The sequence below is a fragment of the Toxorhynchites rutilus genome, chromosome 2, assembly GCF_029784135.1.
Source record: "Toxorhynchites rutilus septentrionalis strain SRP chromosome 2, ASM2978413v1, whole genome shotgun sequence".
Classification (NCBI taxonomy): Eukaryota; Metazoa; Arthropoda; class Insecta; order Diptera; family Culicidae; genus Toxorhynchites; species Toxorhynchites rutilus.
In genome coordinates this window covers 235,328,296-235,441,946 of record NC_073745.1, presented here as the reverse complement: position 1 = coordinate 235,441,946, position 113,651 = coordinate 235,328,296, and the positions used below count along the sequence as shown (strand labels likewise).

The 113,651-nt window shown below is 37.7% G+C and overlaps 1 protein-coding gene across 6 annotated transcripts; it reads right to left on the bottom strand.

The window, feature by feature from the left end:
* Positions 1 to 9,695: 9,695 nt before the first annotated feature.
* Positions 9,696 to 108,060, bottom strand: LOC129771687 (PAN2-PAN3 deadenylation complex subunit PAN3). 6 transcript variants are annotated; one of them, XM_055775602.1, is made up of 17 exons: positions 107,905 to 108,060; positions 93,811 to 94,653; positions 39,737 to 39,813; positions 39,474 to 39,566; positions 39,073 to 39,412; positions 38,860 to 38,960; positions 23,468 to 23,606; positions 23,254 to 23,400; positions 23,050 to 23,193; positions 22,859 to 22,975; positions 17,325 to 17,448; positions 17,141 to 17,263; positions 16,951 to 17,080; positions 16,752 to 16,888; positions 16,493 to 16,684; positions 10,822 to 10,984; positions 9,696 to 10,736 (listed from the first exon to the last, which is right to left on the bottom strand). In XM_055775602.1, exons 3-17 carry the CDS (start codon positions 39,800 to 39,802, stop codon positions 10,626 to 10,628), a joined length of 2,127 nt encoding a protein of 708 aa, XP_055631577.1. In that variant the 5' UTR covers positions 39,803 to 39,813; positions 93,811 to 94,653; positions 107,905 to 108,060; the 3' UTR covers positions 9,696 to 10,625. The 6 variants fall into 6 exon arrangements, with proteins under 6 accessions (XP_055631577.1, XP_055631579.1, XP_055631578.1 ...); XM_055775604.1 differs by having other exon boundaries at positions 93,811 to 94,594; positions 107,905 to 107,922; XM_055775603.1 differs by lacking the exon at positions 107,905 to 108,060 and adding an exon at positions 106,760 to 106,777.
* Positions 108,061 to 113,651: the final 5,591 nt, after the last annotated feature.

Genomic DNA, 113,651 nt, shown 5'->3' with positions numbered 1-113,651 from the left:
TAAAATAGCCTTTTTTTCGGGAATAACAGTCTGCTGAAGTCGGCTAGATTTAAAATTAGAAATCTCTCAAAAAATGAAGTCACAGTGAAAACGGAAAATGTTATTCCAACCAATCTCAAACCAAATTGTTCATGTGTTTACTTTTTTTGTGCTTTCGTTTTGTTTGTTTTTTTTTTATTACAAATATATCGCTCTTCTATTCGCTCACATTCTCTGCTTTAGTTTGTTTTAGTTCCTCTGTTTTAAATATTATTTGTCACGGTAAAAAAGTCTTTCGCCATTTCTTAATGTTCACACTCTCATTTTGCACTCGCATATCTCTCTCTCTCTTTCTTGCTTGCTGCTTCAGGAAGAATATGATTTCTTTTATTTGTAGCATTATCGCGCTATTAACGTCGCTAAACACACGTGCCGTCTTCTCTTGCATTTGTAAAGAATGGTTATTTCAAAGTACTTCCCTGTGTTATCAGTTTTAGCTTTACATATTCTATGGGATCGTCTGACTGACCGACAACAATTTTTTTGAAACTGGTTTGCACAAATGGTCGTCATCCGTCCCGATGTGCTCCGCAACTTTTAATCTTCCTCAAGCTTCCACCTTTTTCTCGTGTAGACACTTAAATTCGCTATCGCTCCATTTTACTGCGAATGAGGGTTTTTTGAGAAAAAAAATATATAACCGTTTGAATTTCACTTGCTTTGTACACACACCGTAACTACGACTGTTAAAAGACTTCTGGTAGATTTGCATGGTTCTGATTTTTAAAACAAACGAATCACTAATGACTGATGGGTCCTGCTTTAGTACAGATTGTTTTGTGGCCGGAAATTTGATTCTTGTTTTGGTTTTTTTAACTCTATCTGTCTGTTCTTCGTGTTGTTCAAGGGAAGAGCTTCTAGTTATACCCGATCGAAAAACGATCATAGATTATGTGTGTTATATTTTCTTGATTCCCCATAACGAGAAAACGCTAATATCGGTACTACGCCTAAATGAGCTCGAGGTAAGTCAACAACTTCTGCCGTAATTTTATCATTAAAGTTTTCCATTCCACGCTCAGCGAACAGGAGGACAGTTCCGTTACCGACAAATAATCTTACATTCTAGGAGAAAAAAAACCTCTATCGATAATAATAGTAATAATAATGTTTTCAGGAAATAAAGACGCAAAAAACCGACTATAAAAATAAATGTATAGCAGTAAAAATAACATCACAAACAATTTCTGTTTTATTACATAGCGAAACAATAGTATCTGCCTTAATCGATATTCTTCATATCTAGCGTATCTCCTCGTACATTCGTTTTCGTTTTCTTTTTGTTTAATCATCCACATTTGTCCAGGGGATCATGTGGAGATTGGGTGAATATCCAATTATCCCGAACGAGCGCTTTTCGCCAACGAAACATTGTGTGGTTCATCTCTACCAAGAGGCCACCAAATCAGCAGCGAAGCAACGATTTGGACCAGTTTTCGACCGATCGAGTGTTATTTTCAACGTTATTAAAGATCAACTCACGAATGTATTTATATTCTCGTGCTCATAATTAAAACGTCAAGGTTATGTTTCAAAATGAAACATCTGAGGCAAAAAACATAGTCAGTGACAAAAGTTAGTAACTGCTTTACAAACAAAGCAGGAATAATGTTGAATTGGGGGTTATTACCCTAATCCAGTGGCGTAGCGTGACCGGTGACAACCGGAGCGGTCATCTTAGGTGTCACCACTCCAATCAAACCTTGTTATCAAGACTTTGTTCCGTTTTTTAATGATGAATCAAATTCATCGAACCCAGAAATTAGTTTATTTCTCAATAACTAGAAATCAAAAAATCTTCACGCGTCTTTACTCAACAGCGACAAATTTTCTGATCATAAAATCAATATCAAAAGATATAAGTACTTTCACTTTCAATTGAGTACAAAGTCAATTACCACGTTGAGCCCCGTGTTGATCCCTGAGTTTTCCGTTGACTGAAGATAATTTTTAATCAATTCAAACTTCAAACAGCCTTTTTCAGGAAATGTCATAAAAATGCAAACTTCAGCTTAGTAGTATCAATCACCATGCCATATTATTTATTTCACATCCAACTTATGCATGGGAAGCATCGCGAAAATAAACCACCCGTTATTTAGTTAGTATTTCTGTGTTTTAATTTCCCATAGTGTTTCATTTCTCCAGTGCCAGATGTATCCAAACGGTCTTTCTCAAGACCAAAGCACCAGATTTATCCAATTCCTATCGAGGTCACCTTCAACCGAAGGATCTGACATTCCTATCAATGGTCAGAGCCACCAATGGTTTGCAAATAGTTCTGCGCAAGATCTACTTCGAGTAGTAAATCACATCTTGAGTACAGATAATCACAAACAGAAATGTTGAAATGTCGAATCACAATCTGCTAATACAAGGAACTCATGGTTATTTCTGCACTCGGGCACTCAGTTTATTATTCAAGCTTTTGTTAGGATCTCACGAAACTTCAATGGATTTGATCAAAGTTCGCATAAATCTCCATCGAGTTGGCGACAACCTTTTTGTCATCACACCTATGTGGCTCAGAAGCATCCCATTGATGAGTTGAAATTGCGAAAAACGAGTAAACAGTTACAAAAATGTCGCATACTGTAGATTTTCCACAGAAGAATGCTATTCAGGAATTCAAAGTTCAAAGAGTGGTTTATAAACCCGATGGATACGACTTTTTATTTTACTTTCTCAACAAGACGTGAACTGCTTTATTCGATTCAGATATGCTTGGAGCATTGTCGAAAAATTGTGAAAGACACTTCATTAAATCTCAACCGTTACTCTCCAATCGATGAAGGATAACTACTCAAATCAGCTGCCTGTTCCCATCCAAAACGAAAAAATAACTCAAGACAGATGCTTTTGGAACTTGGAACTTTTTTCGCATGATGAATTTTTGGACGTTCCGCTTAACTTCCTCAAATACATTTGTCCATTGGTTCCGAAAATTTTCTACCATTTCAACTCTTACAACTCAGTTCTTTCAAGAACTAAAATCAAAAATATTTTTCAAACAATCACAGTCCTACGTCAAACTTCTATTCGTGCCCTTAGCCACAGACCCTTCTACTTTTTTGTTACTGAATAATAAAATCATGGGTGTCACCCTTCTTGGGGTGACACCGGGGCTGACCGACGCCCCTCGCCCCCGTACGCTACAACACTGCTTTGGTCGGTTTACTTTCATAAAAGTTGTTCTGTGATGAACAAATATTTCATTTAGAGGAAGACAAGAAAGTGATTTGCGGAGGCGAAATTTGTAGTTGAAGAATCGAGAAGAGCAGAAGAAGTTGCGAATATTGAATTGCAATGGTTCCATGATAAGCACTGTGATAAGAGCTCACGTTGACAGCATTGACGATTCGTCTTTCAATTTATTAGGCGAAAACAATAAAGCCTTTTTTCATGTGGAATGAATGAATTTTCAATGTGGAAATTATGAATGAAAATTATTTTTTATGTATCAAAAAATATCGGAAATATCGGAAATGTATAGACAATTCAAATTTTCACAATTTTTGGACTGACTTCGTTCCTTCTAATCTGCTAGAGACCTTCGGGTTTGGGACCCAAATTATGGTCCCGAACTTGAAAGACTCCACCAGACGTCGACACTGTACATCTGTCACCGCGGATAGCGACGCCGATCGGTAGATACGACTGGCATGATGGGGAACGCGATGACTGCGAATAACTATCACTACATGATCTAGTAGATAGAGTTTGGTGAAGGGAGGCGATCTGGCGTAGTGGTAACATCCATGCCTCTCACGCTAAAGGTCACGAGTTCAATTCTCACTCCCGACATTCTTCCAAAAATGGAAGTAAAAAGTGACGAACCAGCCAAATGAGTTGAAAATCACTATAATACAGATAAAAAAAAAAGAGTTTGGTGAAGTATAGACGGGAACGGATCGACTTGTTCACGATTCCGAGAAAAAAGAAGCGTCAACGGACCGTGATCATGTGGAAATAGAAGGGCTGTCTCGTGCCAAGGATACGCGAAAGGTTAACCAAGCCCGCGTAGGCTATGGCTGCAAGTCATCATATGCAGAGATGTGGAGGGGAGTCCAGTCACGAATGAAAGCAATGTTGTTGACAGATGGAAGCAAGTAGAAGGGGTAATGAAACTGACCTATGTGCATCAACAGCAGGAGATCAGATACTAGTCCCCAACTTTCATCAGACCCAGCGAGGGATTGCGCAGAAGAACAACAAAGCACTATACTTTGTTATTTCCGAAGCCTGGGAAAAGTAAATCAATCGAAAAAGATAAAGGGAGTCATCTGTTCTATCTACAAGAATGGGAACAAGCTGGAATGCTACAAATAATGTGGGATTCCCAAATCCCATTGCGACGTTTATCATCGTTAACTTGGAGGTTTGTGGGCCAGACGACGAGATTCACGAGAGCCCATGCTATCACGGATAAAATATTTCTAATCCGACTGATTATAACATGCAGCTTTGCGACGGTGGAGGGAACCCACACCTATCTAGGAGTGGAAGCTATAAAAATCAGACTACTGACTATTGCATCAACAAAATAGAGGACGGCTAGAGGCTCCAAGGAGAACAACATTAGTCTTCCACCGATCATCACTAGAGAGCCAATGAGTCCTCTGGTTCCATAGCAAAATACATAACCTGCTATCCACGTCACTCCGGTCATGAATTAGACTTAGACACTCTCATTCAGGAACTAATGTTGGCACTTTCCTAGCTTCCTAGATCCCCTCATCAAAGCCATTGCTGCCAGCAGTCGTGCGGACCTGTGTTTGCGTCAGTAGAATGGGTAATACCGGTATGTACGCTTGTCAGTCTCAAGAAACCTCAATTCACCTTACCAGAGCATTTTCAAGCATTTTCCTGCCAGCGATCAACGATTGTTGGATTCCGAAACTATGTGTAAGATTGAAAGAGTGGCCTGCCGCACTCTAATTACAGGTAAGTATTCGTTCGTTACGAACATTTATCTTCCTGAAGAATCCCTCGTTCCTAGATTTACAATATCTCCGCAATCAATTACATCGTCCTATGAGATATGCATGTTGGGTGCTCTATCATGAGGCTGCATAGCAAAGAGTAGAATAGACCGATGAAACCAACATCACAATCTGCTACCAAAAGGTATGAGAGCTGCGTACACAACTGGATAACTTCACGCTGCGGTGAACGACTTTTTGTTCGACATATTAATACTCTCAGAAACATGACTAAACGATATTATCGACTCCCGAATGGTAGATACACCGATTACCGTTGCGGTCGTAATCCGCAAGCTAGACACAAGAAGCATTCCGGTTGTTATACAAAACTTTCTCTCATCGACACCAATGGAAGTGATCGAGCTTACCATTCAGCAGGCTTGGATCACTCCTAGATATGTCCAAATATTTGGAGTAACAATTTGGTCTTACGTCGCTTTTTAGCATGTGTTGAAGAGGTTTCAAAGGCCTTGACGATGGAGATTGGTCAGGCATATTAGGGGACTTCTATCTACCGGAATTGAAATGGAATCGTCTGGATCAACTGTACTGCTCTGTTGTCATTGCCAATTCAACATTATCTTGCTCGTGCACTACCTTTCTGGACCAACATCTGGAATGCCATTAGGAAACAGGCAGGCAATACTAATTCGATTTAGGAAAGGCTTGCGAACCACTTAGTGATGCAGACCATTCCCATCTTTCTATCATTATCTAGCATTCACGATAGCATGGATACTACAAAGGCTGATAACGAATGAGACCTAACGGCCTTTGATTTAAAAAAAAACAACTACAGGCTTTGGAGCCAGTGGTTAGTGGTGTTGAAATTGATAGCGTGAACGAGACCGCATACTGTGTTCAACGATCGTGTGATCGTGTGTGTGATTGTGTGTGATCGTGTGCTGGCCGACTCGTGAACTTCGAATTTGTAGAGCGAAATGGAATTCCGCTTGTTGCACATACCGCACCAATCGATCGTCGTTAAACAAGAATCTCTATAAATGTCATAGGAGTTGGTACAAAAAAAATCCCCTTGCTAGCTGAATTTTTCGAGTCAGTAGGATCATCGAATACCGAGCAGTGCGATGCACCAAAAACTCTGAGCTATATAGCGTCAGTGTTATCGATACTAACATCTTCAACACATATGCAAAAACCTTGACTGAAGCGCTGTCTAAACTGGTAATCTCGTACCAAACTGGGCACAATGGAGTTCCTACTTGGGTTCTGAAGAAATGCTTTGCAAGCTTAATGGTTCCTCTGCTCCACATTTACAACTTATATTGTCACATGTCTCTTCCATGTTCGATGGAAAGCACAATTTACTCCTTCCTTATTTGTATTAAAAAGGCTTTGAACTTTGCAATTTATTCCCCTCTAAAAGCATCATTCATGTTTCTTGTGCATACAAAGGAGACCAATAACAATATCGAGAACTACCGAGAGATTACATCCTTTTAGGCATGCTCGGAGTTGCTAGAAACTATCATTCTCTATATATTTGTGTTCTCACGTGAAACGCTACATAAGTGATCAGTAAAACAAATGTTTGTTTGAGAGAGACCGCCGCTTCCGACAACGGGTCTGCAACCGACTTAGATCGCGTCATCTTGAGGGAGTCACCTCGATTTCAACAACTGCATATTTTATCCGAATTATTTTATTTGAGCTCGATGTTTATTTACTTCACGTTTACTGGCGAACTTTGAATATGAACGTGAACAAAAACATTCTATTCACCACGATTTTTTGAGTTGTTTGTTCGCAATGTAGTTCACCGTGAAATGATCGTACTTTTCCACCACTTGTTCAAGTTCACGTTCACGGATTTATAATAAGAATTACGCTCTTTCTGTTTGGCATTTAGACTCATGATGGCTATTCGCATCAGAGTATTTCTAGTCTACTTGTGACATTAAGCTTTCTTTTTCTGAGCGATTGTTTCTGTTGCTCTTATTTCTCTCCCGATTTTATCCGAAAATTCATTCGATCATTCGACCGAAAATTCATTTGATCAGATAATCATATGAGAACTGATTTCGAATCAACTACTTCCAACATTTTAGCATGTCAAAAGTGTATTGTATTGAACAATGCAGTAGTGAATGGTTTGTTAGAAATGCCCTCAACCATACACGGTAATTCATACATTTCAACAAGACGATCGTATCAAGATGATCTTGAACACTTTTTTCTCAAAATCTAAAAAATGTCACATGGTCCGATTTGACTGAACAGCGACTATTTGTAGCATGGATGAGCAATTATGGAAGGTAATTTATTTGTAATTTTCATGTTATCCTGAATATCCTTATATTCTTATCCAATTGACTGAAATTTATACACCGCGAAGAACGCAACCTGATGGCTACATATGACTACATCACCCAACCCGCACGCAACACTACACAGAGCAAACGCAGCCAGTTATGTATTAAGCGATCACTACTATTAATGCGCTGCCTTGCGTAAAAATGGTATGTGAAGTTCAAAGGTTTCTGCTGAACGAATCCGATGGAAACAATAGAAAACACACAAATCATTGTTGATTGAACAGGTGACTCACATGGTCACGCGTCACCTCTGTTCTTGAGAAGCAAGAGATGCATCCGAACTCGATTCTTCCTTGATGCCAAAGTTCTTGTATATAATTAGTGGTGAGTTGAAGAACTCGAACACTCTTCCGGAAAATACAGCGAAAGGTTCAGCTGCTTCTGCTTTTGAGCTGAAATGAGATGTTTCGAATTTAATGTTAAATGGAATGCGAACAGGGGATCTTTTCGTTTTTCAGATAGCTTTTTGCTTTTCACTGGGTTGAACAAAATAAAATTCTACTAATCGGTTGGAATCGGTAGGGTGGACCAGCCGTTAACAAATTTGCAAGGCAATAAAACTATGCACTAGATGAAAAGGCTCCAATTTTCTAAGAAATATGTCCACAGAGAATCCGTCTTTCAAAACATGATCTCATGGTTTGACGAAAACCAATAAAAGCTCTAAGAATCGGAAAACGGCGCAAGACTTGACATACATACAAAGACCTTTGTAAGTTGGAGGTGACTCTATTATGGTGTGAAAGCGTTTTGCTATTAGTAGAATAGAAAATCTAGCTATGATCAAATATATTTTGACTGACACAAGCGCCAGTACAAGAGCACCTATCTAACAAACGCCTGTGAAATAGAGAAAACCCAGAACTGGATCTCGATTTGATCGACGGGGTTTTTACTGAAAGGAGCAATTGAACAAATTGATTGTAAGAGAACTGTACAAAGCCCCCCAACAACCGCCCAAGAAACAATGGAACTCCGGAACAGGACAATTGTCAGTTTAAATTGAGAGGATTGATAGGTCTGTTAAATATTCTCAAACTGTTCCTAAGAGCAGAAAAAAAAAACAAATGAGATTCCAGATCCGAAAAAAAATAATTCGAGCTATTCGGATCACAAGCGGATCGCTAGCGGAAAGAGAAATAGAAAGTTGATCAACCTGAAGTAGGCTACCTTTTCATTCTAGATAGAAAGTTGAAGCCATCTGCACAAAAACTGAATCTTGAGCGAGTAGTTTGTTTTCCAACAGAATAAAGACCAAAGTGACAAAAGGTCTAGAATGGCCACGCAAAATGAGAGTTCAAAGTGAGAATATTTAGGTCACTTTAATAATAATTATTTAAATAATTAGCAATACGCTGGCATTTCTTGGCGGACTCGAAGCCACGGAAGACCAGTCTTCGGAATTGAACGCAGTTCTGATGTGCAACACTTTTTTTGCACCCAGTTGAACTCTCTCTCCATGCGCACACCTGCGTCCGGACGAATCAACGCACACCGAAACAAAGTTCAAATGTTCTGTTGTCAACACGGTTCGCTTTTGAGTTCGAACATCCTCACTGCACCGTATCCATACACCGGCTTATATTCCCAATTTTGAACCGAGCTCGAATCTAGTCTTTCTGCGTTGCTTTCTCTGTTGATGCGGATTGTATGAGGGTGCGCTGTTGCTTAGCTTAGAACAAGCGAAGACAAAACGGGCGCTAGAATTTTATGTGTGTGAGGGGGAATTTAGTATGTGAATTCTGCACCGTGCTGATTTTGGGCTCACTTGTTTTGAGTTCGGTACGCTTCGTGCCAAGAATGAAGTTTGTTTTCAGCGCACGCTGATGAAAATTGAATTCGAGCGCAACACAGCGTAGGTTTTCTGAAGACTGCGGAAGACACATCGGTGCATATCGAGACGTGGAAGCTATGGAATATTAATTGTAGAAAACAGCTTGGCTTTCAGAATTCTGATGAATTCAATAGAAGTTACTCATTTTTTACTATAAACTCAAATGGAATGAAATTAATTGGTTTAAAATGGTGTCAAGAAGTTTTGTCAAGTTTTCCAACAATTTGATGTACCTCACAGTTAGTCAGAAGGACGCAAAAGAAGGTACAGCAGATCCTCGATTATTTGCGGTGAGATTTATCCGCGAAAGCGAGTTTTATAGCAATTACATGGGCCTTTTGTCACCGACTATAAATTGATAGAACAAGAACCTTCATTTAAAAACGAGGTCTGTTCTGTTTAGCAACTGTCCCCTTATCAAAATTGGAAATTCTACACTTTCCCATAAAAAACGATCGAAAAAAACCTTTGCAGAATCAGTCATGTTTCAAATCTAGTTGATTTTGTTCTTTGAATAGAATGGATTTGAAGCCAATTTGTATTTTCAGTTTTAACTCACTTTGAACTTAACATTAGTATTCTATGTGGTTATTCTGTGCTATGTTAGAAAGGATTCAGACTAAACCAGTAACGGTGTTTTACGGTTTTCCGATCAATTTTCCTCCGCCTATTGTTGTGTTCTTGTTCTCTCACCTAATTGTTTGAATTATTTTTAAGTTATCTTCGCCAAAGTCGATCTGAACACGCTGGATGCATCAGATCAATTTCCTGACCAACCGCGCTGCCAAAAAATGCTTTTTTTTGGTTGTGGGCTTCATTTTACTTCTTACGTTTGAACTCGATTCGCTCTCGATATCCTTGGACCATTTCATCAATTTTGCTGTAGATGAGCGCTTTTTCTCTCTTTGTGTTGATCCTTGTTGTTTCATATAGTTCTGTTTTGTGTAAATATTAATCTTCCGCAAACTCATCTCTCTCTTTCGCTCTGACCAACGCCATCTACTTCGTTGCGTTTTCACATCTTCTTCTCCATAGGTGTTTAAGTATAAAAATAAGATCAAATAAGATCACGAACCTGTCTCTAGGGAACTGCATTCTTTCACTCTCTCTCTCCACTTTCAGTTTGCTGTATAGGTTACTAGTTGTATCAGTGAATGGATGTTTAATCCCATGCTTCACCCCTCTAACTCATGATACCGTCCATTATCTGTATTAGTTGTGAAACTTTCATCCCTTACCGATACTGCTGCCACTGCTTGAATAAAATTTATGCGTTTTGAGCCTCAATTCACTTCTACTGTGTTTCAACCAACCAGCCAACCTCATTGGCGTTGAGTTCTGCGTTTCAAAATGTAGTCTCTTTTTACCCACTACTAGTCTACACTAAAGCTACTGTTACTCTATTCTCTATTCTTGCTGTTGTGTCTACTATTACACCGTGGCCGCTGCAACTAGTTCGGAAAATGCTTGCTCTAAACAGTGCTTCAGTTCAGCATAGGTTACTACTAATACTGATTGTTCGTCACGTGACATTAGTTGGATCTGTGGAGGTATAGAAACAAAAAGAAGACATTTTATTCGTTAGAAACGCTGTCGTGAATGGTTTGCCTAAGCGAACCATCGGTACCTTCTCCATGGTGCCCGCGTCCAGTTTGTTGAGACACTGTACGATATGTGACTGATTCAGCCAGGGACGGCCATCCTCCGTAACGGTGTGGAAGAGGTAGTCGCGAAACAGCTTCAACATATAGCGGTCCCCCGTTTCCGACCACGTGACGTCGAGGTTGAGTCTGCGAATACAAATTTTAGTTTTCAGTAGACTGACCAAATAGTTCAGGAATGAAAACGGGACACGTATGCGTAATTTTATTAAGTGATTATTCAATCGACAATAAAACTAATAAATCAACAAACATTCTTAGATGATGCTTTATTCTCAACAGCGAAAGAATGTTTTGCGACGGAGGTTATGCTTTTTGGAAATTTGGTCGTAAAATTTTTCACATTTCAGATGAAAGTTATGTTTGGCCTTTATAAATAGCGTTTATAGTTTAAGCATTGAGCCGCGGCAATATTGTGCCCAAATATTGATCATTGACAGAAATTCTTCCAACAGATGCGGTACTACCAGAAAAACACAAAACATAAATATTAACCTTTATGAATTCTTTACACTCTGGAAATTTTATATATACCAAAATATATTAAATTCACCTCATCTATTTCACCCAAATCAACTAGTTTTGATGTAGGATTATTTTTTTCCAGAAACGGTACCAAATCAGAAAACATGTAATGTTGTTATCAAATAGTTAACAACACCGGCAAATTTCGTCCCACCCAAAATTTATTTTTCGTCACCACATCCACGTTTTCTTACTAAGCGCACGTTCACGGGTCCAATCGCAGATCTGTTCATTGATTGATCTTCTAATCTACCCTTTAAAATTATTTTTTACTATACAATTTCGGTATTTCTACTAAAACTCGACATTATAATATCAAATTATTTTCAGACACAATTCTGGTGCAAGATTTTTCATGTACTTGCAAATAACATGTTCCTCCATTACACATGGAATAAATGTTTGATACAGAAAATATGATAGAATAAGGACAGCCCTAAATCGGATAATTTTCCTTTCTCGAGTTTTACTCTTATCAACACATTCGGCGAGCCATTTTTATTTATATATAGACAGAAGACGATATGGGAGTGCGTTTTCCACATTGAAATCCATTTCCACTTTCGAACGAAGATCAATTTCGTTAGCGCAAACATCAAATGGACTAACAACGCTTGTCAATATGTAATTGTAGAACACATGAGAATTGAATTTTTCGAATTTTCCCATTTTCCTTCAGAGTTTTCCGAAGATTTTCAAATGTCATGTTTGGTTGAAATATGTGCATTATTGTTATGGGACCCCCTCTCTTTTCCAGAGGAGGAAGCGGTGTCATGCCATCATAGAAACATTTCTTGTACCCAAAAACCCTCACATCTCAAATTTGGCTCCATTTGTTTGATTAGTTCTCGAGTTATGCAGAAGTTTGTGTTTCATTTGTATGGCAACCCCCATACCCTTAGAGAGGGGTTAGGTGTGTCGAACCACCATAGAAACGTTTCGTGTCCCCTAAAACCTCCACATGACAAATATGGCTCAATTTGCTTGATTACTTCTTGAGTTATGCAGAAATTTGTGTTTCATTTGTATGGGAGCTCCCCTCTAGAGAGGGGGAGAAGTGTCGAACTACCATGGAAACGTTTATCAATCCCTTAAACCTTCATATGCTAAACTTGGTTTCATTTACTTGATTAATTCTCAAGTTATGCAGAAATTTGTATTCCATTTCTATGGCAGCCCCCCCTATAGAAAGGTCGAAGGAGTGTTGAACCACCTTAGAAATGTTTCTTGCCCCCTAAAACCTCCACATGCCAAATTTGGTTCCGTTTGCTTGATTAGTTCTTGAATTATGCAAAAATGTATGCTTATTTGTATGGCAGCCCCTCCCCTTAGAAAGGGGGGTGGAGTGTCAAACCACCATAGAAACATTTCTTGCACCCTAAGACCTCAATATGCCTAATATGGTTTAATTCTCGAGTAATGCAGAAATTTGTGTTCATTTGTATGCGCAAATCGCTCGCTAGAAATGTAAATGCAGCGACCTTTTGTATGGACACTGTGGTGACAGGAGATATTAACCCTGTCCATTCATAACTTATTGGGTATAAATAAGCCAATTGAGTCTCGGTTCAAAACCTGTATACCGTAACCTTTGGAGAGTGTAAATATAGTACACTGAGTCCCCCTGAATGGGCAGACACCCAATACAGAAAGTTTTGTTTGTTTAAACCTCCCTCAGGTGGAAGCGATCATCATCATTATTTATGAAAACCCGTGTAATTGCGGGATTGTCTGAAGTATTTCTGCACAAAACTTGGCATGATCACGTTCATTTTATTCTTGAGTTCATATAATTTTGTAGGGATGGAACTCAAAGCGTAGCAACAACATATTTTCGCACAGACTGTCTCAATGACTCGCAATCACTGATTGATTTCATAAAAGGGTGGTATGCCAAAGCCCTAATTTTCATCCGATCAAACTATTAAAGTGATTCAAAAAGGAATCTCACGACGGCATGGCACCGGTATTTCTACCCCAGCTCTAGCCGAAGTGATAAAGAAGCGAATTGAATGAAATTATTTAGTAGTCCTGCGTCATCAACGCGTTCTTTTTTATATACAACCCTCAATATTTATGAGGAACACATTGCACCTCACTAGTCAAAAATACTTCTTGGCTTTGATGTCGAGGAATTAAATAAAAAAAATTAATAAAACCATCCAAATTAACAGCAACTTCAATGAAAACAACATCATTTTCAACAGAGCGAATGAATGTTTGAATGGTCATGATCTATTCTCTGGTGAGAATCAAATTAAGGCATGATTTTCCAAATGAATCGTAGTACAACAGGGCATAATTAACAATATTTTTTCTCTTCATACTCACAATACGGTACAATCCAAAATGGTAAAAACGTTTGGTCAGCCTTATTTTCAGGTTATGCGCTCCGCTTGCGCAACCGTTATGGAATCTGCTGATGCCAATGTTGCACAGACCCACTATTATCAACCATTCTCAAAGGCACCATGGGTTGTTTTCTTTCGGCCCAAGGTAGAATCGTTAAGAACTCTTGACATTTCGAGAGATTTTCTGCGATTCTCTGTGTATTTTCTGAGTATTCGGATGCCTCGATACGTAAAGTGATACCGGACAAACTACGTGTAGAAGCACCAACTTTTGATGTGGCATACAAGATTTTTGACCATGAGATCTTTAATATAGAGTATAACATTTACATCCCTTCTCGGGATAGGAGATAGAAGACGTAGTCTCCGACGCGAGTCTGAGTTCGTTGGTTCTGTTCTCCCGAACTATGTGAAAGTAGAAAGTGTTTTTTCCGGTTCGCTTGTTTGTACTGCGGGTTAACAATTGCACCAATTGTAAAATACTGGGGTATTTGTCCAGAAATTGTGGCAACAAATGACGTTGTGGTAAATCTGATGAAAAACACAGTAAGGATTCTTGCACACAGTAGAAAAATATGGTGGAGACCCTCTACTGGAGTACCCATAGTTCAAATGAAGCGTTCTATCATAGGTCGCTCCAGGCGGATTTATGCTGAGATGCTGAAGCGGCATCAGCCGCTTATGATGAAAACCAATTTTCGGTTTTTGGCAATCAAGAATCGGACTCTGATTCTGATGGGGGTCGCATTACGGCTGCGTCATAATGTTCGATAGTGGATGAATCATCAAAAAAAACTCTTTTCACCAAAGATGCACCGTAAGAAAGCTAAAATGACCCTCAGAAGATTGTAATAAGATAATAGTAAAAACAACGAATCTGAAGGCTCCTTTTCAGCCAGGTCCTGGTTGCAGTAAGGATTTCAGCCATTACTGAGAGGAGAGAGAAATAGAAACGCTGCTCCTCGATTTTATCGTAGAAATTTAGCGTCTAATCGAGGATTGATAGCTTTTATGGACATTGTGAACTATATATTAAACACGTTCAATATTCAAGACTTATCTTAAGCAATTGTCTTTTTCATGGCCCCACCATGAAGAAGATATGATCACTGAGCTACCGTGAAATTACCGTAGTCTAGTGCCTAAACTAGACTCGTTTATATTTTTACTTCAAAATTTTGACTGTGACTTTCTTCCGACACAGAACTCAACTTGAACGATTTTAGCATTGTTCGTCTGGATAGAAATGTTTCTTATGGAGTACTTTTAGGGCTCAACAAGTGCTACTCTTTCTATAAATTTCCTCTCCCAGCTCTTTCAGACGTCGAAATTTTCGCTTGTCAAATAACTGCAAATAAAAAACTTTGCACAGCTTCAGTAAACGTTCGTCTAAATACCTCAGCCGTGGTCAACTTGGGAATCTACTCTCGATTCTTTCATCCCCAGTTCTAATCCTTGGTGACTTAAATTCCCACTGTACTGGGTGGGGCGATCTTTATGATGACGCTCGGGCGACTATTTTTTACGATTTATTTGGCGATTTCAACTAGACTATCTTGAACACGACACGAATGGCAAAACCTCCGGCTCGAGAAAGTCGACTCAACCTATCTTTGTGCACAAGATCGCTATAATTATTTTGTTTGTGGAAGATCATCAATGATCCTCATGGTAGTGATCACTTACCAATCAATATCTCAATAAAGTGCGATTCGTAATCCACTGAACCATGTTGAGTTCCATTTGACCTAACATGGAACATCGACTGGCAACAATATGCAACGACGGTATAAATGCGTTGAATCAATAGAAATACTTCCACCGTTGGAAGAATATCGATGCTGCGTCGATTTGATGTATAAAAGTTCACTGGAAGCATAAGAAGGAAAAGTTCCAAGTGCTCCGTTTAAAATAAAAGCAGCCACTCCTGCACAAAATTGTACTTGTATAAATTTGATGCTATCAAAGACATCCACACATCCATATCCCCACCCAACATCCACGCACTTCGAGATATATTCAAAGCTTCAAATACAGCTAAAACAATTGGTCAAGGCAAAAAAAACGCCGTTACTGGCGCAATTTTATTAAGGGTCTTTCAAAAAAAAAAACAATAAGCACCTACCAACGAGAGTGAAGATTACTCGAACCGATGGATATTCGATTTCGGAAAAAAGGTCTGTCCGGGTTCAATTCCAGTCCAACATATTCTTCGAGAAACGTTTCCGAGCGGTTGACCTCTGAACAGACCATTCACGATGTTGGAATTTTCTATGGTTCTTCTTCCATCGAACAACTCTTCACCCGGAAAGTGATATGATATAAATCGTTCTTCTGAAAAATCTTCCCGACATCGCAAAAAGCCGCTAGTCTAGAGTTATTCAATTCCCTACTAGAAGACATCATTGTTTCGCTTGAAAGGAGATAGGTAGAAGTGATAGCAAAAAAAATGGTCATTGACCTTCAAGAGCCATGGGAACAGGTTTGTTTCAAAATGCATTTGGAATATTCACATTACGAATTTGGGGGCAGAAATGCCCATAGAGAGTCAACTTTCTCTGCTCGATATGCGGCTCTTTCTGCTTTCTCTCAATTGCTAAAAGTGCCTTTCTAAAATTGGAACGAATTCAATATCATATCTGCGTATAGCTCTCGGATGTGTACACTCAACGCATAACATGAGTCTCGAAGTTCTGGCAAGAGTAATACCTATACAGAACCGATACCATAAACGAAATATTAATAACATTTTCAGACTCACTCTGGTCTTTCGTTGACGGTGCCGAGTTTGACAAGCTGCCGGTAGAGACGGCCATTCTCCATCTCCTTCGCCAGCTCGTCCTCCTGAATATCACATTGGGCTTGTAATGCATCGAGTTGTACATAGAAGCGAGCGCCAATCATTGGCATTATTTCTGTCACTGTGCGCCGACTGTTTGGACTGAGCAAATACCTAGAAAGAATCGCAAACGAATGAAGTTGTTAAACCTCAACACAGAGCTGTCACGAGCATATCTTACATAACAACATTCCTCAAATCCACCGAATAGTTACGTGATACGAGTTCAATACTGTTTTGCAGCTGATCCCGGTGTACAGATTGTAGATTTCGGCAGGCAAGTGCTAGTATCAGTTTTCCTAGAGCCGTTAGATCGTCCTGAAAAAGCCGATTCGTTTCTGTAATATAATTCACGTCGGTAGATACTGATGGACACAAACCTGTTGATGGTGAGTGACGACCGACATTGAATTGGACTGATTGGGATCGAACGTGGCAATGTCGGATATAGCCATAAAACTGAACCGTAAACGCTTGCCGGTGACGATGATTTTGGTTGGATCCAGAGTTCTAAAAAGTGATTGTTAAAAACGTGTTTGTTTTGTCGGGATGCGCTTCCAGATAACATACCGACATGCTAAACTAGCCAGATGCATTGCCCGCAATCCACCCGTTAGCTGGATAATAATCGACCAGATTTCGCTCTCCGGCAGCAGTGTTCCGGTGGCCGATCGATGCAGAGAACTTTTGTGACTGGCGAGTCAAATCATTTATTGAAAGTATGTCGGAAAAGATGGAAAGCCATTAATTATACCTGAAAGGTCGAGCTTCGCCCGAGAATGGGTCAGAATAGCCGTTGGTTGTTTCGGAGCTAGGTGTGAAGTATTTCGAGAGTAACGTCTGGGATCCGGGGTGATAATCGTACACTATCACCAGGGCTGCGAATGAAAGTAAGAAGTGGGGGGTTTAACCGGATCCGATTATCCATGATTTTATTTAGGAACTAGCTGATCCGGCAACCTTCGTCCCGCCCAAAATTTATTTTTCAAATCCACGTTTTCTCACTAAGCGCACGTTCATGGGTCCAATTGTAGAACTGTTCATTGATTGATCTTCTAATCTACTCTTTAAAATTATTTGACTATAAAATTTCAGTACTTCTACCAAAACACGACAGTATAATATCAGATTATTTTCAGACACAATTCTCGTGCAAGATTTTTCATCCATTTGACAATAACATGTTTCTCCGTTACATGGAATAAATGTTTGATACAGAAATATGATGGAATGAGACAGTCCTGAATCGGAAAATTCCTTTTTCGTGTTTTGCTCTTATCAACACATTCGTGGATCCATTTTTATTTATATAGATAGAACACGATATAGGAGTGCGTTTTATCACATTAAAATCCATTTCCACTTTCGAACGAAGATCAATTTCGTTACCGCAAACATCAAATGGACTAACAACGCTTGTCAATGTGTAATTGTAGAACCCATGCGAATTGAATTTTTCGAATTTTTCCATTTTCCTTCAGAGTTTTCCGAAAATTTTCAATTGTCATGTTTGGTTGGAACATGTTTAATTGAAATACAGGTCGGACCCGATTATATACAGACTCGATTATATGTGATTCGATTATATACAACAGTGTTTGGATTTCGATCAAAATCGAATGATACACAATGTGTCATGCAAGTAAACTCTCACGAACATATAACCAAATATGAGAGGATCATTCAGATACTTGTATGAATGTCAGTAATCACTTGTGTAACATTTAGTGATTAAACTAAGAGAGGAACGAAGACTGTTGATTGCATATCCGATCTGTATCAAACATCGCATACCATTTTCGAAGATTGCATACAAGTTTGAACCGCATATAGTGCGATTCACATACAACATACACGTCACGTTCACGTCCCGTCACGTCACGATACGTCAATGATTCTACCATGCAATTCTCATGAAAACATTCACATACACCAGCAACGTAACGACCCGTCAGCATACGTTCAACGAAAACGACCGGCAGGGTTTGTAGAAAAGAATAATTGACGGAGACGGACGGCTCGTTTGGTTTTTGTCTGGGCTTTGTGTCTCGGCTTTTGTTTTGATTTGGTTGTACAGTAATTTACATCTACATCGACATTAAGCTAATTGAACAGATCTGTGATGCAACACGTTTAATTAGACATTTTTACCTCTAGTTGGACATTTTTGTAAACATTGAGTTCGGGGCCCAAATTATGGCCCCACATTGAAAGTCGCCAGCAGTCGCAAATGTCCAATTACTGGTCAAAACCGACTTCAATGCGACACTGAATGGTGCCTCAGCATATCGCTTTATAAGTAACTCACTGTACTTTTTATGCCAACATAACTCTTAGCTCCAAATTTCGGAGTGAAAATCATTCGCGACTAGTTGAAAGAATTATTCTATTTATTATTATTGTTGCATAAGGGTCGGACTACGGGGTTTAAGCATTTAAATAATTAAATTCAATGATTCTTATTGAATTTTTCTAAATTTAGAACTGATTCTAGGCATGCTGATTTGAAAGAGGGCATTGCAATTTCAAATTGTTGTAGGTGGCGACACCATGAATAAAATTAAAGAAATCATTCGTTTGGCATTTGACGTGACGGTGCGGGTGGAAGCATTGACTGCATGTGTGAATTGGTGGAGACGTTGACGGAACGTAGATGTTCTTCTCCGTAACGTGCTATGTGAATCGCACATATATCGTCCCATTTTACTATAGCGAAACCCACTGCACAGAAAAGTGCAAAGCAAAAAATGATACAAGAAAAATTACGTCATCATTCAGTCACCATTTGCGGAGAGCAGCGAATGGGAAAAGAGATAAAACGCGAGAGTTTTTGCTTCTCACTGGAGCGGTGTTGCTAGTAAAACTATGCGGTCTATATGAATATACATATTTCAAAGGATAGCGGCGTTAAAAATGGAAAATATAATCTGACTACCCTCCCTTAGCCTCTATCGAGCTAAATAATAATATAGTTTGCACTCTCTGAGACTTAAAAATCAGGATCTGCTACATTAGCTGAATATGAATCTTTCGCTTTGCGTGGTCCGTACGATCCTGCTGTTTCATGATGCATGGAGAGGTCGATATGCATATGTTAGAGGCAAAGAAGAAAATAAGCTTTCTGACCAAAAGCGTATATGATAGCTTTGCTTGCATGCTGGTGTGCAATAAAGTGCGAGCCGATGCAGAGTTGTCTCGTTCTCTTTTGTGTCGTGATTTACAACACATAACAACAAAAGAATACCGCTGGGGGAAATGTTTCCTGAAAGATCATGTTTGAACGAACGAAAGCGATTTTTTCAATGAGTGGATCATTTGGCAAACACTGATATACAATTTTGGACTCGATTATATAGTTTGGAAAAACATATATTTTTTAAATTTCAAATATGGCTTATTTCAAGAAGAAATGTAACCTTTAACCGTTAAGGCGAAGTTCAAGTGGCTATTACATGTACAGTGGGGTAAAAATCGTAATTGTTGAACATTTTGCTTGAATTTTCACCAGGAATTGTTTATATCGATATTGCAGCCAAATTAAGAAAGATAGAAGTTGGACGTCAAAGAACAAATTGTAGAGCGGTTAAAGACCTTCAATTTAATTAATAGAAACAATCTAGTTTAATATAAGTTTTTAGGATAAAATTAATAATAACACATTAAAAATTATTAACTTTTCCAAAATGTTATTGAAATCCACTAATTTAGTTGTTCCACTACTATGTCCTGTACTAAATTTTCTCATCTTTCAAATGAAAGCATCAGAATCGTCTTCCGTAGCGTATTTTTAATGTAGAGTCAGGTTGAGGCAACAGAGTCCGAAACAAAAAAAAAAAAGTTATATATCTCTGTCATTATTGAAATTCGAACATATGCGTAGAAGGATTTTTTTCACCAAATACGATCGACTATAACTTCCTGAGATAATCTGGATAAATTTATTTTTTTCATGTGAGAAAGTTGTCTTCTGACTTTAAGGGGATGTATCAATAATCAAATTCCTCTTTTATTTTCAAAAAACAAAAAATACATGCAAAAAAAAACAAATAAAAAACATTTTTTTTGACTCGATTATATACAGGATTCGATTATATACAGTGAAGAGAAATCAAAAACTGTATACAATCGATTCTGCGCTGTATGTATTTTTATGGGACCCCCTCTCCTTTCTAGAGGAGGAAGGGGTATCATACCATCATACAAACATTTCTCGTACCCAAAAACCCTCACATCTTAAATTTGGCTCCATTTGCTTGATTAGTTCTCGAGTTATGCGGAAATTTGGGTTTCATTTCTATGACGCACCCGCTCCTCAAAGAGAGGGAAGGAGTGTCTATTCACCATAGAAACGTTTCGTGTCCCCTAAAACCTTTCCATGCCAAATTTGGTTTCATTTGCTTGATTATTTTTCGAATTATGCAGAAATTAGTGTTTCATTTGTATGGTAGCCTTCCCTTAGAGAGGGCGAGGAGTGTCTAACCACCATAGAAACATTTATTGCACCCTAAAACCTCCATATGACTAATTTGGTTTCATTTGCTTGTCTAATTTTCGAGTAATGCAGAAACTTGTGTTTCATTTGTGTGGCAGCCCCCTCCTTAGAGAGGGGGGTGGAATGTCTAACCACCATAGAATCATTATTGCACCCTAAAACCTTCACATGCCAAATTTCATTTCATTTGCTTGATTAATTCTCGAGTAATGCAGAAATTTGTTTTTCATTTGTATGGCAGTGCTGTTAGTCCATTTGCGAAATTGATCTTTGTTCGAAACTGGAATGTGATAAAACGCACTCCTATATCTTCTTCTATCTATACCAAAAAAAAGGGCCGCCGTGTGTGTTGATAAGAGCAGAACTCGAGGAAGGAAGGAGAGTCTATTCACCATAGAAACGTTTCGTGCCCCCTAAAATCTTCACATGCCAAATTTGGTTTCATTTGCTTGATTCATTCTCGAGTAATGCAGAAATTTGCGTTTCTTTTGTATGGCAGCCCCCCCTTAGAGAGGGGAGTGAAGTGTCTTACCACCATAGAATCATTTATTCCACCCTAAAACCTCCCGATGTCTAATTTGGTTGCATTTGCTTGATTAATTCTCGAGTAATGTAGAAATTTGTGTTTTATTTGTATGGCAGCCCCCTCTTAGAGAGAGGGAGGAGTGTCTAACCACCATAAAAACATTTATTGCACCCTAAAACCTCCACATACCCAATCTGGTTTCATTTGCTTGATTAATTCTCGAGTCATGCAGAAATTTGTGTTTCATTTGTATGACAGCCTACCCTTAGAGAGGGGAGTGGAATGTCTTACCACCATAGAATCATTTATTCCACCCTAAAACCTCCATATGCCTAATTTGGTTTCATTTGCTTGATAATTTCTCGAGTAATTTGTGAAGAAATGAAAAAAATTGTGTTTCATTTGTATGGCAGCTCCCCCTTAGAGAGGGGGTAGGGGTCTTAAACTATGATAAGAACCTTCCCCGATCCCAAAAACCCCTGCATACCAATTTTCATGTCGATCGGTTCATTAGTTTCCGAGTCCATAAGAATCAGACAGACAGACAGACAGAAATAATTTTTCCCATATATATGGATAGATAGATAAATAGATGAGCGTCTATACATAGCAAAGTTCACTGGCTGGTCAGGATTGAAGGAGTGTGAATATAGCTCACGATTGCTCAATCATCACTAATTATCGGAAAACACTAGCCTCCCGTTTGAACAAACTTTTCTCTGAATGTCTTTTTTGTGCCCGTATTGTAATGCAGGTTTTATGGAAAGAGAAAATTGTCATTAGGTTTTTTTTTTTGTGAAACGCCTTTTGGTTCCCCATATCTCTTAGTAGTTCCACGCTTGGAAAAACCTATGACAGGGACAGTTGACAATATCAAAAACGCAATAGGGCTCTCCAAAAAATTGTAGAAAAGAATGAGCTGGGACCTTTACATCTCAGTTGAAGTGAGGAATCAACGCAAGGGGAATTCAATGTGTTGTGATCTAATAATTGTTCTTATCGTTCCATTGGGATACTTTGGACAAACTTTGTTTGTACCAATAGACAAGGACTAAGAAATCTGACATTATTCATGAAAAAAACCATTTTGTCATTGCATTCCAACTTGGATAATTTTCTGCAACGCTTCTCATAATACGGAACATAACATACTTACCCAATAACTACAAATTTGGGAAAGGAACAATGTTTAAGACTATATAATTTGAACAAAACAAAAGAAGACATCCCAGACCATCAAATGAACGCTGTTACTTTGCGTACTACTTACAATTATCACCGAACTGTTTCGTGGTAAATACTTCTCGAAGTTGTACTATGTTTGTGTGCTGCAGCTTCTTCCACATGTCGACAACTTGCATGCATTTGGTCGACTGGATACGGAAACCTGAAACATTTGCCAAGCACATATTTTGAGCTAAACGCGCAACGAATTCTGGGTTTTTATTTTCGGGGCTTTACCATGAAGGCGTCTAAGGCAGTATTTCACGCCAGTTAGATTGTGTGTTGCTCTGTAGGTGGACGACGGTAGTGGTAGCTTGGGATGGGCAGGCAAAGACTCTAACAGACATAACGAATGGTATTTCTCCACATCTAGAGGTAAATCTGTTGATTGGAAATGATAAATTAGAAACGCATCAAGCCGGAAGATTACTAATACCCTACCTTGACACTCGGTTTCGATACTATTGATTATTTCGTTCCTAGTTAAAATTTCATTTCTCAGTTCGTCCTGCAGGAAATATGTCATCGATAGTTGTGTCTTCGGCTGCATGTTGACAACGTGCGACGCAGGTCCCGGGTAAACGTGTCCTGTTGGTTGAGCGAACAGTGGAGTTGGGAAAGGGGTGAAACTATCGAGAAATGTGATAACACTCACCTGGATGCGAATAACTTATATTAATTTGTGAACTTGTCACATGGACAAATGAGTTATCAGTCGAGTTAACTGTACTATTCGGTGTTAATTGATGGTTTGCTGCGGTCGGATAGAAGTATGTCGTGCCACCGACATTTTCCTGTTGGAGAAAGAGTAATGTGGATAGTGTATTGATTCGCATGACACGTGTTTAAAAGTTCAATGTACCATTTTATGCTGGACTATTAAGAGCCGTATCTGATAGGTTGATTTAAAGTAATTAGATGAAATTAGTAATAAAAATTACTCAATTTCAACCAAAAACAGCATCGCATTGCTAAGAAGAAGAAGAACTTTGTCCGCGACGGCCCATATTTGCTTCTGATGGTCATAACTGAAGAGTTCCTCTTGTAACGTTAGTACCATTCAAGAGACCTTTGCAAAACGTAGCTAAGCATCGTGTATCATCATAACCGAGCGGGAAAAATAGTATGTAATGAATGCAATGAAAAGTGCTTTTGATGCGACAAACCATCAGTTGTTGTTCTGCCGATATGCCCTTAAATCTTTTGCCTCGTAATGCACGTTCAAACATGCGTGCTCAGTGCAGTGTTTGCACTGCTTGTGTAAGAAATACAAATGTGAAGGGGTTTTTTATGCAATTTAACACATTGCGACCCGCTCAAGATATTTCTCGTGTTTCGCGTTCCGTCTGTTACGGATGGGTCACGAAATAACCTGTGTTTTCTACATTTGAAGGTTAAATCCTTGGTTTTCCAAGAATCTAACAAGGCCTACCGATGGCTCGCATTCGTCTCATCCATATCGAAGGAAACGATCTCATTCGTGGAATCCAAACAAATGAGTCGTTCAAGTTTGCCCCAAAACGTGCGGTCCTTAATGGTTAACATAAATTGCGCCGGAGATGTAATTTGCGATTTTTATAAAATCTCATCCCAACCAGCGAATTTGAGAATAAGATCTATCTTTCTAATAAAAAATTGCCTTTCGAAAAGCTACGAAAAAGTTTATTCCGATGTTCTTATTCAAAACAAAAGGCGTATAAATTTATTATAATACGACTACTAAAACAGCATAATTTCAACATTTCCTAAAGCGAAGAATTGCAAGCAGAATGACTCAAGATTCTCTGTTTGTGTTTGTTATTTCTACTTTTACCAGGTCATCAATGTTATAGAGTGATACAAATTCCATAGAAAAGCGTGTAATAGGGTGCTCATAAAAAATTATGACATCCAACATTTTCACTGTCTGTCCGTTTTATCCACCGTTCACCTACATTTGTTCGAAGCGATATAAAATGCCGAGTTTCTCGTTTTCATGTAGGAATATTTATGATTGACTCTGGCGTAAGTAGACTGGTGCTTTGTATGTAGCAGTACCGTTTTGACTCAAAACCTGAACACTTTATTTTTGCCTCAAATTCCGGACACTTCATTTGAAACACTAAATGTACTGAACATCAATGTTAAAATTTGATTTTTTTGAAAAACGAAAAAGAACCGAAAATCGAGGTTTTCAAAGAAAAGTTTGATGCTAAATGTCTTAAAATTGTGTTAATCAGCGAGATTTACAGTTACCTCCAAAAAAATGTTTTTTGGCACTTGGTCGTTTTTCTGCCTGAAAAATTGATTTTGACGTAGGACTACGTCTTTCATTTCTATACCGGGGTGTAAAATCAAAGTTTCGAAACCGAAAGCGTTACGCCGGAGACCGAGATTTTGAGCGTTAATAGCTCCTAAACAACTGAACGAAATGGTATGATAAACACTTCATTCTAAAGATAAAATGTATACGCGTTTTATGCTTGTTACTTTTTGGTCCAAAAACTTGTTTCAATAGCCTTAAAATTGTTCTCAAAACAGGCTATTGAAATCACCAATCGGTATATAAGCGAGCGCCGCTCGGAAATCCACCCAGTTCTAATTAAACACCGATTGGAGCATGTTGTGGTGAAGCTCTTCGTGTTTATCATGAAAGCGCGGATGAACGGTGTCACCAAGAGCCTGTTTGTGCACCTTAGGCCAGAAGGGAATCCATCAGGAGGAGAGTGATGCCACAAACGATTCCCCGGGAAGGCATCGCTACACACACACATACACGCGCGGAGTTCTTTCCGTTTGGATGCCATTCAGCATCGAGAAAGTTCCGGAAAGATCTAATCATTTCTGGAATATAATCTGCCAGTTCCTCTGGGAATTTAAAAATACATTCATGTGAAAGAGTTTATTTTAATGTTTTTTAACCATATAACACAGCGACCAAATACATTTGATTTTGTAATTTTTCAACCAAGTGTAATTAGCAGGAAAGCTTCTGAAGATTATTCTTCCCCATCAGTAGGATATTTCCGTATCCAATATTGTATGAGCACGCAATCGATTACTACTCAGTCGCCGAAAGTTTCGAGCTCAGAGAGTTCATTCCCCTCTAGTTTGCCTTCCAAATTGCCATCGTAAACCACACCTTCTCTCGATTCAATCACACACAAAACATACTTAAACGATATTCTGGTGGTGAGACGCATTCATTTTTCGTGAGGACATCGACAAGACAACATCGTTGCCTAACGTGCTGGACGAGGTGGACGGCGAAGGATCGACACATACACGCGCGGAATTCTTTCCGTTTGGGTGCCATTCAGCATCGAGAATGTTCCGGAAAGATCTAATCATTACTGGAAAATAATCTGCCAGTTCCTCTGGGAATTTATAAATACATTCATGTGAAAGAGTTTATTTCAATGTTTTCTATCCATGTAACACTGTGACCAAATATTTTTCAATCAAGTGCTATTAACTGGTGGTTATCGAGTTAGTATTAACTACTGGTGGGCTTCTAGTATCGAGGAAAATGTGGAAATATCTAATCGTTGCTGGAAAATAATCTGCCAGTTCCCCTTGGAATTGAAAATTACATTCAAGCGAAAGAGTTTATTTTAATGTTTTCTATCCATAAACTATCCATATAATACCTTTGGTTTTGTGATTTTTCAATCAAGTGCAGTTAGCAGGAAAGCTTTTGAAGACTATTGTTCAGAACAAGGTTTTTCGTATCCTATATTGGATGCATAAAACCTTGTGCCTCCAACGTAACGCTCTCGTTTTCGAAGTCCCCCAAATATGCATTCATTCATTCATTCAGAATGGATTTAGATTCAACTTCAAACAAATGATCTCTAAATCAACGATAGTCCTACGTCACACTTGCGGTTATACCATAGATATAACCCACTTCCTGTTTTTGGACAATTTTTTTTTTGAGATAACTGTAAATCTCAACGTGTCATGCAATTTTAAGACATCTGGCATTATTTTTTTTATATCCGCTTTCGGGCGATTTTTCGGTTTTCAAAAAAAAACAAATTTAACCCTTTCATTACGGCAGTGTGCTCCGCCGAAGTGCTACGCCTGTACGAAGCACTGCGTCGAAAAGTATCCACATCGCGCTGGTGTGATCGGAGAGCAGTGAATTTCATGTCGTCTAAAGACGACGCTCGTACACACAGGACGTCGCGCGGATGTCGTCTATAGACGACGCTTGTAACGAAAGGGTAAACGTTTGTGACACCAGTAAATGAGGTCCGAATGAGGTAATATTTTGCATAGGGTATAATATCGTGCAAATCAACATTTCGTAGCAAGTTCCGAATGAAAAATCGAAATAACTATTTTTATTGACACACAAAACCATACTTTTCGTTTGGTACTCCGAAAAAAAAACAAAGTCTCAGAATGCCGATTTTTGACGAAAAAAAATTTAGAGATGACATTAGATCTCGACGTTACATGCGATTTCAAGACATTTGACATCAAAAAAATTTTTCGTAAACCTCGATTTTCAAAAAACTCAAACTTTGACCGCTTTGCGCCACTCTCCCATAAGTCTGATTGAGCTGAAATTCGGCACAGGGTGTTTTTTCGATGTGGTAAACATTTTGTATAGAGTAACTTTTAGAAATTTTAGGGTCGATTTTTTGCCATACATTCATTGGCTCCCTAATGACCAGGCTCTTGATATTTCAAATCGTTGAAGTGTATATAGCCTGAGTTGGTGAGCAAGACTAGCAAGACCATTAAATCCACAGACCAAAACTTGAAAACTGGTAATGTGTGCAAGAATAGGAGCATTCTCAGCACCACTCAATGGAGCAACATTTTCTTTGAATGTCCTGATTCTTTAGCAAAAAAAAAATTCCTCCCTCGAGGATTTCATACTTGGAATCATGGTGATATCATGGGGATCAATTGGTATAATGAACTCGTTTTTAAGTTACTTTTTGGAGATCTACAGAGAAAACTGATTCATTGATCGTCACAGTTGCTCGATGTTTCTCCCCGAATTCGCTTGTGAGATACGGCTCCAGTTCAAACATATTTCGCATAAAGACTTCGCAGCAAACTCCTATTCTTGCTCAATATGGTTTGATTAGTAAGAGTGAAGCATAGCGTACATCCCGAGTACATCGTCGTTTGACAAGACTACGCTCATTGGTTTGTAAAATGTAAAATGTTTGTAAATGTTCCATTTCCATTTCCGACAATCTCCAAAATCAAGAATTGATTTGATTTCTACTGTCACGTGTATATGCATTTTTCCAAAATAGGTTTCCGATATGGAGCAATTCCAAATGAAATCGACAAATGACAAAACATGAGTATTTTTGATTCGAATGAAAGTTTGTATTCCGTTTGGGTTGAAGGAAATATGAGTTTTCCACAGCAATTGGGATTTTTTTGACTCAAGCGTAACTTTTGAAAAGGGCGTATCGGTTTTAGTAGGAGAAATCTTTGATAATTTATATCTCAAAAACTATGAGTCGTACCGAAATAGTTTTTTTTATTTTTTATTTCTGTATTATAGTGAACACATTTGGCTGGTTCGTCACTTTTACCTTCCATCTCGGAAGAATGTCGGGAGTGAGAATTGAACTCGTGACCTTTAGCGTGAGAGGTATGGATGTTACCGCTACGCCAGATCGCCTCCACATACCGAAATAGTGTCTTAGAAAGAGTTATAGAGTATTAATGTCTAAACATGAAAAAAATGTACACTGAGAAAAAAGATTAGTACTCGTTTTTTATTTACAAAAAAAACTTTAATTTGCAATATCCAAAATACATTTTGTTTATTTTCTCATATAAAATAGAAGTCATCTAGAAAATTTAAAAAATGAGTCCAAGATGGTAAAACTATTTTTGACGAACTTTGTGGAACATCGATTTTTTTTATGTATTTTCGAAACTTCGAATTTTTGTATGTTAACAATCATGTTTAGCCACAAATTATGATTCCTGATGTGATTTAAAACAAAAAAACTCATTATAAATCTCCTTCTAAATGCAGCCATTCTCGAGATATTTTGAAACATTCTAATTGATTGTCTTTTTTATAGTAGATATTCCCTTTTATTCCCAACATATTGGTCGTGTTATACCGTCATGTTCATGAAATTTTATGAATTTGCTTATAATTTCCAACAACTTTTCCAAATACATCATTGTAAAAATATATGTTTAGGAGTTACGTTGAAAATCATTTGAACACATGTGGGTTAATATAAAACGTAGCGGTATTAAAAAATGTTTTTTTTTATCTTAACACAAACTTTTAACATGTTATACATGTTGCGTCAACAGAACACAACATTTATAAAAGGAAACAATATAATTCTCTACAATTTGGTCAAATAATTCCTATATTTATCGGAGTTTAAGAGATACTAAAATAATACTAGAATTTTTAGCATTTATTTTTATCAACTAACAATTGTGTTGTATATAATTTAATTTTTTCATTATTTTCTTATATTTCTATACACATTATGATAACTTGCTGCATTGTCGTTAGAGTACAACTTTGCTGCTACTTCATTCTCGTATACAGGTACAAAAGAATGATACTTTTGGGTACCTGGAATTTGTTTGGTGTTATCATACATGCTACTCAACTCTTCCACACCCTGATCATATTCTTCTTGTGACATATATGAAAATGACAATTTTGTAAGATAGTCTTCTTTTCGCTTGCTAGTCCAGTAAAATAACGTTTTAGCACTCGTAATCGGATGTTCTTGCCATCCGTTTTAATGTGCCACCCATTGCATCACAAGGTCCTTTACGTGTGATGATGCAAAAAAATGCCATTCAGCGTCAATGTCGTATTTCGATTTAAACTGACATAAACTCGCAAAAATTTTCCTATTTTTATACTGGGATGCAGCACCATCCGACATGAATTTTATTATTTTTACCTGCATTTGTTGTTTAAAAAATGTTACCAATTTAGAAATAAATACTTGCACAGCTATTGTGTCATGACTTAAAACTTCAGATATAACTACAAAGCATAAATTTGCCAGAGAACCTTGTTCATCTCTATAATAAACAACGAATGGATGGAATGTTGCTTGATCATTGTTCCAGTGATGATTTTGAACTTCATCTGAACACACACACAGCACAAGTGAATAATTTTCGGAAAAATCGCAAATCACAACAACCTCATTTTCTTGCAAATTAGCTTTTATATTGATAAGAAATGTGGACTGTTGTATTTTAATGTAATCATGAGTAAGTAATTTTTCTATTTTTTCGCAAAAATACGATACAAATTCTTCCACCGGTTTTACAAGAGTTTCTATGTCGCATCGATCAGTAAAAATCCATTGTGCATAAGTGATTTCAATTAAATTGCGTTCCTGAAGCTCATCTAGAAACCAGTTTCCAAACTCGTCCATTGTTGGGAATTTTTTACATTCACGAAGGTAACAGTATTTTGATCTATTTGATATGTTACATAGTATTTTTTCCATATATTCTTTGCATTCAATGTTAAAGGAATATTTTTTGAGACTATGAAGCATAAGATTTACATTTTCATGGAATGTACAAACACAAACGTTATGATTTCCTGAACTACTCAGCAATTTGCAATGCTTCGGACGCATTAATGCAAAAGAGCTAAATCCAATTTTGCAATTTGGATTAAGTTCCTTAAATCTGTTGGAAGTTTCCCCTAATGATGTTATTAATAACCTTTTTTGGATGTGTTGACGCTTCCCATCTTTGGCTACAGAAACATAGCCTTTTTCCCAGGTAATGATCGACTGATATCGTCGTCATTATAAAATTCCGAAACATGATTTTTAACATCTTCACTTAAACTTGGTTCATATTTGCTATGTGGTGTCGACAATACACCTTTTTCATTTGCCAGTTTTTTGGCTTGAATTGCCATATATTTATTCTAACTTTTTCTGATTTTGTTGTCTCTGTGTGGTCAAAGAGCTGATTGATAATCTCATCAAACTCTTTTGCCTTTTGTTTAAAGTTCGACTCTTCGTCTTCTTCATGTGAAAAGGAAAATAGATTTCTTTTAATACCTTTAGAAATTTCTTTGAATTTTTCTTCGGGGAAACTAGCCTGTCCATTTTTTTTGGTGATTATTGGTGAAACGTTAATACCGGCGATTCCCTTGTTGAATAGCTCGATGTTGTACGCTCGGGAATACTCTGGTATATTGCTGTTTTAGGAATCTTGCGAAGATGCTAAAACGACTGAAACTATTGATGGACTTCTTCTAAAGTATTTCCTACTGCTGTACTGATCTGCTCCTCAGTATTACACTGCTTTGGTTTGGAAGAGTATACAGATAAACGGCTTGATCCGCAATTTTTTAAAGATGTATCTAAAAGGATATTGCATCCCATTGACTTAAGTTTCTCAATCATTGACACGGTTAAGAAACGTTTTTCAGATGAACATTTCTTACCGTTTCTCGGAAACGGTCTACAACACGAAAAAAAAAATTTGTAGTCCATTGTGGTATACTGTTATTCACTCTATAAGGAAGATTGTTCGACTGATGAACGATGTTTGAATATGAGTAACTTTATATACATTATAGAGGTACCTTAAAGGTATCTGACTTTATATACCTGTACATATTATATACCTGTACCATTTTTTAAATTTTCTACATGAGTTCTATTATATATGGAAAAATTTTAAAAAAATATGTATTTTGGATTTTGCACATTAAAGTTTTTCTTTGTAAATAAAAAAAAGAGTACTAATTTTTTTTCTCAGTGTATATTTTTGTTTAGACATCAATACGCTATAACTCTTTCTAAGACTCTGTTTCGGTACGACTCATAGTTTTTTAGATATAAATTATCAATGATTTCTCCTACTAAAACCGATACGCCCTTTCCAAAAGTTACGCTTGAGTCAAAAAATTCCCAATTGCTGTGGAAAACTCATATTTCCTTCAACCCAAACGGAATACAAACTTTCATTCGAATCAAAAATACATGTTTTTAAAATCTGCATTTTTTGGACGATTTCATTTGGAATTGCACTATGATTTTTATTTTTTTTCTCGGAGCTTGATTTTCATCAACATTACCTTTACTCGCACCTCTACTGCCGCTGGTAGTTCCGCGTTGTCTTCAATCGTGGTCGGCAAATTGGATTCATTCCCACCTTCTGAGTGGGAATTTACATAGAATAGCAAAACAAACCGGGAAACCTCTTCCACACATTTCATTTGTTTTGTTTTTTCTTTCAAACTTTTTTTTGCAACAACCACTGAAACTATCGACAGAGACATCGGAAACGTTGACGCCGTTTTGACTCCTATTCTGAACAGATTCCGAACACTTCATTTTAAAACCTAAATTTACTGAACATCAATGTTGTTTTGATTCCTAGAAAATGTTGTTATATGGAAGGGTATGCCCTAAATAATATCGAGGTTTTCATTATACAATTATTTATAACATTGATAACATTGGTTTTCGAAAATTTGATGCCAAATGTCTTAAAATTGCATGAAACGTCGAGATCTAGTGTCATTTCGAAAAAAAAATTTTTTTTCAAAAATCGGTATTGTGGGACTTAGTTTTTTTTCGGAGTACCAAACAAAAAGTATGGTTTTGGGCAGGGCTCGAAATCTTCGACGGTGAAAAATGAAGACCGACTCTACTCCCAGTAGCTCCGCTTCGACTAGAGCTGCTTCGGCAGTCACCGCCAACAAAAAAATGACTTGACCAGAAAATGATATGACTAGCGTTGACTAGCGTGGATGACTGGTGAACTAGTCCAGTCAGTGGTTATTTTAACTGACTCGACTAATGAATACAAATCTGCCTCTTCATTTAACTGACTTCAATCCACATTTCCATTTCCCCCTGACACTAATTTTGTACCCCCGTATGCAATCTTATTGTACGTCCATATAAAGAGGAACGAAAACTTGACTCCTGATGCAAAAAAGTAGTTACCCCCATCAATGGACGGTTTGTTTTCTACCCATCGTGAACTAAAACCAACTAACTTAGACATTTATCAAGTATGCTATAAAGGTCCTCGCGTTAGTATTAGTTAGTATTAGGCGTGCAAAATAGCTCACACACAGCACGCTATTTTATACGTGTGAGTAATTTTCGTGTACGATACAAAAACATCTAGCTCACCTGTAGCGTTTGTCAAACCACGGTGAACTCAAACATCGATGCATGCATAAAGATACATGGGAAAGAGAGAGGAACGAATTCGTTTTGGGGGAAGTCACTTCAAAATGCAATGAGGACAATTTGACTGGGAAGAATGAAATGATATAGTCGAGTCGGTAGAGGGAGATAGCGACTAAACGCCCGACTGACTGTTCAGTCGTTTTGGCGGAGAAACTGGGTGAAGAAGCCAAAGGCCATTACTAACTGGCTACGGATATAGTCAGTCGGTTAGTCAGCTGACTATCCTCAGTTGACTATGACTATGCCGTGCCCTGGTTTTGGGTGCCAACAAAAATATTTATCTCGATTTTTCATTCGGAACGCGCAAAGAAAGCGAGTAAAAGTACCCACACCTTGCATGTGTCAGCTATGATGGTTTCCCTAACATTAATGCCAGCGAATAAAAGAGATCACAGCCTGCATGTATTTGCGATGACGGTTTCTCCAGGTGCCTTGATTTGCGTCCGTGTTCGGGAACACATTCTGATCACCACAATCATCATCAATTAGCTAGATTGTTATGATTTCAACAGCCTGTTTTCAAAGCAATTTTTGAACCATTGAATCGATTTTTTGGAACAATAAGCGACAATCATATAACTCTTTGACATACCTTTCGAATGAAGGGATTGTTATACCACCCTTTCAGCCAGTAAAGAGGTATTAACGTTCAAAACCTTGCACTTCAGTGTCACTCTCTCGTTTTCGAACATTGAACTTACACCCCGGTACAGAAATGAAAGACGTAGTCCTCAGTCAAAAAACCGCAAGGTTGACGTGGGACTACCTTAGCTTAGCAATCATTCGTTTGTATTGATTAAATTTTTGATTGAATGAAACAGTTTCCAAATTCAATTGAATTCAATATAATTGCTTTGTGTACTCAAGATTGTATAATGCCTTGTAAGGTCAATTCATGCATTATGATAGTTTGTGTTCTTCGTTACTAGTAAATTTAATGACAGACCTTTCACGTTTGGTATGATGCCAAGGACAAAATATATGTACTGAAGAGTTATCAAACGATTATTTTATTTTACATTTCTTTCTAAATTTTACAGTGTACATATTTCTCGAACCGCGAATTTGCTAGAAACTGGAAAGTTCACTCGCTTCTAGTGTCTGCTCGATTTTCCCAGGTTCCTAAGTTTAGAAGATCGTGTTAAGACAGACATATTCCAGTCTGCACAAAGGCAAGCGAGGACAAAAGTACTCGCTGTTTTTTGTTTCTGTGATTTATTTGCAGAGCCGATTTCCCCAGAAACAGTTTTGGTTTTGAAGTCTGTGTTAGGAAAACACATTTCAATCGGAACAAAAATACCCCCGAGTTGTATGAATTCGCAATGCAGATTTCCCCACGCATGGATTTGAAGTCTGTGTTAAAGAAACACATTTCAATCGGAACAGAAATACCCCCGACTTACATGTATCTGCAAAGCCAATTTCTCAGTGCTTGGATTTTGAATGAACTGAATATGAGCCTATGCCCTTCATTCGTTTTCTCATTCATGTACGTTGCTCCCTTTGAACCATTCAATACTACGGTGCCAGGCGAATTGCCTTGATTCACTGCCATCGACATCGGTGAACCATCAACATTCGAAGCTTGAATTTTAAAAGAGGAGCTCGAGCATTCTAAGCTCATTCTTTCTTCTATTCGCTATGATACATACTTGTGGACGTCATCCACTCACAGCTGTAAACTAAATACAGGCGCTTGTGCTCTCTTAGCGGGCTGTGGCCGAGCCTTGGCTGCACATATGGTGCACGGGAGGAGAATTGGATTGAAGCATTTTTCTAGTTTCGCATTTATTTTATTCACAGCAAACTACTAGGCTTAAACGTGAAGTTTATTAAACTTTTAATGTCATAACGTTTTATTTGAACGTTACGTATCTTTCAGGTAATAATATGAAACTTGAACTATTATGGTAGTTCAAATATTCTATTTATAACAAGTTAATCTACCTAACAATTTTTTAGGCTCGAATTATCTCCACCAAAATAGGTTTTTCAGAAAATCATCATAATTTTTGAACTTCAATAGTAGGGCTATGTTGTTTCATTTAGGAATGTAACACGGATTACATTTTCCTTTTCAACTGCAAACCGGAAACTGGCGCTTTTTATAAAGTAAAAAACTTTAGTACGCGAAGATAAGCGCTTTGGTGTTGCATGTATTGACATAAACTTATATACAGTATCAGAACAAAGCCATTCCTTATACTTCTATTAGGCATGGTAGAGTTTGATGAAAGGCACAACTTGACAAACCTGACCCAAAAAAGTTATTCGATATACAATTTTGGACTCGAAACTGTATACAGTTTGAAAGAGAAATATTTTTTTTATATTTCGAATATGACTTATTTCGAAAAAAAAAGTTACCTTTTAACGTTAAGGTGAAATATAAGTGCCTATTATAAGTACAGTGGGGTGAAAATCGTGACTTTTGAAGATTTAGTTGAATTTTTACCAGGAATTTTTATATTGCAGCAAAATTAAGAAAGACAGAAGTTGGGTGTCGAAGAACAAATTGTAGAGAACTAGAGAACTTTAATCCAATCGATAGAAACAATAATGTTTAATATGAATTTCTGGGATAAAACTAATAATGACATATTGAAAATTACCAACTTTCAAGTTTTTCACTTCCAAAATGTTATTTAAATACACTAATTTAGATGTTCCAGTACATTATTCTTTAGCGTACTTTTTAATGTAGATCCAGTTAGAGGCATCAGAGTCTGAAGCAACAAAAAGTTCAAATTTCAAAATTCAAACATATGCGTAGAAGGATTTTTCTCATCAAATATGATCGTCTATCTTTTTTTTTTATCCCATTTATTTATTTAAGGCTCATTAGCATTTTAGCTGTAACAGAGCCGAATTTTAATCGTGTACATGTCACATGGTTATCATATCTATAATTAGCACATTACACAGTTGCCGTTCGCCAGTATTCCTTCTATACCATTACATATGGTACATTCACACAGTAGCCGATTAGGCGTAAGAGTATTCTTTCTGTTCTTCCATTATCCAGTTGGATCACCGGACAGCGGAGACAGTTGATTGATCATTGTTGAGTTATTTATAGAACAGCAGCCCGATGTCATCGTCTATCATCTCCTGAGAGATTCTGAATAAATTTATTTTTTTCGTATGAGAAAGGTGTGACTTTATGGAAATGAAACGAAAAAAAACGAAAATATATGCATAAAAAACGAATAAAACAATGTTTTTGACTCGATAAAAAACAGAATTCGATTATATACAGTTCAAAGTTCGTAAAAAGTTCGTAATGTATATTAGCAAATTTCGAAACTGTAAGAAAGTATGAAACGCTGTTGAAAACTATAGAGAAACTGCTATACGCGATGTCCAGAACAACAACTTCATACTGCTTCGCATAGTAGTTTCAAAGCAATTGATTGTTATTTCAAGCAATAATTCCAAGAGTACAAATCTAAACATTTAACTTTTAAACGATTTGTTAATAAAACTTGTCATTATCGATGCGCGTTTTTATTAAAAACATAATCGAAGTTACAGAAAGACATAGACAAGTTTGTTAGAAAATACATTATATCGTTCCTATTACACGATATTGCAATAGATTCGATTTCAGAAAGTTTTGAGGTAAGTTTACTGCTTGCTTTATTCACGTGAATACATTCCTCGTACAGCGAAATACAGCAAATATGTACAGTGTTGTCTACCGTAAATTTCTTGGTGGAAGGAGTAATATTACATATCAATCCAGTATATGAGTACAAATTCTTCAGCACATATGGATGGACACAATCGTTCTCACTTTTATTTCTCGTGTGGTATCTTCAGCGCGAACAGCAGTTGCTCGGTACGTTAGTGTGAGAGCTTTAGAGCAACTGAACTGTTTTACGGTTCGTTCATTCAAATTTGAATGAATGGTGAAAGCACTGCAATTTCCCCAAGCTCCATGGATTTGAAGTCTGTGTTAGGAAAACACCATTCAATCGGAACAAAAATGCCACCGACTTACATGTATTTGCAATGCCAATTTCCCCAAGCTCCATGGATTTGAAGTTTGTGTTAGGGAAACATATTTCAATTGGAACAAAAATACCCCCGAGTTGAATGAATTCGCAATGCAGATTTCCCCACGCATGGATTTGAAATCTGTGTTAGAGAAACACATTTCAATCGGAACAGAAATACCCCCGACTTACATGTATCTGCAAAGCCAATTTCCCCAAGCTCCATGGATTTGAAGTCTGTGTTAGGGAAACACATTTCAATCGGAACAGAAATACCCCCGAATTACATGTATCTGCAAAGCCAATTTCCCCAAGCTCCATGTATTAGAAGCCTGTGTTAGGGAAACACATTTCAGTCGAAACAAAAATAGCCCCGACTTGCATGAATTTGAAATGCCGATTTCCTCCAGGCACCTTGGTTTAGAAATCTCTGTTAGGAAACACATTTCGGTGGGAACAAAAGCTCCCTCTACTTTCATGTGTTTGCAATGCCGATTTCTTCATCGCTGTTTTGAAGTCTGTGTTAGGGAACATTTTTCGGTGAGAACAAAAGTCCCCCTACTTTCATGTATTTACAATGCCGATTTCCCCAAGGCTGCTTGGTTTTGATGGCTGTGTTAGGGAAACCGTAAATCGGGCCAATCAAAACTAGGCAGTAAGGGCGTTTAGATAACGCCTAATATTTTACAGTTATTCAATTGTTTATCTAATGAAAAATAACATTTTATTAGTTGCGATAGATGCGTAGAAATATTCCCTCTCAATTGATGCAAACATCTTTCCGATCTAGTAAGAAACGTTCGAGTTATAAGCATTCGAAACCTTTCATTTTTTCCTGCATATTCTGTGTTTAGGTTTTCATTTTACCCTCCATATATTCCGGTTAGACGTAGTCCCACGTCAAAATGGTTTTGAGAAAATAAGTTCGCTTTTACGTTTGTACGTGTATGATTTTGAATTGTTGTATAGAGTATGTTTGCAATGAATAAAAAGTTATAAACAATTTGTTAATTTTGGAGTGTATGGTCGAATGATTTATGCTCCATCGCCCGGCACGGAGAATGGGGCACGAATTTTAGATTAACACGTAGGAAGCGAATATAATTTTGACTGAGTTTCCGTACGAGAGAAGTCAGTTACCAGGAATATTAAACATTTTGTCAAAAATGAATCATTTTTTTGTCACCTGAACGATTCAATGCAACTTGATAAATCAGTCGCCAAGGAACGTAATACATTTTCCTTTTAGTGAAATTTAGTTGTTTTCTTTTTTCCTCGCTAACTCCGTATTAAGTCGCATTCAATTCATTTTCCAAAGGTGATTGCGCTTAGGTGACCTTACTGGGTGATGCATTTTAGAGATACTTTTTCTAGTGGAAATTCAATATCATATATTACTTGCTCAACATCACATAACAAAAAAAACTTTATCAAATTATTCGGCTGAGTACAATTATTGGTGTCCTACTCAGCAACAACAGAGTAACAAATACAAGTGAGAGAAATCAGTTTATCTTTACAACCAGAATGATTCGGTGAACAATCCATTTCACCAATAAATTTGCCACTTGGATCATGTGACATCACACCTCTAGTCTGTTTCCTTTAATACTACGTATAATCTAAGGTCTACATGGATAAGTCGACTAAGTTTGAGGAATTCGAAACTTCCTCTCAACGTAATATTACTTGTGTCATTTTATTTAGAACTTAGACAAACTTGAATGGTGAATAATGCTCACGTCCTATTTACCAATCTAAAGCACAAGTCATAAGCAGATAAATATTTCAACACATAATGGTACAATGCCGATTAGTTGAAAGGATTCTCTGGAAATAAAATATTAGCACAATACCTGATGAATGTTGGTGGCGATTGGCGGTGGTGATGGTTGTGGCGTAATCCGAGGAGATGTGTTGGTGCTCTGTGGTGATTCGTTTCGGAGTAAACTTCGACCTGCAGAAAGGAAGAAAAGATAGAATTGAATATCATTCAAGATGGTGACATAAAACACCAAAAGAGTGTAATCTATATAATTTCATATCCCGACATTTAATCGCGAACTCACCCTTGATAGGTGTCACAGCGTAGGTCGAACTGTTACTTAGTGAGCTGCCGAGGATGCTGCTCCCATAGCTGCTGGCCTGCGACTTATTCCCGGAGCTACCTCCGCCTCCTCCCCCGCCGGTAGGAATTATCGTCGTCGCCACCGATGAAAGCTGTGCGGGTTGAGACTGTCCGACGGGTCCGGTGCCGTTCCCCGTGACGACCACCGTCGTACCATTGCTGGACACTCCACTTCCGTTAGTGCCGTTCGTTCCGACTATCGCGTAGGAGGAGTAAAAGTTTGGCGATGACGATGTGTTCAGGCGATTGATTGGAATGAATTCTGGCGACTGCGGGGTCACCTGGAAGCGCACGAAATTTTAATTACTAAACCATGACACGAATATGATGCTGTGTATGAACCTGTGTTTTCTTAAGTGTTATCGGAGAGTCTAAATTTAGCTTGCTGAGGCCCGCAGACAACCCATACGTTGGAGTGGAAACGTTTTGACGACTCTAGAGAGGGAGAAGTCGGAATAAGTGTCTATTAGTGGTTGAAAATGTACAGATTTATTCGAATGCTAACCTAGTGTAATTAGTTTCGTAAATAGAACATTCAGAGGTTTTAAGGATTGTGAAAACTAGAGAAAAATTAAGGGCGGAGAAAGGGTCTTACTCAGACTCACCATATATGTTGCCAGCTTACTTTCCGACGGTACTCCATTTGGCGGAGAGAAAAATATTGGATCCATAGCCCAGGGGCCTGAAAATAGAGCGAATGAAAACGTCTGTATTATTTCACATACTAACAGTGGGTTATATTTTATCTATGGACGCCGGCAATCAAATGCCACTCAAATGCCACTGTTTTCAACCCCAGAGAGGATAAGTTTGAAGCATGAACATCACAGGACACTCTTTGAAAAATTGATTTTACTCAAGATTGTGTGGTTAGCCCGAGGGCGGAATGAAACGAGGCGAGCTTTTCACCCACGCGAAAACACAACCGGCAATGGTTTAGTCGCGTTTTCCTCTACACGCATCAAACTCCCAAGTCGGCATATTCCGCTGGAAGATTTACAACAGTTTTACTGATGAATCGTCAACTTATAAGAATACTTTTCGGCATAGAAATAGCATGTACGGAAAAGCAGTTTAATCATAATCTATAACAATTTTGTAACTTTTTCAGCCAAGGAAATCGACCTACGGAAGCGATTTGAGTTAATTGGAATACTTATCTCCTATCTTTTCTATCCAACAAGCTTGTCTAAACTGTTCTTCAATAATGGGAAACCATTGATACTACGCAAGGTTCATAGTCTCCCATAAGCGGAAAGCGGTTTAGTGGGTTTTCCCCGACTCGAACCAGCATAACGGTTTGAACAAATATAATAGGTTTTCCATTAATTTATAATTAATTTCATCCGATTTTAGATGAGAATCTTTTTTTGTACCTTTTATCAGTGTTTTTTTTGTTACGTGTCATACAGACTACCTCAAAAAGACATCTTCAAATTAGTAAACAATTTTAATCATCGACACGCATTTCAAACACTCATAATTTTTGACGGCGGACTACGTCTAACCGGAGTATATGGGGGGTAAAATGAAAACCTAAACACATAACATGCAGGAAAAAATGAAAGATTCCGAATGCTCATAGCTCGTACATTTCTTACTGGATCGGAAAGATGTTTGCATCAATTGATAGGAAATATTTCTACGCATCTACCGCAGTTCATAAAATGTTATTTTCATTAGTTAAAAAATTGAATAACTGTGAAATGTTAAGCGTTATCTAAACGCCCCAACTGCCTCGTTTTGATTGGCCCGATTTAAGGTTTCCCCAACAAAGCCATCTTCATCAAACAGCCTTGGGGAAATCGGCATTGCAAATACGTGAAAGTATGGACGAATTTCATGCCAACTCGTCTTAGGAATTGACAGCACCATCTCAGATAGTAGTGAAACGTTGTGGGTGTAAAGACATGGGTCATTTAAGCAACTTTGAATACTTGAAATATTCGAAAAAAAATTAGACTATTTTTTGAAAAAAGTCAAAAAAATGTTCTTAATTTTTTACAAAATTTTATAACTTAAAAACTATGATACCTACACAATTCTTGTCAAAGGATGAAATATAGGAAATTGTTCAAACTTTCACAAAAAAAAATTCCAAGAAAATTATTTTTTCTCAAAAACGTTTTTTTTAATTTCCCATATATATATATATATATATATATATATATATATATATATATATATATATATATATATAGAATTTACATACAAAAATGTTACGAGCAAAATATAATTTTTTTTCAGGAGTCTTCATGTAAAAATGACTTATATTCCAAAAACTATAAAAGATAGAAAGCTGATGTCATTGACAAAAGTTCATATTTTACTAATATCTGAACATTTGTCGAATACACTATATATCTATATCTTGACTTTACATAAAATTAGGATTAGTTGTATTTTTTTCAAAAAAAAAACATGAAAAAGTTGTTGTTAGAAAAACTTTTTCCCTGTAAAAGTGCCCATCTTCCGATGTGTGGACGACTTGTTGGAAATTGTAAGAGCTACTTATATATATATATTTTTTTTTGGGAATTTGAAAAAAATACGTTTTTGAGAAAAATAAATTTTAATTTTTAAAAAAACTTTTTTTTCAACGAAACTTTTTTCCGAAAATTGTTTGGTATTTCTGTGAAAATTTAAACAATTTCCTACATTTCATCCTTTGACAAGAATTTTGTAGGTATCATAGTTTTTAAGTTATGATTTTTTGTAAAAAAAACTGAGAAAAAAAAATTGTCTTTTTCCAAAAAGTAGTCTAATTCTTTCTCGAATATTTCAAGTATGCAAAGTTGCTTAAATGACCCATGTCTTTACACCCACAACCTTTCACTGCTATCTGAGATGGTGCTGCCAACAGCCGGTCGAGTTGGAATGAAATTCGTCTATGGGGACTTTTGTTCTCACCGAAATGTGTTTCCCTAACACAGACTTCTAACCCACGGAGCGTGGGGAAATTGGCACTGCAAATTCATGCGAGTCGGGGGCATTTTTGTTCTGATTGAAATGTGTTTCCTAACACAGACTCCAAATCCATGGACCGTGGGGAAATTGGCATTGCTAATTCAAATCATTCAGTTATTTTTGTTCCGACTGAAATGTGTTTCCAACACAGACTTCAAAACCAAGGGGAATTGGGGAATCGGTTTTGCAAATAAATGCAAAATGATACTTTTGTACTCGCCTGCCTTTGTGCAGACTAAAATATATATCCTTAACACGGTCTTCTAAACTTAGGAACCTGGGAAAAAGTTTAAAGCCTCTATAGTATAAAAAGTAGAAATTGAAGTTGTTGATTCATGCAAGCCGGGGGTACTTCTGCACCCGCATATTTTTTTCGCACTCCGAAAAGTGTTTTCCTTACACGAATTACAAAAGTGGGTACGAACACAACACTCTGGCTCGGTTATTCAAGATTGCATGAAGGATATGCCTCCATATCTTCTGCTCACTGAATTTCTACGCATACCATTTGATGATTAGGCAAAATGTTGATAACCATTTGCTGCGGTTACGCCTATTGATTAAACAATATGCGTTCGACGTACATGTCAAAATCGAAACTGAGTGCCTGAAGTTCATCAAATCAAGCCAATTCGCGGTTCGAGAAATACGTACACTTGAGGGATGCAAACTTCAGAGTAAAATGTAAAATAAAATAATCGTGTGATAATTCTTCCGTTCACATATTTTGTCCTAGGCATCATACCAAACGTAAAAGGACTGTCATTAAATTTACTTGTAACGAAGAACATAATTTATCACAATGCATGAATTGACCTGACATGGCATTTATTCAATCTTTATCCACAAAGCAAATACATTGAATTCAATTGAATTCGGAAATTGTTTCATTCAATCAAAAATTTAGTCAATATAAACAAATGATTGCTAAGCTAAGGTAGTGCCACGTCAACCTTGCGGTTATATCATAGAAATAACTCACCCATTTTTTTCCATTGTTTATTATTTTGGTACCTCATTGACCATCTTTGTGTTGTTACAGAATAGCTACGTCCACGCAACAATCATCAGCGATGGAGATCGATCCACGGTCGAAATAAGATCGATTCATCCATACAACTGCTCTGCTCTGCAAGACACATCGGGCTGCTGTTCTATAAATAACTCAACAATGATCAATCAACTGTCTCCGCTGTCCGGTGGTCCAACTGGATAATGGAAGAACAGAAAGAATACTCTTACGCCTAAATGGCTACTGTGTGAATGTACCATGTGTAATGGTATAGAAGGAATACTGGCGAATGGCAACTGTGTAATGTGCTAAATATAGATATGATAACTATGTGACATGTACACGATTAAAATTCGGCTCTGTTACAGCTAGATTGCTAATGAGCCCTAAATCAATAAATGGGATAAAAAAAAATTATTTTGGTATGAAGATTTCAAATAATCTCTTTACTCATATTCCAGTTCTTGTTCTTTTTCGTCTCTTCGTGTACAGTCTTATTTGCATGATTTACGATACTTTAATCAATCTATTTGAAATTTTCCACTGTTCTCATTTTCACTCATACTGTTTATTAGTGACAAATGCTATAGACTTTCACCAATCATCAATCATTGATGATCTGAAGTTCCACAGAGTTATCGACTATGTCTCTGTTTTTTTAAATTATTAACTATTGTTTCAACTACAGATGTTATAAATTTCTTCGAACAATGCAAATAAATTGTTATAATTGGATTAAAGCACTGGGTTGGATTATTTTTTCTCAAAGTTTTGTCACTTTTTTTTTGATTGAGCAGTGGTCTTAATATTTTGTCTGATACTGTAATTGAGACAGACTTTAAAAAATGTGGACAGTCGTTCAAACTACTGATTTGTCGAAGACATCAGGTGCGCGTAAAATTACATCCGATGTTTACCGTGAGCGAAATTTCTGTTTTATTTATTATTTTCAACATATGACAGCTTCATGCATAACAGGGTGTCTTAAATAGTTTTATATGTTCTAATAATAGGATAATCAAGAAGTATCAATTGGTTTTTAGTTAAATTGTCGAAATTTGAGTACCGGTTGAGTTTACCACCCCTGTTCATTTGAACCGCGTTTCCTCTACGTTTCATTTGTGACATTTTACTAGTTGATTTTTTTTATTAATTCGTTTATATTATAGGATCGGTTACATAGATTTACAGTAGCCAACAATTTTTTGCCATTTAGTTACAAATATTTTTACTAACTAATTATTATTTATATACAGCCGTTCCATACCAAACCGATATATCTCGTGTAATTTGAAATACGGGACATGAGGTTTGATTTAATTATTTAAACAGAAACTGGTTAGCAGCGTCGGTCAAAAATATTATTTTCATATAAAACATCTGATGGATTTTCTTCAGACGTATATTAAAATTATGAAAAAAACTACATAAAATGTTTGAATTACAAATACCAGCTCTAGAATGTTTGAAAAACTTAACAGTTATTATTTTAAACTCAAAATATTGGGAAGGAATGTTAGTATGACATTCGCCGCCCGAAGGCCAGAACGGTCGTCTCTATAGCGTGGTTCCCTAGCGATCTTCAAAGAAGGGATAGTTGTTAGTGGATGGGATGTGATGGCGTATTTTGATTGCGAACTTTTCAATTTCTACAAATTTGAATACCCGACATGGGCAACCCAGTCAATACTTGAGCCCACAGTTAAAAATGAATTATTCCATTCCATTAATGTGAGTGTGCTCTTCGTTTTGTTTAAATTAGTAGGCGTCATCATCGCCGTCAATTTTTCACGCACACGCACGAAACCAAAAAGTGCATCTTTTAGTATCATGGGCAGGTATTTTCATTAGAACGAAATGATATATTCACTCATTCTCACACTGCTGGTTCTCTTCCCCTAATAACCCCTACCTACCTATACCTACAAACACGTCATCGCTTACACCTCTGCAACAATTTCTTCTCAAAAAACGTGGAAAAATACTAAATCTTGCTACATTGATGATCTCTTTTTTATATAGCATCTAGATTTCCATTTCTCATGATCGCCTATTTTCCTATTCACACAGAATGCAATCGAAAATCATCACGCATCGATGGCACGTAATTTTACGAGCGATAGATCGACAGATGATTATATCCGAAGGCATGAAAAATCTGTTGCACACACAAAAAACTACTTTTTCGCAAATTATTCATTATTATACAAAATTAGGCCCAAATAATGATGCGGAACGGAAATATATTTTTTAAAGCTGCCCAAAACTATCAAAACTATGCGCGGAGCGACGGAAAACACGTCTGCACTAGTTGGACACCCAATTCAGACTCGCGACTTACTTCCCAATGATTTGAAAGCAATAACCAATCACAATATTTTCAAAAGTGAGCTGAAACATCATATAATCCGCATGAATGTGCGAACCAATTGGAATTTTCATGATTTTGATTTTTTTTATTGTCAACTTTATAGATCTTTCGGTTCCTTATATTTATTCTTTTTTTCTGTATTCTTATATTGCAAATCAATATAAAATATTTTCCGAAGCCATAAATGTTATCACTGTTTTTATTTTATTTTATTTTCATTTTGGTTTCCCATCTTGAGCGAATCCCTTCAAAGGAACTAATTTCTACTGGAATTTTACTCCGTTTAGTAGTTATTAGTTTACCCTCCGCGATTCTTCATTAGTTCGCTTTTTTTTAAATTTGGGTTAGTGTCAACTACAAGAGAGCTCACATGAGCCTTTTGGTGTGGGGGTCAAAAAACTTAGTATTATAATTTTATCAATCAACTAACTGACCCGGCAAACTTCGTCCCGCCCAAAATATATTTTGACAAATAAAATAAATTTTAATTAATTTATTTTTTTATTCAAATGGTCGATGTTAAGTCAGACCGGACCATGTGACATTTTTATGATTTCGAGAAAAACGACCCTGAAAATTGGTGCGGCAGGGGCTTTCATTGAACGTTCGAAAAATTTTCGATAAGTTATTCCTGCTGTAAGCACGATTTTCCAAATCTGATAAATGTGGAATGTAGCTTACAAAAATTTTAATTAATTTATTTTTTTATTCAAATGGTCGATGTTAAGTCAGACCGGACCATGTGACATTTTTATGATTTCGAGAAAAACGAGCCTGAAAATTGGTGCGGCAAGGGCTTTCATTGAACGTTCGAAAAATTTTCGATAAGTTATTCCTGCTGTAAGCACGATTTTCCAAATCTGATAAATGTGGAATGTAGCTTACAAAATGTTTAACCTAATGCAATCAATAACTCGAAACTTTTAATTTTGCGACTTGGTTCCATCTGACTTAACACCGATCAAATGAAATAAAAACAAAAAGATAAAATGCATTTTGAATGATAAATCATGTTACATATTCAACAAATTTGGAACCGATCTGATTGAATTTGTATGAATTTGTATTAGAATAATTGATTCCTTATACGGCTTTTCGCATTGCGGTCAAATTCCGTGGAACGTATCTAGGCCGAAAAGCGAGGTATGGGTGTATATATATTCCTTGAGCAGAAACCATTGCACTATGGTCCAGGAGGTACATTTAAGTGGAAATTAGCATCTAGAGCTCGACAGTGATTCTCTAGACAAAAACTGTCTTCGACAAAGTTGTTACATATAATAGAGCGCTCATTTTTATGTTATCAAAAATAGGGTGACCAAAATTTTCGATGAAATGAAAAATCCAACTTTCTTATCTTTATAGATAGAGGTAAACATAGTTCGACAATATTGTAGCCCTGGTTATTTTAGGTAACTTTGTGGAACAATATTTCTTTCTATCTCTTCAAATAACCGATATAGCGCTTTTTTTTCAAGGTTGAGTTAGGGTTACCATGAAAAAAAAGGTTTTTTTGCTCTAACTTTTATATTTAAAATTCTACATCAAAACTGTCTTTGAATGATCTTTAGAGCTTTCCAATCCACGCATAACTTGTATGTATCTTAAATCTACTCAAAGTTATTGATGTTTTTTCCCCGAAAACACGACCTTTTCATTTGCTTGTCGTTCTTTTTGGGGCAAACATAATAAAAAATTATTGATAGCATTTTAAAGAGCACATTTGATTCTACATAAGGTGTAACTTCCAAAAGAGTGTTATTTTTTGTATTTGAGTAAATTAAATTTAAAAATTGCAACTTGTTCATTTATATGCAAAAACTCATAATTTCAAATTTAATTTACTCAAATACAAAAAATAACACTCTTTTGGAAGTTACACCTTATGTAGAATCAAATGTGCTCTTTAAAATGCTATCAATAATTTTTTATTATGTTTGCCCCAAAAAGAACGACAAGCAAATGAAAAGGTCGTGTTTTCGGGGAAAAAACATCAATAACTTTGAGTAGCATTAAGATACATACAAGTTATGCACCGTAAAATGCGTGGATTGGAAAGCTCTAAAGATCATTCAAAGACAGTTTTGATGTAGAATTTTACATATAAAAGTTAGAGCAAAAAAACCTTTTTTTTCATGGTAACCCTAACTCAACCTAGAGAAAAAGCGTTATATCGGTTATTTGAAGAGATAGAAAGAAATATTGTTCCACAAAGTTACTTAAAATAACCAGAGCTACAATATTGTCGAACTATGTTTACCTCTATCTATAAAGATAAGAAAGTTAGATTTTTTATTTCATCGTAAATTTTGGTCACCCTATTTTCGATAACATAAAAATGAGCGCTCTATTATATGTAACAACTTTGTCGAAGACAGTTTTTGTCTAGAGAATCACTGTCGAGCTCTAGATGCTAATTTCCACTTAAATGCACCTCCTGGACCATAGTGCATTGGTATTGAAAATAGTATTTTACTTGCTCCAGTAACACCGACTAAGTGTATCCTATGGAGTATATTTCCTACAAACACAATTCCCAAATTCCCGAGATATTTATGAGATGCCGTAGAGTTCTCTACATCTCTCTTTAGTAAATACCGTTCTAATATTCGTTCCCTTTTCCTAGCAGTGTCTAGCAAGGACGTGACCAGGACAATTATTAACTGTTGGAGGGAGTTGGATCTAAGAGATATTCATCAGTAACGGATGGAGGCGTGCTTTTTACTTCGAAGCAAATTGTGTTCCGAAGAATTTTATGAACGCGAAGTACATGGTTAATAATACTCTCAATTAATACCTTCTCAGCTCTCTTGTTGACTTAGTTTTAAAAAATTCAATGATAGAGGGATGATAAAGGTATTCCCAGTGAGGTCCAAATTCACGATTATCAATTGAAACTGGCGAGACAACATCAATTAACATAGAGTATTCGACGTTTCTACCCTATGTGTTGCTTAAGAAAAAGATAACTGTTATAGTTTTTTGTAGAATGCGCCAACAGCCCTGTACCTGGCTGTCTGTTTCGCGGACAGAGGGTAGGCTTACGCGATTTATTACATATGTCATATATGTCATATACGCTATTCATGTATTTGCAATGTTCTTCTTCTTCTTTTCCTTTGTTCACGGAGACTTTAAATCATTCGATTCATTCGTCTCCGATGTTCTTTTTTTTCCCTATTTTTTATTATTCCTAGTGTGAAATTTCCTATATTTTCTTGAAAAGTTTTGTTTCTTTCAAAAATTCAATTAAATTATTCTCCTGAGTTTCATCATTACTTAATACGTCCCTTAAGTTCTGTCCAATATTATTTCTAATTCTAGCATCCTTTATATGTTGGCAATCCAGCAGAAGATGACTTACAGAAATGGGGGCCTCATTGCAAGAGCATGAAGGTTTTTCTTTTCTACGAAAAAGTGAAAAAGATATGAATGAGTGAAATTGGTATGACCGATTCGAAGACGAGTGAGATGCCGTATTTCCTTACTGTTATTTCTGTCATGCCAAGGAAGAGTGGTATTTTTTTTTTTTTTGAAGAAAAGTTGTTCTACTGTTTCTCCGGGCAATCAAAACGAAAAACGGCTAATTTGTTGGCGGCAGTATTTTCGGGAATAACGGTATGACCGGGAACCCAACAGAAGGTAAGATTTTTATAAGAAGCAGCTTCTTCTATTTCCGTGTTCCATGGGTAAAGGTTTTTACTTCTGAAGAACATTGAGACAGCTAGCGTAATCAGAAAATATAACAATAGAAAAAACAGGCCTTCACTTTTGGTTGGAGATCTACTGCACGAACCTCTTCTAGTAAATCAAGGTTGACGTTCGGTGTTTTTACATTCCAATTCTTCTCCATGACCGTCGAATGTACACATATATCGGGAAGAACTTGATTCGTATGTTCTTTGAATCGGTCCTTTGCCCAAGATATTATTGGGATATCGTGGTCGTGGTCTGGAATTGAAGGTAACGGATAGCACTTTTGGTTACAATCTTCGTAACAAGACGATCAAATGGTAATTGTCCACTCTCTGTCATAACAGCGAGGATAGGATTTGTAGCAAAGGCACCGATGGCTATCTTTGTTGCCTTCTAATACAACGGCTCAATCGTTTTTAGCGGTTTTCACCACCTCGACTGAAGATGCTTACTGCATAGAGGATTATTGGTATTAACCGAGCATTCACTATCCGTAATAGAAATGTCTTATGTCCGGAAGCTAGGTTTCCAGAAATTGTCTTTAATAGAATCAATCTACTGCGGGCATCTTTTTTGACCGCCTGAGTATGTGGTATAAAACTCAGTTTCTTGTCAAAAGCTACTCCAAGTTTGACCGAGGGGATTTGTGTTTCGAAAATTGTTGGGTTAGTAATTTTGAAATGTGCTTTGGGATTACATATGAGAGGCTCAACATTAAAGGGGAGTCAATGACATCATGGATTTGTTTCCGTCGACTCTCTCTTTTGGTCATAACTTAGCTGCAAACACATTCCCAGCTGTATTTGACAATGTAGAAGATAGGTCAGAACCTCATCTATTGGATTTTATAGCAAACTCAAATTGGAACGTTTTTGCAGTTGAGTTATTACCTAAAGAAAAAGTTGATGAGGAGAAATCGATCAAGTCATTCACACCCCTTTCCTTCTGAACCGTTCAATTGATGTCCAAATCCCACTGAATTATAATATGAATCATGTGCTGTTTATTACCCATAGTACTCAGGAATTTGTAAGGATTTGGGTAGCTACCAAGAATTGTTTGAGACGTTATCTCTGGAACTGGATTTGACCCGAAAAAAATCGGCCATCTTTGTCCTATTATCCGACAGTATCTCGATCAGGATTAAAACACCGGCATGCTGATAGGTACATTCCGTGAAGCTTAGTTTACCTTCGGCATTAATAAGCTCTGGCAGATGAATGTTTCTAGACAAGATCTGCCTTCGCTAAGGAATCTCAAAGCTCTGCCAACGGAAAAAAAAACAAAACACTAAGCACGATGCCATTGAATGCAGGTGTGTCTTCACATCATTCAGATGTACGCAACATTAGATCACGCCAAACAGTGAGTTTTGTGGTTGTAATTGGTTCTCATTCTCTTTGCTTTCGCAATAAATCGCATAAATCGAGTTGTTTTGATCCAGTGGAAAACTGGTTGAAGAATGTGTTGTACCCGATTTTGAAACGCCAAAATCGATACTCATTTCCGAGTTGGATATTTTATGTTCTACTATTCTAAGCATTGTTGGAACTAGTTTCAACCACACCGCTTCCCTATACCTTTGGCACCTCGATTCATGTTGTTCACTCCAATTTCATTGAGAACCGGTTTCTAAAGTGGTCCTATCTTCCTTTAACAGATGTCTTTCGCCGTTCGCAACAACAACAGGTGATGATAAATCTTGTTTATTCAACTATCGGAAGAGTGGATAACGAAAAAGCCACTAGCGGCCTTATATTTACTTGTCATGCCACGAATGGGTTCTCCCTCTCGCTCCTTCTCTCTCAATCGTTCTATGTTGTAACCAATTGTCAGAAGTCTTTTGTTTTGCCCTATTCATCCTCGAGTCAGTTTTGGAAAGCGAAAATAAAGCAAGACAGTACGCTAAGGTTCACAACATTCACCACCCAAAAACGAAATACGAAGAAAAAATAAACAAACACACAAAAAACCGAGGATTATCTCAAGGTTAAATATATTGTTATACTGAATAGCTTTGTCATGGCCTCTTCCGTCCACCCCGATTTTGCTATTAGAATGCCTAAAACTAACGACAAAGACGGAAGGACACAGAAAGAAACCCCGAGCTGTTGTCATCGCAGGGAAAGCAGCTCAAATGTACAAGAACGCGAAACGAAACGACGTGAGGAGGGTGGGTGGCGAAATGGTGAGCGGATTATTTACACACAATTTCCATAACAGCGATGATTTCTTACAAAATTCAATGTGAACTATGGGTCTAGGAGTGGAATAACGGTAGCTGATGATGATGATGACATGGTAATGATGGTATCTGTCCGGTCTGTAAGCTCGTCGTTCAAATTACCGCAATAGACCATCATTTAACCTACTTTGGCATTGGCCTTGAATGTTTTTTTTTCTCGTTCAGACATCCATTTACATTTTGCAATATATCGAGAATTGGTTTTAACCGTCCGACTGCAAGGTGAGCTGTAATCGACATCGATGATTGTCTCGTCATCCGATCCTCCGCTTTCGTTATACCGTTGCTTCCATTGTTCCGAGTGAGCTGTGTCCATGTGGTGGAGGAATAATTTTGAGCCGGAATAAAAAAGAGCATCCCGAGCGCTATTTTTACTACCAAAGCATGAATTATTCATCGGAACACCAGTTGGAGATATTCTTATTAATTTTTTTTGACACTTTTTGGAAAAAAAAATCCGTTAGAAAATAACACGAGATAGAACTGGGGAAAAAATAACCAGCCAAACGAGTATTGAACAGTATCTGTGATGCGAAAAGATTGATATATTATCACACAATATTTCATTATGACATCAATCGATAAACAGTTACCTCGTTTATGGTAGAGACCAGAGAGGCCAACCTTCCTGATTTTTCAGGATTTCCCAGACTTTTTGGTATGTTCCCTGACATCCTGACAACGTTAAATTTTGCCTGATTTTTCTGAAATGCTCCTGATTTTTCCTGATTTTTGTATATCTTAAGACGCGTCTACATTACGCCAATCGGCCTTGGCCGCCCGGTAAAGCCGACTAAATGTGGACGTACCGCCCGGGCTTGTCGACGTGCCGAAAACCGACTCGAATCAAACCGAACCCAACCCGAAACAAGTGGGTCCGGATCGAAGAAAGTCGAACCAAAACAAAACGAAGTAAATTAGCGTTGACGACATTGTGCTTCGTGTGTTCGTGACGGCTTCGTGCATCCGATGGGGCTTCGGCTTCGTGCATCTGATGGGACGTCCACATTACATAACGAACCGAATGTGCCACCTAGTACAGGCCGATCGGCATCATTCGGTATTATGTGGACGCGCCTTTAGTTTATCAGAACAAAAATTATCCGTTAAAAATATACTGTGATCACTATCAAAATATTCCTGGTTGAAAGTGAGAACTGTCATAATAGTTCTCTGGTCCGCACATGTATAATGCTTACATTAAATTAAAATACCTAATACCAAGCTGTACCTAACATGATCGTTTCTAATGGTCATTAAATATCGACTGAATAAGCTTTTTCCAAATAAGGGATTTAGTGAAAATTTCGAATTATTTTCACTACGCACACATGTTTCGAGGTATTTCAAAACAGTGCTAGATAATTTCATGAGACCAGAATATCTGAAGAATTTAAGAAATGATAACGAAGTTAAAGGAGCAACTGTATGATGTGTATGAACAAGCAGCCGCAATATCATTGATGGAGAAATACGTTTGAGACTGTAATATTACTCAAGAGAAACGTTTTGAATTCAAAGTCTAAGATTTTATATAATTTTTGCACGTCAGATTCAAAGCAGATAGAACTTTAATGGTGAAACTATAATAAACATAACTATTATCAAATCAAATTAGATCAACATTTTTAAAAAAATTATAATTCATCCACTATTGATAGGCTTTCCTCATTTGGTAATTGAGAATTCATTCCAAAGTATTCAAAGAAATTCTGCTGTAGGTTCGTGGGAAAAAATAAAAACCATAAAAAACCATGCAATATTCTCTCATTGGCAAAAACTTTAACTCTATGACCAGCATAGAAAAACGAGATACGAGAAAACACACATGTTTTGGGAGGATAGAATTTCAGAGCTGCGTTGAAGATAACGAAAGATTGTAGAATAAACTAATTAGAATGTAGATATTAGGCTGTCAAAAAAGTCCTGCGTGTTTTTTTTAAATTTTCATTTGTTCATAAAATTAGTTACAATCATCTGTTTTAAGTCAAATATGCGCCGTTTTGTTCGATGACTTGTTCCCAACGAGATGCCAACTTCATAATACCCCTGTTATAGAAGCTCGCTTCCTTATTGGCAAAAAACTCGGATACCCAATTTTCACAGGCCTCTTTTGTGGCTAACTTCTGACTACCTAGCTCGTTCGCCATGGACAAAAACAGGTGGTAGTCACTTGGTGCAAGGTCCGGACTATACAACGGATGCAAAAGAACCTCCCATCCGAGCTCCCGGAGCTTCTGGCGCGTCACCAAAGAAATGTGTGTGTTCTGGCGTTGTCCTGATGGAAGACAATGCGGCCTCTGTTTATCAAAGATGGCCTTTTCTTCATGAGTGCTACCTTCAAGCGGTCCAGTTGTTGGCAGTACAGGTCCGAATTGAGCGTTTGGCCATAGGGAAGCAGCTCATAATAGATTATTCCTTGACAATCCCACCAAACACACAGCAGAACCTTCCTGGCCGTTAATGAGGGCTTGGCCACCGTCTGAGCCGCTTCAGCGGGCTTCGACCACGACCGTTTGCGCTTCACGTTATCGTAAGTGACCCACTTTTCATCGCCAGTCACCATCCGCTTCAGAAACGGGTCGATTTTGTTGCGATTCAGCAGCGATTCACATGCGTCGATACGGTCAAAGATACGGTGTTTTTTTGCGCCAACGTGTGTGGCACCCATACATCGAGCTTCTTTGTGAATCCAAGCTTCTTCAAATGGTTAATAACGGTTTGATGACTTATCCCCAGCTCTTGGCCGATGCTACGGCTGCTACTATGCCGGCCTTTCTCGGCTAATTCAGCGATTTTGTCGCAATTTTCGACGACAGGCCTTCCGGAGCGTGCCGCATCTTCGACGACCTCCACACCAGAACGAAAACGTTGAAAACATCGTTGTGCGGTGGAAATGGAAACTGTAACGGGTCCATAAACTGCACAAATTTTATTGGCAGCTTGAGATGCGTTTTTGCCTTTGTCATAGTAGTACTGTAAAATAGGTCGGATTTTCTCTTTATTTTGCTCCATATTTGCGACACTATAACTCACGAACGACTTAACCAAACAAAACACTGTCAAGGACTATATTATAGCGCGCAAAAATACCTTTCCAACAAGCTATAGTATGACTCGATACAATGAATACAACTAGAACTACGCGCTTACAACGACACCTCGCGGAAATACCGCAGGACTTTTTTGGCAGCCTAATATAAATAAAATTGGATCGCCAAATATGTTGGTGAGCGCAAAACTCGAGGAAGGAATCGTCCGATTTGAGTCGTCTTTATTTCGTTGTATCCGTCTCTGACCGTAGATTAATGTTATGCAGGGAAAAATCGGAAAAATTTCGGAAAACTTTGAAGGAAAGTCGGGAAATTGATTTCCCATATGTTCTATAATTACATCATGATAAGTGTTGTTAGTCCATTCGATGTGTGCGCTATCGAAATTGATCTTTGTTCGAAACTGGAAATGGATTTCCAGATGGAATAACGCACTTCTATATAATCTATCAAATAAAATTACCAAATGTGTTGGTAAACGCAAAACCCGAGGAAGGAATCGTACGATTCGAGCCGTCTTTATTTTGTTGTATTCGTCTATGTCCATAGATCAATGTTACGGAGATAAAATGAGAAAATTTCCGGAAAACTTTGAAGAATTCTGAAGTAATATCCTATAATCGTAGAAGACGTTGCCGTATTATTATCCAACTGAAACTCGCGTTCACGGAATTGATTTTCGTGTTGCGATGGTGTAGAGCGTAAATGGAGATAGATTCTAAGGTGGATTAACGTACTTTGAAAATAAAAAAAATGTGGATGAAAATTTATTCCGTATCGAATATGTTTTCCATTTAATGAAGATTTTTATTTTTTTGCAAATAATTAAATAATCTTGAACGAGAACTGTGTCTGATAATAATTTTATATCATAATGAAGAACGTAGTTAGCACAGGTCGGACTCGATTATCCGGAGTATTGATTTTTTTTTCACTCCGGATAATCGAGTCAAAAAAATTTTTTTCTTTATTTGTTTTTTTTGCATGTATTTTTCGTTTTTTGAAAATAAAAGAGGAATTTGATTTTTGATTCATCCCCTTAAAGTAAAGTAAAGTGAAAGATGAGAAAATTTAGTACAGGATATAGTAATGGAACAACTAAATTAGTGAATTTTAATAACATTTTGGAAGTGAAACACTTAAAAGTTAATAATTTTTAATGTGTTATTATTAATTTTATCCTAAAAATTTATATTAAACTAGATTGTTTCTATCAATTAAAATGAAGTTCTTTAACCGCTTTATGATTTGTTCTTTGACGCACAACTTCTATTTTTCTTAATTTGGCTGCAATATCGATATAAACAATTCCTGGTGAAAATTTAAGTAAAATTTCAAAAATCACGATTTTTACCCCACTGTACAAGTGATAGCCACTTAAACTTCACCTTAACGTTGAAATGTTACATTTTTTCATGAATTAAGCCATACTTGAAATAAAAAAAAATTCCAAACTGAATATAATCGAATCCAAAATTGTACAGGGTGCGGCAGCATAACTTCCTTTTTTCAAAACTCAATAAAAACTATTGTATGCATCGGAAAATATTTATTTATTTTTTATAATGTAGATACATGTCTAAAGTTTTTATTTACATTGTTTTGAAGATCAAATCTGTGAGGTGACGTCCACTATTCTCCATACATTGCGTAAACCGATTTCTGGCGTTTGTCATGACTCTTGTTAGCATAACAGGTGTTATGTTGGCAATTTCTTCTTGGATGTTGGTCTTCAAATCTTTTAGGGTTCTTGGATGGTTAACATAAACACGGGATTTCAAAAAACCCCATAGAAAAAAATCACAAGGGGGTAGATCGGGAGAGCTTGCCGACCATTCCAAATCGCCTCTAATTGAGATAAGGCGCTCTGGAAAGTGTTCCCTCAAAACGACGCTCTTGAAGTGTGCGCTGTTGCACCGTCTTGTTGGAACCAAGTGTCCCCCAAATCCAAATTTTCTAGCCGTGGGAAAAAAATTGTAGCATGTTTACATACCGGTACCAATTCACTGTCACTGTAACCTAATTTTCCTCAAAAAACCAGGGACCAATAATTCCAGCTGAGGAAATTGCACACCACACTGTGACTTTGGGTGAATGCAAAGGCTTTTGATGCAATTCTCGAGGGTTAGTGTCAGCCCAGTAGCGCATGTTTTGTTTGTAACCGACCCACACAAATGAAAATGGGCTTCATCACTAAAAAAACAATAGCACCCTCGGGAACGACATCAAGAAGAAGCTCACACGCATTCATCTGAGAATTGAAGTCACGTTCTGAAAGTTCCTGCACTATCGCCATCTTATAGGGATGAAGATCATCACGAAGAATTCTTCTCACAGAACAATCGGACAGTCCAAGGGCAGATGCGTGTTTGCGCGTAGAACACCGTGGCGATCGCAACATTGACGCTCTCACTGCTTCAATGTTCTCAGGTGATCTAACGGGCAGAGGGACTCCAGTTCTTCCTTTTGTCGCACTTGCAGTTTGTCTGAATGTAGTGACCCATGTAACAATTGATTTGCGGTCTGGGACGGGATCCAACGGGGCCAAATTAAAGCGATTCCGAAATGCACGCTGTGTTGCAATAACCGAACATCCGCTTAAAAAGTAAACCTCAACGGCAATGGCACGCTCCTCACTATTCCAACGCATGATGGCGACTGAACCGTGTCGGGACAAAACTTTACAGTATCCCCTCTTGAACGAGACCACTAGCGCTCCGCTATGACATCAACTAACTGAGTGGCGCGCATTTTAAAAAAGGAAGTTATGCTGCCGCACCCTGTATATAATCGAATCATATATAATCAAGTCTGTATATAATCTGTACTGTATTAGTCAAAGCATATTTGTATTTGTATTAGTCAAAGCATTTCATTTGATACCAATATTGAGGGGATTACAAAAAATACATCGACCATTTTGTGGCGTTGACCTTTTCGAATTTATGTTGTTCATAGTGTAGTGTATTCTCCAAATCAAGTCATTCAGCCAGTATACGCAGTTTTATAATGACAGTAGAATGAAATGTATGTTTCAAATTTCAGATCAATCATTCAACAGACCGGGGTCAATTTTCTATTAATGTGGGACAACCCAACAAACATTCTAACGTACCTAGAAACAGGTCAAGCTGAATGAAACCATTCAAAAAATAATTAGTTGTTTGGGGACTGCGGCCATCTTGAAATTGGACTTTTCATTATCTGCTATGTTCTACTAGACGAGAACTATCTTTTGATACATTTGTGGGCATTTTTCATAAATAACTGTGTTCTACTAGTCAAGCCTTTTCATTTGATACCCATATTGATGGGGTTCTGAGGAAATAGGTAATCCGCCATTTTGTAGTGGCCGCCATCTTAGATTTGCATTTTTCGTAAATAACTGCATTCTACTAATCAAGCCCTTCCATTTGATACTCATATTGATGGAGTAGTGAAAAAAAATATATATAGGGCGCCATCTTGCGGTGGCGGCCATTTTGGATTTGCATTTTTCATAAATAACTGTGTTCTACTAGTCAAGCACTTTCATTTGATACCCATATTGATGGAGCTCTGAGAAAATATGCAATCCCCTATTTTGTAGTGGCCGCCATCTTGGATTTGCATTTTTCATAAATAACTGTGTTCTACCAGTCAAGCCCTTTCGTTTGATATCCATATTGATGGGGTTCTGAAAAAATATGTAATCCGCCATTTTGTAGTGGCCGCCATCTTGGATTTGTATTTTTCATAAATAACTGCATTCTACTAATCAAGCCCTTTCTTTTGATACTCATATTAATGGAATTCTGAGAAAATATGCAATCCCCCATTTTGTAGTGGCCGTCATCTTGGATTTTCATTTTTCATAAATAACTGTGTTCTACTAGTCAAGCCGTTTCGTTTGATATCCATATTGATGAGGTTCTGAGAAAATATGTAATCCGCCGTTTTGTAGTGGCCGCGATCTTGGATTAGCATTTTTCATAAATAACTGCATTCTACTATTCAAGCCCTTTCTTTTGATACCCATATTAGCTATTCAATATAGCATTATTATAGAAATTATTCAAAATTTCCGAAAATCAAAAATAAAATACTCTGGATAATCGAGTCTAAAATTCCGATAATAGAATCCCGGATAATCGAGTCTCCGGATAATCGAGGCCGACCTATATTAAAAATGTTTAGAAAGGGAAAATTGTAAAGCTGCTTAGTATAAAAAAGTGAATGTTCGAATGTATTTTTATCAAAAATCGATTTTAGGCGGGACGAAGTTCACCGGGTCAACTAGTGTTGAAGTCTGCCTATAAAATGATGCATGGTTTTCCGAAAAATCGGCACTATCTTTTCGGACAACCCAAGATGAGCTATACTGATTTCTTCCTGATTTTTTATTTTCATTTTATCTGATTTTCGAAAATTATAGTTGGCAACCCTGGTTCTCGCTGTAAGTGTATTTGACAGAATAATTTTTGGCGTAGGACTACGTTTTTCATTGCTAAACTGGGGTATAAGTTCAAAGTTTCAAACAAGATTTTGAGCGTTAATACCTCCTGACCAACTGAACGAAATGGTATGATAGTTACATCACTCGAAAGATGAAATGTCTACGCGTTATCTATTTGGTTGATCGATGAATTTGTTTCTTTCGCCCGCTCGGATATCCACTCAGTTATAATTGTATACCGGTTGGAGCATGTTATCGCTGCTGCAAGACTGATGTGGCGAAGCCAACTTCGTTCATCAAGAAAGCGCTGATGAATGGTGTCACCAGCACCAAGGAAGAGTACTGGTGCGTCATGTTCGTAAAAGCGTTTACCGCTACCTCCCCGCTGCTACCAGAAAGGAGAAAAACAACAACCGCTGCGTCAAAAAATAAAACTCAAACTTGGTGCTGTGAAAAAGAGGACCAGCGGTTGCCTGAAAGTAAAAATCAACCACATTCTCGGAAATCGCTGCACAGAAGCCGCGACTGCGAAAAAAGCTAAACATCATCACGCACAACACAAGAGATTTTGTTTCGTTTCCAACAAATCGCAGCAAATAACAAATCACCACCGGTGAACGAAATGATAGAGGCCGCAATCAAAGCGACGAACCTACAAGGTTGGTGTGGTGAAGCTAGTTTTGTTCATCGAGTCGGTTTGTGCAAACGAAGGGCTCTGGTCTGTGTTCGATCAAGCCGGTGATGAAGGCGACCAGCAAGAAGGAAGCTGCTGCTACTACCGGTGCGGCTGCACGAAAGCAAAAGTCAACTAAATTCTCGGAAATCGCTGCACAGAAGCCGAAAACGTCGGAACCAAAAAAAATCAGCAGCAACTACATACATACGAAGAAAGCTAAACATCATCACGAGAGATTTTATTTTGTTTTCAGCAAATCAAATATCAACTAGTTCTTCTCAGAACTGGAAATTCCTTTGAAGTGAAACAGTTCATCAAATACTGTGATCAAATATATTCTTTATGTATTTTCTTTAATCAAATGCGATCAACGTAAAAACGTCTCTCGGAAACTTATTAGAGGTACAAAGTGAATCTTTTGAAAGACAATTGACTCGCGGGTGTTTTAAGGAAGGGCAGAGCGAGCGGAAAATTTATGTAAACTGATTGTAAGCGACAGATATTTTGTCTATTGGAAACGGTATACCAATTACATCACACCCAAAGGTGGGAAAGTTCGAGAGTTAGTGACAAGCAATGTATCATGTATAGGGTAAAGATGAGAGAGCGGAGAATAAATTTTGCACCAGTTTCCGTTTTTTTGTTGAATATTTTGCCTTCACTACATACACGTTGATCGTAGACGATATGCACAAAGTTCAATAGTTTGCTTCATTGAGGATTGATTCAGATGAAACTTCAAACAAATGATCACTAAACCAACGATAGTCCTACGCCAATCTTGCGGTTATACTACAGATATAACCCACATACTGTTTTTTCTTCATAAATATCTTATCCCGTTAAAAGTGAAAACTTTGAACACCAACATCAATGAATCCCGTGATAAATTCGGCCTTATTCTGCGTGGCGTGTGAGGTGAGATGACAATTGTCACTTATGTCACGCGATTCCACCAGGCGTATGCCGTGAGAAATCTCACTTGAATGAACTCTCACTTTATTCCCGCTCTCAAATATACGTGACGATTGTCACATGAACTGGGATTTCTAGGTGACAATCGTCGACATGTCTTGAGGTGTCGACAGTGCATGAAAACAAATGAAAAAAGGAAGAGGAATAATAAGTGTTTTTTTGGGTCGTATAGAATCGATAGTAATGGTATTATATGTATCAATTTATCTTCAATTTTCACAGTACGAAAGACAAATTGCAAGTAGTTTGTTTTTTTTGTGAAAGCGGTAGTGAGTCTGTTATTCCTCAATTGGACGAATAAGCACACCGAAATTATTTTCATTTCATGAAATCTAGTTATTTTCTCTAAAATATATCTATCATATGGGTCTTGTGTTTCATCTATCTATCCGCGAGTCATCGTCACCGAACTGCATATCCATTTCAGAAGCCGTGGTATATGCCCGAGCCGGAGCCAGAGCAACAATTTAACACTGAGAGTGCAGAGAGCAGCAGCAACTACGACCAAAACAAACAAAAATGCTAAACTTTACAGGATGCAATCAACTGTTTCACCAAATCTAGATCAAATACCTGAAAATTCGGCAGAATGTACACTAACAACAGGCCAGGTTAAATCAGATCTATAGATACGGTACTGACTGCAGCAAAACAAATATCTGACCTCTCTGAGCGAAACAAATAAAATTCTGGGATGCCAGATGTTTTTTCTCAAATATATGCGATAAAAATCTGAAATATTTGTAAATATGTGCTAATGTCTGACATACTGACCAGCTTCGTTTATCATATGGAATCAATAATGTTTTGTCACTATTTTAAATAGCCTGCAGCAGGAATAAAAGGTTGTGATAAAAGTTAAATGTCTGCAAATTCGTGAACACATGTGCGAATGTGGCATCTCTGATCAGATTTGGCAACCAGCAGAATGAACGCCTTGTCACTTGCTGTTCATCCTCTCACATACATCAAATGAACCTCTCACGGCATCCGAAACGACTGTAGGAATAGAGTGAGGAGAGTTGCGTGATGGTGATGTGACAATTGTCATCTCACCTCACACGCCGCGTAGAATCAGGCCGATTGTCCGAATGGTTGATGTCGATAACAATTGGTTATTTCTTCACACATTAAATAATGCCCCCTTTTAAGAATAAAAAAATAACGCTTGAATTTAATAATGTCAGAGCAATGATATTATTATCGTTTCAATATTCGCGCTGTTGATGCTTTAAACATTTTTCTGGCATTTTCTGCCATGATACCGAGAAAAGGGATAAAGCTTACCAAAACAAATACGAATACAACAGGCAAGGGTAAGAAGAAAAATACCTTGACTGCTAGAGCTTGTGTATGGCAGGGAGTGAAATAAATGAACTTGTCAGCGGCGTGTTTGGAGCAGGGTTCTCTCAGGTGACTGCCATCCGTAGTGGGTGGGTGGTGCTTGCTTTGTTTTGTTGACTCAATCTAAATAAGTTCTACAGAGAAACGGAAACAGGAGTAAAATCCAAACAAACAAACAACCGCCAGCAGCCGGAGTGAAACAGGCCAAGCACAAGTTCACACATGAAATGTGAGAAACAAAAAGATAAATGGGAATGTGTAAGGCGAACGGTGCGCGCTATAAACCCAAAGACAAGATTGTCACATTAAGAAACAATAATGATTGCCTCAGCGGTACGACGGCTGCATGTTTGTGTGTTTTCTACTGAGGTTCCATAGCATGTCATAATAGAAAAAAAGGTGATCCGGTTGTTCTTCGTCCCACCTGTTTGGCGTTAGTCGGCAAATGTAACCCATTTTCTGCGCGAACACAGTCAGCAACCTGATTTGGGGTTCGCTTGGCGCTGCTTTTGTTTGAGCACCGATGTCTTTTCCAAGGATTTCTGCATAAAATGTTGGATACAGCGCTTCAGTGAATGGCGTGATTATTTCCTAACCGGTGGAAATTTTTTTTATTTCACTAAAAGCTAGGAATCTATTTAGGAACCACCCTCAACCTTCAAATGCACCTTGTTGCCATTTGAGAACAAATACTTTGACCAGCAAAAAATAGATATATAGTCAACAGTAAAAAAAAGTATACGTCGAAGAGTCTGTTTTCGCGTCAATTCGAAAAATGCATATTGAGTACTTTTCTATGAAGATGCAAAAAGTGTAGCGACATATGAAAAATCACACATTTAAGAGTGAAATAATTGTTTGTTAATGATTGATAAAAGAAAATTATTAATTGTGAATTTTGATAAATCCGCAAGTATGCTAATCTAGAATACACCTCTATTGATGACGAAACAGATACAATTACACATGAAATCAGATGATATGATGAAGATATGATTCAATGGATTCCTCGTTAGAATGTATAGAATCTGAATCATAAACTGGTGAATATATTTTTTTTCTGCAGTGCATTCTGCATTGTTTTGCATTTAAGTATAATGGCGGTGATGAACGAGATGGGAAAGCCTATAAGAGTGATATCAAATGATTCCGAATCGACCAAAACTGATCGCAGTTTCTTGCTAAGTTGAATGTATTGATGCCTTCTTATGTTATCACTAATTCCGATTACATATTACATGTTGATCGTCATCCGCGACTTGATCACCTACCATGCAACTTGTTTCATCTATTGAAGGTCTTCGGTAAAGTTCAATGTTCTCCGTTCAGTATAAACGTTTGCACCGACACAATATACAATTGATTCCTCACCAGGCAATTCACGTTTTTGCCAGATTTTGCATAGACTGCCATTAACTAATTTCGACAGAACATCTCTCAAAGTTCTATCTTCTCGAAGCTGACACCGTGGTTTGTTTGGGAGGAATAGTGTAGCGACCATTTGACCAGCTGACATACACTGCGGCTTCAACTCCGATTGTGTATTTGATCCACATCAAACCTACATCCAGAATTCTAATAAAATAAACACAAGATTATAGTAACCACTTCAAATTCGATTACGCCTTAAAACAGAAAACAACAACAATGTGTGCATGAGATCGAGAAACTCGCAAACACTCTCAACCAGACGCTATAAATACCGGTGCGGTGCATCGTTTCGTCTATCATTCACTTCTGAATTCAACTTGAGTACAAAATCGCATCGCGGTGTTTGACATGACTCCCATTCACAACACATTATTCACCCACGGTAGCAATTTGGCTCACAACTTTCCCCTGCTGTATGTGGTATCAGTCTAACTTAGTCGGTTTGCCAGTAGAGTAGGGTATTTAGAAGAAAGCACCAATGATTCTGATGGTTACCTATGCGAGACGATTCTAAGCAGATAACAGCAAACACATTATTGGTTGAGATGTTTTGTGTAGATAATTTTATTTGATGATTCTGAAGTATAACATCAACACATCAACACTGCCTAATTTTTTGTAAGGCCGTGGGAAGGAATCGACTTAAACTTCAGTGAAACACGATCCTTACATGAGAAAGGGAGCATATTTACCATTGATGAAAAATAAACTTTTGAATTAGTTGAAAAAATTGGTGGAAATATACATGTAAGTTCACTTTTAGATAAATAAAACGAATATAGCAATTGAAAAAAGTCTTTGGTTTAGTAAAATGTTAAGACAATATTTCTAGTGCCGCAATTTTTCAATATGAAGATGTGTTTTTGAAGAAACAAACACACCAGCTCATATCGATACGCAGCTACAATGATTGTCTGTGGGTCCCTGAAAAAATCACATACAAAACCCTTCTAGAAGAAAAGAAAACCTCTCTCTCCCCATCTTCCCTTTTCTCCCTCTCTTCATCTCTCTCTTTCTCTTTTTCTCTCTCTATTTTTCTTTTTCTCTGTCTCTGTTTCTCTTTTTCTCTCTCTATTTTTCTTTTTCTCTCTCTCTCTTTCCCTTTTTCTCTCTCTCTCCCTTTCATTCTCTCTCCTTTTCTCTCTCTCCCTTTCTCTCTCTCTCTCCCTTTCTCTCTCTCTCTCTCTCGCTCTTTCTCGCTCTCTCTCTCTCTTTGCTCTCTCCTTTTCTCTCTCTCCCTTTCTCTCTCTCTCTCCCTTTCTCTCTCTCTCTCTCTCGCTCTTTCTCGCTCTCTCTCTCTCTTTGCTCTCTCTCTCTCTCTTTGCTCTCTCTCTCTCTCTCTCTCTCTCTCTCTCTCTTTGCTCTCTCTCTCTCTTTGCTCTCTCTCTCTCTCTCTTTGCTCTCTCTCTCTCTCTCTCTCTTTGCTCTCTCTCTCTCATACTGTTTCTTCGTTGGTTTTGTTAGTTGTCTCCATTTTGGTTGGGTCCCAACTCCAGGCCGCTATCTCCGCTCGTTGTACATAGTCAAATAATAAGCGGGGATTAGAACTATTTAATAAGTTTTATTTTAACCATTTTATTAACAGTTGCTGTTTAACTTGAACTTCACGAACATACTGACTGTACTCATCATACTCGACTCAACTTTTTACTGCCTCCCGCTTCTAAGTCGAAGTATCTCTATATATAATAGTTTTTGTTTATAGTTCCTTAAGAATGCATTGGAAGAAACCAAGTCATAGAGAAATTGCCAATCAATCGAATGCAGTGTTCGATGGGATTGGGGTCGAGAATAAAAATGCTTACTGCGCTCGTAAGCGCGTATATCGGTTTCATGGGAAACCTCATCGCGTATTTCAACGGAATAGAATTAGGTCTTGTTTTGATTTTAGTTTATTGCTTCTAGCTGCGCACGACATGATGTAAGAATGCATTCATATCGTTAGCGCGCGTTGCTAGTTTTTATGGCTGAGTGTGGGGGAAAGGCAATTAACGAAATTATGCAGTTGCGCTTGGAGAATGTTTCATGGGAATCGTAAATCGAAGTATATGCGCATGAGTCATTAAGAAACATTATGAAACTGCTTATGAGGATGGGTTTTGGAGATGGATTTAAAATGGTTCATGGAATGATATATGGAATATGAAATATGAAATATGGGATTTAATATGAGATTTGGAAATGGGGTTTGGAAATCATACTACAATAGTCGCCTTTTTGTGATCCCATGGTTATCTTTGCAAGCAGTGAGGCCATGCAGGGGTTGACACGGTCCTTCATGGGGACCGTGTTCAGAGCCGGATCAGCGCAAGTCAGGAATGTGACATCTGATGCCTAGTACCTAGTGCCTGAGCCTAGACGAGCATCGAACGTACCCGAAGACTAGCCAAGTTGTTACCGGGACGGGGGCAACCGCACTATTACCCCACCCGCCGTTTCGAGAAGGTGTCACCCTTCCTTACTCAGGGATGAGAATAGCACGACTGTCACTGTCGACTGTCGCATGTTGTCCATTTTCATGTCATATCCGTTTCCATGTCATACCAGTGTGTCGTAATCAGGATCTTACTGGCGTCGATCCTGATGTGCTCGGCACTCCTCTCGCTGCTCCTGTACACGGTATTTCCCCCGTGCATTCTCCATAGGCTTTACCGCGCCCTTACTCGCGTTGTCACCCGATTAGTCGCCTTCTACGACAGGGACGGGGACCTCGACCCGAAGTGCTATTCTAGGCCGGCAGCTCCACGGTCTCTCTCTCTTTACTCTCTCTCTCTCTCTCTCTCTCTCTCTCTCTCTCTCTCTTTGCTCTCTCTCTCTCTCTCTTTGCTCTCTCTCTCTCTCTCTCTTTGCTCTCTCTCTCTCTCTCTTTGCTCTCTCTCTCTCTTTGCTCTCTCTCTCTCTCTCTCTCTCTCTCTCTCTCTTTGCTCTCTCTCTCTCTCTCTTTGCTCTCTCTCTCTCTTTGCTCTCTCTCTCTCTCTCTCTTTGCTCTCTCTCTCTCTCTTTGCTCTCTCTCTCTCTTTGCTCTCTCTCTCTCTTTGCTCTCTCTCTCTCTTTGCTCTCTCTCTCTCTCTCTTTGCTCTCTCTCTCTCTTGCTCTCTCTCTCTCTCTCTCTCTCTCTCTTTGCTCTCTCTCTCTCTCTCTCTCTCTCTCTCTCTCTCTTGCTCTCTCTCTCTTTCTCTCTTGCTCTCTCTCTCTCTCTTTGCTCTCTCTCTCTCTCTCTCTTGCTCTCTCTCTCTCTCTCTTGCTCTCTCTCTCTTTGCTCTCTCTCTCTCTCTCTTTGCTCTCTCTCTCTCTACTCTCTCTCTCTCTCTACTCTCTCTCTCTCTCTCTTTGCTCTCTCTCTCTCTCTACTCTCTCTCTCTCTCTTTGCTCTCTCTCTCTACTCTCTCTCTCTCTCTACTCTCTCTCTCTCTCTTTGCTCTCTCTCTCTACTCTCTCTCTCTCTCTACTCTCCTCTCTCTCTCTACTCTCTCTCTCTCTACTCTCTCTCTCTCTCTCTCTCTCTTTGCTCTCTCTCTCTCTGCTCTCTCTCTCTTGCTCTCTCTCTTCTTTCTTCTCTTTGCTCTCTCTCTCTACTCTCTCTCTCTCTTTCTCTCTACTCTCTCTCTCTCTCTACTCTCTCTCTTTGCTCTCTACTCTCTCTCTTTGCTCTCTCTTTCTTTGCTCTCTCTTTGCTCTCTCTCTCTTTGTTCTCTCTCTCTACTCTCTCTCTCTCTTTCTCTCTGTTCTCTCTCTCTCTCTCTCTTTCTCTCTGTTCTTTCTCTCTCTCTTTCTCTCTTTATTTCTATTTTATCTCTCTATTTCTCTTTTCTCTATTTCTCTTTTCTCTCTCTTTCTCTCTACTCTCTCTCTCTCTTTTTGCTCTCTCTTTCTACTCTCTCTCTCTCTCTCTCTTTCTCTCTATTCTCTCTCTCTCTTTCTCTCTCTATTTCTATTTTATCTCTCTATTTCTCTTTTCTCTCTCTTTCTCTCTCTATTTCTTTTCTCTCTCGCTCTCTCTCTCTCTCTCGCTCTCTCTCTCTCTCGCTCTCTCTCTCTCTCTCGCTCTCTCTCTCTCTCGCTCTCTCTCTCTCTCGCTCTCTCTCTCTCTCTCGCTCTCTCTCTCTCGCTCTCTCTCTCTCTCTTTTCTCTCTCTCTCTCTTTATCTGTCTTTCTCTCTTTTCTATCTCTTTTCTCTCTCTCTCTTTATCTGTCTTTCTCTCTTTTCTATCTCTTTTCTCTCTCTCTCTCTTTATCTGTCTTTCTCTCTTTTCTATCTCTTTTCTCTCTCTCTCTTTATCTGTCTTTCTCTCTTTTCTATCTCTTTTCTCTCTCTCTCTTTATCTGTCTTTCTCTCTTTTCTATCTCTTTTCTCTCTCTCTCTTTATCTGTCTTTCTCTCTTTTCTATCTCTTTTCTCTCTCTCTCTTTATCTGTCTTTCTCTCTTTTCTATCTCTTTTCTCTCTCTCTCTTTATCTGTCTTTCTCTCTTTTCTATCTCTTTCTTTCTCTCTTTTCTCTCTCTATTTCTCTCTTCTCTCTCTTTCTTTCTTTCTTTTTTCTCTCTCTCTTTCTTTCTTTTTTCTCTCTTCCTCTCTCTTTCCTCTTGCTCTCTTTCTACCTCGTTCATTTCTCTTTCTCTTCCTCTCTTTTTCTCTCTCTCTCTTTTCACTCTTTCTTCTCTTTTTTCTTTCTTTCTCTTCCTCTCTCTTTTCTCGCTCTCTTCCTCCTTCTTTTCACTCTTTCTTTTTCTCTCGACCTGAAGAGACAACTGAATAAAATAGATTAACGGTTATATTTTGTGCTCATCGCGGATCTTTTATTCGACTTGTATTCAATACACGGCGACGAAATTATTCTCTAAATTACTGAATTGAAAATGCTTGTGAGATGGGAGGAACAGAGTGGAAAAGGAACAGAGAGAAATTTATAAATGATTTACTAAATTCAACGCATTAAGATAGGATATACATCATTTTAAAGCTTCAACTTGCGAGTTTTGGATTTTACATGCGATTTTGCATTTTTTATGCGTCACAAAGTTACAGTAGTTCAAAAATCACTTTAAAATGTCAACTTCGCACTCTGTTTCTCTAACTTCTTTATATCGAGTGTATAACTTACAAAATAATAACTAGACTTTTCATATTCTTTCATTCGCTTAGTAAGCGATCGATCGTGAGTTCAAAACTCAGAGCCCTTATGACCCATTTTTGTGTTTTTACAGGATAACTACGTCCGCGCAACAATGATCAGCGATGGAGATCGATCCACGGTCGAATGAAGATCGATTCATTCATATAACTGCTCTGCTCTGCAAGGAACATCGGAATGCTGTTCTAATAATAACACAACAATGATCATATCAATTGTCTCCGCTATCCGGCTGTCTAACTGAACAATCGAAGAACAGAAGGAATACTCTTACGCCGAAAAATGGCAACTGTGTAATGTGTTATTTATGATATGATATGATAAACATGTGACCTGTACAAGATTCAAATTCGGCTCTGTTACAGCTAAAATGCTAATGAGCCTAAATAAATAAACAAGTGGGATAAAAAAAAATATCCATACATCGGAAGATGGGCTCTTCTACAGAAAAACGGTTTTTCTAACATGCTGTAGTTTCGTGCAAAATCAACACATAAAGATGAAATGTATATCATTAGAAAGCTTTCAAGTATTAGAATATTTTATGTATAATATGTTTATCTTGGGTAATTAGATGTAGTGGATAACAATAACGGGAAGAAATAAAAAAAATGATTACTTTCTGTTTTTTCAAAAATATTGGGGACTAACTTTTTTTTTCTAACCTACTCAATAGCAAATCCAATTAACCTTATAAACCAGCTTTCATTTTGTTCCAAGAGTGCTCCTGTAGGACGTAAAAATATATTTCAGTATGAATGAAAAATTACCCCTTCGTCGTTGATGCTGAATAATACAATGAACAATGATCGCATCAAAAACCGAAAGGTAGTTTTAAAAACTCCAATAAATTATGTTATGTTTAATTTGCTGCTTTGACAGAAAAAATAATTTTTTGCATCGATTTTACATTCAATTAGCACTCTATTCTTCTATTTTTTTTTGTCGAGTGTATATGGTATTTTTGCATGGAGATTTCTGAATGACATTTTCTTGACATGTTTCCGAACGTTACGAGTAAACATTAGTAATACTTTTTCAAAGAAAAATGAAAAAAAGTTGTTGCTTGAAAAACTTTTTTGCTGTAGAAGTACCCTTCTTCCGATGTATAAATGACTTGTTAGTGGTTATGTGAACTATTCGTATAATTTTTTTCGAAAAATTTGTTAAATATTTTCCAAAGAAAACATGAACAAATTACTACATTTTACTACTATGACCAACATTTTTTGAGCTTTTGATGGGCGATGAAACGTATGTTAGAATTTGGACAAATCCCGAGTCAAAAATATTACTTTATTAAAAGTTTCTCTGGTATGTTCGAATTTGTTTTCGCAGATAAATTCGCTCGTTGATGATATGGCAAAACATCTGTAGATGTGGAAATAAAACAAACGTTTTCATCACTGGAGCAACTACAGGGTGGGCCATTTAAAGTGGAAGGATTTGTTTTTGCAATAGCATAGTGAAGAAGTGGAATTTTAAATTTTTTTTTTGAAATTCATTTATTTTGGTCCAAGGAGATTTGTTCTAACTACTTTTTGATTATGATATCTCGTAAATGACCGCCTCTGGCCTTGACCGCAAAATATGCCCTTTTTTCGGCATTTTCCATCACTTTGCCCAATGTTTCGGCCGATATGGCAGCAATTTCTTGTCGGATATAGCCTTTCAGCGCAGCCAGGGTCCTTGGTTTGCCAGTGTATACCTTGGATTTTAAATATCCCCATAAAAAAAAGTCAGGAGGCGTCAAATCAGGTGATCTCGGTGGCCAGTCATAATCGCCGTTTTTCGATATTAATCTTCCGGGGAACATTTCGCGCAATAATTTGGTCGTGGCAGCCTCTGTATGGCATGTAGCGCCGTCCTGTTGGAACCAATAATTGTCCAATTCATTTTCACGAACAAATGGCAATAAAAAATCGGTTATCATTGTCCGATAACGCTCCCCATTCACGGTTACTGTTGCTCCATTTTCGTTTCCAAAGAAGTACGGGCCGATGACTTTATCGGCATAAATGCCACACCACACAGTAACTTTTTGGTCGTAAAAAGGTTGCGTTTCGATGAATTGAGGGTTTTCAGTAGCATAAAACCGACAATTTTGTTTATTCACTCCTCCATTCAAGTTGAAATGCGCCTCATCAGACATTATGATTTTTTGCCAAAAGCCACGTTCATTTTTGGCCATTTCGATGGTCCATTTCGCAAAATCAAGTCGACGTGGTAAGTCAGATGGGTTAAGTTGTTGAGCCATTTGAATTTTATACGGAAACATTTTCAACTCAACACGAATTATGCGTCGGAGAGTGGTTCGAGCGATGCCTAACTCTTGCGAACGATGGCGACCTGATGTCGATGGAGTCTCTGCAACACTGGCTCGAACGGCATCAATATTCTCGTCGAAACGTCTTGGTTGTTGTCTGGACAGATGACTGGCATTACCAACACTACCAGACGATATAAATTTGGCATATAATCGACGTATAGTGTTGTCTCCAGGCGATGGTTTTACTTTATTTTTATTTTTCCACGCACGTTTAGTTAACACAATTGAGAAGTTATTTTGAATGTACAGCTGAACAATTTCAGCGCGTTGTTTAGGTGTGTATTGTTCCATGGTTAAAATTGTACTGAAATGACGCTTCCAACGCGGTATGACATTTGTTAATCTGACATCTCTGTCAAAAGTTATGGGGTTGCCAGATGCTTCCACTTTAAATGGCCCACCCTGTATGAGCAGACATTTTTATAAGGAGAAGATTTTCAAGAAGTGAGAGATTTTTTCAATAAAAATGTATGAAAAAATTATCGAAGGGCAATTGGAGTCTTGTTTTTTGCCGTATTGAAAATTTCCTCCACAAAAATCATCGAAATTGGATTTAACATTTGATGTTTTTTTTTGTAAATGTAGTTTCATGAAATAAGAAAGAAAATCTTACCAAACTGGAATAAATTCATCCTATAAATCCTTATCTATGCCGATTCCGCTAACTGATCCGTCAACTAATCCGTCACGGAAGCGTACAAATTCTCATGTATATCACATTATATACACATTCCATATGAGGTTTCTTTAGACAGCAATCGTTGTAAATTAAAACTTCACCGCAAGCTGCTTGCGATTTATTATCGTGTCGGTACATTCAGATGATTCATTTCTTGTGTATACCTTGTCCTGGATTCATGATCTATGGGATTGAGCACGTGCACTTCAGCACCCACCGTAATCCGATAATACACATTACATTCTTGAACCAGGAAACCAACCAGAGTGCAGGAACTGTCTCAAAGGTATTTTTGCTCATTAATTCTAACGCCGAACAATACGGTTGAGAACACCTCATTGGAACTCATTGGCGTTATTTGAACACATGAAAAATGGCAACTTTCAGGTGAATGATGATCAAAGTGCATGAAGCTCAAAAACATGGTTTGTTCCTTGCCTCTCTCCATTGGGTATATTCGACGGAATATTAAGCACTGTAAACTTGCGCTGAATTATAAATGACAGCAACAGCAACAGTGGCAGGGCGAATAAAATAAAGACAGTTATAATCGTCACCCATAAAGAGGAGAATGTGTTCGGGAAGAACACAAAAAAAAATAACAATCGTGCAAACGAAAAGTACGCCTCGCGAGTTGTTGGTGTTGTTGAAATAAGAGTGAATATTATTCATATCGCCTCTTTTTCTCTCATTCCGTTTTCGGTCCATTTTCGCTTCACCTAACCTGTAATTTCACTGCGGTAGAACAAACGATTCCCCGGTGGCAGGGGGGCGGTGGCGGTGGTGCAAGTGCGAGCAACAATACAGCTGATGTATGTACAATAACTGTAAACTGTTTACAACCGATGGATGGGATGGATGCTCAGCTGTGCGCTCCCAAATCCAAGCCGAAACAACCATGTGCGTAATAGCGTTTTTGCTTCGTTAGCAAATATTTTCAACCTGCCGCGAAATGGTTCTTCGAAGGGGTTCTGTGAAGACAAGCCGCATCACAGTTCGAAATAAGAATTGCGCATTTACAGTCGAGTGTGAGATGACCATACCATAATAATCGTTACTATATTCTACATCTACATATTCTACAAAGCTCGAACTGCCCAGTAACGATCGAGCGTGAAATGCTTGTTCCAGAAATCAATGAAATATTTCACAATTTAGGGGATAGGTTAAACTCCAATGAAACGTAGCAATACATACCTTTCCGCTTTGTAGAGGTTCAATATTTCTTAAATCAATGCACAACGGGATGACGATCCCTTATTGATCTTTGGTTTTGAAGTACTCAGGGCGTCGTAAAATTTTAGAGAGTTTTTTGATAAAAACTTAAACGATTTCCTACATTTTATTCTCTAAACAAAATTTTGTAGGCCTTGTTTTCAACTTCAACTTCGAGAAAACTACCTCAAGAACTATGAGGCCTACAAGATTTTGGTCGAAGAATAAAGTTTCGTTCATGATCATTAACACGTTGAGTGTCACGGTTTTATAACGACACTATGGAAATTTTCAAACGTATTAGGGCCAAAGTTTCTTATCGTAGTGGAAGGTATTGACGTAGGACTACGTCTTTCATTTCTATACCGGGGTGTAAAATCAAAGTTTCGAAAACGAAAGCGTTACGCCGGAGACCGAGATTTTGAGCGTTAATAGCTCCTAAACAACTGAACGAAATGGTATGATAAACACTTCATTCGAAAGATAAAATGTCTACGCGTTCTATACTTGTTACTTTTTGATCCAAAAACTTGTTTCAATAGTCTTAAAATTGCTTTCAAAACAGGCTCTTTAAATCACCAATCGGTATATAAGCGAGCGCCGCTCGGTAATCCACTCAGTTCTAATTGAACAGCGATTGGAGCATGTTGTCGCTGTTGTGGTGAAGCTCTTCGTTTATCATGAAAGCGCGGATGAACGGTGTCACCAAGAGCCTGTTTGTGCACCCTAGGCCAGAAGGGAATCCATCAGGAGGAGAGTGATGCCACAAACGGTTCCCCGGGAAGACATCGCTACACACACATACACGCGCGGAATTCTTTCCGTTTGGATGCCATTCAGCATCGAGAAAGTTCCGGAAAGATCTAATCATTTCTGGAAAATAATCTGCCAGTTCCTCTGGGAATTTAAAAATACATTCATGTGAAAAAGTTTATTTGAATGTTTTCTATCCATGTAACACTGTGACCAAATATTTTTCAATCAAGTACTATTAACAGGTGGTTATCGAGTTAGTATTAACCACTGGTGGGCTTCCAGTATCGAGGAAAATGTGGAAATATCTAATCGTTGGTATCACACAATGGTAAAACACAATACTAATATACAAACACAATACAAACGTTGGTAAAACACAATACTAATAATGCATAGTTGTGAAAATGCCTAAAAAAGGACAAGTGGAAGTTTGCTCAAGTAAGGTTCTGTAAGGTTCAAAATTAATTCAAGGGCAAGAACTTCGTTTCTATGGACCGCATAAAAAATACCTTGAACAGGTTTCGACGAGAAAGCGACCAGGATCTGGTAATAAATGAATGAATGAACATTGAGAATAATTTTGCGAGATCTTTATTCTCTCTCTCCCTCTCTCTCCAGAATATTATGTCAAGGATTACAGAGTTATAGATCTTCAGTAGATTTTTTTTGTAAAGTATATAATTATAAATTATTCAAAAACCGTAAAAAATATATGACATTTATTGTCGTAGTCGTAGTGTCACAAAACACAATACTAATACAGGTCGGACTCGATTATCCGGAGTATTGATTTTTTTTTTTCACTCCGGATAATCGAGTCAAAACATTTCTTTATTTGTTTTTTTTTGCATGTATTTTTCGTATTTTGGAAATAAAAGAGGAATTTGATTTTTGATTCATCCCCTTAAAGTCAGAAAACACCTTTCTCACATGAAAAAAATTAATTTATCCAGATTCTATCAGGAGGTGATATACGATCATTTTGGAAGTGCAACATTTAAAAGTTAATAATTTTTAATGTGTTATTAATTTTATCCTAAAAATTTATATTAAACTAGATTGTTTCTATCAATCAAAATGAAGTTCTTTAACCGCTCCACAATTTGTTCCTTGACGCACAACTTCTATCTTTCTTAATTTGGCTGAAATATCGATATAAACAATTCCTGGTGAAAATTCGAGCAAAATCTTCAAAAATCACGATTTTTACCCCACTGTACATGTAATAACCACTTAAACTTCACCTTGACGTTGAAAGGCTACATTTCTTCATGAAATAAGCCATATTAGAAATATAAAAAAAAATATTTTATTCCAAACTGAATATAATCGAGTCCAAAATTGTATATAATCGAATCACAGATAATCAAGTCTGTATATAATCGAGTCCGACCTGTACTGTATTCTATTAGTCAAATCGTTTCATTTGATACCAATATTGAGGGGATTGCAAAAAATACATAGTCGACCATTTTGTGGCGGCGACCTTTTCGAATTTTTGTTATTCATAATGTAGTGTATTCTCCAAATCAAGCCATTCAGCCATTTTTTTTGCGGCGGTCAAATTGAATATTTCAGGATCATGGAATACGCAGTTTTATAATGACAGTAGAATTAAATGTATGTTTCAAATTTCAGATCAATAATTCAACAGGAACGGGGTCAAATTTCTATTAATGTGGGACAACCCAACAGACATTCAAACATACATACATCCAGGTCAAGGTTCATTAATAACTGTATTCTAATAGTCAAGCCCTTCCATATGATACCCATATTGATGGGGTTGCGAAAAAAATATGTATGACGCCATCTTGCGGTGGCGGCCATTTTGGATTTGCATTTTTCATAAATAACGTTTCTGAGTTCTTTATTATGCTACTAGTCAAGTCCTTTCATTTGATACCCATATTGATGGGGTTCTGAGGAAATAGGTGATCCGCCATTTTGTAGTGGGCGCAATCTTATATTTGCATTTTTCATAAATAACTGTATTCTACTAGTGAATCCCTTCCATTTGATACCCATATTGATGGGGTTGCGAAAAAAATATATATGGCGCCATTTTGTGGAGGTGGCCTTTTGGATTTGAATTTTTCATGAATAACTGTATTCTACTAGTCAAGCCCTTTCATTCGATACCCATATTGATGGGGTTTTGAAAAAAAAATTGCGCCATCTTGGATTTGTTTGTTTCATAAATAACTGTGTTCTACTAGTCAAGCCCTTTCGTTTGATACCCATATTAGTTATTCAATATAGAACTATTATACAAAAAAATAAAATACTCCGGATAATGGAGTCCAAAATTCCGGATAATCGAGTCTCCGGATAATCGAGTCTCCGGATAATCGAGTCCGACCTGTAATGCATAGTTGTGGAAATGCCTAAAAAAAACAAGTGGATGTTTGCCCAAGTAAGGTTCAGTAAGGTTCAAAATTAATTCAAGGGCAAGAACTTCGATTCTATGGACAGCATGAAAAATCGACTGTGTCTAGTGTCGACTAGTAAAAGAAGTCCGATTGAGCTGATATTTTGCATAGGGTAGTTTTTCATGGGAATCAACATTTTTAATCAAGTTCCCTTTGAAAATTCGGAAAAATAAAATGTCTATGTGTTATATGCTTGTTAATTATTGCACCAAAAACTTGTTTCGATGGTGTTTCAATTGCTTCGAAAACAGGCTATTGAAATCACAAAAATGTGTATATAGGCTGGTACCCGTTCGGAAATCCTCTCAGTTATGATTGTACAGCGGTTTGAGCATGTTATTGCTGTTGTTGCGAAGCTAACTTCGTTCATCAAGGAAGCGCGGATGAACGGTGTCACCAAGAGCCTGTTTGTGCAAACAAACGACATTGAAGCGTCAGATTCGCTAAAGATTCCACCTAAGGCCAAAGGGGAATCCATCGGGGAGAAGGCTAAGAAGGCGACCAAGAAAGCACCTGCATCGATAAAGGTTTCCGCTTGAGGAGATAAAGGCTGGATATTGAAGATAGCCGCCACACACATACCCGCGCGCAACGCTTTTCGTTTGGTGGTCATCGAGTCAGCACCGATTGGCGGCGGGCGTCGCGCGTCGAGGGAACGTCGAGAGAAGAAGAAACCGAAACGTTGTCATCGCTGCTACCGGGGAGAAGAAAACAACTACCGCTGCCGAAAAACTCAAAGTAACTAGTGGGATTTTATTTTCTGCGAATTAAATTTAATTCTTCATATAAATTTGAATTACTAAAGAGTTTATTTTGTTTTCCAATAATAATTTTTACAGCGATAAAAATACATTTTGTTTGGTCATTTATGCAATGAAGTGCGATCATCGTAAGGTCACGTCTTTCGGCCATTTCTTAGGGGTGCAATAAATCTTAAGAAAGACAATTCCAGCACGACGCTCGCCGGCAAATGATTTTTACTGAACAATTACTCAAACGGGAAGTGGGGGTCGTGAGGAAGGAAAAGCGAGTGCAACATTTATGTAGACTGATTGGAAGCGACGAATATTTTGTCTATTGGAAATGGTATACAAATTACATCACACATAAAGGGGGCAGGGGTGAGAATTAGTGACAAGCTGAATAATTTGCCTTGATTCAAATGCAACTTCAAACAAACGATCACTGAGCCAACGATAGTCCTACGTCGATCTTGCGGTTATACCACAGATATAACCCCTCCCCTAGATTTCTTATTTAGAAACACATGTCCAAACACGAGAATTTACACAAAAAATGTTACGGGCAAAACATTATTTTTATTATCTAGCATATACAAAAATACCATATACAGGGTAATTTCGATATAACGTACATTTCACTTTCAAAATTGTACGTTATATCGAAGCATAATAAAGAACTCAGAAACGTAGTTTATAATACCTTATTGTATTGCTGTTTGGGTAAGGTTAATGAACAAATTCAATTAGAAGACGAAGCCAACCTTTCTCATGATATTTCCCTTTCGTACTGTTGATGAAAGCTTGATTCATTTAGAATCCGGAATCACAAAACTAGTTGTATTTCGGGATTGATTAAAGGTACAAAACATGTTTTAGTATCAAAATACAGATAATTTATTGTTCTTTCAAAAAAAAAAAAGTTCTCAAAAAATTATTCCTTTACACTTTGGAAATGTGTACGCTGTATCGAGTGACGTTATATCGAGGGTACGTTATAACGAGGGTACGTTATTTCCTGTTATAAGTTCCCCTGTATTCCTTAAATATAAGAGACTAGCTGACCCGGAAAACTTCATCCCGCCCAAAATTTGTTTTTGTTACCAATACCTTCAAACATTCACGTTTACTTACTAAGCGCAAGTTCATGAGTCCAATCGCAGAACTGTTCATTGATTGATCTTCTAATCAACCCCGTTGAATTTACCTTTTACTAAAAAATTCCTAGTACTTCTACCAAAACTCATCATTATAATATCAGATTATTTTCAGGGACAATTCTCGTTCAAGATTTTTCAACCACTTGCAAATAACATGTTTCTCCGTTACATGGAATGAATATTTGATACAGAAAATATGATAGAATAAAGACTGATCCCTTCGCTCTCCTCCCCTTAGAGAGGAGGGAGGAGTGTCTATTCACCATAGAAACGTTTCGTGCCCCCTAAAATATTCACATGCCAAATTTGGTTCCATTTGCTAGATTAGTTTTCGAGTTATGCAGAAGAGGGGGGCTGTCATAAAAATGGCACAGAATCATTTATTGCACCCCAAAACCTCCAGATGCCTAATTTGGTTGCATTTGCGTCACACGAGTAACGTAGTAATTTGTGTTTATTTGTATGGTAGCCCCCCCTTAGAGAGGGGGGAGGGGTCTCAAACCATCATGAAAATCTTCCCTGGCCCCAAAAACTTCTTATATATAAAAGTTCATATTTTGATGAGATCTAAAACTTCGTCCACTACACTATATCGATATCTTGACTTTAAACAAGATTAGAATTTGTTGGAATTTGTTTTTCACTGAAAACATGAAAAAGATGTTTTTTTTTATCCCATTTATTTATTTAAGGCTCATTAGCATTTTAGCTGTAACAGAGCCGATTTTTAATCGTGTACATGTCACATGGTTATCATATATCTATAATTAGCACATTACACAGTTGCCATTCGCCAGTATTCCTTCTATACCATTACATATGGTACATTCACACAGTAGCCATTTAAGAGTATTCTTTCTGTTCTTCCATTATCCAGTTGGACCAAGGACAGCGGAGACAGTTGATTGATCATTGTTGAGTTATTTATAGAACAGCAGCCCGATGTGTCTTGCAGAGCAGAGCAGTTGTATGGATGAATCGATCTTATTTCGACCGTGGATCGATCTCCATCGCTGATGATTGTTGCGTGGACGTAGCTATTCTGTAACAACACAAAGATGGTCAATGAGGGTCCTGAGTTTTGAACTCACGATCGATCGCTTACTAAGCGAACGCGCAACCAATGTGGCTACGGAGACCCCCCATGAAAAAGATGTTGTTGAAAAACATTTTCCCTGACTTGTTGTTTTCGGGAATTAAAAAAAAAATTGTGAATGACAATTTATGACAAAAATATTTTTCTTGTCTGTGGAATTTTTTTTTAATTCTGGTATTTTCCACGAAAATTTAAACAATTTCCTTCATTTCCTTTTTTAATCAAAATTTTGTGAGTCTTATAACTTTTGATATGGATTTTCATGTAAAAATTTGAGAAAAAAATCTTTGGTCCTTCTCAAAAAGTAGTCTATTTTTTTAGAGGATTCAAGTATCCAATGTTGCTTTTATTACGAATGTCTTTACACCTACAACGTTTCACTGCAATCTAAGCTAGTGATATAAATGGCCAGTCGAGTTGATATGAAATCCGTCAAATGCTTCCGGAAGGAATGTAAGGATGTGGATAGGCAGGTACTGATTGGACAAGTGGCAACACAAACGGATCAGACATTTTTGGAAATGCCTGGTTCGAGAAATTGGTGTGAATCCGTTGGACATACGGAACAGTACACGCATCCTGGCAACCAAAAGTATTGGAGCATGAATTTTTCTGTAATTTCGTACTTAGTACTGTTTTGCTTTCTGTATTACAAATAATATCAACTATTATTTATGAGATATGTAGCGGTTTATAATAAACGTAGACTATAAATCTCCAGAACTCCATCATTTCGCATCGACTGTCATGAAAATGGATACTAGACAACTTTATGATTTTATTGTACCTCTTTTTTTCTTTACGCAAACGCATCTGCCGAATAACAACGAAAACAGCACGAACGTGGAATCCTTCTACTTTTGCGCTGTTTACCCCTTTGAAAATCAAGTTCACTCACAGGAAAAAACTAACAACATATACTGAAGAACCTACAAAGAAATTAAAACTAGGCACGTTAATCACCAAATTCGACTGTTTGGTGATGGATGATGAAACCAACATCAAAGTTGGCTTTATTCACCTCTTGGTCTTTGACATTACACCGCATTAGAATGCGACATGGTCAGCGAGACCAAAAAGCAATTGAAGTTCGATAAAAATATATGGTTTGATAGGCCAAAAATAATTTTAATTTAAAAAGCAACAACTTCATTAATTCTGGCACGAGAACTAAATAATAATTGGTGTCTCCGCAGCGAAGTGTCAAAAATAGGGCCATAATTCTACATGAGAAATCAAACATAAGTTATTATTCTCAGAATAATTTGTTCCCGAGATTTGTCATATAAAAACGAAAAATTGTAGCGGTAGTGGGGGTAATGTGGTCACCTGGCGTAAAATAGTCACCTGCTTGTTTGGTAGTATAACTATTGACTATTGGCACCATATTGATAGTCACCTTATGTTTGAAGAATTTCATGACTTTTGAGTCACCCTGTGCTTCAGTGGAGCTGTCGCATGTCAAATTATAAACAAAAACAAAAAACGCTCTCTCGTTAGCCATTCGGCCGTAGTTTTGTGCGTTTCGAATTTAAGGAACTTCTAATGAAATTTAGTTTATTTGACCTGATATTTGCGACAAATCAACAGTTTAGATGACTGTTCACATATTCTAGGGGAGGTGAACAGATATTTTGTTCAATTTCAGTGATTATTTCGCATATTTCGCATTTCGTTTTTGGGGGGCGAAGTGGGCAGTGGAAGATTACTACTGACAATGTTCTGTTTCAAAAGCTGATATATCTTATCACCTTCGGCTCCTAAAGGGGTCCCTTTTGTGGTTTTGAACCAGGAAAATATGCCACCCTAACCAAAACCAAGTGTCATTATGGGAAACGTTATGTGTTTCCTACTACGTTTTTGTACGTATGAGAAAATTTCAACCGCCATTCTAGGTGGATAGGCCTACCTCATTTCATACATGTACCTACCATTTCAATAATGATTTAAACAAATTTGGCCAAAAAAACACCCATAAATCTATCTCTTTTAGAGTGATATGTCCGAGTGACCACTTTCCCCTCCCCCCACAGGTGACCACTTTACCGCCTAAAAAAATAACTAAAAAAAATGTTGGATTTTTCAACCTTTTTTCTAATAATGAAAAATGCACTATTTACAATTTTCATAATAAAAACCGCTTACTATCTTGAACTACAATAAGTTGAGCTACAATATTCTTCGAAGAATTATAGTGGTTTGTGGGCACAGGAAATGGGCATGTTCCTTAGGGTGACCACATTCCCCCCAGTTCCCCTATATTGAGTAGTAATTTAGCATTTGATTTTGCGTGGTCACTACTGTTTGTGATTCAGCCTGATTTTTATTTCATACAATAAGTGTCAAATTTTCATGACTCTATGACGTTTATATCATAAGTATGTTTAAATTGCACATCTTTTGAAATCTTAAAAATTACAAAAATTGCGAATTGCAATCTCTAAAAGTCTTAAAAATCTATAATTTCAAGAAGTGCGCGCGTGCTCGGCGCCTTCCTTCGATTCTCACCCCACTTCGAGATCGTATCTAATTTAGCTTCCGATGCACTTTCTCCACCTTCGCACTCTCAACTTATGAAAACGAACCATCGTGCGTCTCGATGATAAATGGTCTCCCACCGATTCTGTTATCTAATCGTTACGTCAAAACCGTCTGATTGAGCTGTAGACGGCGATCAGCAAAAGCGCACCGAACCCTCCTTCCCCCCGCTTCCTCTGCGTGTTCCATTGCCCGACGACGACGATTGCAGCTGATCGTGTGAAAGACCCCCTGCTGTTGGGCGAAAATTACCAATCCAAACCACACGAACCTTGCGGTGGTGCGCTTGTGTTTACATATTCTCTTTCGTCTCTATGCTTTGCGTGTTATGTAAAAAAAAGAATCTTGGAAAGAAGACTCATGACCCAATTATTGGTAGGTAAGTGCGCCTCCTCGGGCCGGAGATGTGCATTACTATGACCGCCGCTTGAGGAGAACTCGCCTCACTCTCTCAACCAATATCAGCGATAGTTGAATTGATTGAAAAGCTAGGAACGTATGAACGAGGTCACGTTTCAGCAGGAAAAGGTCTGCTGTACAAATTGACAATCGAAGCATGAAAGTTGTTAAGGAAATGGAATCGAGCTGAAAACCTTCCATCTCTCTCGTTTTCTACTCGCTATATTCACATTGAATTGCGGCGAACGTTTCAAACCTGTATGTTTGGGAACGGGCGTGAGCGGTATTGTGTCTTGTCTGGAAACACAGTCACTCATGGTGGAGACAGGGATGCCATGTTTTCGATCAGCAAATCAATGCACGAATTTTCGAATTTTTCTTTTTTTTGCAATATATTTTCGCTTGAATAATATGATGCAACTATATTTTTGTCCGGGCTTCCAGGAGCAATTCTTAACCGATTTTGGATTTATTTATAGCAACACACTGGTAAAATCAGTGACTACATAATACCCTTCCCTTTTTATGATTTTTTTAAAAATTCACTTCTAGAGTGAACTCGACTTTTCGATTGCCAATGCTTCTCGACCGCTTACCAATTAACCGGCTTTCAGCTATCGACGGTTTTCGTGCATTGGTTTTTTGTTATTCCTGGCAATAATTACCTTTTTTTATGTAAAACTAGCTGACCCGACAAACGTTGTTCTGCCGTAAAATTTTTGATTGGTAAATATAACGAACACATTTCAAGAGGCTTTGTATGCTATCGTTCAGATCTGTAAAATTGATCTAAATGATGATTTTCACTGCGAAACATAGGGCCCTATTCCGCCAACACTTAGAAACAAAGAAATAATTATTTCATTTGATCATTTATATCGAAAACATAAATAAGACGAACTAAGTTTTCACTTGGCGATATAGAATTATTCTTATTCGCTCTCGCCTCTGTGGAATAAGCTTGCTCTCTTTTTCATTATCGCTGTTGTTATAAAAAAATTGCAATCTTTTCTTTCTAATCATAATTCTAATCTATATAAATAAAAATGATTTGAGGTCCGTTCCTTACGATTTAACTCAGGAACGGAACAACGGATTTAACGGCCAGTATCAGGATTGATGCGTCTTAGTCTGCGTCAGGTTTATATGCCAAAAAAGTTATGAAAACCATTGGAAAAGTTGGAAAATTTTAGTCATTTTTTTAGAAAATTTTGTATGGAAGTTGAAAAACTGGAAAGTTATTTTTTACCAAATTCGATGATTTGATTTAAACAGCCAGTATCAGGTTTGATGCGTCTTAGTCTGCGTCAGGTTTATATCCCAAAAAAAGTTATGAAAACCATTCGCAAAGATGGAAAATTGGAAAGTCATTTTTTAGCAATTTTGTATATCTATATGAATGAAAATGATTTGGTCTCCGTTCCACACGATTTAACTCAGGAACGGAGCAACGGATTTAACAGTCAGTATCAGGATTGATGCGTCTTAGTCTGCGTCAGGTTTATATGCCAAAAAAGTTATGAAAACCATTCGGAACAACAATTTTTAACAATTTTTGTATGGAAGTTGAAAAACTGGAAAGCTATTTTTTAGTTAATTTGATTATTTGATTTGAACAGACAGTATCATGTTTGATGCGTCTTAGTCTGCATCAGGTTTATATGCCTAATAAGAAATTACAAACCACGAATACTGATCACGTACAGAAAAATAATTTCTGTGGGGACTTGAGTATTCGAAATTATTTGAATGAAACTATCAATTGTTGGTGAGACGAAGTTCGTCGGGTCAGTTAGTATAATATAAAATTGAATTTGTTTTTCGGCAATTATTTTGTTTGCAATAGTCGTGCACTTTGCTTTGTTTACGAACCCAAAAATTTGACATTTCTCTTCGAGATAAATTTTGCTCAAAATCTAGTATACTGAAAATATTAACGAAAAAAAAAAGATACATAACTCCAAATTTAGTTCGATTCGAGTTTGAATTTTCTCAAACCGAAATACTCATTTCGAAATACGGAATGTCACCCCAGGATTTGTCATTTCCACAGAAGCGATTTTTATTGCTTGGGAGTCTGCGGTGCAATATCGACGTGTTTTTAGTCATACGTTGGTTATTGTGGCTCTGCTTTACAGCAAAATAATAGGACATCTGTGAAAAAAAAGTTACCATGAAGCATAGTAATCATATGCTTAGCAAACTTACTTGATCTTAAATTTGAAAAACAAAGTGCTTCTCAAGTTCTTTTTCCTGGTCCAATTTAGCTTTTTCAACACACACTATTCTCGCATTTTTTGCATCCCCAAAATTGAAGTTTCATAATGATAACAAAACAAACAACCCCTGCTCTACAAACCGTATTCCCCTACCCATTAAAGTTACGATAATTCTTCACCTGGTATACATATATATACACACCTTGATCACAACCAAATGTAAATATTGATATTGATATCCGTCAAAAATGAAAGAGCTTTACCAGTCTACCTAATAAAACATTTCAATGAAACTCGTTCACTGGAATAGGATATTTTGCTCGTCTCGACAGTGATTGAAGCCGAGACGAGACGAGACGAATTGCTCGTCTCGTTTTCTGGAATAGGGCCCATAAATATGCGTACCTCTTTTTTGTTGTATTTTCCCTTTTTATTTTAAATTAGCTGACCCGGCCACCGTTGTTCTGCCATATAATGTATTTCTAGAGAATATTTTGTTAGGTAAAAAAACCGAATATACTTCAAGAGAGTTTGCATGTTATCGTTCAGATCTGTAAAATTGATCTAAATGATGATTTTCACAGCGAAACATACATATGCGTACCTCTTATTTTCGAATTTTCCCTTTTAATTTCTAATATCCTTCTTATACAGGGTTTTCCAACTTTAAATTCCGAAAGTAAATTGAAATAAAACACACTTAGAATTCGAATTTCGATGAAACTTTTATTTCAAATTAAAGTTTGGTTTATGCCATTATGTGTGAAATACAACATCATTCAAATGTCCACCTAGGGCTTCCTCGCACACCTTGATCCGGAACAGGTAATTTTCGATGACCTTTCGGCACATATGGGGCGATATCTCGGTCATAACTTCACGAATGTTGTCTTTCAAATGTTCAAGAGTTTGCGGAGAGGTGGCATAGACACGGTCTTTCGCATAACCCCACAAAAAAAGGCTAGCGGGTTCAAATCGCATGATCTGGACGGCCAATTGGCATCACCAAAACGCGAAATTATGCGTCTTTCAAATTTCGTTCGCAATATGGCCATGTTCGGTCGTGTTGTGTGCCACGTGGCGCCGTCCTGCTGAAACCACATGTCATCCGTATCCATATCTTCAATTTATGGCAAAAAAAAAATCGGTTAACATGCGGCTATAGCGCTCATCATTCACAGTTACCGTCTCGTCGTCCTCATTTTCAAAGAAATACGGCCCGATGACTCCACCAGACCATAATGCGCACCAAACAGTGACTTTTGGCGGATGCAATGGCCTCTCAACAATCACGTGTGGATTTTCTGAGCCCCATATACGGAAATTTTGGGTGTTCACATAGCCACCGAGCTTGAAATGTGCCTCATCGCTGAAGAAAATTTGATGCGAAATTCAGCATTTTGCTGCTGTTGTTCGTTCACCCAATCGACGTATGCCCGACGCATTCCATGGTCACCACGCTCTAATTTTTGTACCAGTTGGACTTTATATGGATGTAGGTGCAAGTCCAAATGTAAAATTCGCCACAATGATGTGTTTGACAAGCCCAATTGCTGAGCACGCCGTGGAATCGAAACATTCGGGTCATCCTCCACACTGGCAGCAACAGCAGCAATATTTTCGGACGAACGCAGATTACGATGATGCACAGGTTTCACAATATCCGCTACGGATCCAGTTTGTTCGAATTTACGCACTACATTAGCGATTGTGTGCTCTGTAGGCCGTCCATGACGACCAAAATCCGTCCGTAATGCTCGAAAAACATTTGCCGGTTTTTCATCATTTTTATAGTATAATTTAACAAAATTAACACGTTGTGCGATGCTAAAACTATCCATATTGTAAAATGGCAGACATTCTACTAACGATATGACGCTTTGGTTGACAGCTATGTCAAACGGTTGTCAGCGCAGGGCTGTACACTTTCGGAAGCCCGAAATGGAAAACCCTGTATATAAAGATATGCACAGTCAATTTTTTCGAATTTTTCAAATCATCTCAAATATTTTCCAAAGTACTCTATCATTCTAATTTGGGTGAAGACAAACTCACAAAATATATGGACGACGTAGATCTGATCAGCCGTTCTCCCGTGATGATCAGTTATAAGTACGTGGGAAACTCTCTTTTATATATAGAGATGTGCATAGTCATTTTTTTCGAAGTTTTCTAATCATTCTAATTTGGGTGATGACGAAAAAGATATAAAGATGTGCATAGTCAATTTTTTTTCGAATTTTTCTAATCATCTCAAATATTTTTCAAAGTACTCTATCATTCTGATTTGAGTAAAGACAAACTCAAAAAATATATGGACCACGCAGACCTGATCAGCCGTTTTCCCGTGATGATGAGTTTTACGTACGTGGGAAACACCTTCTTTTATATATATATAAATAAATTTACCTTCCCTTGAAATAAAAGGAATAAGCGTAACACGATATGTAGCGAAAAATAAGCCGGTACTGGGAATAAATTCAAAATATGAAGGAATTCGGCTGAAATATTTTAATTGATGTGATTGAATTCCGGCTTCAAATCTCTAGAATGGGAATACTTCTAGCTAAATAAAATTTCATTATTTGTTCAGAATGATTCTACATCCCATATAAGAGAAGAGCGAAATATACATTCAGTCACACCCCGACCAGCTTAATGTGTTGACGTTGAGAGTTTATTTGGAGCAGAGAAGCCAGGTTTGAAGATATGTCTCCATTTCGAAGACATTTGACTTACTTTGAAGACATTATGAAATATGTGAAGACATTTCAGTATGATAGCGTACGTGGGTTTCTGAGAGATATTACTATTATTAGAAACTTTTCCAGACAGAAAATCCACAAGAATGAATTCAACAACAAAGCGACTTTCACTTCAAACTTACTTCATTCACTTCAATTTACTTTTACTTCAAAGACGTTAGTTTTTTTGCGCTCGAGAATTCGAATGAGACTGTCATTGTATTTTTATTATGTTGAGCCTATACTATACAATAGATTAGCCTAAATCTTTCAAAGGAACACTTCACAAATCGGAGGTTTTCTGGTTACATATAGTTTCAATAATTAGTTTTACGGATATGGTTTCAGTTACAACCAAAACTTTAAAGCTGAAATAAACCAATTGAGTTTTTTTTATAAATCGTTAAACAAATCGACAGTTATCACAGTTCCGTTTTTGTGGAAGAACTGGGGCTATATCAACGGTTTGTCAAGCCAATTACCAAAAATGTGTTCGCAGTTGCGCCATATATTCTTTGTTAATGGAATGCGCTCTATAATAATACCAATTAGAATAAACATTGAATAAGTTATCAAACTTTAAATTCCCTTCGATATGATTGTGAAGACATTTGAAAAAATCACCAAAATCACGTTAAGAAACATTTCGCAATCTTTTGTTTCTAATCACAATTATAACATAATAACAAATTGCCAACTTTCTTTCACGCCAAAATCAATCTTTCATAAATGTCAACAGTACATCTTGGAAAACGCGAATTGCTTCGGAACAGATAAGCGAAAGAAAAAATAAATATTATTCAAGCGCGGACCGGAGAGTTTTTCTTATGGAGGTTAATATGACAGTTATCACTTCCAACCTGGAAAATTTTGTATATTTATTACAAATAATTTTCATTCCGATAAAGTTAAATGAGGATCAATATGATAAAATCAGGATAATTTGAGAAAAATCTGGCAAAATTGAGTGTTCGTCAGAATATCAGGAAATGTGCCAAAAAGTCTGGGAATACCTGAAAAATTAGGAAGGTTGGCATCTCTGATTGCAGATGTCCTTCTTCTTGAATGGCGTTAACGTTCCCTGTGGAACTTTTGCCGTCTCAACGTATGCATTTACTAGCGTCATTAATTAATACTTAGTTGAGATTTTTAAGCCAAATCACACGCCTTGAAAGTATTCCTAGGGGCCAGCTCTAGAATACGCGTGACCACAGTGCAAGTCGAAGGAAATTTCTCTGACGAAAAATTCCCCGGCCATAATGGTAATCGAACCCGAACACCCGACATGATAGTGTTAGACTTCAACCACTCGGCCACGGGTGCACCACTAACATGATTGCAGATGTCCTGTTTAGTTACGAATCCAGCCCAACAGCACAACAACTCACATTTTACATTCTAACAATCCAAGTGCAGACGACCATTGAACCGCGTGGTCACAAAAACATTTTCCATGAACTATACTGCCGTTCTACGCATAGTTGTCCCATGTTCCAATACCAGCAACTGAGAAAAACGCAATCAAAGTTTTCTAACACATTTGTCTAGCAGAAGCTTCAAGCATTTCAGTTTAGCAATACACCGGGTTTTTTATAAGCACTAAGCTATTGTTTAATTAAATGTGAAGAGATTCCCTCAATTGAAGCAATCTAGGTGGATTAGGGGCTTAAAATGCATGGTGGGACAGTTATGCGTAGAATATCAACATGGGACAGTTGAACTTGATTTTGTTTTTTTTAATACTGGGAACAAATAATAAGTTTTTTTGTGTTTTTCCAAAAGATTATGCATAAAAATATTCTTTTATGAAGCAAAAGTGAAAATTGTCAAAAAGTAACATTTGAGAACTATGCATAAAACGACAATGTCATAGCATAAAAAAGTAAACATAATTGGTGCCGTAGCAAGTGGCATCGGTGTGTAGTATATAGTAATGTAGTATCCCTAATATCAGTACTGGCTTAAAAGTCGCAATCGAATATGTTATTTTCTTGCATACCATAAATAATTATAGCAAATATTATAAAGCATGTACCAATCCAGCATTCTACCTCTTTCATCGTAGCGAATAGAAGTTCTGTTAAAGTTTATTTGTTTGAAAATTAGTTCGTTCTTGAAAATCAGAAATGAATGCATTAGCGCTGCTGAACACGTCGTACGCGAGTGATGAAAGCGAAGTGGAAGGTGATGATGTCCGTCCATCTGGGCTAGACGCTACAACGGATGACCATATGCGTCATATTTCCGACCAGAATACAGAAGCGTCTTCTGATAATTCGACTGAGTACGAGGTTGTGGACGCTGAGCATAACTCTGATGACAGCTACGTTGGTACATTGAGTAGAAAACGAAAAACGAAAAAAGAAATTAAGCGTGAGGATTCCATTAAAAAGCGTAGGTTGGCGCACAAACGTATACTACAAAAATGCGATTGTCCAAAACAGTGCATTACCCTTTTGTCGAAAGATGACCGAACGAGCATCAACGAGTCGTTTTAGAAACTTGACGAGGAGGGACAGAGCAGTTTCATACAAACTTTTGTACAACCTGCTATTCCGGTTAATCGACGCAAACGCTGTAGTACTCCTATGATGGAATTACGCAAGAAGAAATCGTACAAATGCAATCTTCCCTCATCCGCCGATGACCAGATTCCTGTATGTCGAATGTTCTTTTTGAACACACTTGGTTATAGCAAACATTGTGGGTATGTATTCAACATATTTTAAAAACACAAGCTATAGTTAGATAATATTTATTTTCCTTTTTCATTAGCAACATCATATACCGATGTATCAACCAACCAAAAAATAGCGAACCTTATCATTCCGAACGTGGCAAGTACATCAGGTCAGATGCTGCTGTCACATTCAATTCACACATTACACTTCCATTAGATTATACCAATTGGGGCTATTCATAAACCACGTAAGTTCATTTTCAGTCAATTCAGTCCTTCTCTTCTTCTCTCTTGATGCATACATTTCTGGATTTTTTTACAAATCGTATATTTTGACCAAATCTCCTCTTTTCCTGAAAGTGTACGTGGTTTATGGATGACCCTTTTCTTTCAAAAGAACTCCTAGCAGTTTATATTATTACATGAATAATGCACATAACATTCCTGTACTTGAATCGATTCATTTATTATAGATCTACATAAAATACATAGTGGGACAGTTATGCCTAGAATATCAACATGGGACAATTGAACTTGATGTTGTTTTTTTAAATACTGGGAACAAACAATAAGGTTTTTTGTGTTTTTCCGGAAGATTATGCATAAAAACATCGTTTTATGAAGAAAAGTGAAAATTGTCAAAAAGTAACATGGGACAACTATGCGTAGAACGGCAGTATATGAAACATAAACAAATTCCAATGAATCGCCATCACCATAAACATGAGACGACATCGTTAACAGAATCAACCACCACGATGCAATGCGACACCTGGCCACGTCCTGAATGGGCACTAGAGTTTATAAAAGGTTTAGAAAGAGAATTAAAGCTCGAGTCATTCAATATCTGAACCCATCGTTAATTCACTTATTACTGCAGCGCTCCTAGTGATCGTTCTGAAATGTTTTGACAGCGGTGTGTTCTGTTACCTCTTTCAGTGCTGAAAAGATCGTCACGATTCTTTTCGTTTCAAAGAAATTTAAATGCTGCGAACCGAAAATCAGAGGGGTCAGATTAAAAAAAAACGAAGTCGTTGAAATTGGCTGAATCGGCCGTGTGTAGCGTTCTCAAACATATCCGTTAGCGACAAACTATCGATAGGCAGGATCATAGCAAGCGTCGTAGTAGAACTTAGAAAGCTGGAATCTGCATTTGAAGTAGTTGAGGACACAGGACACTGAAGCAGAATCTAGTGACGAAAAGACGTATCCGGGAGTTGTACAATGAAATTCGTACAAAGAACTAGAATGCGTCCTCATTGACGATAAAGCGTGCGTGAAGGTGGATTTGGGTAGCTTCCTGGCGGAGAAGTACTACAGTGATATTCAGATATCGGGTGGATTTCTTCAAAAATCACATCACAAACCACCCAACTGCTTTCAATTCTGTCCAATTGACTGATATCTAGCAATTGTCAAACAGAAGTCATGAAGAAGAGTGGGAAGGTGACTAGAAATGCGACAAAGATGATAAGATGGTGTAACAAAATGGCCGCTCAGGTTAGCCAACCGTGTCCAAAATTTGATGAGTGGTATTCAAAGAAACCTTCGAGATAATTTTTTCGTCATTTTTTTCTTTTAAAAGGCACTTTCATTTAGAATACTCAACTGTTTTTTTCTTTGACGTGATTCCGAGATAGATCCGTTTTTTTGCGTCCATATATTAACCATTTGCACTCGGATTTTCCCTCTTATGGGACATTAAAGTTTATTAGTGATTACGGAGAATTGAACTATTTCAACGAAATTTTATGTTTCTTTGGAGTTTCCTTTTGAAATGGCACATGTCGAATCAAAATATAAACAAAAAACTACTAAGATATATAGCCTAAATTTCAGTTCCGTTTCCATCCAGAATCGCGCCGAGTGCACACAAGCTATGCTGTGTCTTCAGCATCACCATTTAAACTGTTAAATAGTTAGATTGTTCCTTTGTTTTTGTTATCACTCGATAATTCACCGAAACAATGAGTTGTACAGAAAAAAAAATTTAAAACAAATCTGATATCACTGAAAATGTCATATTTTTGTTCCTGTTAGCATCGACTCTAAGACGTAACAAAATGTATCTTCTCTCCAGTTTATCGAAAAATTATAGGAGATTGTGTTCAAGGCACGACCGCTTTGTTGACGTAGAACTACGCTGTAGTTTAATTCAAGTCGCTTGTTTATAACTGCAAATGTTATTTTATAATGCTACGAAATTTTATAAATAACCATTCTACCAGTTTGGTCGCCCTGAAATATTTTTTTCTTGTGGAATCGTTTGACGATTATTTGTTTGATGATTCATTCTTGTCCTCGCAGAACAATACATGCTCGAGATAAACGCAGTTATCATCCTTAGTGGAGAAAGTTTTGCTACTGGCAAGCGAAACCAAATAAATTAATAACTTAGCTTAGCTTAACTTAACTTAACTTATTGAATAACTTGGTATTCATCATATAATTTTTTGGTGCACAACCTTAACATCTGCTTCACCATAGCGTCAGTTCAATGCATTGATACAATGTCAAAGGCACCAACGAAGCCTTTATGATGACGGAAAACAAACAATGTCAACTGCTTCGAAAAAGGCTGAATATTTGCCTCAGCAGAGATTCATTACTAATACCCTAGCGTAAATATTTCCCTCCCGCTATCTCCCTTCCTTGTCGCCACGTTCGAATCGACATGTTCATCCGCAACAGCGCAATACGTTAAAACGCACGTACGCACACAAATATCTATATATCGATTGCTTGGAGCAATTCAATTTACACACACTTATCTCCGTTTTGCGCTCTTCTCAACTGAAGCCCTTTATGTTAATATTGCCGGTCTAGATCAGCTTAGATGTCATCCTTTGTGGAGAGAGTTTTGCTACCGTCATGCGAAACCAAATCACAGACAAAACTCCAGAACATTTATTTCCTTGGTGAACTGACGATAGCCTAGCTTGATGATTCCCCATACAATTGTGTAGCTAAAAACCTTAATACAATGGTGTCAGTTTGATGCAATGATTGCAATGCTAGAGACAGTAGTTTGGTCGCGTCCACAGCTCAATCCGAAACTAAGACTTTTAACTTCTTCAGTTCAATCGTCTCTAACCTTCAAAACCCTTGGAAAACTTTACTTTTTCCTCGTATTACTCCTCCACCCCCATTGCCTTGAGAAAGGCATTCGATCCTTCACCGTCCAGCTCGCCCAGCAACGATGTTGTTCAGTCGGTGTCGTCACGAAGAATGAAAGTTACTTCTTCTTTTTTGGCTTTAAGAGGGTTTAAACCTTCCAAATGAAAGTTTGCCTCAGCGAGATCCACTGTTTATACTCTAGGCAAATATTCCCCTTCGTTGCTCGTCGGTAAGTTGCTCGTTATTGACAGCTCTGTTCGGGAAAGCACACCAGTGGACAGAAAAAATGTATGAGGAAACGGGAATGCTTCCATTTTGGCGTTGTAATGTAGAGCATTTCGAACAAATCTTAGGGAATTTCCGATTCGTTTGGTATGTAAATCGCCAAAATCCGTTCGCGGCAAAAATAGTTATTAACGTTAACTTTAATTCATAAAAACGTGACCTGTTTTCTGATTTGGCACCCTTAAAGAAAGACGTAGTGCTACGTCAAAAAGTGTTGCAGATCCGGAATTTATCCGCAATCAATAAGTTTTGAGTGTATTGCATCTGAATGTGACTTATTTGAAGTATTTAAAATTAATAGGCTCTCAGAAAAAGAGGATTTAAAACGCGCAGAAATAGGCTCCTTAAGTCTTGTTTATGTTCCTTACTCTGCACAGGATGAAACAAGGATAATTCCGGGAAAGAAAAATTTGCGTTAGTCCCGTCAACAGCTTGTTCTGGTCATGGAAATGGCAAGAAAAGGTATTTCAAAATGACGAGCAGCAAAATATCAAGGAATTGCACAACTGAAATTGAAGCATCGTCCAGTGGGTAATCAAGGCATCCAGAGCCGGGTTTCCGATTAAAAAAAAAACGTTTGAGGACATCCGTGACACATTTTCTGTGCAGAATATGGTGGAATTACGGTAGTTCCATAGCTATTTCCGTGGATCTAGCACCCCTGCATCCATGTCAGAAAATTAAGACGATAATCAAGCGAATGTACCGGTGGTTAAATAATTAGAAATGTAGTAAAGCAAAACGAATTTTGAGCATGAAATGAACCCAGTGTGGGAAGTCTTACAATTGCAATGAACATGAAAGCAATATCCATGTCGCGGTAAACTGATACCATCTCACAGCAGCAGCATACATAAACTGCGCGGTTTGATTAAAACCGTACCCTGCTGTACAGGCTGGCTCTGGAAAGGCATTTCTGGTGTGTGGGAATAAAACAAGGTCAACGTACATACCTGAATGTCTTACTTTCTTCGTGAGCACACGTTATGCGATCAATTATCAACGAACAGCGACTTTGATTTTCCAGTTTGAGCGAGTTCCACGGTGGTGTTCCAGTTCGGCGGTTTATGTCGCCGGTGCACACCTCCTACCGCCTACTTCTGTAGGTTTACGAGTCGAGTCGATACTTCCCGTCGCCAGTTTGACCGGCAACTGTTCACCCGTTATACACCCTCCTGTGGTCACGATCAGAGCTTGTTGTGTCTCTCAACGAACAACCCGCTGCTCGTTCGTCTTCCTCTCACTCACGCCAAACGAACAAAAAATCATTCAACAGCGCACAGGAGCTGAGTCGGATCCGATCGAATCGATATCTCCTTGTTTTGACTTAATTTCAACAGCTCTCGTCGTTTCCTCACGTCACTGATCTAGCTTATTCGATCCACCGGTTTAACAAGCCTCTTCATCTGCATCATTATCATTATCATCATCACCATGATCCTCATTGCCATCATTACCAGCCAGGCGGGATGTATTTGAAGCACATCATCGTTTTCAGCATAAAACGAAAGGAATCATCTGATCGTTGTTTTGTCTCTTCTTGCTGATTTATTCCTTTTCTTGTTCTTTAAATACACCACTCGTCAGACAGTCATCCTCTCTTCGCACCGGCGAGTCCACACTACTTTTCCTATACTTGTGCGTCTCTTCCTTTTTTTCTCACTTTAGCTTGTTTTTTCTTCTTCCTCGCGTACAACAGCAATAACACACTTTTGCTACACAACAACCACACAACCACTACAAAACAGCGCACACACACAAACCGCAACAGTATGGCTATGTTTTGATTCACACGACTACGATCGTGAAAAAGATGGGTGGTGGATGGGTCGAGAGGGGGGAAAATGAATAAAAATAAACACAAAAACATGGAAGAAATTGGCACAGTCGAACCTTCGCGTTCACGTTAATGATCTCGGGGCCAGAAATGTGCGGTGACCTTACGTCAGGTTACGTTGAAAACGGTGAATCACATCTTTCGAGAGCTAGATTGGTGTTTTGTTTGGTGGATCCAATTGAGATTTAGATTTACAGCTCGATACTTACACCTAGCGCGATCGCCAGCGAAACCTGTGTGCAAATTTACTTTGTGTACCTGGCCTAGACTAGTGATTTCACCTGCAATATGAAATAATGTTCTCTCCGTCGAGATGATCGTTCCAAATTTCACTAATATTCGAGCAGAGACGAACCAGCCCAGGCCCAGAAGGCTGGATGTCCTTGATTAAAGCGAAGCAAAACTATAGTATGCGAATGACCAAGGATGGTTTGTATTAAAAGTCATGATGAAGATTTGATAGTTTCTGATCCTGAAGAAATCTCGGTATAGCATAACCCCCAAGAAGTAAAATATATATGACTAGCTGACCCGGGAAACTGCGTCCCGCCCAAAATTTATTTTTCGTTATCACATCCACGTTTTCTTACTAAGCGCTGTTCATGGGTCCAATCGCAAAATTATTCATTGATTGATCTTCTAATCTATCCTTTAAAATTACCTTTTACTATAAAATTCCTAGTACTTCTACCAAAACTCGACATTATAATATCAGAAATGTGTGCTTAATTTGTATGGCAGCTCCCCCTAACAGAGGGGGGAAGGGCATCTTACCATAGAAACATTCATTGCACCTTAAAGTTTACATATTCCTAATTTGGTTTAATTTGCTCGATCAATTCTCGATTAATGCAAAAATTTGTGTTTCATTTGTGTGGCAGCCCCCCCCCTTAAGAGAAGAGGGGAGGAGTATCTAACCACCATAGAATCATTTATTGTACCCTAAAACCTCCACACGGCAAATTTCGTTTCATTTGCCTGATTAATTCTCGAGAAATTTTGAAATTTGTGTTTCATTTGTATGCAGATCATTATTGTTATAACTCGTTGAATTGCACTAAAAACGATATCAAGACCCGAAAATAACAAAAACTCAAAATGTCCGAAGTGCGACTTCGTGTTGTTTTGATTGCTTTGTTACTTCGGACGTATCGAGCGTCAGAGGAAAGTGGCGTCCGAAATAATAGTCGAGTGCTTAAAATTCGAATCTGTACATTGGACATTTTTTGTATCGGTAATAAAAAGGTGAAAAGGATAGATACTTGAACGGTTGTTTTCGCATTGCATTCAATGATTGAGCACTAATAGTATGCATCCATTAACTCGATTTGTTTACATTTGTTACTTAGGACCTTTTCAAAAGTTACGCGAGAAATGTCGTATATTGTCAATATATGGCAACACTTAAACATATCTTGTGTTGTACTTATCGCATCGGGTCCTACTATACGGATATTTAAAGACGACAATCTGTGCTACAAGTGTCGTTTTGACAGTGTTGTGATTGTCCATTTCAGTCTCAAGTTATAGCGCGTTACAGATGTAGTCCACCAAGCAAGAAATTCGCCATATTTTACGTTTTTACTACCTGCGAGGTAAAACTGTAACGAAGGCGGCCGGAAAAAATCGTGTAGTTTATGGACCCGATAATGTAACGATTCGCACAGCATAGCGTTGGTTTGATCGATTTCGTTCTGGTATAGTGGCTGTCGAAGATACACCCCGTACTGGTAGGCCAATCGTCTTGGAAAGCGATAAAATCGTTGAAATCATCCAAGTAGACCCGCATGTGAGCACTCGCTCGATTGGCCAGGAACTGGGTATAGACCATAAAACCGTTTGGAACCATTTGTAGAAGATTGGATTCCAAAAAAAGCTGGATGTATGGATGCCACACGAGTTGACGCAAAAAAATCTTTTAGACCGAATCAACGCCTGCGATGCACTGTTGAAACGGAACGAACTCGACCCATTTTTGAAGAAGATGGTGACTGGTGATGAAAAGTGGATCACGTACGACAGCCTAAAGCGAAAAAAGTCGTGGTCGAAGCGCGGTGAACCGGGCCAAACCATCGCCAAGCCCGGATTGACGGTCAAGAAGGTTTTGCTGTTTGTTTGGTGGGATTGGAAGGGAATAATCCACTATGAGCTGCTCAACTATGGCCAGACCGGTGACCGGAATAAATCGCCACAGTAAACAACTGCAACAGAAACAACCGCTTAGAAAAAGTGTAGTAGGCTAGAAATATTTGGCGCGGGAAAAACATCATGTGCCTCACATTTCTATTATAAATTTATTCTCTTGTTCTCGTTTTTCGAAATTTATTCTGAGGACAATGTAATGGGGACGAAGTCCCCATTTGGCGAGGATAAGGAATCGAGGCGGCCCATGCCGCCAAGATGACGCAATCCGAGTCCACCGCCGACCCGCCGTCGGAAGCGGCGGTGTCTCGCACGCAAACCTGGGATCCACTGATTGCCCGGTTAGTTTGAAACATAGGATACGATCCTTTAGCAATGTCCGACCGAGCTCTAGCGAGCGTCGGACGGTATACGTCTGCCCGGGGCGTTACGTTTGCCTGGGGCGATACGTTTGCCCGGTTAATTCTTGTTTTGAAATACAATACCGCGCCACAATATTTATAGCCTACTACACATTTTATAAGCGGTGGTTTCTGTTGCAGTCGTTTTCTGTGGCGATTTATTCCGGGAACCGGCCAGACCCTCAACTCGGTTCTCTACTGTGAGAAGCTTGACCGTTTGAAGCAGGCGATTGACCAGAAGGGGCCAGAAATGATTAATAGGAATGGTGTTGTTTTCCACCAGGACAACGCTCGGCCTCACACATCTTTGATGACCCGACAGAAGCTACGGGAGCTCGGATGGGATGTCCTATTGCACCCACCGTATAGTCCGAACCTGGATCCAAATGAGTATCATCTCTTCCGGTCCATGCAAACCGCTCTTGGTGATACTAAGTTGGCCTCAAAAGAGGCTTGCGAAAACTGGCTGTCTGAGTTTTTTTGCAAATAAGAAGGGGGGGGGGGGGGTTCATAAGGGGGAGATAATGAAGATGCCTTCTAAATGGCAACAAGTTTGCGAACAAAACGGTGCATATTTGACTTAAATTGGATAATTTTAAGTATGTTAAATAAAGCCTCAAATTTCGATCAGAAATACGACATTTCTTTTTCCCCAACCCTATATATATAGCTGAACATATCAGTTCAGAATTTCGTTGTGAATCAATGTATCTGCATCAGATGATACTCTGTAATTAATATAAAATTATGTTTTATGTGCAATAACCAGATATAAGGGATTTACAGAAATTTCAGACAAAGTATACGTTTTTCATATGCGATGCTATCAACTATAAATGCCATTTATTTACAACCTGTGTTTGATGAAAATAAGTGTATCGACTCATAGATAGATATCGATAGTATCGCTCTCAGGGCTCACACTTGAAATTCTCAAGCTCCTAGCAAAGTTCCTACAGTTTTCAATGGTAATTCCATTTTAACATGTTCGCCGCCCCGTCATCCAGATATGAATGACACTTTCCTCGTAAAAATTGAATTTTTTTTTTTAAACCGAATTTAATCGAATTGGCACAAAAATAGAAATTAGGGTTTGTAGAAAATCATAAGATCAACACCATTAAAATCTAATGTTTCCTCTATACTTTTTATTAATTTACATTAACGGATGGTTTGTTCTGCTAATTCATACGAAATCCATATTATATGATAATGCACAATGGTCCAGGAGATACATTTAAGTGGAAATTAGCATTTAGAGCTCGACACATATTCTCTAGACAAAAACTGTCTTCGACAAAGTTGTTACTCATTTTCATGTTGTCGAAAACAAGGTGACCAAAATTTTCGATGGAATAAAAAATATAACTTTTTTATCTTTATAAATAGAAGTAAACATAGTTCGACAATGTTGTAGCCCTAGTTATTTGAGACATCTTTGTAGAACAAACTTTTTTTTCTATCTCTATAAAATAACCGATATAGAAAATTTTTCTAGGTTCCGTTAGGGTCACCATGATAAAAAAAAGGTTTTTTTGCTCTAACTTTTATATTTCAGATTCTGCATACAAACTTTCTTCGAAATACTTTTCGAGCTTACTAATACAAACATTTTGCGATGCAGAACTTGTCTATATCTTAACACTTTACCGACTGGTAGCGATTCGAACATACTATGCCCTTTTCACCGCCCATTCAGCCACAAATCGTCCGAAACACTACTAAGTATTTGCTAAAGCTAAAGTTTTGAGAAAGCGCCGATTAGCTGAATAAAGAATACGAAATGCTTGCTGCTTGCTACTTGTCAGCCTTCTTCTTCTTCAATGGCACTAACGTTCCTAGAGGAACTTCGCCGTCTCAACGTAGTATTACTTGCGTCATTTTTATTAGTACTTAATTGAGATTTCTATGCCAAATAACACGCCTTGAATGCATTCTGAGTGGCAAGCTCTAGAATACGCGTGATCACAGTGCAAGTCGGAGGAAATTTCTTTGACGAAAAATTCCCCCGACCAGAACGGGAATCGAACCCGAACACCCGGCATGTTAGTTATGACGCTAACCACTCGGCCAAGGGAGCAAGGGTTAGGCACTTGTCAGCCTAACCTAACCAAATCTAACAGAAAGATCGAAAGTCGATTAATCGACAACCGGTCGGTAAGCGCTGTGGAGCAAAAGTCGAATAATCGACGGCCGGTTGGTAAAGTGTTAACTTCACTCAAAGTTATTGATATTTATTCCCAAAAAATACGCTCTCTTCAATTGCTTGCCATTTTTTCTGGGGCAAACATAAACAATGTTTGTTGACGGAATTTCACAACAACAAATTTCACTCCATATAATATGTGATTTTCAAAGATATGTTGTTTTTTTTGTATTTTAGTAAATTAAAATTGAAATCATGAGTTCTTGGGAAAAAAACCATCAATAACTTTGAGTAGGATTAAGATGTTAACAAGTTCTGCATCGCAAAATGTTGGTCTTGATAAGCTCTAAAAGTCGTACGAAGACAATTTTGATGTGAATTTGAAATATAAAAGTTAGAGCAGAAAACCCCTTTTGTTCATGGTCACGCTAATGCAACTCAGGAAAAAAGCGCTAAATCGATTATATTAAAAGATAGAAAAAAGCTTTGTTCTACAAAGTTGTTTATAATAATTTGGGCTACAACATTGTCGAACTAAGTTTATCTCTATCTATAAAGATAAGAAAGTTAGATTTTTTATTTCATCGACAATTTTGGTCATCCTATTTTTGATAACAAAAAATTAGCGCTCTATCAAATGTAACAACTTTGTCGAAGACAGTTTCTGACATACAAATGAAACACAAATTTCTGCATTACTCGAGAATTAATCAAGCAAATGAAACCAACTTTTGCATGCGAAGGTTTTAGGGTGCAATAAATGTTTCTATGATGGTTAGACTTTCCACCCCCTCTCTAAGGGGGGCTGCCATACAAATGAAACACAAATTATCTGCATCACTCGAGAATTAATCAAACAAACGAAACCAAATTTGGCATGTGGAGGTTTTACGGTGCAATAAATGTTTTAACGGTGGTTAGATACTCCTCTCTCTTCTCCAAGGGGGGCTGCCCTCCAAATGAAACACAAATTTCTGCATTATTCGAGAATTATTCAAGCAAATGGAACCAAATTAGGAATATTGAGGTTTTAGGGTGCAATGAATGTTTCTATGGTAGTTAGATTGTCCCCCTCTCTAACGGGGGGCTGCCATACAAATGAAACACAAATTTTCTGCATTACTCGAGAATTAATCAAGCAAATGAAACCAAATTTGGCATGTGGAGGTTTCAGGGTGCAATAAATGTTTTTACGGTGGGTAGATACTCCTCCCTCTTCTCTAAAGGGGGTGCTACCATACAAATGAAACACAAATTTCTGCATTACTCGAGAATAATTCAAGCAAATGAAACCAAATTGGGCATATTGAGGTTTCAGGGTGCAATAAATGTTTCTATGATGGTTAGACTCTCCTCTCTAAGAGGGGCTGCCATACAAATGAAACACAAATATCTGCATAACTCGAAAGCTAATCAAGCACAATTTAGGATGTGAGGGTTTTTAAGTATCAGAAGTGTTTCTATAGTGGCATGACATCCCTCCCTCCTCTGGAATGGAGAGGGAGTCCCATAAAAATATTACACATATTTCAACCAAAAATATTCCAGCCAAACATGACAACTGCAAATTTTCGGAAAATTCTGAAGGAAAAAGGGAAAATTCGGAAAATTAAATTCCCATATGTTCTACAATTACATAGTGACAAGTGCTGTTAGTCCATTTGATGTTTGCCCTAGCGAAATTGATCTTTGTTCGAAACTGGAAATGGATTTCAATGTGATGAAACGCACTCCTATATCTTCTTTTATCTATACAAATAAAAAAGAATCGTCAAATGTGTTGATAAGAACAGAAGGAATTTAACCATTTAGGGCTGTCTTTATTCTATCATATTTTCTGTATAAAACATTTATTCCATGTAACGGAGAAACATGTTATTTATAAGTGGTTGAAAAATCTTGAACGAGAATTGTGTCTGAAAATAATCTGATATTATAATGATGAGTTCTGTTAGAAATACTAGGAATGTTATAGTAAAAAGTAAATTCAAAGGAGACGAATAGAAGATCAATCAATGAACAGTTCTGCGATTGGACCCATGAACTTGTTCATAGTAAGAAAACGTCAATGTTTGAAGGTATTGATACCAAAAAACAAATTTCTGGCGGGACGAAGTTTGCCGGGTCAGCTAGTGTTTCATAAATATTATGGTTAACCTCACAGGAATCATACTTCATCTCCCGATGGGGTGGTGGTCGCCTCCATCCAGATGAAGATGAATTATAACTCTTGGATACCGATTCTCCAATAGTTAAGAATTGTCCACGACCTTGTCACTGCTAGAGTAAGGGAAGAAATGCTAGTTCGACCTGTACTCATAAGAGCTGCAGAGAACACACGACCTCTCGTGAATATCTCGGGACCGGACCGGTGAAGATGAAGTGTGGAACATACGAATGCAACTAGTAGATATTCTTCAATCGGCAATGACCGAAAATCATATTGATCGATTTAATTTATATCAATGACTTTTTGGTAAAACAGCTTACAACGTTCAAAATGGACCATTTTTTAAATCTTCAAAGAGCGAAAATTTTGTACCATGTTTTTTAGTAAATCAATCATATATAGGGCGGACTCGATTACATACAGTCTGCGTTCTCTTTGCACTTTCAAGTTCAATCAAATCTTGTATTTTTTTTTGTTTTATTCATTTTTATACATATATATTTCGTTTTTGAATTATAAAAGAAGAATTTAATTTTTGATTGATCCCCTTAAAGTCAGAGAACACTTTTCTCACACGAATAAAATAAATTTATCCAGAATCTCTCAAGAGGATATAGCTGTGAAACATTTAAATTAGTAGATTTGAAAAATCATTTTGGAAGTGAAAAACTTAAAGGATAGTGGTTTTGAAAATGGTATTATTAATTTTATCTCAAAATCTCATAACAAACTTAAATGTTTATATCAACTAAATTGATGCTCTCTAGCCGCTCTACAATCTCTACAAAATCTAACTTAAAAATTGAAATACCTACAGAATTCTCGTCAAAGGATAAAATGTAGGAAATTGTCAATAAAAAAAAAATATTTTCATTACACTGAAAAAAAATATTTCAAAAATTGAATTTTGGGAAAAGGAAATATTTTTCTCGAAAAAGCATTTTTTAAATTCTCAAAAAATTATATGAATAGTCCTTACAATTTCCAACAAGTCTCCCATACATCGAAAAATGAGCGCTTTTACAGGGAAAGTGTTTTTCTAACAAAAACTTATTTATGTTTTTCTTTTTGAAAAAAATAATCAAAACTAAAAAACTAATCAAAATTTTTTTTAAAGTCGAGATATCGATATAGCGTATGTGACAAAGTTATATATCTTATTCAAATACGAACTCTTGACGATGACGTCAGCTTTCTATCTATTATAGTTTCTAGAATATTTGGTATGTTTGTATGATGACTCCTGAAACCTTTTTTTACTCGTAAAATGTTTGTGTGTAATTTCTCGCGTTTGACATGTGCTTCACGTGTTTCTAAATAGATAAAAAGTTTGCAAAACAAGCTAATCGCGATAGTCTACACACTAGGAAAGGAAAACTTTTTCCCTGTAGCAATGCCCTTCTTCCGATGTATGGGAGTAGGGGTTTAATTTTCAATTATTTCTTTCAATGAATTTGTTTATAATGCTTGATATTTTTTAATGAACACATACATTGTTTCCTACATTTTCTTACAATATGGGCTTTCAAGTTTTTTTTTGTAATATTCATCCTGAGAATCAAAATAAAATGAAATTCCAACAAAACGGTGTGTTTTCACCCAAAAATTTTCCAACAAAACGGTGTGTTTTCACCCAAAAATAATGGAATACTTTTTCCCCAACCTAATGAAAATTTTTAGTTTAGTTTTGACGTAGAACTGCGTCTTTGATTTCTATATAGGGGGGTCACTCTACGAAAAATGTAACGTTTATTAAGAGTTTTCAGATGCATATTACGCAGAATCGTTCTTACGATATATGTAATAAGATATACCATTAAACAGCAAATTTATCCACCAATTTTTTCGCCTTAGACGTCAACAGTGGAAATAATAAGACAAGTGTACAATTAAACAAATATAAGAGGTTCGTTAATTGGGCCGAAAAACCAATACACTTATCGAATTTTACTCGCTAACTAAACTGCAAAACAGCAAAAACAATACATCGAATTCAAGATAACATTTATTATTGATACATAACTGCCTTGCATCCCAGTTACCGTACACCCTGTTATAGATAAGCCCAGTTGAAGATAGTCCAAATAGGGAATGACTTCTGTATATGGCGAGGTGACGTACATCATAAGCGAGTGTCTTCCGGGCTGCGGGCTGTACAGCGAAAAATGATATCAATACTAGGAGGATGGCAGCGATTATCATGCGAGATCCTATTGAGATCGGCATTACACCGCATCACAAAAATGAAACGAAATGAAATATTAATCTTCATGATTCATATCCATAATTCTCAATGACTCAATCCCTTCTATGATGGATTGAGCAGTAGAACCGTTACGACTTGATTGTGAAAGTCTGCAAACGAACATTAATCCACCGAGAAAGATACTGCTCCCGATTATGAGTTAAAAAACCTTTTGACGGTTATGAATATATATAACAAACGACCCTTTCCAGGGCTACTATTTAGAATTTCAAAAGAATTAAACTAACAGATTTCTGGAGAATGAAAAGAATTACATTTAAAAAAAACTATTCTGAACAATTACAGTCCTACGTCAAACTTCCGTCCGTGCCCCTAGGATCAGACCCTTTTTCTATTTATTTTATTTTTTATAATTTTCTGAGTTTCTTATAGCGTAGTTTCCATACAACACGGTATACGGTTTCCATACAACGCGCTACGGATTAGCCTGGATTGTATGCAAAATCCGAGTTTCTTATAGCGCGTTTTCCACATAACCCATTCGGGGTGGTTTTGACCAATTTGCGCCATGTTGTATTGTGTATCTCATTCTACGCAGAAGATACTACTCGTTTAAAATCTTCAAACCACTCATACTGCTTGTAAGCTGCATCTACTATTCGTACGATCACTCCTCATAAGTTCTTGGTAGTGTTTTGATTTGGTAAACAAGCTGACCAGTCCAGAATCTGAAGCCCTTATTCATCAAACCAAGTCATGAATTTCCGGATTTTATGAATTGATACCAAATTACCCAATTATCACATTGTTTAGATGTAAAAACAGCAGTAAATGATTCTGAAGTACTTCGTGGCACTTCTGACTGTTCATTTGTGTTGATGATTAGCTACCTAAATCAGGCCTTTTGAGAAAATTCTCCCCAAATCATGAAAATCCCATCTTCAAAGCTGCGGTTCCAAAAACTATAGAAGAAGCTAATGACATGGGTTTCACTATTTCGGGAGAGCTTCTCTAATAAAAAGAAATTCAATTTGAATAGAATTTCTTCATAATGGAAGGACTCGCGGAACGTGTCATTTAATTCCACTTGTAACTTTGCAGGCGGCAGTCTGATGGTTTGAGAAAAATATTTTCACAACCGCCTGGTTCAGAGAGCTTTTCATCAACACCGATGTACAGTCATAAGTGCAATGGAGTACTTCAGAATAATTTACTCCTGTTTTGCTTAAAAAACACCGTGATAATTGGTTTAAGAGATGAACCAGCCTTTGGCTGAAAATCTCTTTAATAAAGAAAGAAAAAAACCGTGATAATTGGGTATTTTGGCATTAATTAATAACATCCGGAAAGTCAAGGCATAGCTTACTAAATAGGGGCTTCACATTCTGGACTGGTCAGCTTATTTACCAGATCAATACTCTACGAAGAACTTATGAGGAGTGATTGTACGAATAGTACATGCAGCATACAAGCAGTTTGAGTGATTATGAAGATCTTAAACAAGTAGTATCCTCTGCGTAGAACGAGATACACACTACAACTTGGCGCAACATGGTCAAAACCTCCCCGGATTGGTTATTTGATCTGATTAAGAACTAATTACTACCGCAAACTAATTAAGTTGACCTACGAATTAGAAACTTATTGTAATTCATGTGAAATTGAAGTTAATTTTGTAAAGGAGTGAGATTTTTTCCAACTGGTTCTATAGTAATGAAACACTGGAATTTTCGATTTTTGATCGTTTCGCGTCTGAGCACAACAATAAAGTTCAGATGGTCAGTCTTTTGAATGTAGATAGTTATTACATCCTACACTGTATACGTCAATTCAACCGACTTCTTACATATCTCTGGAAACTCAGAAAAAATGATTGGTTCTATAGTTGTGAAACGCAGTGTATATCAAACAATAAATCACTCTAGAATTCGTGCAGATTCTAAAATTGCGAAATACATTCATAAAGATTTGCATTCTTTTGCTTTATATTAACAGTTTTAGAAATTGAATTGAGACAATTGACAGATATTGAGAGAGTTCGGCAGGCATTCCTTCGATTTTTTCATAATTATAGATGAACTTTTCCATTTATTTGGTATATAATAATGTTATGTATTTTTTCATTCCATTTACATTACTTATTCATTCAATTGACTAACAAAGCCAGCAAATTTTGCCATGCTTGTATTAGATCCGATAAATAGATAAATTTTCTTCTGATTTTTTTTTAATTCAATGTCCCAATGTTTGAAGGCAGAGCTAGATTCCAACATTATTGGTGTTTATGTGTAGAAAAAAATTGAACTACACGCTCATTTTTTCACATAGATATAAAGAGATAAAGAATTTTGTTTATTCTTATAAATATAAAGTAAACATTTAGTCGTTCCCCGATTTTCTTCACACTACAGGGAAGTAAAAAGTAAGTTGTGGCAAATCAATAATGTGTGTACAATCAATTTCGCATCTGTCTGTATCTTGCTTCTTGGCAATCGGAATTTTGTAGGAATATAAGATGACATTAATATAAACATTATCATATAAATCCTTTTGAACATGATGGATGCTCAACACAATTTTTATTTTGAATATTTCAGTTGGTTTCTGAATCCTCGCAGAAACAGTCCCGTTAGATAAGTATAAAGTTGATATTGAGTCTTCATCATTCACGTATGAGATTAGCTGAGCAAATTTTGCCATGGGTCATTATAGAGATTATTATTCGTTAGATGTGATTCAATTGTGTTGATGATACTCTTCAACTTTGTGTCAGACATATTGAAGAGTGCTATCCATTATGGGGAAAAATATAGGGAAATTTATTTAAATTACGCATTCATGATGCTCCCCGAATTCGGAGAAACTCCCCCGGCTGCATACTAAATCCATTTTAAATACCTCAAACACGTTGACTGCAGGAAACGTCAAAAATCAGGTGATATTCAAATTCATTAGCAGCTGAGCCACTACGATACAATCTTTTGTTAATTTGATATTTACCACGATAAACATAGTCTTGCGGAACGGAACTGCTATTGAACGAAGGCATTTTTTGGCTTCCGATGAGCAGTTTTATCACAAGCAGATTATTGGCCTTTAGTTAACGATGAGAACTTGAAATCTAGTCACAATATTTTCTCTATTCCACCTTAAAAATCAGACTTTTTGACACCTAGATCACCAACGGATATGCTCGATCCACCATTTCCAACAATAGGCAAAACTGAACAGAAAGGTTGGACTGTGTATTTCCTCCGAAGCATGTAACAAGAGCAAAAAAAACGACTAAAAAATCACAATAGATCTCCGAAATTGTGTAAAACAATAGTTGTTTAGTTTGGTTGGTTATTCCACTACAGATCGTTGAACCACGGAGGCTGTGTTATATACAACACTACATATCCATAGTAGTTGCACACATAAACACGACCACAGTGAAGGGAAAACGCACGACGGTGGGCTCTTTTCCCTCTCCCTTATGAGAGTGTTTGTGTGGATGTGGGTACATAATAACTTCGGCTTCGTTTCCACCGTTGTTCAGGCTTCCTCGTCAACCTTTCGCTTGATAAATAGCTGTTTACAACACCATACACTTCTAACACTTTTGGTACTTTCCACAGGATCTCACACACCAACGTATTTCAGCTCCCTCCGCAGCTCTCCTTCTCACGGGGGAAAGCACAGATTAAATCCCTTTGACCTTGCAATCCCGATTCGGGAAGTGCGTTTCATTCAACAGGGCTACTGCTACTGCTTTTTCCATTCACGAATACGAATTTGAATCAAACATTTTTTTTTCTGAAAAGTAGCTCACAGCAAAGCAAGCGAAAAACTTTGCCAAATGAAGCACAAACAGTACACATTCGCTTTCTCCTGCGCGCAGCACACAGCAACAAAAAAAGGCCACAATACAACACAACAGCAGCCACAGAATATGTAGCTTTCCTTTCGCTAACTACGCGTTTTCTGCGTTATCCAACCTTGCGGGGGCCCGTTTTCACTTGTCCTTGGTGCGTTTCCGGGCGCAACCCGGACATCGTGCACTCGTTCTGAGCAACCTTCGAAACCAAAGGCTCAACCTAGATTATATCCTGCTGGTGACAACACTCGATATTGCTGTTTATTCACTGTGCGATTTTTGTTACCTTTCCCCGAGACGAAGCACCCCAACTACTCTCGCTAGCTCAACAACACGACTACGACGACATCACGAAGCACACAGAGCATTTGGTTCCCCACTGTACACACAGCACACACCATCTTGTCAAAAAAAGCGAAAAGTTATTATTTTGAAACCCGTCCAAACATTGCCGTCTCGTTTTTGCGCTCATTCAGCCTCTCGCCGCTGCAGCTTGCGTGTTGTTATTCGCGGTCGTTCCAGCCCTGCTGGACCCCCCGACACGCTGTAGCTAGTGTGTGTGGCGAAAAGAGACGCTATATGCTATCGTAAAAATAAATATGGGGTTGCCTGATGTTGGTAGAAGAAATATTTCAGAAAATGTTGCAATTGCCATTCGGGGGGTAGACCGTGGAAATGTTTCGTGATGGTACAGAGATTCGCATCTAATTCGACATCTAGCTAATTTGGACAGACCTGTATGGGGCTGTCCATATACCACGTGGACAACTTTAGGGGGGAGGTGGTTACGAAAATGGCCACGATTGTCTACGTTGAGGGAGTAGGGGACACAGGAAATGTCCGCGTTCATTTTTTTAACTACAGTAAACTGACCAGATGTCCCGCGTTACGCGGGACAGTCCCGCATTTCAACAAAATGTCCCGCGTAAGATTCCGTCCCGCGAAACGTCCCGCATTTGGTAAAAGAAACGAAAATGTCCCGCGATATCAATATATTGCAAAAACTTTTATTTGGCAGACTGTTCAAGAGCGCTTCTAATGCATCCAAAGATTAATACGTTGAGCTGGTTTCATGGCACTGACAGTGTCAACTGGAAGCGACAGCAACAAAACTGGAAAATGATTTTTACAAAAGTCCCCTATTGATCCGCAGGGACCAACGTGAGTCAGACGAAAAGTTCATCTTTGGTTCCTTAGCTCGGTCAGGGCTCAACGTTTTAAATAAGCCGGAAGAACTAGTGTATACTCGACAGGAAGAGGCAGAGTTGTTTGATGAAGTATCGTAAATGAAGCGCTGGGTGGTCTTACGGAAGTTGGCCGGAACCTGAACCATAGCCGATGAAAAGATGTATATCGGCGTGTTATTTTACCTTTTCGTGGCTTTGGTGGTAGTCTGTCTCTCTATTTTGGCCATTCGCCCAACAGTTTTCAATCGGGCGCAGCTGGGAAATGTTGGGAAGGTTGGTGGTCTTCGCGACAATGTTTATCTCCAGCCGATCCATCCTCCAGTGATCTTTTGGCATAATGGGCTGATCCCAGGTTCGGCATAAAGACCACATAACCTTCCCGACTCCGGCAAGCATTTCGTACTATATATCTCCCCGTTCACCATATGACTCGAAAGAAGAGCGGCTTGGACATTCCCTTCACGTCTGTCAGAGAAGGACCTTCTTCGAGGACTTGATGTGAATGATATATTCGACATCATCGCTTACCTGGGGAACGTAAAGTACCCGGTCCCCTGCCATTCGTTGAGTTCTAGCATCAAGTACGTCTCGTCTTTCATTATGAGTACGAAAGAAGTTTTTCACTTCTTTCGCCGGAATGAAGTTTTTCACCAGCATCTCAAGCTACTCCGTCTAGGTGATTGCCTGCTGCTTAGATACGGCCGGTCTCGTCTGACGCTTCCGCATAAAAAAAAAATGTCCATTTTGGCCAAATTCTTCTCCACCGTTCGACCGGTTGCTTCGATCTCCCGGCTTAAGAAGCGGCAAAGAGATGATATTGTAAGTACCAGATCGGCTATATCTGGCTTACACAAAGTGCCTCAGGATGTCCAACTCTTTCGCTGTGGGGTGGAGCTTGCAGTATGGAAAAATCATCAAGTTGCTTGACAGTGCTGCTGCAGCGAATCAGCAGCATTGAATCATTTTTGTTGTAGACTTAATAAACGTAAGATTTAAAGAAAATTTGTTCCTATAAATGATCTTTCATCGCCATCCGAAATTAGTCCTTTTTTTTGAATGCATACGTTAACACTAAAATCGATGAAAGATGAATTGGAATATTCGAGCATTCCATTCGGTAATTTGAAGAAAATTGTAGAATTTGAATCGTGCTTGCCAGGCGTAAATACTCAGATTGAACGAGTGATTTTCGGGCGTAAACAAAATCTAAACCACCGAAAAATCACAACTGAGTGCCGATACTCAGAAAGAAATAACACTGATCAGTTTAGACTCGCTAAACTACGGTTTATGTTCACAAAACGTATATACATAACGTTTTGTTTTTTGTGTCCCGCGTTAGACCTCTGACCATCTGGTCACTTTAAACTACAGGGTCTTTCAGATTAAACACTCACGCAACAAATTTTAATAACTTTTACAAAAGTGAACAGATTTTTATTTAAAAAACGAAAATAAAGCTTATTTTAGACCATTTTCGATGTAACCACCTCTTTTTTCGATAACGCGTTTTAAACGGTGAACAAAATTCTTCATGCACAACAAAGTTTCATTGAGCCTTTGGTTGCTCGAGTAATACGATTTCACTAAAAATACACGTTCTTGTAAATTGTACATCTTGACACTAAAAACCATCCGATTATACTGAACGAGTAGCCGAATATTATCATCCCGAAGTAGGGAATACAGTGTCACCATCGACGGAACGAACAAAAAATATAAGGAGCGATTTTTTTGAGTGAGTGTTTATTCTGAATATATAAATACAAATCAATCTGTCATGTTTTTTGAGAATGTTTAAACTTTCCGTGCATTCATATTTTTCCATATCGTTGAAATTCTTCACTGAAACCTGTATTTTAAAATAACTCACATAAATTGTTAGCGATCAAGCCATTGGTAGTAGAGGATCATTGTATCCAACTTCGAGTGATGATGATTCCTGAGCTACGTCATGTTGCACGTCATTATTGCAATAATCTGAATGAACTGATGGAATGTACGGAAAAATTGGAGGATTTTCCAGAGTTCGAGAAGGACGGGTGCTACTTAAATCTCTTTATTGACTAAGATTTGCATTCATTTTTGAACTGAAAATTCAGTCCACCTCGTTTGATTAGCAGAGCTTTCGTTGGATACCTGTTTCCGAATGTAGGGTTAATTTTGCGACGTTATCTTTGCTACGACTGAGTTAGATATGCTCAGCTTCAATGCAATAAACCAAAATTTGAAGGAGTTTTGTGTTTTAAACTACATGTGTGTCCTCTAGTTGGACATACCGAGACACCACTCAGAGTCGCATTAGAGGCGATTGTTACCCTGCAATCAAGTATGGAAAAGTTCATTCGCTCATTTCTCCACACCTGATTCTAAATCACTCTTGTATCTGCTTGGAATAATCATGACGAAAAGAATGCAGTAAACAATCGTAAGATTGCATGATTAATAATTTTTCACTCTCCGACCGTCTTCAATCGGGATTGAGAGTGAACATAACAAACCAAAGAGTGGAAAACAATATTCAATGAATCAATACTCCTTTGGAAGGATCGCACGAAAGAAAATAACGAGCGAGTCAAAATAGACTGAATCTGCTTGTATGTATAATTTTTTTTCCCTTGTACTCTTTTTTTTGCCAGCATTCAAGTGCACATGAATCCACCTTCCCGCTCACCAATAACTTGCGTTAATATGGTCTTTTGCGTTGGCTTAGATCGTTTCATACTAGAAACAAAAAAATATCATTGCAATAGTGCACAGGAAACAACTTGATTTCAACTATCTACCTATATTTTACTGCCGCGAACGAGGCTCAATGATTGCTAAATATTTTGGTGAAAAACGAATGGTTCTACAGAGACACTCGCTGGCGCAAGCAAAAGTTTCCAATTTGATTCTATCACCATCTAACGTCATTTCGAAATATAGTTCAGAGTTTGGCTCCTTTAAACTTATGTAACTGAGCCTGTAAAAATAAACGATTCAATAAAAAAACAAAAAACGTCATTCCGAGAGGCAAATGAGGGAATGCAAAATTCTCTGAGAATAGATGAGCGGAATCGAGACAGCATTTTTTCGTTTAACTCGAGAGTGAACTTTGCGAAGATGAGAGGTGAATATATTCTGTCTCAAATAAAGTGAGGCATGAACGGAGAATAGAAGGGTGACTTTTATCTGTGGATAAGTGATGTTGAACGAATCTCGATACGATTTTGCTCATGCCTACCTGCTATTGGGCATATCAACAAGTACAACACAATCTGAAAAACAAGTTAAAACACGAAAATTATTGAAAAATTAATAAATAAATGGTTGAAAACATTCCTAAAAATTTATTGTGTTGTAGAAACTTGCACAAAGGATATAGATAAAAATACCCAATTAGAGGATCAAATGTCTAATGGTTTGTGTCACATAAAATCCGCGGATTAAAGTTTTTATTATTCGGCTGTGTTTGTACGATTATAGGGAATTTGTTTATTTCATTGTACAGTGCTAGTATAGTGTTTTGGAGTATTCGAATATTTTTTTCCATTTCAGTAAAATTATTTATGGTGCAATTCGATATCGATATCGATATCGGATGAAATCAATGACGTTTTGTGTCTACGTTGGTAGCGATATCTGAGATGAAACAAAGAGATTTTTTAGCCAGAAATCTTTTTGTCGTTGTTTTTTTTTTTTAATGGAAAGCGATTTAAAAAGAGTAGCGTTTTGGGCTTATCTTTGTATATTACAGTTAGAATAAGTTAGAATAATTACATAAATAATTAAATAGAAACTACAGCACAAAAATTGATTGCTCGTTCGAAATCCTCTGAAAATTTCACTTGTTTTCCATCTAAACAAAGTACGAATTTTTGGGTTAGTAACCCTTTATTGCATTCAATTGTCATAACATAGCTTTTCCCGCAGCCATAAACTTCACTTTTGTCCAAACTCTGAGATATTTCGGTGAGGGAAAGTGTAATCAGGACCGCATGAATAGAATTTGGCACAAACTGAAAAGTGATACATATCTCGGGCAATTTAGCATCTATAGTTCTCATGTAGTTTATATCTTGTTCCACGCAGAAGATACTGCTCGTTTCAGCCATCAAAACTCCAATACTGCTCACTAGTTGCATCTACCTTTCATATGACGGTCATACTACGACCACTTGAATTGTGGATTGGGCTTTGATTGGGTAAACAAATTGACCAGTCCAGAATCCCTCATGTCAAGCCAATCACCCCATTGACGGGCGCACCGTGGTCTGGTCTCGACCGCATATGTTCAAACCCTATTCGAAACACTCCGAAAGGTGTACGCGAAGATCGCCAAAACGAGGAGAAACCGCTTGTTAGACGTGGTACTAAAGCAGCATCCGGAACAGTAAATACAGTTTCACCCCCGGATGAGTTGTTCTGGCTATACTTATCTGCTTTTGACAAGATTGATATCTCCACCTTGGTAAAGAACTGCATGGAACTAACCATCGATGTGGAACCAAAAGTCGTGAGATTGGTTCCTAGGGATAAAGATCCATCAACCTTGAGTTTTGTTACCTTCAAAGTAGGAATGAATAAAACGCTCAAGGATGTGGCATTATCAAGGGGAACATGGCCGGAGAATGTCTACTTTCGCGAGTTTGATCACAATTCAAAAAACCAGCGGAGTGTCATCAAGGTTACAGCAGAAAGAAACCCGCTGGGGGCCAATAAACGGACAAAGGAAACTGGGATACAAGCAACGACGAACTTCCGAGCCGGGACGCATCGTGGAAAGCACTTTGGAAGCCCCCGGCTCCTCTGCCTTAGTCGTGCAATATCCAGCCAGCGTACATCATAGTCGTCTCGGTCCTGT

Coding starts and splice junctions, on each gene's coding strand:
- LOC129771687 (XM_055775601.1), bottom strand. CDS start 106,808: ATGCCTTCGTTCAATAGCAGTTCCGTTCCGCAAGACTATGTTTATCGT. Junction 16,685..16,751: donor GATTTGAGGAATGTTGTTAT/GTAAGATATGCT, acceptor GATTCTTTCTAG/GTATTTGCTCAGTCCAAACA. Junction 10,737..10,821: donor ACGCGGGCACCATGGAGAAG/GTACCGATGGTT, acceptor ATACCTCCACAG/ATCCAACTAATGTCACGTGA.